The 144,179-nt window shown below is 40.3% G+C and overlaps 2 protein-coding genes across 3 annotated transcripts; both read left to right on the top strand.

The window, feature by feature from the left end:
* Window positions 1-4,912: 4,912 nt before the first annotated feature.
* Window positions 4,913-66,018, top strand: tbc1d2b (TBC1 domain family, member 2B). Its single transcript, XM_055156028.1, is given in 15 exon segments — window positions 4,913-5,337; window positions 16,745-16,895; window positions 19,565-19,733; window positions 26,578-26,726; window positions 29,609-29,832; window positions 34,013-34,450; window positions 37,989-38,099; window positions 42,727-42,917; window positions 47,138-47,346; window positions 51,179-51,411; window positions 51,414-51,466; window positions 51,867-51,984; window positions 55,856-56,041; window positions 58,481-58,602; window positions 60,054-66,018. Coding segments are annotated over 15 exon segments (2,907 nt in total). The 5' UTR covers window positions 4,913-4,980; the 3' UTR covers window positions 60,250-66,018.
* Window positions 66,019-68,456: 2,438 nt separating this feature from the next.
* On the top strand, window positions 68,457-138,301 carry dapk2b (death-associated protein kinase 2b). 2 transcript variants are annotated; one of them, XM_055156030.1, is made up of 12 exons: window positions 68,920-69,151; window positions 77,373-77,554; window positions 113,484-113,705; window positions 117,161-117,299; window positions 120,367-120,496; window positions 121,735-121,783; window positions 121,859-121,885; window positions 123,740-123,892; window positions 125,745-125,790; window positions 134,333-134,422; window positions 134,509-134,586; window positions 137,618-138,301. In XM_055156030.1, the coding sequence occupies exons 2-12, from the start codon at window positions 77,478-77,480 to the stop codon at window positions 137,702-137,704; spliced, it is 1,098 nt and encodes a 365-aa protein (XP_055012005.1). In that variant the 5' UTR covers window positions 68,920-69,151; window positions 77,373-77,477; the 3' UTR covers window positions 137,705-138,301. The 2 variants fall into 2 exon arrangements, with proteins under 2 accessions (XP_055012004.1, XP_055012005.1); XM_055156029.1 differs by lacking the exons at window positions 134,333-134,422; window positions 134,509-134,586; window positions 137,618-138,301 and adding an exon at window positions 131,332-132,388 and having other exon boundaries at window positions 68,457-69,151.
* The last annotated feature ends 5,878 nt before the right edge of the window (window positions 138,302-144,179 follow it).

Genomic DNA, 144,179 nt, shown 5'->3' on the forward strand with positions numbered 1-144,179 from the left:
TGAAAACCTGGAGTGTCCAGCAGCACAGTGTCCAGACTTAAACCTTTGGTCTGCAACTTGTAGCTCAGGAGCTCGAGTATCTCTCCACCTCCTTCCAAGCATCGCCAAAGGATTTCTGAATCATACATCATGTGCTGAATGACTCAAATCTGATGAACTATTATAATTGTATCATTCTGATGCCTCCTCCTTGAACCGTCACCTTATCGTGGTGGAGGGTTTGAGTGACCGAATGATCCCGGGAGCTCTGTTGTCGGGGGCTTCATGCCCCTGGTCGGGTCACCCAAGGCAAACAGGTCCTGGGGGACGGGTCAGACGAAGAACGGTTCAGACGCCCCACATGATGAGTGACATACGGAGGCCAGTTATGTCACCTGGATTGGCGTCACCGGGGCCCCACCCTGGAGCCAGGCCTGGGGTGAGTGGTCGACGGTGAGCGCCTGGTGGCCGGGCCTTCCCCCACGGGACCCGGTCGGGCTCAGCCCGAACAAAGGATGTGGGGCTGTCCTCATGTGGGCCCACCACCCGCGGGAGGAGCCATATGGGGCCGGTGCAGAGAGATCTGGGCGGCAGTCGACGGCGGGGGCCTCGACGACCAGATCTCCGGACATGGAGACTGGCTCTGGGGACATGGAATGTCACCTCGCTGGGGGGGAAGGAGCCTGAGCTTGTGCGGGAGGTTGAGCGTTACCGACTAGATATAGTCGGCCTCACCTCCACGCACAGTTTGGGCTCTGGAACCCAACTCCTTGAGAGGGGCTGGACTCTCCATTTCTCTGGCGTTGGCCGCGGGGAGCGGCGGCGGGCTGGTGTGGGGGGGGGAGCGGCGGCGGGCTGGTGTGGGCTCATTGCCCCACAGCTCAGTCGCTGTGTGTTGGAGTTCACCCCGGTGAACGAGAGGGTCGCGTCCCTGCACCTTCGGGTCGGGGACAGGTCTCTCACTGTGGTGTCGGCCTACGGGCCGAACAGCAGTGCTGAGTACTCGAGTACCCGGCCTTCTTGGAGTCCTTGGGAGGGGTACTAGACAGTGCACCGACCGGGGACTCCGTTGTTCTCCTGGGGGACTTCAACGCCCACGTGGGCAACGACAGTGACACTTGGAGAGGGGTGATTGGGAGGAACGGCCTCCCTCCCCGAGTGGTGTTTTGTTATTGGACTTCTGTGCTAGTCACGGTTTGTCCATAACGAACACCATGTTCGAGCACAAGGGTGTCCATAAGTGCACGTGGCACCAGGACACCCTAGGCCGGAGGTCGATGATCAACTTTGTCGTCGTGTCATCTGATCTCCGGCCGCGTGTCTTGGACACTCGGGTGAAGAGAGGGGCTGAGCTGTCAACTGATCACCACCTGGTCGTGAGTTGGGTTCGCTGGCGGAGGAGGAAGCCGGAAAGACCTGGCAGGCCCAAGCGTGTAGTGAGGGTCTGTTGGGAACGTCTGGCGGAGCCTCTGTCAGAGGGACCTTCAACTCGCACCTCCGGGAGGACTTCTCCCGGATTCCGGGGGAGGCTGGAGATATGGAGTCCGAGTGGGCTTCATTCTCGGCCTCTATTGTCAATGCAGCTGCTCGGAGCTGTGGGCGTAAGGTCTGTGGTGCCTGTCGCGGCGGCAACCCCCGAACCCGGTGGTGGACACCGGAAGTAAGGGATGCTGTCAAGCTGAAGAAGGAGTCCTATCGGGCCTTGCTGGCTCGGGGGACTCCTGAGGCAGCTGACAGGTACCGGCGGGCCAAGCGTGCTGCAGCCCGTGCGGTTGCGGAGGCAAAATCTCGGAGCTGGGAGGAGTTCGGGGAGGCCATGGAGAAGGACTATTGGACGGCGTCAGAGAGATTCTGGCAAACCGTCCAGCGCCTCAGGAGGGGGAAGCAGTTCTTCACCAACACTGTTTACAGTGCGGGGGGAGAGCTGCTGACCTCGACTGGGGACGTTGTCCGGCGGTGGAAGGAAAACTTTGAGGATCTCCCCAGTTGTTTTTTTCCTCTCTGTGTTAACATTGCACAATAGGCTCCTGAAATGTAAGACCTTTGTGAAAAAATAAGACTTGGACAACATAATTTAATGGACTTAATTTAGGAACATGAAATTTAAGAACGTTTTTAAGACTTTTAAGACCCCGCAGTTGCCCTGATAACTTTGTGCACTAAGAAAGTAATTTGTTTTATCGACATTGAACTGTTCCCCATCTAAGGTTTTCTTACACTCAATTTCTTGTGACAGTTAAAAGTAGCAGCTCTTTGGCATTTTCTTTTTGTAAATGTGGTTCACTAGAATAAAAAGGTTAGAGATCACTGCTTTAAATAAACAGTACTGGCATTTTCATGTTCTGTTCCAGAGAATTAAACAGGAAACTGTATTTACCTCATGTGTTTCAGTATAAAATCTACTTTATTATTTTGATTTTGCTTCAAAACTTGGGTGTAATTATGACTTTTAATACATTTTAGCCAAATCACTGTGTTGGTGAAATACAGCTCCATTCTTCTTGGCTTGTTGCAAATGAAGCAAAAGAGTAAAACACTGTGACCTGCTCTTAGAGACCAGCTGATCTGCCCCGAGGAGAGTCTATAAATGTCTTCATACAGACGGTGAGTGACTCTGCGACATTTTTCCTCCAATGAGCACAAAACAAAAAAGCCTGAGAGCTTCTCAGTTTAGTGTTTGCAGAAATTGAACAGGCTTTAGTTTGTATAAGATCCATGTCAAGACTTAGATGGGAAACATTTAGATGCTTTCAAAACAGAAAATCATTATACATTTTTTGGTGAATAATAAAATAGTAATAACAACGTAATAACATTTTAGCAGCAAACTTCCTCCAGCTCAACCAGGGCAAAACTGAGGTTTTAATTATTGGTCCTGAAGCTCAGAGAGAGACTCAAACTCTGAGCTCCAAACCTCCTCACTGAACCCTGTGAGAGGGTAAAAGGTTTAGGAGTTATTCTTGATAGTGAGTTTAGCTTTGAGCCACACATCAGGTCCATCACTAAATCTGTTTTTTATCATCTAAAAAATATTGCCAGAGTCAAACCATTTCTCTCTCAAACCAGTGCAGAGACTTTAATACATGCTTTTATTACAAACTGTGTTGATTACTGTAATGTTCTCCTTTCTGGTTTTCCAAAGAAAACTACAGCTCCACTACAGCTCCTCCAAAACTCTGCAGCACGACTGATGACGAGGACCAGGAAGCGAGAGCACATCACCCCAGTACTGAAGTCTCTGCACTGGCTCCTGTGAGCTTCAGGGGAGATTTTAAAGTTCTTTTTATTGGTTTATAAAGCTTTTAATGGTCTTAGTCTTATTTATTTATCTGATCTGCTTTTATCATATGAGCCTCTCGGACTCTCAGGTCCTCGGGGTCTCGTCTTTTAACTGTCCCAAGAGTCCAGACTAAAACTCACGCTGAGGCGTCATTCAGCTTTTACGGCCCCCGTTTGTGGAACAGTCGACCTGAGGATCTGACGTCCGCTGCGAGTGTTCAGATTTTTAAAAGTAAACTCAAAACGTATCTTTTTAATTTAGCTTTTAATTGAAACTTTTACTTGTTTTATTATTATTATTATTATTATTATTATTATTATTATTATTTGCTTTTAATTAAATTACAATTAATATTTTATTTAGTCTCCATCTGTTTTTAGCTCTCCATTTATATATTTACTATAACCTTTAGGAGCTTTATGTTTATGTTTTTATTGTTTTTATTGTTGTATATATGCATGAAATAATGGGGTGGGGGGGTTGCTGTTATTTTTAATATTGTAATTTTTTCTGTTGCATGTGAAGCACTTTGTGCTACATTTCAAATGTATGAAAAGTGCTAAACAAATAAAGTTTGATTGATTGATATTTATATAGAACTTTTCTAAACACTCAAAAACGCTGCATAAATAAAACAGTTAAAAACAGGAGGCTGCACTGTGCACAAAGTTAGACATCAGAATTAAACATTTACAGTGGTAACAGACATTTAATTATGCAAATTTTTGTTATTCAGCACAATACTTATGGCCCAATCCACGAGCTCCTGCAGCCCCAGAGCCACCGTGACCAGATTTTCAAAATAAAAAACTGGGACATCCCTGGTTTGGATGGATGGTAATAATATAATTGTGAAACAAGCGCATAATTAACCTTCTAGGACCCGAACTCTTGTGTCTTTATTGATTTCTCTTTGTTATTTGGGCTGATTGGACCTGATGAAGCAAAAACAAAGAATTATATTTTTACATGATGTAGTTTCTGAGAAAAATGACGTCCACATATGATTTATAAAACATTCATTTTATGTTTTAATCATTTTGATGGAACACAATAAAATCTCAATTGAATAATGATTTGCAAAAACTATTTTTATTAAGTGCCTGAACAACCCAACATGTGTTGGACATGTATGTCCACTCTGTGGACACCAGGTCCTAGGAGGCTACGGGAAACTGTTCTGGACTCAGCCTGTTCATAACGAACATGAGTCAGTATAGTCATATTTTCTTTGTGTTTTGGCCGTTTTTAAGAAGGTTTTCTGGATTTTACCAAAACAAATGTCAATTTATGTCTCTTTACTGTTGGCAGAGATCAGATTGTTTAAAACAATAGGGACACCTGGAACTTTTCTGGTTTAAAACTGGGGCAGATATGTGCACATACATGACCAACACATATTAGGTTTTAAACACAGTAATATTGTAATGTAACGAATTACTTTGAAAAGACAGAAACAAGTCATAAATAAATAAAACATTACAGTTTTAAAGTCACTTGCCCAACAGTGGTGAGAACTGAACTGTGTCACGCGTCACTTCCGCCCCCTAGCGGCCCGCGCACCTAAAACACTGTACACGTCGCCTTTACGCGCGGTGCCTACATTTCCCACAATCCCCCGCGCTCAGATCTAGCAGTCATGCGGATGGAAACAGGCGTGGACATCCGCTGGTGCACACATCCATGCACCGCCGCTCCGCAACAACTCACCCGGAGCAAAGATGCGCGAAGAGGAGGACGGCGGCGGCGGTGGCGAGGGTGAGGCGAGCCCGGGCACCTGTCCGCGCATGGTCCCCTCCAAGTCCCTGGACGTGCCCGAGGCGGAGGGCGCGGGGCAGCAGGCCTCCAAACTCTGCGGGTACCTCACCAAACAGTCCGGGAAAGGGCCTCTGAGGGGGTACAAGCCGCGCTGGTTCGTCTACGACCCCAGAAAGTGTTATCTGTACTACTTCAAGACTCCCCAGGACGCGCTGCCCCTCGGACACATCGACATCAGCGACGCCTGCTTCAGCTACGACCTGGAGGGAGAGGAGGGCCAGTTCGAGATAAGGACCGCGGGGAAGGAGTTTCTGCTCAAGGTAAACTTTTCAAGAGTTGAGTTTTTGCCCCCAGTTTTGAGCCCTGTGTCCCCTGCGCCAGCGGATTTATCCAAAAAACACAGATTTGGCACAGATTTATCCAAAGAAACGTCCCATGTGTCCATATTTTTTGACCAATTTGATCCCTTCCAACTGTAAACAGAGGCAAACATTGTCAAATTTTTAGTTAAAATACAGAAAAGCTGCGTAAACATGACCAAAACACCAAAGAAAATGTGATTATACTGAACAATTACGCACGTTTTCGCTTCATTACGCACTCGATTCACGCTTCTATCATGAACAACCACGACAAACCCAGTTAATTTCTGAGTTTTACTGATATTTTATTTTGAAAATCTAGTCTCTCTCAATCCGAGGAGCTGCTCTTATAGTCGTTGGACTCTGACTCACTCCACAGCGTGACAAAAACAGACCGAGAAAAGCTGACAGACTTCAGACTTCCGCTGGAAACTGTTGATTTAAAGGTCCGATATTACAAAAAAATGAGCTTTAAGTCGAGTTATAATGTTGTTACCGCGTCAAAAACAGACCTGGAGTTATGTTTTGTTTCATTCACGCGTGTATAATCAACATAAGCTCAAAATGCTCAGTACCACCTTGTGATGTCATGTAGGGGGGAGTTTTCAAGGCATTTTACCTTTAGTTCAGCAGAAACTGACAGTTTGAGAGTTGGTTTAGTCCTGGTTTTAGAGCTGGTTTAGACCTGATTAAATTGTGTTTTAGTCTGGGTTTAGTCCTGGTTTAGACCTGATTTATACCTTAGATTAGTCCTGTTTTAGACCTGTTTAGACCTGGTTTTAGTCCTTGGGTTTAGTCCTTGGTTTAGTCCTGGTTTAGTCCTTGGTTTAGTCCTGGTTTAGACCTGGTTTAGACCTGTTTAGACCTGGTTTAGACCTGGTTTTAGTTCTTGGATTTAGTCCTTGGATTTAGTCCTTGGATTTAGTCCTTGGGTTTAATCCTTGGATTTAGTCCTTGGTTTTAGTTTGGATTTAGTCCTTGGTTTTAGTCCTGGTTTAGACCTGATTTAGTCCTGATTTAGACCTGGTTTAGATCTGGTTTTAGTCCTTGGATTTAGTCCTTGGGTTTAGTCCTTGGGTTTAGTCCTTGGATTTAGTCCTGGTTTTAGTCCTGGTTTTAGTCCTGGTTTAGTCCTGATTTAGTCCTGGTTTAGTCCTGGTTTTAGTCCTGGTTTAGACCTGGTTTTAGTCCTGGTTTGAGATCAGGTTTAGACCTGATTTTAGACCTGGTTTAGACCTAGTTTAGTCTTGGTTTATTCCTGGTTTTAGTCCTGGTTTAGTCCTGGTTTAGTCCTGGTTTAGTCCTGGTTTAGTCCTGATTTAGACCTGGTTTAAACCTGGTTTTAGTCCTGGTTTGAGATCAGGTTTAGACCTGATTTTAGACCTGGTTTAGACCTAGTTTAGTCTTGGTTTATTCCTGGTTTTAGACCTGGTTTAGTCTTGGTTTAGTCCTGGTTTTAGTCCTGGGTTTGGATCTGGTTATAATGTTTTTATCTGGAGTTGTGTTTTGTTTCATTCACGCGTGTTTTACTCCGTCTACATAAACTCAAAACACTCTGTTCCACCTTGTGATGTCATGTAGAGGTGTTTTTCAAGTTGACGGCTCCTTTTACCTCCTTTTTGTTCAGCAGAAATTGTCAGTTCGGTGAGTTTAAAAACCTGTATTACGACATGACGTCATCGGATGGAACTCAGTGTTTTCAGATTTTAGAGAAGAACTCGGCCTAAATCTGCAGGTTTGTGTGTTAAATGTGTGAATGAAACAAAACTCAACTCCAGGTCTGTTTGTGATGAGGAAACGACATTAAAAAAGATCAGAAAATTGCCTAATATGAGCTCTTTAAAAAGTCGTGACTCAAACAGGTGTAAGATTCAGGTTCATAGTTTACACCAGTGGACCTCAAACGTTTTAGCTCCACGGGCCGATTTTATGTCCGACAATATTTCGATGGCATGATTTAGTCCTGGTTTTAGTGCTGGTTTAGACCTGGTTTAGACCTGGTTTAGTCCTGGTGTAATCCTAGTTTAGTCCTGGTTAAATCCTGTTTTAGTTCTGGTTTAATCCTGGTTTATTGGTTAGTGGTTTAGTCCTGGTTTAGTCCTGGTTTAGACTGGTTTAGACCTGGTTTAATCCTTTTCTAGTCCTGGTTTAATCCTGTTTTAGTCCTGGTTTAATCCTAGTGTAGTCCTGGTTTAGACCTGGTTTAGACCTGGTTTAATCCTTTTTTAGTCCTGGTTTAATCCTGGTTTAGTCCTGGTTTAATCCTGGTTTAGTCCTGGTTTAATCCTAGTTTAGTCCTGGATTAAATCCTGTTTTAGTTCTGGTTTAATCCTGGTTTATTGGTTAGTGGTTTAGTCCTAGTGTAGTCCTGGTTTAGTCCTGGGTTAGACTTGGTTTAGACCTGGTTTAATCCTTTTCTTGTCCTGGTTTAATCCTGTTTTAGTCCTGGTTTAATCCTAGTGTAATCCTGGTTTAGTCCTGGTTTAATCCTTTTTTAGTCCTGGTTTAGACCTGGTTTAATCCTTTTTTAGTCCTGGTTTAATCCTGGTTTAGTCCTGGTTTAATCCTGGTTTAGTCCTGGTTTAGTCCTGGTTTAGTCCTGGTTTATTCCTAGTTTAGAGATCTGTATGGGAGGGGGGTTTTTTTACTTTTTTTGCCCGGTACCAAACGACCCGTGGCCCGGTACTGGTCCACGGGCCGGGACTTGAGGACTCCTGGTTTTCTACGTCTGTGTTCTGCTCCTTGGTCTTTTCTCTCTCCTGTGGATCGAGTGTTTGTGCTGCAGGTCGTTCATCTGTTTTGTTGTAAAGATTCATGGGGAAAATCCAGATGTGAACTCACCTCATCATTTGCCTATTGACAAAACATTTCTGTAAACACACACACACACACACACACACACACCCACACACACACACGCAGGATAACACACCCACCTCATCGTGCATCTTATTAATTAACTAATTATAACTAGACTCTGTAACCTGCGACTGTGTTCATGTGTTTGAACTTCCTCCTCTTGTCGTTTTCGTTGTTGTTGTGATATTTTCAACACTAGAATCCACCTGTGTGAAGTCGACCCTCATCAAACGCAAACCACCAAAAAAACTAAACTATGTCCCTCGTTTATGCTGCAGGAAGTTTTTTTTTTTTCTGTTTTAGTTTTGGAGATATTAATGATTCTTTTATAGGTCAAATTAGGTTCAGCAGCTCAAGGAAGATTCAAAATGCTCTAAAACGACACAAAATTAAGTCAATCTTTTGTGTTTCGTTTGTGCTGCAAAATATCTTAGGATATTAAAAGTTTTATTTTTGGCTGATGACGTCATAAAGCCCTTCAAAATTACATAAATAACCTGAAAACAGCAGAAAATTATACGACACGTTTGTATTTCATTTGTGCGGTTTTGTTTTTTACTGTGACAGTTTTCATTTGTGCGAGAATATTTCTAAAATGATTCATCATTTTATTCCTTATTTTTGAGGAAATTATATGACATAATTTCCGCAATTTTCTAGAAACCATTCAAACACTATAATATTCTGTTAAATTGTCAGTTGCTATGACAGCAGCCCTGATTTTGTTTTATTCTGAAACCAATGGATATATTTCAATTTTCAATTCAATTTCAGTTTTATTTTCCCCACAATTTTAAATTATAATCCCACAATAGGCACACACTTAAACTTAAATATGTTCAGGTCAGGGATTTGGCAGATATTATGTATTATGTTTGCCAATATGTGGAAACTGTGGAAAAAAAAAACAAAAAAAAAAAACATGGACACCCAAAGAAGATGGACAAGCTTGTATAATATGGGTCTATTATAAACCTCTAGATCAGACCTGGGCATTGTTCAGTTCCAGGGTCACATACGGCCCTTTGTTTGACTCTGACCGGCTCATTTAAGCTCATTTAGAATTCCAAAATAAACACATTTTATAGTTTTGCCTCATGCATGGACTGAATCTGCATTGCTTTAATTTCAGAGGTGTTTTTTAATGACATTTTTTGTTCAGCAGCCTCGCTTTTTCATTTACTGCTTTTTATGTAAAGAAATACAATTAATATGATTCAGAATTGAGTTAAACATGTTGGCCTCTACAGTATTTTCTATTTCTTATGTGGAGCCACGGGGAAAAAAAACAAACTGTCCACCCTCGCTATAGAGTGTTGTGATATTGTCTAAAACCATCTGAAACTTTGCAGTGACGTCGCTCTGGGCCTAAAGTCAAACTTGAGTAACATCTTCAGACAGAGCAGTGCTTTCAGTTAGCATCGCACCCCCAGAGAATGTGGTTGACGTCAGCTGCAAAGGATCAATACACGGGTTAATTCTTTGTAATAACGTGCTACTTATACGGTTTACTTGACTAGTTCCATGCCACTGACGTGTACGGAAGCCGAGAGGGTCACAACAAACGCAAACGCCGCAACAAATACAAATGCCACAACACGACAAAAAGCCACAACACACCAAAAAAAGCCACAACGGAAATGACCGGGACTCTATTTTAATGCAAACGCCAACAAATACAAACGCCACAACACATCAAAAAGCCACAACACATCAAAAAAAAGCCACAACGGAAGTGACCGCGGGACTCTATTTTCCGATGGACCGATCAAGCGGCAAGTGAAGAAGAAGAATAATGATAAAACAATAAATTACTTTTACTTACGTTTCCAACTTCTCCTGTTCCTTTACTTTTCATGTTGTAGTTCTTCTTCTTCACTTGCTGCTCGATCGGTCCGTTGGAAAATAGAGTCCCGTGGTCACTTCCGTTGTGGCTTTTTGCTGTGTTGCGGCTTTTTGATGTGTTGCGGCTTTTTGATGTGTTGAGCTTTTTGATGTTGCGGCTTTTTGACGTGTTGCGGCTTTTTGACGTGTTGCGCTTTTTAATGTGTTGTGGCTTTTTGATGTGTTGTGGCTTTTTTGTTTGCTTTTTGTGTTGCGGCTTTTTTATATGTTGCGGCTTTTTGACGTGTTGCGGCTTTTTGTTGTGTTGCGGCTTTTTGATGTGTTGCGGCTTTTTAATGTGTTGCGGCTTTTTGACGTGTTGCGGCTTTTTGAGGTGTTGCGGCTTTTTGACGTGTTGCGTCTTTTTAATGTGTTGTGGCTTTTTGATGTGTTGTGGCTTTTTGATGTGTTGTGGCTTTTTGATGCGGCTTTTTGTTGTGTTGTGGCTTTTTGTTTTGTTGCAGCTTTTTGATGTGTTGCAGATTTTTTATATGTTGCGGCTTTTTGACGTGTTGTGGCTTTTTGACGTGTTGCGGCTTTTTGACGTGTTGTGGCTTTTTGACGTGTTGCGGCTTTTTGTTGTGTTGCGGCTTTTTGATGTGTTGCGGCTTTTTGACGTGTTGCGGCTTTTTGATGTGTTGCGGCTTTTTGACGTGTTGCGGCTTTTTTGTGTTGCGGCTTTTTGACGTGTTGCGGCTTTTTAATGTGTTGCGGCTTTTTAATGTGTTGTGGCTTTTTAATGTGTTGTGGCTTTTTGATGTGTTGTGGCTTTTTGATGCGGCTTTTTGTTGTGTTGTGGCTTTTTAATGTGTTGCGGCATTTGCGTTTGTGTCGTGGCGTTTGTATTTGTTGCGGCTTTTGCATTAAAATAGAGTCCCGCGGTCATTTCCGTTGTGGCTTTTTTTTGGTGTGTTGTGGCTTTTTGTTGTGTTGTCGCATTTGTATTTGTTGCGGTGTTTGCATTTGTTGTGACCCCTCTCGGCTTCCGTAGGACATACACAGACACAGCTCCAGTCAAATGAAGCTCATCGAGGTCGGTGTTACAGAGCCGAATTTGGAGCCAAGTTCCATGTTTGTTAATTATGACCACGAGTATCATGGCAACCGAAGAACCAATCAAACCTGTTTTTAACGCTAGCGGGAACGACCTGGGGATTGAAGGCACCCAATTTGTCTGTTACTATTGTTCACATCTTGATTTACGGACAAAATAGCGAAATAAAAAACACCAGGATCATGTAGAGTGGGTTTATATGAACATATTAAGACAAAATCGATGAGTTATGAAGCCAGAGTCATGCTCATGCTCACTTCCTGTTTAGAGTGCGGCGTCTCTCAGGTTCACTATGTCCATATACAGTCTGTGGGTTTTATGCAGATCAAGAGTTTTCAGTGTTGAGTCAGTTTTAGTAACAGAACTAAAAACGTGTTTCCTCACACTCAGCAGACGGACCAGAGAAAGACACTGTTTACATCTGAGGCTTAATTTAACTCTGATTAAAACGCTTTCAGTTCAGACTTTCTCTTGACGCGCTCACACTTCACTCTGTGTCTGCGAACACGTGATCGTCTCAAGTCCGTCTCAAGATCATCACGTGACCATCTCAAAACTGTCACGTGACCATCTCAGGACGTCACACGACAATCCATGAACGTCACATGACCGTCTCAAGAACATGACTGTCACATGACGTTCACATGACCACCTCAAGACTGTCTCAAGACCACCTCAAGACCGTCAAGACGTCAAGACCATCTCAAGACCGCCTCAAGACCGCCTCAAGACCATCTCAAGACCGCCTCAAGACCGTCAAGACCATCTCAAGACCGTCACGTAACCATTCCAAGACCGTCTCGAGACCGTTTAAAGACCGTCTCAAGACCGTCTCAAGACCGTCACGTCACCATCTCAAGACCATCTCAAGACGTCACGTAACCATCTCAAGACCATCTCAAGACCGTCACGTAACCATCTCAAGACCGTCACGTAACCATCTCAAGACCGTCACGTAACCATCTCAAGACCGTCACGTAACCATCTCAAGACCATCTCAAGACGTCACGTAACCATCTCAAGACCATCTCAAGACCGTCACGTAACCATCTCAAGACCCGTCACGTAACCATCTCAAGACCGTCACGTAACCATCTCAAGACCGTCACGTAACCATCTCAAGACCATCTCAAGACCGTCACGTGACCATCTCAAGACCATGACCGTCTCAGGACCGTCACGTGACCCTCACATGGTCATTCCGAATCCCGAATTCAGCACTAAATATCCCGAAAAATGACACGAGTCACCTGCACGCAGTCCTGACCGCTGCTGATCGGCCGCTCCGTCTGTTTTTGTTTTTATTTTTTGACGTTCTACAATTAGGTTCGAATTTGCACTGACGATAAACTCATTTTCATTCATTCCAGGGAAAAATATAAAATGAAATACTTGATCTTTGATTAAAAAAAAATTTATGTGACAGGTTTGAAAATTCATCTTTTATTATTGTCTATGTAACAAAGACAATAAAAAAAAAAAACACCGTCCCGAATTTCAGCCAATCTCTTTTGGTCACCCTACAGTTATGTCACCAATCACATGACCGCGGGCACAGACAGCAGGTGCAGTTTTCTCTTATCTGCCATGTGGGCTCCAGATGGACTCAAGTTTGTACGTGTAAGACTGAAACTGAAAACGGGTCAAATTCCAAATAGCTGTTGAGACGTTAACCTGAACGAGTACGAGCGAAGAGAGAAAAGGCTGAAAGAGAAACTGTTACAGAAGAAAACTAGAACAACAACTACAATTTAATAAGCAGCAATAACGTGTCCTACCACAGTTATGCAGACGACACTCAGATCTACGTCTCTCTGGCAGCAGGAGACTATGGACCAGTGGAGTCACTTGGTCACTGCGTCCAACAGATCAGTGTGTGGAGGCAAAACAACTTTCTCCAGCTAAACTCTGACAAGACTGAAGTCATAGTGTTTGGTCCACAGAAACAAAGGGACAGTGTCAGCATCACCTCCAGTCTCTCTCTCTAAAACCTTCAAATCAGGCAAGAAATCTCAGGGTAATAATGGACTCAGACTTGAACTTTAACAGCCACATAAAATCAATAACATCTGCAGCCTTTTACCATCTAAAAAACAGAGCAAAAATCAAAGGTTTACTGTCTAAATCAGACTTGGAGAAACTTATCCATGTGTTTGTCTCCAGTAGGTTAGATACTGTAATGTTCTGCTCACTGGTCTCTCCAAACGAGCTGTGAGACGCTGCAGAACATCCAGAACATCCAGAACATCCAGAACATCCAGAACATCCAGAACGCTGCAGCTCGGGTCCTGACTCGAACTAGGAAGTACGAGCACATAAGTCCTGGTCTCAGGTCTCTGCTCTGGCTCCTGTGGCTCAGAGACTTTAAAGCAGCTCTGCTTGTACAAGTGTCTCCATGGCCGAGCACCAAAGTCCATCTGTGACATGTTAGTGTCATATGAACATCTCACACTCTGAGGAGCTCAGGGACCAACTCCTGCTGGTGCCCAGAGTCACGACTAAACAAGGGGAGTCAGAGTTTCAGGTTCATGCAGCTAAAACCTGGAACAGTCTGAACATGTGAGACAGACTCTTCTGTGACGCTGTTTAAATCCAGACTCTAAACATTTCTGTTTAACTGTGCAAATAACTGAAAGGTTTTCATTCCGCACTCTTCTCTCCAATTTATGTCTCTCTTTTTTCATTTTAATCTTCATGATTATTTATGTTTTGATTTGTTTTTATTATGATTTTAATGTATTTCTTATTCTGTAAAGCACTTTGAATGACTTTGTGTACAAATTGTGCTCTACAAATAAACTTGCCTTTGCCTTACAAGATCTGGTACAATGAGGCACAGGACGATACTGAAATTTAGTGTCAGGATTATCAGGGCCAAAATAATTACACGTACGTACGATTATATCAGGATAATTATTCCGGTAGCTGCCAGTTAAAAATGTTGTTATTAATAATTATAATAATGTTGTTATGAATAAGTTCCATGTTTAAACACCTTTTATTGCACTCTTTATGGTTTAGTCGGCTGGACATTCGCAGAAAACAACATTGGTTAATATTTCTTAGTAATTATTTCTTAGTAATCTCCTTAATATGAGCTCAGGTAGTTCCCAGTTTTGCACCTCACAGTTCCTTTTCACTGTCCCTCGGTGCTTCTCTGAGCTGGAAAAAAAGGACTTTTTCTACAGCGCCACGGTCTTGGAATCATTTACGGAAAGATCTTGAAATGGAATCTCTGGTGTCACTTGATAAATTCTAGAAAATTGGAAAAAATGCGAGTTTAGTGACCTGGACGTGTGTGTGTGTGTTTATTTTTTCTTGAGATGCAAATGGTTTTATATTGTGAAACTTTGTGATTTGACCTTGTTCCTTGACCAGATCTCTCTTAAAAAAGAAATTCTAAATCTCAGTGGGACCTCCTGGTTAAATAAAGGTAAAATAAAATAAATAAATATAATTATACTTTGTTATAAGCGAAAACAACGGTGATCTAGAAGAGACCATCGTGGATAAGGAGCATTTTTCTACACATTCTGGTGATAAAATTGAGATTATCTTTGTTGGTGATGATCACAATTATATAAAATGTCCCACAAATGATTATTGTTTAACCTTTTATTATGATAAATGTTATTATTGTGTATTGTCCCATCCCTAATTTTGGTAACACATGTTAAATTATGGAAATATAGGTAATAAATGATCATATTCAGTGACACGATGAACCTAAAACTGGATTTCACTCAAAAAAAAACTGCTCTACTGCCAAAATATTCATCAGTTTCCATGGTGACACGATGCACAAATCAGCAAAGAGCCCAAAAAAGTTTTAAGATTGTCTGAAAAAAACGTTCATGGTCCAGTTTAGGAGTTTGATTTTCAGCAAAAAGTTGAGAGTGACTAACTGAAAAAAACGTTTAATAATCCTCGCTGGCGTGTGACTGTAATTTCATGCATGAGTCACTTGTTTCACAGAACAAAAACATCTCAACTGTTGTAGTTCAGACCGACTCAGCTCTTTATGGTGACACTGTGTTAAAATGAAGTTAAACTCGAGTAACAGAAATTCTAACAGTTTCTCATTTAGCTTCACTTCCCCAGAGAAAAGTGTCTGTATCGTTAATGAAACAAACAACAACAAGCAAGACATACAAGTTTAATGCCCTACTGTGGAACATTCCTGGTAAAGATAACATTTACTTTGAGACAGATAAGTGAGGTAAGATCAGAAAATGGTGTAATAAGGCCGGGGCCTTTAACAAAATAACGTTCTAGTTGCCGTATTTCAAAAACACGGTTCCCATGGTCCATCAATCCTGCCCATCACCTTCACCTTTCACTATTTTTCAATTCCGTTGGGAAGAGAAACAGTTTGAACAGAGGTTTGAGTCACACACATCTGATTCACTTTTGCATTTATGGAGTTCGCAAACAAATTTCTCGAGTCGTTTTTCGCTGTTAGGATCCAACAACCACACAATTACGATGTCCGAATCCCAAAACTAAAATATGACAATATCAGAACCAGAAACAAAAGTGATATGGTTCAAAAGACTTGAAAAGATCGACTTTGACAATAGACACATCCCACTGGGAAAACAAACATGGAGGTTTGATGCTCACTTTTTTGGAGAATCCTTCCCAGTCTGCATGACCGGAAGTCCGACATTCTTGATGCGTGTTTTTATCGGTGCACCAAATTAGGCATCAAAATGATACATTTACAATGGTAATTCATCAAATTTGACTTATTATGCACAATACATATACTTCAAAAATCCCATGGCGAGCTACTTGGGAGGGGATGAGAGCTACGGGTTGGAGACCTCTGCTTTAAGCACAGGCATTTTTGTCACAAAGACGCTTTACAGAGCATTATTCATTCGCTCTATACCTGGTGATGGTAAACTACTGTTGTAGCCACAGCTGCCCTGGGACAGACTGATGGAAGTGAGGCTGCCAATCTGCGCCATCAACCCCTCCAACCACCACCATCACTCACACACCACTTTCATACTAGACATGTGGGTGAAGTGTCTTGCCTAAGGACACAATGATTGAATTGATTGTATTTAACTGACCTTGACTATCAACTGTTCTTGGACCTGGAGCATGTTTTGGGTTGATGGAGGAAACTCATCCAGACACAGGGAGAAACATGCAAACTCCACACAGGGGAACGAACCCAGAACCTTCTTGCTGTGAGGCATGAGTGCTAGCCACTCAGCCACCGTGCCGCTTTAAGTACATGCACAGTTGAACCCCCCCCTCCCCTCCATGCACGCAGATTTCCTCCTGAAAACTCTCGTCTAAATGCGGGATAAAAAGTGAAGATGCGACACCACTTCTGTTCAGATCGTCATCATATAAACGTAGCCTAAGCCTCAGTGAATCATTCAACTCTAAAAAGTCAGCAGAATTATGTTTTGGACAAAGAACGAATAGAAACAATAGATAAAAATAATAAATCAATATATAAAAGCAGTACTAAAAGGAATTAAATAGATAAAAGAATAAATGACTCCGTGTTTGTATCTTGTGTCACAGTGGGTCTTGGTCTCTCCTCAGGCTCCCAGCAGACAGGTGATGCACTTCTGGCTCCAGCAGCTGCAGCAGAAGCGTTGGGAGTACAGCAACACCCGAGGGTCCGGACAGAGAGACAGCTGGAGCTCCCCCATCACCGCCGACCCCCCCACCGGCCTCGTCCACAACGACAACGGTAAATACTCCTCCTGCACATCTGCACAACGTAAAAGATCAGCTCCAGATGTTTGTTTAGGGACTACAGCTGCACAGTGACATGTTGTTTATTCCAGTACTTGTCTTGTTAAGATTTTGTGACCTTAATTTTAATAACAGTTGTGTCTTTAAAGGTCCAGTATTGCACAAAATGGACTCTTGTGAGGTTTTAGTCATATTATAATGTTATTTACTCCTCAGAAACAGACCTGTAGGTGTGTTTTGTTTGAGTAACTCTTTATTATTAATCTGTCTACATCCCCAAAGCTCAAAATGTTCTGTTCCTCCTTACGGTGTCATGAAGTGGTGGTTTTAAAGGTAACGGCTATTTTTTTATCCTCCTTAATCCGTGTGTCATTCGTTCATTCGTTTTTCAAAATAAAACCAAAAATAAGAAAAAGAAAAAACAACTGTTTTCTTCATTTGTCTCCAAAACCAAAATGAAAAAACAGATAATGATTTGTTTTTTCAGTTTTCAGTTTTGTGTTTAAATGAAAATGGAATAAACGGATAATGGCCGTTTCCTGTTTATGTGACTCCCGTGACTGCGATGCCGGATTTTGCATCACGTACGGACTGAACCAGGACTGATCCAGGTTCCGGGACCAGACGGGGACCAGAGCGGGACCAGGGTGGACTCCAAGCTTTGACTCTGAGCCTCTGCAGGGTCCGAGCCTCAGCTTCAAGCTCAGGCCCTGCCGTGGGCTCTGAGCCTCCGGTCTGGTCCTGGTCTGGTCCTGGCCTGGTTTCGCTCTCAGTCCCAGTCTCAGTCTCGGTCTGGTCCTGACCTGGTCCCGGCCTGGTCTCAGTCTCAGTCCTGCTCTGATCCTGGCCTGGTCCCAGCCTGGTCCCGGACCTGGATCAGTCCTGGTTCAGTCCGTACGTGATGCAAAATCCGGCATCGCAGTCACAGGAAGTCACATAAACAGGAAACGGCCCATTATCCGTTTTTTCCGTTTTTCATTTTAACACAAAATCGAAAACTGAAAAAACGAATCATTATTTGTTTTTTCATTTTGGTTTTGGAGACAAATAATGAAGAAAACTGTTTTTTTTTTTTTTTCATTTTCTTATTTTTGGTTTTATATTGAAAATTAATGAACGAATGAAACACAGGTTCTCCTTTGTTATACTTTACAATACTGTAGAATAACGAAAACATTTTTTCATTTACACTTTTATTCTGTTGAGATGGTCACAGAAGGTCCACAGTGTCGTCCGATGAGGCTAAAACAGCTGTAACTTCAAACGACTGACAATTCCTGAGCTGAAATCATCCAAATTAATCTAGTGACAGTGTGTGGAGTTTAAAAACACAATGGAGCACTTCCTGTATTCCCACTTCATGACATCACAAGGTGAAACACGGTGTTTTCAGTTTAAGAGAAGAACTCAGCCTCAATTCCAGGTCTGTTTGTGATGAAGAAACATTATGACACAGATCAGAAAATAGTTGGACTGAACGATCTGCGTTTTGGACCGAAAATCGCGATCTCAGAAAACACGATTTTGGGAGCATGAAAGCCGTGTTTTTTTACAGTGCTCCTAAAGCCCAATTTAAGGGTGAAGTTTTGTTCTGCCTCGACTCGGCGCTCACTGTCGCTGTCGTTTTTGATTTATGGATTTGCGTCGAAGTTTATGCGCCGTGAAGGACTTTACCACCTCAACGTGACGAGGCGACGATTTAAACCTGGTGTTTGTGTGAAGTTTAACATGAACCATCTCAAACGTGACAGAAACACAGAACAGACTCACCATCAGCAGAACACCCCTCTGTCACAGAAACAACACTCATATTCCACTGAGTCGTGTCGTCTAGACAAGAAGCTGAACCGCATCAGCGCACAAGGAAAGAGCTGTTAGTTTATTAGTTTTTTTTATAGTTTATTCAAATAAGTCATGTGGTTTTAAGTTTTGTTTCTGTAAAATATAAACAAATGTGTCAAAGCTGCATTAAACACATTATTACGTTAAAAGAAAGGAAAGTGGAGGACAGGAAATGTGTTTAGAGTCCACAGTCAGACTCTGGAACGATGTAAGTTTCTGTGACGTTTGCAAATGTTCATGTGCAGTGATACTTGATTTGAAAAAAAAAAACATGGATGTAATCGAAATTGCGATATCTGCCAGAAAAATCACAATTCAATTTTTTCTTAAACTTGTTCAGCCCGAGACAATAGTGTAATATTTTAACCTTTAACCATGTTTTTATGCTGCAGGACTCCCTTGTTTTTGTATACGATCTTATTGGCCTCCAATAATCTGCTGGGATTAAAAATGAAATTTCATTGTGCTGGTGTTACCGTTCCTGCTCTTGTCTATTCTGCAGCTACGCTCTAAGGCCTCTGCATTGCTGCTTGCATCTATATTTACCTGTTTAAAATTAGAATTAGACAACAGTATAAATGTTCTTAACCCTCAGTTTTACCTGACCATAACTGTTCTGCTTTTTAGTCCAGATAAGAATAATTACTTTAAAGAACCAAGTCATGTGTTAGTTATGATCTACTTGTGTTTGCCGACCAGTACGATGTGCATGTGCCTCGACTAAAGGAAAGAGAAAAGGAAAGTGTTGTTACCTTCAGTGCACCGCCTCTTTGTCTTTATGTGTGTGTTCATGTCACGTCATTGTGTTGTTCTCGTTTCCAGACGGCGTGGTGTTTGAGAAGTTCAATGACAGTATGGAGAAGGTGCGCAGTGACTTCGCCCTGGAGGCCGAGGTGGACAGCGCCGTGGGGGACAGTCCCTCGTCCAGGGGTCCCACCGGGGCCCCCGCCAACCCGCTCAACACGCTGCGGAACATCGGCACTGAGCTCAGGTACGGACACCGCAGCATTTAAATATTCAGTTTGTTTGTTTTCTTTAGTGTTCGTGTTGTTTATACAGATGGACAGACATTTTATGCTATTTTCTGCTCTGTTCTAATGTCGTTTCCTCATCACAAACAGACCTGCAGTTGCGTTTTGTGTCATTCACACATGTTTAACACTCAAACCTTGCAGATTTAGGCTGAGTTCTTCTCTCATGGTTTTACAGGAAGTGCGTCGTTGTATTTTTAAACTCCATACACCTTCATTAGAATCATTTAAAGAGCACCTATTATGCAAAATCAACTTTTCAAAGATTTTAATCAGGGTTCCTGCGGCATTTTAAAAAGTCTTAAAAACACTGAAGTATGAATTTGGAAATAATACCATAAAAAGACTTGGAAAAAGTTTAGAATTTTTATATGTGGGTCTTAAAATTTGTGCAGTATGTAACTTCTTTGTGTCGCATTTCCACTCAAAATTATTCATTATTTGGTTAAATAACGTCACTTGAAGAGCGGCGGAACCAATAATTGAGAACCCAACTCAGCCCCGGGTCAAAATCCTCCTTATACAAGAATAATCAAGAGTGAGACAGTGTGCGGGAGTTTTTCTTCAAAAACAGCTAAGGCTACGTTCAGACTAGAGCCCGACCGATATGGACATTGTTGTGGCCAATATGAAACCGATATAATGGGAGTTGGAGCTGCCGATAGCCGATATAATCGCCGATATATTTAGTGATGTAAAAATTAACTGTAAATCTTGACTTATTAAAAAAAACTTAGGCTTGGCTCTAGTGGATTTTAAACTGGGTTTATTTAGGCAACATTTATTGTTATTCTGCCTCTTTACATGATATGTCATAGGACTAAAGCAGGTCTAAGGCAGGACTAAACCAGAACTGAACCAGGACTGAAAAAGGACTAAACCAGGACTAAAACAGATCTAAACCATGTGCAAAACAGTACTAATCCAGAACTGAACCAGGACTGAGTGTCGGGACTTGGTCTCTATCTCTCTCTGTCTCTCGAGCCCAAGATTAGTCCTGGTTTATTTATTTTATGCTGAATATATATTTATGCACGTTTTTGTTTTATCCTATGCACACGCAGATTTTTGAAAGTTTCGTTTTGAGCCGCTGCCGCTGTCAAACTCCCACGAGTCTGCACGCGGCGTGAAGACAAAAAAAAGTGAGAGAAAGAGAAAACACGGCTCCCTTCGTTCGCTTCAAAGAGCCGGATCTAAGCCGCTTCGTTTGCGACCGACCCATAACTACAAGCTAATAAACAATCGCTATTAGCCTTTAGCTGTAAATGCTGCGTGCCGCAGTAATTAATTATACGCATAAATGTGGATCATTCACACGTCTATTCACAGCTCATTTACATATCAGTGCAGGTCCAGTAACAAATATATGGCCAATATAGTCACTTTACAATAGACCAAGAAAACAGAAAACAAATAGAAAACAGCCTGTTTATGTGCGAGAGCTACAGCAGCTAATCGCTAACTTATCAGAACGAACCAAAACTAGCTTCAAAGTCGACATATTTCCAACACTCACCGCTCACACAGGCTCCTCCCACATCACAAGTCTGAACTAATAAAAGTCCTTTTAATTAGAGCCCGACCGATATATCGGTTGGCCGATATTATCGGCTGATATGGGCACCTCGAGGCATATCGGCTATCGGCCGATATGCTTGCTGATAGGGGCCGATATTTCACGTGGGCATGTTATACCTCGTTATAAAGCTTAGACTCTCTACATTCTGTTCATTCAATCCAATTTACAGACAGATAAATGTCCTAATATGTGGCTCCACATCAGTATTTATCTACGGAGTCATTTGTCTGTGTCCGTACTGTCCCTGAACACACCACAGAGTCGCGTCACTCACGTGTGTTTGTTTACACCTGCAGACACAGATCCAAACACTGAGATTATTTTCTTTTTACGGACAATCGGTTTGAGTCTGAATTAAAAGGACATTTATTAGTGCAGATTTGTGATGTGAGGAGGAGCCTGTATGAGCGGTGAGTGTTGGAAATATGTCGACTCTGAAGCTAGTTTTTGTCATTTGTTATGGGTTAGCTGCTGTAGCTCCCGCACATAAACAGACTGTTTTCTATTGGTCTATTGTAAAGTGACTATATTGGCCGTATATTTGTTACTGGACCTGCACTGATATGTAAATGAGCTGTGAACAGACGTGTGAATTATGACATTTGCGCATATAATTAATTACCGCGGCGCGCAGCATTTACGGCTAAAGTCTAATAGCAGTAGTTTATTTACTAGTTATGGGTCGGTCGCGAACGAAATGACTCTTAGAACCGGCTCTTTGAAGGGAACAACGGGAGCCTGATCCTTATTGGGAGCCGTGTTTTCTCTTTCTCTCACTTTTTTTCTCTTCACGCCGCGTGCAGACTCGTGGTTTGACAGCGGCAACGGCTGAAAACGAAACTTTGAGAAATTTGCGTGTACATAGGATAAAAAAAAACAAAAAACGAGCATATTTGACTGTAGTTTAGCATAAAATAAATAAGTCCTGGTTTAGTCCTTTTTCAGTCCTGGTTTAGACCTGGTTCAGTTCTGATTCAGTCCTGCTTTAGACGTGGTTTAGTCCTGCTTGCAACAAAACAATCTGAAGAGCCACTTGGGAGCCAAAAGAACCAGCAGCTTTTAGTGAGCCGAGCCAAAAGAGCCGGTTCTCTAAAAAGAACTGGAATACCCATCACTAGTGTCTAGAATGTGATGCAAAAATGCCATTAAGTCAACCTACTGTCTGTAAATATGATGTAAAGAGGCAGAATAACAATAAATGTTGCCTAAATAAACCCAATTTAAAATCCATCAGAGCCAAACCTAAGTTTTTTAAACAATTCAACATTTACAGTGAATTTTTACATCACTAAATATATCGGCGATTATATCGGCAGCTCCAACTCCCATTATATCGGTTTCATATCGGCCACAGCAAAATCCATATCGGTCGGGCTCTAGTTTTAATCCAGACTCAAACTGATTGTCCGTAAAAAGAAAATAATCTCAGTGTTGCACATGGATCTGTGTCTGCGAGTGTAAACGAACACACGTGACTCTGTGGTGTGTTCAGGGACAGTACGGACACACACAGAGACAAATGACTCTGCAGATAAATACTGATGCATATTAGGACATTTATCTGTCTGTAAATTGGATTAAATGAACATAATGTAGAGAGTCTAAACTTTATAACGAGGTACAACATGCCCACGTGAAAATGTCAATATTATCGTTTATCGCAATAAATTCTCGGTCAATTAATCGTCCAGCAAAATCTGTTATCGTTACAGGCCTAATAATAACAACATAATGATCCACAAGTGTTGAACAGTTGAACTATATCGCAGAATTTCCGATCAAACTTGTGTGAACGAAACAAAACAAAACACAAGTCCAGGTTTGTTTTTGAGGAGGGAACAACAGTTTAAAGTTTGTAGGTTAAAAGTTCTCAGGAGTCCGTTGGTTTCGGTGACATTTGACGTGTTTATTGACAGAATGTGTGAACCGCATTTTGGTCGCTCAAGCCACACGGTGTTTTTTTTAATATTTTGGTGGTGTGTGAAATAAATATCACACGATCCTTTTATGGGAAGGCACCGACACGAGCTGTGACAGATTTACTTTGTGGTTTCATCTTTTACAAGCAAGTGTTTGTTTAGAATCTTTGCTGACACGACCTCCTTCATCAGCGGATCCTCCATCACACAGAACTCACAATTTCTCACAAAGACTGAAGAAAGAAGTGGACTAAAGGGAGGGAGCTCCAGTCAAATGCAGCTCAGCGAGAGTGGCAGTTATCGAATTTGGAATAGGAATTGATTTACGGACAAAATATCAAAATAAAAATACCAGGATCATGTAGAATGGGTTAATCCAGGGCGACTAGTTGACCCTACTTATCCGGGACAGTCCCAGTTTTGAGTCCTGTGTCCCGTGTCCCAGCAGATTTATACAAAACCAGTGATTTGATTTCAGTTTTATACAAGAAATGTCCCAAGTGTCTCTATTTTTGACCATTTTGATCTCTGCCAACAGTAAAGAGAGACATAAACTCTCATTTGTTTCAGTAAAAAACAGAAAAGCTGCTTAAAAACAACCAAAACGCAAAGAAAATGTGACTATACTGACTCAGAATGCCTAACAATTTTCCTTGTGTACTGTATTTTTCAGACTATAAGTTGCACCAGCCAAAACATGTGCAATGAAGAAGAAAAAAACATATATAATTCGCACTTTTTGGGGAAGTGTATTTTATAAAATCAGAGTCCAGGAACTGACATTTCATCTTGAAAGGCAAGTTATAGTAACAGAATAGAGAACAAGAGACTGAACAGGCGTTAATATGTCAACGTCACATATGAACAGTTCTTCAGATAATTATAGCATAAACAACAGAACAAGTTTAACCAAACTCTCCATCTCACTCCAAATCACTAAATCCATTCAATTCTTCATCCTCGGTGTCACGTCTGAGCAACCTCTGGAGATAAACCATAGATGCATGAGGTAAACGGAGTGCTGCTTCCTTTTCTGGACATCCAATTAACGATGTCCGAATCCCAAAACTAAAACATGACAATATCAGAACCAGAAACAAAAGTGATATGGTTCAAAAGACTTGAAAAGATCGACTTTGACAATAGACACATCCCACTGGGAAAACAAACATGGAGGTTTGATGATCACTTTTTCGGAAAATCCTTCGCAGTATGAATTGTGTGATGAGCGAAGTCCAAAATTCCTGATGCATGTATAAGCTCTATTCACGGTTACGTCACAAACCAGGAAGATGTTTGGAAACATGCGATGAAACTTGGTGTAGTTCCCGACACTGGGCTCACCGACTATACTAAATGTAATCAGCGGTAAAATGAAGACTGTAGATGTATGTACTGTTTGGAATCGTCTGGAATTTGGCGCCTCGTCTCTTCTAATCGCATGTACCCAGTGCACTCAGAGTTGTGCGTCAGTGCGGAAATGATGGAAAAAAAAAAGACGTCTGATTGTAATTGTTGATTTGTCGAACATAACGGAACGCTACAATGACATGGAGATGAAGAAAACTGGGACAATTTCTAATTTTACCTCGATTTTGTCAGACATACGACTGCGAACAGAAGCCAAAGGAAGTTGTAATCGCGTCTTGCTCACTTCCTGTTTGGAACGCGGTTTAACTATGACCATTCTGCTTCAAATTCGCTCCTGTAACCGACAGCTTCGATGAGCTTCATTTGACTGGAGCCGAACACTGTGGGCGATGTCACGCTCCCTCAGTTCACTTCTTGATTCAGTTTGTGGTGGAGGTCTGCAGCCACTTCCCTCTCTCCTTCATTACTATTCTTTTTTCTTTTTACTTTTTTGTCATTTTTTTTTCAAACCAGACCAAACAGAGAAGTTACAGGTCAGATCTGTGGAGAGACGATCCCGCTCACAGCCAGAATGTTTGTTTTTCTAGGTTTTTTTGAGCTGTAAAACCACCTGTAATTGAATAAATGTCAAGTCGAGCTGTTTAATGTCACACTGTGGAACATTCCAAGCAGAGCAAAGACATGTCCGTAGGAACAAGAAGGTGACAAACGCCAACGAAAAAGTTACAGAGTGCAGCTTTATCAGTTGCACTTTAGACTTCCCACATGTGACCTTGCTCTTTCAGATTTGTACAGTGCGTCCTGCTTCAGAAGTACAAATTTGTTACTTAAATAAAAGTACAGATACTGGAGAATAAAAGTAAAACTATCACATGAAAAAACTGACTAATAATCTGCATCTGACTCTAGGGGTGTGCAAAAATATTGGAATATCGATATATCGTATCGTTTAATGTGATGATACAGTATCGATATCGTGGGCTATTGTATCGATATATCACCAAGAGTATTTTTACGTGTGTTTTACTAAATTATTTTGTTACAGAGCTACAGTTTTGTGGCTTGTGGAGTGAAAGGAAACTCATTTATGCAACACATTTTACATTTTCACTGTTTTGATGATTAAAATATTTGTGTTTCATATGAACTTTGCACAAGAAGAAGTGGTTTAACAAAGACTTTTAGTATCACAGCCATGATTTAGACTTTATTTTTTATTGAACCGTATCGAATCGATTTGAAATATATCATATCAAATCGAAAGTGCAGTGTATCGAGATACGTATCGTATCGTGGCCTGTGTATCGAGGTATGTATCGTATCGGCAACTTTGACTCATTGGCGCTGTTAGTCCAACCCGAAAACTCAAATGTCTTACATGATACAGACACGACTTTGACGCAAAAGTCACATTTTTAACAAATCTGCACGAAAATGCGAAAAAAATAAGTCCAGGGATAGAGACACACTGCTGTTTTAGACTCATTTACGCAGAGAATCAGGAGAAAAAAATTTATTTTAAGTAAAAATACTAATACCAGAGTAAAAGAAAACTCAAGTAAAAAGATATCACATGAAAAAATTTACTTAAGTATTAAAATATCCATTTAAAAATTTGCATAAAGAGTAAGAAGTATTTTGCACAGATTCTTGAGGCTTTGAATGGAAAGTGTTTTTTTATTTGTTTGTTTTTTTTTGCTCACATTAGGAGCCCCTCAGTCTTTTCTGCAGGTCTCAAACTATCATGAAAAATACTTTTACTTTTCAGTCCTGTTCAAAAATGTAGTGGAGTAGAAAGTCCAGACACCTGCTCTTAAATGTAGTGAAGTGAAAGTAAAAAGTATCCACCCTCAAAATCTACTTATCATGAGTGAAGTACAGATACGTAAAATAATACTTAAAAGTTCACTGTGTAACTTTTGTCTGCTCTTTCAGAAACTCCATGTCGTCTCTGCGGTCGGGGCGGGACAGCAGGAGGAGTGTGTTCTACACGGCCAACAGCAGCACCGTGGACGAGTGGGAGCTGCTGGACGCTCCTCCCAAAGACGTGACCACCGAAGGAAAACACAACGAGGCCCACAGACGTACGAGACTCAAACACTCACACACATTTCACTCTGCGCTCGCTCTATATGCTGTCGTTTCACTCTCTGTGGGTCTGAAACAGTATAAGTTGCACTTTTTGGGGACCACGGAGCCGACATTTCCTGTGTAAAGTCAAGTTCTAGTACTGTATTTTCTGCTCTATTAGTCGCTCTGGATTATAAGACGCACTGTCATTAAATGGTCTATTTTCAAACTTTTTTCACAAATAAACCGCGCGGGACTTTAAAGGAAACACAACAGTGTGATGGGTGAGTGGTTTTGTTTGTTTGTTCGTTCACGGTGACTCTGGGCTTTGTTCAGTTGTGGCGTGTAGGGAGGGTGTGTCTGGGACCAACGGATTAGAGCTGGGCGATATGGATCAAAAAATATATCTCGATATATTTTGCTATATCTCGATATACGATATATATCTCGATATATGTTCAAGAAAAAATAACCCCCTAAAACTGAAAACTGCAAAAACAAATCTGCCAAATTCCACAAGGTCCTTTTTTTTTAAATTGAAGTGTAAGAGGTCGGCAGTTCATATAGGAACATTTAAGATTATAAAAAATCCTAATTACATAAATAATATTTAACTGTAAAATATAAGAAATAAAACATATTTCCTTCTTTTCATTCATAAATAAAACAACTCAAGACAAGCTCATCTTTGCATTAACTCTGTTATCCAGACCAGAACCAGAACCATGAGCTCATTTAACAGAAGAAGCTCAGGATGTTCCTTATTTTAACAGATCCATGTTCCAGCAGTGAGGAGCTCTGAGGTTTAATCCCACAATCCACTGCAGATCAAACCCAACGTTTCCAAACACTTTTGTACAAGTGACACTGCAGCAGATTATTAATTAAAATCTTCTGCATAAATAAACTTTACATTACTAAACTTTACAATATATAAAACATAACGACTCTAGAGCCACATCAGCCCGTTTGAGATAATAATGTGTTTAATGCAGTTTTGCGCACGTGTGTTTACATTTTACAGAAACGAAACTTAAGCTCATGACTCATTTGCATAAACAGCACTTCTCATGCAGCTCAGCTCGTTCAGCTTCTTTCGGGCTAAAGGACGAGACTCGGTGGAATATGAGGATGTGCTGCTGATGTTCTTGTCTGTAAATGGTGGAAAAGGTTCATGGTGCTTGAAGCTTTTCACTGGCTCCAACTTTCGGCTTTCACGGTGGTAGTGACGAGTGAAGGAGACACGAGCAACAAAATCAGTGAGGCGGAGGCGACCAGAGAGAAGGTAAACAAGCAAAGCGGCGAAATCAAAATTGAATATAAGCATTATATCGATATATACGATATGTCAGTTTTTAAACTTGATATGAATTCTATCTCGATATATTTAAAATATGGAGATATCACCCACCCCTACGCTGGATTGTCGGCATGTTCACAGTGACTCAGTTGTTCAGTCGTGTCTAGAAGTGGCACATTGGGCTCGCTTTTTTCGGTTCGTTCCTCTGTTCCGTTCCTCGTCGGCGTGGAGTGATGAGTGTGTCTGTGGGTGTGTTTCTCTGTGCGGTCGCTGTCTGCTCCGTGTGTGTTTGTGTGTTCTGCGGGTGGTGCGGCTTTGTAGTTTACTGAAGTCGTACTGGGACACCTGAGTGGATTCGTGTATGGGGCGCTCTGGATTGTGGGGCATGCGGTCATTTTCTGATGCAATTGGAGGCTTAAGAGCGCGACTAATAGCCCGGAAAATATGGTAATAACAGTAGAAGAGAGAACAACAGACTGTTAACGTCACATATGAACAGTTCTTCAGATAAACTATAACATAAACAACAGAACAGAACAAGTTTAACAAACTCTCCATCTCACTCCAAATCACTAAATCCATTCAATTCTTCATCCTCTGTGTCACTTCTGAACAACTCGACCTCGACCTCCGGAGGTAAACAGAGTCAGACTCAGCATCAGTTCCAGTTAGAATTATTCGGGATGGTTTCGGTGTCACTGAAGTCCAGGCTTTGTCCATCCATCCAGTGACTTCAGGAAAGTTTCATGTTTCATCCTCCTGGTGTCACAAGTTTCTCTCTCACTCCAAACTTTATTTCTGCTGCTCGATTTCTGTTTTCATCTGCAGATTTCACATATTATATTTGAAATATTTATACAAGTCGCTCCGGAGTATAAGTCGCAGGAAACACCCAAACCATGAAAAAAAGTGCGACTTATTGTCCGAAAAATACTGTATATCGACTTATCGTTTAACATATGAAAGCTGGAACAATATTTACTGTGTGTACTTTTTCTTTGCACTACTGGGAACTTTTTTGGTTATTTTTTGGCTCTAGGCAAAGAGTCGAGCCATTTTTTTCTGCTGCTCGATTACCGTTTTCAGCTGCAGATTTCACGACCGTATTTTCCACACTATAGGGCGCACTTAAAAGCCTTTAATTTCATCCAAAAAAGAGTGTGCGCCTTATAATCCAGAGTGCCCTACAGTGGGCAAAATACGGTAATCTGCAAAATCTGATTTTGTTTTTGGGGGCATTTGTGTTCAGTCTTCTCAGTCTTTGTCTTTATAAGTTTGTTTAAACGTTAAATTGTTCAGTGGTGCAGAAGTAATGGTGCGATCGACTGACATGATACAGACAGGACAGAGGCTCTTTCTGCAGGAGACATGCGCAGTAGAGTGAAGGGACAGTGGTAAAGGAGGAACAGGAGCAGCAGATACTCACACACAAGACTAGAACCTCTCCACACTTCACGAAAAACATTTTAATATAGAAGTCGCACCAGAAACACCCAAACCATGAAAAAAAGTGCCCCTTATAGTCCAAAAAATACAGTATATCTTTATTTTTACTTTTTCTGGATATTTCTGGACATATTTCTGGTTGTGTTGTAGATTCCTTCGGCTCGACGTTCCCCTTTGACTTCGGGCGTAACTCCAGTCGGAATAAGCGTCCGCTGCTGCCGGGGCGACCGGGGCGGGGCAGTGCGGACATGTCTGTGGAGTGTAACGGCAGCCGACCCGTGGACCTGCAGCAGCGCCTCCAGAACCAGCAGGAGGAGCTGTGCCGACTGCAGCAGGAGCAGACGCAGCTCAGAGAGGAGCTGCTCACACACAAGGTCCAGACCCGAGTTTGGTCATGTTCTAATGTTGTTCCCTCGTCAAAAACAGACCTGGAGTTGTGTTTTGTTTCATTCACACATGTTTGAGTCACTCTTTATTATTAGACTTTGACCTTGACAAACATTATTGATCCACAAGGGAAATTATTGGGACACGAGAGCTCATCACACATCACAATATAACATAATAATAAAGAGTAAAAATATAAATGGTTAGGGTTGAGGTGAGAAAACTTTTTGACTCATGGGACACAAAGGGTTCTAAGATGTGACGGAAGGACTGGACCAGGAGCAAATTCATGGAGGTTTTCTGGTAAACCACCTCATAAGAGAAAAACATAACATGGGATATGTTATTAGGTTCTTTTTTTCAGACCCAGAGTGTTATTTCATACCGGACAGTTTCGACTGCTCACTAGCGTCTTCCTCAGAGTCACGTGATGTTGCTGTGACGTGTCTGGTCAGATGATTTAAACAGGTTTTGGCGCTGTCTTCCTACCGGTGGAGGCAGGACGACAGCGCCACCTGCAGTCCCACTTCCTCAGGACAGCATCCCAGGTGTGTGAGAGTAAAAAAGCCCCTCGTCCCGGTTTACAGGACGAGATGGACCAAAGACCAAATGAATCTCATTGGACTATAACATGGGATATGTAGAAAACATATTCCATGTTGTTAAAATATCCCGTAATTGAAAATTATTAAAAAACATAACACAAAATATGTGTCTTTCGAGTCCCACGGTATTTACTATTTACTGAAATGACTTTTAAAACACAGAATTATTATTATTATTATCATTATTTTTATTATTAAAGTTCGGCGTGTCGCGTATGGTCCCCGGGCCGTAGTTTGCCCACCCCTGGGTTAGGGTGACCAGACGTTCCTGTTTACCCAGGACAGTCCCAGTTTTGAGTCCAGTGTCCCCTGTCCCAGCAGATTTATTCAAAACTAGTGATTTGTCCAAGTTTTACACGAGAAATGTCCCACGTGTCCAAATTTTGACACCAATTTGATCTAAACCAGGACTAAACTAAGACTAAACCAGGACTACATCAGGTCTAAACTGGGACTAAAACAGGACTATCACAATTTTTGACGAATCTGATCCTGACAACTGTAAAGAGGAGCATAAATTGTCATTTGTTTTGCCAAAATACAGAAATCCATGTGTTTGTGAATGACAATAAAGCAAAAACATCCAGCAACAGAAGCTCCTCAGGAATCCACAATATTTCACGCTCTTTTCACTATTTTCACCATCCCAACCCTGGTGTGTCCCAGTTTAGAATTTAGAAAATCTTGTCACTCTATAAATGGTAATAATAAATTCTAACTAAGTAGTAAAAAAAGACAGAAAGTGTCAAATAAGGCGTAATTGTATGATACCTGCTGTCTTTTTTGCTACTTATTTAATCCAATCCAACTTTATTTGTATAGCACATTTTATAAACAAGACAGTTTCTTTAGTTAGTTTAAAAACTATCAGCACAATTATGTTTCAACCATGAGGAAACCAATAGAATCAATAAATAAAATAATAATAATAATAATAAAATCAATGAACAAAAATAATAAAATCAGTACATGAAAGCAATGCTAAAAAATAAAATAGATAAAAAACTATAAATAAATGAAAAATAAATAAATAAATATAAAATAAAATAAAAAATAAATATAAAATAAATAAATATAAATAAATATAATATAAATAATACATATAAATAAAATAAATACATAAAAAATAAAATAAAATTACACAGAGGAGCACACAACTCACACAGTGTTAAAAGCCACAGAATAAAAGTGGGTCTTTAAATGAGATTAAAACCCTCCACTGTGGGGCTGTTTGGACGTTGAGGGGCAGAACGTTCCAGTTTAGAAGATAAAGTTTATTTTAAAGTCTGATCGTCTGTCTACATCTCCAAAGCTCAAAATGCTCTGTTCCACCTTGTGATGTCATGAAGCGGTAGTTTTCAAGTTAACACCTCCTTTTTACCTTTAGTTCAGTTGAGATCGGCAAATCCACGGCTGAAATGATCCTAGTGAAGGTGTGTGGAGTTTAAAAACACGGTGGAGATCTTCCTGTATCACCACATGATGACATCACAAGGTGGAACAGCGTGTTTTCCATTTGAGTGAAGAACTCAGCCTAAATGTTCAGGGTTTGTGTGTTAAACATGTGAATGAAACAAAAAAAAAAAAACACAACTCCAGGTCTGTTTGTGATGAGGAAACAACATAATAACCCAGATCAGAAAACGGTGTCATGTGGGATCTTAAATCACATTTTTGCGAACACAAATATGTATCTGGAAGTTGAAAGTTGTATTTCTTGAGTAGTACAACAAACCACTAAAAGGGAAGGAAGCCAGTTTCATAAAAATTTCCCATGAACCAATAATGCTGTGAGCAATATGAAGGATTATGAAATAAGTGAAGAAACAAAACACGGCAAACTCACACGAGACATTTTTATGATTTTGTTGTAAACTCTGAGATAGATTTTGTATCAAAGCTCCCATATTACACAAAAGTGACTCTTGTGAGCTTTAAATCATGTTCTAATGTTGTTGTCTCATCAAAAACAGACCTGGAGTTGTGTTTTATTATATAGTATTTTTTTACTTTTAATCTGTCTATGTTTCCAAAACAGTACAAATCTGTTCCACCTCGTGATGTCATGAGTCAGCTCCTTTTACTTTCACTTCAGTAGAGTTTGATAGTTCCAGGGCTGAAATCATCCAGATGATTCTAGTAAATGGAGTTTAAACACACAGTGGAGCACTTTCTGTTTTACAGAGAACTCTGCTTAATACTGCAAGATTTGTGTGTCATGGAGCTTTCACCTCGATAGTTTGATTATTTGGGCCACACCAGGCAATAAAATAGTTCTTATGTAGCATCTAGACTCCAGTTTGGTTTCACACCGGATAACCAACTAAAATTGGTCCGAGTGACATTTATTCCAAGGCTCGTGAACACAGCGGGTTCGACTGCACGTGGCTCAGGGAGGCTGAGGTTCTCCCGCACACCAGACCCCTCAGAAGTGAAGCCGAGATGCACCGTCTCCCCACAGAGTCGACCTCTGCCTCCCGGGGCCAGAGGAACCTGTGCATCATTCGTTCATTTGTTTTTCAATATAAAACCAAAAATAAGAAAATGATAAAAACAACTGTTTTCTTCATTATTTGTGTCCAAAACCAAAAAAAACCAAAAAAAAAACAGATAATGATTTGTTTTTTTCAGTTTTCAATTTTGTGTTTAAGTGAAAAATGGAAAAAATGTTTCCTGTTTATGTGACTTTAACTGCGATGCCGGACTGAACCAGGACTAAACCAGGACTGAACCAGGACTAAACCAGGACTGAACCAGGACTGAACCAGGACTGAACCAGGACTGAACCAGGACAGAGACCAGGACAGGACCGGGACAGAGACCGGGACAGAGACCGGGACAGAGACCGGGACAGAGACGGGACAGGAGACCGGGACAGAGACCGGGACAGAGACCCGGGAGCAGGCCGAGGCCGGGACCGAGACTGGGACCAGACCAGGATTGAAAACAGTTTAGTCCTGATTTTGTCCTGTTTTAGTCCTGGTTCTGTCCGGCATCACAGTTTAAGTCACGTAAAGGGAAAACCGACCATTATCTGTTTTTTCCATTTTTCATTTAAACACAAAAACTGAAAACTGTAAAAACAAATCGTTATGTTTTTTTCATTTTGGTTTTGGATACAAATAATGAAGAAAACAGTTGTTATTTCATTTTCTTATTTTTGTTTTTTTTATATTGAAAAACGAAATGAACGACTGACACACGGATTGATTGGACCTACAGAGTTTTGTATTTGTTGCGATGTCAAGCAGACCGAGATCACCTATTTTTTTTTGAGGTCTCAGTCCCTTGATTTAGTGCAGATCCGAGTGTGACTGAAGCTTTTACACCAACGAAAACAAACCCAACTAAGAGCTTCTGGTTTGGTTGGAACGTTTGGTGCAACAACTGATGTCGGTGTGAAAGAACCCAAAAACATGAGAATGAAGCAAAACAAAACTCCAGATCTTTTAGTGACGAGGAAACGACATTAGAACAGAGATCAGAGAATAGTTTAACACTTATATATGCTCTTTAAGTGATTGTTCTTTCCTTTATAATTCTTGTTGTTGTAAACGTTTAGGAGCTGGTGAGGCTTCTGCAGCAGACCCTCCGGACCTCTCAGTGTGACTGGCAGGCTTTACGACGAGGACCTCAGACCTCCGCTCCGTCGGACCCGAACTCGCCCGCCCCCGAGCACCCGGAGCCCCCCCCCGCCGTCGCTCCGGAGGCCCCGTCCCAGCTGGAGCGCCTCCTGCAGGACAGAGACGCGCAGATCCAGTCTCTGTGTGGACACATGGAGCGTCTGGCTCTGGAGAAGGACAGTCTGCAGAAGGAGCTGAAGGGGCTGAAGCTCAAAGTCGGGGAGATGAACGAGCAGCTGGGGATGCTCATGGAGACCATCCAGGCCAAGGACGAGGTCATCATGAAACTGTCCCAGGAACAGAGCTCGGAGGGCGGGCACAGCGAACCCGGGTCCCCCCCCTTCACCAGGGACCAGAACGAAGTGGACATCCTCAAGGTGCTCCGCTCTGTTTGGATTTTACACACAATGTTATTCTCACACGGTTGATTAAATATTTAGAAAAACAAATACATAAAGTAACTGGGTTCGGTCAAGTGGTAACGGAGGGAAACGGGGGCAGATTTTTGACATTCAAATGTCTCTTATTCAGAAACTAGAGGAACTTTTGAAATAAGTAAAGTATCAGAATGTAGGAAAGAGTTACACTCCAACAGGGTCAAGTTAAACCTGTGAGATTCTTTCAAGTTGTTGACAAAAAAATAAAAAAACTCATGTCGGTAACGGAGGGAATGAAATATGCAGCACTTTTTGGTCAATAAATCCAAACAGTGATAACTCTTGGTTCTCACTTACATATCCTTAACAAACTGGTTTGAATATTTGCTTCATATAGTTTTCTACCATATGGTACAAGATTAGGTTGAAAAACCTCTTACTTTTTGACTAATGAGATTTTTTATTAAGAAAGGTCATGGTAACGGAGGGAAAAGTAACGGAGGGAAAATTGTGCAAACAAGTAGAAGGTGCAGGATTTTAAAATAATTTGTCAGTTTTTTTCTTCTGAATACTTTAATATTACTTCAAAATGAAAAGAAACTATTTCTATAAGATATGTCAGTCCTTCCAAGCAAATTTTTATCATTTTAAATAAATTTTTATTTTTTTTAAAAATCATGTTCCTTCATCAACAGTTCAAAGATGGAATAACACAAGATATGATGAAATACATCCATTTATTTACATGATTTGCAGGTGAAATTTGGGAAATAATTTTTGTTCCATGTTTCATACATGGTCTGTTTAAAACATATGGAACTTTAGAACCAAAAATGGTACAGAAAAAAGGTCAACAGTTTCATAAACTAGAGTACATATGTATCTGTTCAATACATTTTTATATCAGATGAATTAACTTGAAGTTTTGGCCTTGTTGTTTACTTCTGCTTGATCAGGAACAACAGTAATTCTAAACCTGTTAAATGTTTTAATAAGTCAAAATATTGGTTTAAATGTGTTTAAAATGAAGCTCAACAGTGATGATTTCTTATTCATTTTTCCCGCAGACTTAATATTTACTGTAAAATATTTGACAGCTTTGAAAAATCTATGAAACAAATTAATAGCAAATTAACTTTCTGAACTGTTGCAGACGTTTCAGTTTAAATCCTTGTTTGACAAATTACAGTAAAAGTTCGCTCTTGGTTTTTATTTAACTCTTTTTTTTTGCTGGATTATGAGACATTTTTATTATAAACAACATATATTCACATTTTTCAAACCCTTCATTGTTTTGAAGGTTTGAAAAATGTGAATATATGTTTACATTATAGATGATAATTACAAGGTACAATAGAACTTTTTCACAGCAACCGGAAGTGCCACGATGTAGGTAAACATCACTGAGGTTAATGGTTTTCTGTGGTTAAATGTGTGTGTAAATGTGTGGTTGAATGTGTGTATAAATGTGTGTGTAAATGTGTGTGTGTGTGTAAATGTGTGTCGTTTTCTCCAGCAGCTTCATAAATCTGCCACATCACCAAATCTTCAACCAACAAACTCCACAAAGGAGAAACATTCTAACATGAACAATTTATCCACAAATATCAAGAGAAGAAAGACCAAAACCTGAAGAAAACAACAACGATGATGCATTAGTGACAAACTGAACAAAACTAATGTTACGGTCATGAATAAAACAGAAGGAACTTGTTCACTCAGACTAGATTCTACAATTAAAATTAAAAATCAATGTCATGACCTAAACCAGAGGTGTCAAACTCAAATTCACAGAGGCCAAAAATAAAAACTGGGACTAAGTCATGGGCCAAACTAAATATTTATTTCAACACCATCTGCATGTTTTCTCTTCTTTCGAGATGTGTAATGTTAAACCTTTTCTTATTAAAAATAAATGTTTAATAATAGTTTTGTTTAAACACTGAATCCAGAACAAGCAGAATATAAAATAATAACAACATTTTAAATAAATAAATGTCTCTATAGTCGATCTGTGTGCGGTGTGCAGCTCTAATACAGATTTGACATGATCTCACGGGCCAAATATAATTATATCACGAGCCAAATTTGGTCCCTGGGCCTGAGTTTGACATGTGTGATGGTGCAGTTTAAATGCTACAGATGTTCACAGATCACTGCACAAATCTCTGTCTGTGCTAATATCGGCATCACACATGTCAAACTCAGGCCCAGGGACCAAATTTGGCTCGCAGTATAATTATATTTGGCCCATGAGATCATGTCAAATGTGTATTAGAGCTGCCCGCTGGTGACGGATAGACTATAGGCGAGTTTCAGCTGACGTCATTGTTATTAAAAGCCCGCGTTGCTGCTGGGAAATATTTTGGTCGGAGGCAAGAAACACGGTAGCGTCAAACACAGTGCGTAACCTCGTGTATTTATCCTCGATAATGGTAAATTCCTGCTGCATTATCGGATGCACAAATAGAAACACGGAAGAAGGAAAATGTCTTTTTCGTATTCTGAGTGAAAAGAACCACTAACGGTGAATTAAACGACTTTCAAACATCCGCAGAGCAAACGTAGAAGATCCTAACAAACCGTGGACTCCAACAAGTTCAACAACACATCGAGACTCTTGGAGGTTTTCATCTTTTCTGCTGTGAATGGCCCAGGAGTTTCCACCAAGTCATTGTGGATGTCGCCCAAGTGAATATTTGTCCAGGTAGTTGGCGATTCTGACCAGAAATTTGGTTTGTCCACCTTTTGTCGGGGTTGAAAAGGGTGATTTGTCGTCCGTCGATGCTTATGACCAATTTCTGGTCAAATGGTCTTGGGTCCTCTGCCGTTAGAGTGGATAAATAACCGGGATCAATACCCTTTACGTGCTTTCTCGCTCCGTCCGTCATGTTGAATTAGTGTTTCTTGCCGCCGACCAAAATAATTCCCAGCATGCAACGCGCACTTTTGTCAACAATGAAACTCGCCTATAGAGACATTATTTATTTAAAATGTTGTTATTATTTTATATTCTGCTTGTTCTGGATTCAATGTTTAAGCAAAACTATTATTAAACATTTATTTTAATATGTAATGTTAAACCTTTTCTTATCTCGAAAAAAGAGAAAACATGCAGATGTTGTTGGAATTTTTCAATAAATATTTAGTTGTGGATAAATTGTTCATGTTAGAATGTTTATCCTTTGTGGAGTTTGTTGGTTGAAGATTTGGTGATGGGGCAGATTTATGAAGCTGCTGGAGAAAACGACACATTTACACACACATTTACACACACATTTTGACACAGAAAACCATTAACGCAAGTGACGTTTACCTACATCACTGCACTTCCTGTCATTGTGAAAAAGGTCTGTGATGCTCCGTGTTTGTGCAGCACGGTGAAAAGAGTCATTTTGTCTGAATAAAAAAACAGATATTATTTATAAGAAATTTAGATCTCAGTTAAACCAGTGCAGGTGTTTCTGATACTCTGTCATTTCTGCTCTCAGTCTCTTTGGTTTTTGACTTAAACCGTTTTATTTTCTGTGTATTTCAGGACAGTCTTCAGGGCTACAAAACGCAAAACAAGTTTCTGAACAAAGAGATTCTGGAGCTGACGGTTTTACGCCGGAACTCGGAGAGCAGAGAGAGAGCCCTGGAAGCAAAGGTAACGCTTCTGAAAGAGGAAGTGTGACTGAAGTGTGACTGCAGACGCTCTCCACTCTCCACTCTGACATTTGTGTTCATATTTGTATGTTTGAATGTGTGTTTTTGTCAGAGTCATTTGAGTTTGAGTATCTGCCGATCAGTGTTGGGAAGGTGACTTTTAAAATGTAATCCCCTACAGATTACAGATTACATACACCAAAATGTAGTTTGTAACAGAATCCATTAAATTACTTCAAGTGAGTAATGTAATCTGATTACTTTGGATTACTTGATTTGCTGTAGAGAAACAAAGACGAGGAAATCTTCACATAAGAAGTTTTGTCTGATAAAAGAAAATATAAAGCCCAGACTTTCCTTAATCGTATTAGAAATATTATTGATAGAAGAAGAGGAGGAGACACGGTCCACGGGGCAGAGTTTAGACCTGTTAAATCCTGGCGTATACCTGGTTTAGACCTGGTTTAGACCTGGTTTAGACCTGGTTTAGACCTGGTTTAGACCTGGTTTAGACCTGGTTTAGACCTGGTTTTAAGACCTGGTTTTAGACCTGTTTTAGACCTGGTTTAGACCTGGTTTTAGACCTTTTAGACCTGGTTTTAGACCTGGTTTAGACCTGGTTTTAGACCTGGTTTAGACCTGGTTTAGACCTAGTTTAGACCTAGTTTAGACCTAGTTTAGACCTGCTTTTTTAGACCTGGTTTAGACCTGATTTAGACCTAGTTTAGACCTGGGTTTAGACCTGGGTTTAGACTTGGTTTTAGACTTGGTTTTAGACCTAGTTTAGACCTGGTTTAGACCTGGATTTAGACCTGGGTTTAGACCTGGTTTAGACCTGGTTTAGACCTGGGTTTAGACCTGGGTTTAGACCTGGTTTAGACTTGGTTTTAGACCTGGTTTAGTGTCCGGCAATGAGTGGAATTACGAAAAAAAAAAAAAAAAAAAAAAAAAAAAGGGGGGGGATACAGCCCAAAATGTAAAATCAGGAAACTACTGCAGTGTAATCTATTTATTTCAACAAAGTAACTGTAATCCAATTACCACTCACTGAAACAGTAACTGTAACTGAATACAGTTACTCATAATTTGTACTCTGATTACATAAGTCCAGTACATGTAATCTGTTACTCCCCAACGCTGCTGCCGATACCGAGTCCTGATCCAATTCTTCTATAAAACATGGCAAAGAATCAGATCCAGGACGTGGAGGATCAGATTGTGTTGATTTCATTTGTTGTATTTGGGCTGAACTTGTGAAAAATCAAATGTCTGAATCTTGACCTTTCACAGTCTGGTCTTGGAATGTGTAACTTAGTAAACTTGATGAACTGGACAAAACAGGAACCAGACCAGAACCAGATCAGACCTGAAACTCGACTCTGCACAATCTACACTTTGTATATTTGATATTATATGTTTACACGTGCGTTATATTTGAAACATTTAGGCTCGTCTACGAAATCCAAATAAAACAAAATCTTACCAAATAAAAACGAGTTGACAGAAGCCCCACAGCCTCTCTCCCCTCCCCTGCACCGCAACATCGGTCCCACCTCTCAATAAACACTGCACGTCTCTGTTCCCACGCTCTCCGCCAAAAACTCCGCTACGCAACGTACAAACAAACAGCGCCGTGCGACGTCCCAGAGCGAGTGCGTCTCTAGTACAGCAGGCGCAAATCCTACGCCGCAGTTAAAAGAAAAAAAAAACAAAAGTGTCGTGTCCTGTGTGTTATATACGAACCAATAGAGGCTTTGCACCGTCACGTGACCCTATAGCAACGGTAACTACGCCGCCATGACACCGGACACGATATGTCATTGACTTCAGCAGCATCGGAGAAACATGGGCAGGTTTTGTTGTGTATTTGGTTGTTCTAGACGCTCTGAAAGGGACATAACGAATTGTTTCTTCACTGTTCCTCTGGAAATGACTCATCAGGATCAAACAATCGAATTATCGAAAAAAGACGCGGATTATGTCTAGAGAACATAAACCACGAAGAGATTTCCAATGTTACCATCAAGACACACGAAGTTTCATCAAGGTATTTGCTATTTAAATTGTTTCATAGTTTATTTAATGAGAGAAGCACATTTACTGAACTAAAATGTCATAAATTTATCCAGGAAAACCTGCACTAGTTTATGATTCAACGAACCCACACTGGGCTCCTGTGATCAACATGACGCACGAGTCGAAGAGTCTGTGAGTCGAACCTCGAAGGAATCGGCCATGAAAAGATCCTCGCCAACGTTAGAAAGATCCACTCACAAAAAGCGATTAATTCTAGAAGACACAGTTGTGGATAAACAAGACAATAAAGAAAACATGGTCCTACGACGAGTGACATGTTTATATGTGCTGGAACATACAGTTTCTACTGCCGCTCACACTGCAAATGTTTTCTTTTTACATTTTAGTTCAGTAAATGTGCTTCTCTCATTAAATAAACTATGAAACAATTTAAATAGTAAACACCTTGATGAAAGTGACGTGAGTCTGTCTTGATGGTAACCATTGGAAATCTCTTCACGGTNGTTATATTTGAAACATTTAGGCTCGTCTACGAAATCCAAATAAAACAAAATCTTACCAAATAAAAACGAGTTGACAGAAGCCCCCACAGCCTCTCTCCCCTCCCCCCCTGCACCGCAACATCGGTCCCACTCTCAATAAACACTGCACGTCTCTGTTCCCACGCTCTCCGCCAAAAACTCCGCTACGCAACGTACAAACAAACAGCGCCGTGCGACGTCCCAGAGCGAGTGCGTCTCTAGTACAGCAGGCGCAAATCCTACGCCGCAGTTAAAAGAAAAAAAAAACAAAAGTGTCGTGTCCTGTGTGTTATATACGAACCAATAGAGGCTTTGCACCGTCACGTGACCCCTATAGCAACGGTAACTACGCCGCCATGACACCGGACACGATATGTCATTGACTTCAGCAGCATCGGAGAAACATGGGCAGGTTTTGTTGTGTATTTGGTTGTTCTAGACGCTCTGAAAGGGACATAACGAAATTCGTTTCTTCACTGTTCCTCTGGAAAATGACTCATCAGGATCAAACAATCGAATTATCGAAAAAAGACGCGGATTATGTCTAGAGAACATAAACCACGAAGAGATTTCCAATGTTACCATCAAGACACATGAAGTTTCATCAAGGTATTTGCTATTTAAATTGTTTCATAGTTTATTTAATGAGAGAAGCACATTTACTGAAACTAAAATGTCATTAATTTATCCAGGAAAACCTGCACTAGTTTATGATTCAACGAACCCACACTGGGCTCCTGTGATCAACATGACGCACGAGTCGAAGAATCTGTGAGTCGAACCTCGAAGGAATCGACCATGAAAAGATCCTCGCCAACGTTAAAAAGATCCACTCACAAAAAGCGATTAATTCTAGAAGACACAGTTGTGGATAAACAAGACAATAAAGAAAACATGGTCCTACGACGAGTGACATGTTTATATGTGCTGGAACATACAGTTTCTACTGCCACTCACACTGCAAATGTTTTCTTTTTACATTTTAGTTCAGTAAATGTGCTTCTCTCATTAAATAAACTATGAAACAATTTAAATAGTAAACACCTTGATGAAAGTGACGTGAGTGTGTCTTGATGGTAACATTGGAAATCTCTTCACGGTTTATGTTCTCTAGACATAATTCCCGTTTTTTTCTGATAATTCCCTTGTTTGATCCTGATGAGTCATTTCCAGAGGAACAGTGAAGAAACGATTCATTTTATCCCGTTCAGAGCGTCTAGACCACAGGTGTCAAACATACGGCCCGGGGGCCAGATCCGGCCCTCCAAGACCTTTAATCTGGCCCTCGGCTGATTTTCTACTAAAATATTTTAATTATATTTTCTATTAAAATCTTGTTAATTTTCTGTGGTGTTTATCACAGCAGCGTCTCCAGCGTCTCTGTACGTGGCCCCTCCCACCAGAGCAGCACAAATGAAGACTTGTCTCTTTCCAAACGCTCTTAAAGGACGATCGTTTTGACTGTTGACCGTGACACCCTCATCAGAAAAATGTCCAACATGAGAAAAGTGGAGCCGAGTGCAGGATTTTACAACAAAAATTGACTTATTCCTGTTTACAGACAAGTTCATGTTAAAACTTTGTGTTGAAATTGTATTTTTCTTAAAGTTTCAGGTTGTTCATAATATTATAATATTTTGTAAAACAAAGAGTTCATCAATTAAAAAAGATTTCTGTAATAGATTTGTGTTTCCCTGCACAAATATTTAAACTTATTGTTATTTTTAAGGTTTATATGACATGAGTTTTCTGATCCGGCCCCTTTAGGATCAAAGTCGGTTGGATACGACCCCCAGACCAAAATGAGTTTGACACTCCTGGTCTAGAACAACTAAATACACAACAAAACCTTCCCATGTTTCTCCAATGCTGCTGAAGTCAATGACATATCGTTCCCGGTGTCATGGCGGCGTAGGTACTGTTGCTATAGGGTCACGTGATGGTGCAAAGCCTCTATACCTGATCGGCACATAATGTCAGAGTCCGCAGTCCGTGATCGGATCAGGACGACCCTAGTGTGTGTGTGTGTTTGTGTTGATGTAGTTGTGTGTGTTGTGTGTGTTTCTGCAGTGCACGGCTCTGGAGGCGAAGCTGTGTCAGGTGGAGAGTAAATACCTGGTGCTGCTGCAGGAGGTGAAGACTCCGGTGTGCGGCTCCGAGCAGAGTCCAGCTCGAGAGGTGATCTCCAGACTGTTGGAGGACGCGCTGCAGGGAGAAGGACCCGAGCACGACCAGCTCCTGCTCAAACCCAACACTGTCAGGTGTGTGAGACTACACAACGACACACAACGACACACAACTACACACAACGACACACAACTACACACAACACACAACACACACAACTACACACAACTACACACACACAACTACACACAACTACACACAACTACACACAACTACACACAACTACACACAACTACACACAACTACACACAACAACACACAACTAACACACAACTACACACACAACTACACACAACTACACACAACTACACACAACTACACACAACGACACACAACTACACACAACTACACACAACTACACTACACACAACAACTACACACAACTACACACAACTACACACAACGACACACAACTACACACAACTACACACAACTACACACAACTACACACAACTACACACAACTACACACAACTACGACAACACAACGACACACAACGACACACAACGACACACACAACGACACACAACGACACACAACTACACACACAACTACACACAACTACACACAACTACACACAACTACACACAACTACACACAACTACACACAACTACACACAACTACACACAACTACACACAACTACACACAACTACTGCTCAAACCCAACACTGTCAGGTGTGTGTGAGACTACACAACGACACACACACAACTACACACAACTACACACAACTACACACAACTACACACAACTACACACAACTACACACAACTACACACAGCTCCTGCTCAAACCCAACACTGTCAGGTGTGTGTGACTACACAACGACACACAACTACACACAACTACACACAACGACACACAACTACACACACACACAACTACACAACAACTACACAACTACACACAACGACACACAACTACACACAACTACACTCAAACACACAACACTGTCAACTACTACAACAACTACACACAACTACACACAACTACACACAACTACACACAACTACACACAACGACTACAACACCTACACAACTACACACAACTACACACAACTACTGCTCAAACCCAACACTGTCAGGTGTGTGTGAGACTACACAACTACACACAACTACACACAACTACACACAACTACACACAACTACACACAACTACACACAACTACACACAACTACTGCTCAAACCCAACACTGTCAGGTGTGTGTGACACACAACGTACACACAACTACACAACTACACACAACTACACACAACTACACACAACTACACACAACTACACACAACTACACACAACTACACACAACTACACACAACTACACACAACAACTACACACAACTATACACACAACTACACACAACTACACACAACTACACACAACTACACACAACTACACACAACACACAACTACACACAACACACAACTACACAACTACACACAACTACACACAACTACACACAACTACACACAACTACACACAACGACACACAACGACACAACACACACAACTACACACAACTACACACAACGACACACAACGACACACAACGACACACAACTACACACAACTACACACAACTACACACAACTACACACAACTACACACAACTACACACAACTACACACAACTACTGCTCAAACCCAACACTGTCAGGTGTGTGTGAGACTACACAACTACACACAACTACACACAACTACACACAACTACACACACAACTGACACACAACTACACACAACTACACTACACACAACTACACACAACTACACACAACTACACACAACTACACACAACTACACACAAACACACAACTACACACAACTACACACAACTACACACAACTACACACAACTACACACAACTACACACAACACACACACAACTACACACAACTACACACAACACACAACTACACACAACTACACACAACTACACACACAAACACACACACAACTACAACACACACACAACACACAACACACAACTACACAACTACACACGACACACAACGACACACACACAACTACACACAACTACACACAACTACACACAACGACACACAACGACACACAACGACACACAACTACACAACTACACACACACACAACACACACACACACACAACTACACACAACTACACACAACTACACACAACGACACACACAACTACACACAACTAACACACAACTACACACAACTACACACAACTACACACAACTACACACAACTACACACAACTACTACACACAACTACACACAACTACACACAACTACACACAACTACACACAACTACACACAACTACACACAACTACTGCTGAAACCCAACACAGTCAGGTCTGTGTGCGTCTACACAACTCTATACAACTACACAACAGTATACAGCTCTGTACAAACCCAACACTGTCAGGTTTATGTGCAACTATACAACTTCACAACTGTACACAACTGTACACAGTTGTACACAACTTAATCCAACTGAATACAACTGTGTATGTGACTAGATTAGAATGGTACACAACTGTATACAACAATATAGAGCTGAACACAACAGTATACAGCTCTGTACAAACCCAACACTGTCAGGTCTGTGTGCGACTATACAACTCTGCACAACTGTACACAACTGTACACAACTCTACACAACTACACAACTACACACAACTACACAACTCCACAGCTGTACTCATACGTGTGCAGTATGTGTGAAAACAGTTTCTCACTCGTCTGTTCTTTTTCCTCTTTCTTCGTGTTTGTTGTTTCACTCTGAGTTCTATAAAAACACTGAGTCTCGAGCTTCCAGTTTTAAAAGCAGAACTTTCAGATCAATAATTCTAAATAAAAGTGTCTGTGGTTGTGCAGCTGTTTGTCACCGAGACTTTGGTCCCTGTCACCAGATCTGAAGTCTGCACCTGCCACTCTCTGTTTACACGAGCACAGACGAGTTTAAGGCCCACAGAGATATTCTAACCTTCATCTACACACAGATCCATCGTTTTACTTATTATTAATGTTCCATAATTGTTCCACTTTAAAATTTCCTCACAACAACACTGAGATACTCTGTTTGCATTTACTGAGTCCATGTTCTATTTTCTGATCTGTTATAATGTCGTTTCCTCGTCACAAACAGACCTGGAGTTGTGTTTTGTTTCTTTCACACGTTTAACACACAAACCTGCAGATTTAGACTCGAGACTCAAACATGTGAGTGAAAAAAAACACAACTCCAGGTCTGTTTTTGAGGAGGGAACGACTTTATAACACGACTTAAAAATCCGTGTATCGTTTGTTCATTTGGTTTTCAAAATAAAACCAAAACTAAAATGAAAAAACAACAATTTTCTTCTTTATTTGTCTCCAAAACCAAAATGAAAAAAAAACTGATAATGATTTGTTTTTTCAGTTTTCGATTTTGTGTTTAAATGAAAAATGTAAAAAACGGATAACGACTGTTTCCCGTTTATGTGACTGAAACTGAGATGCCGGACTGAACCGGGACTGAGACCGGGACTCAGACCGGGACTGAGACCAGGACCAGACCGGGACCAGACCGGGACCAGACCGGGACCAGACCAGGACCAGAAATGAGACTGCGACTGAAACTGGAACCAAAACCACATAAATGGGAAACGGTCGTTTACATGACTTAACTTGAGATGCCGGACTGAACCAGGACTGAGACTGGGACCGGGACTGAGACCGGGACCGGGAATGGGACCGAGACCGGGAATGGGACCGGGAATGGGACCGAGACCGGAAACGGGAATGGGACCGAGACCGGGAACGGGAACGAGACCAGGAACGAGACCGGGAACGAGACCGGGAACGGGAACGAGACCAGGAACGAGACCAGGACTGAAACCGGAACCAAAACCAGGACTGAGACCAGTTCAGTCCTGGTTCAGTCCTGGTTCAGTCCTGGTTCAGTCCTGGTTCAGTCCTGGTTCAGTCCTGGTTCAGTCCTGGTTCAGTCCTGCATCTCAGTTTAAGTCACATAAACAGGAAACGGTTGTTATTTGTTTTTTTACATTTTTCATTTAAACACAAAATTGAAAACTGAAAAAACAAATCATTATCAGTTTTTTCATTTTGGTTTTTGGAGACAAATAATGGAGAAAATAGTTGTTCTTTCGTTTTCTTATTTTTAGTTTTATATTGAAAAATGAATGATTGAACGATACACGGATTCTTAAACCTCACAAGAATCAGTTTTGCGTAAGATCAAATCTTTTAAATCACTTGATAAAATGTGATCTGTACCATTTCTCCCGTTTTCTTTTTTTTCTTCAGTGAATACGACGTGTTCGGGTTCAAGACGGTGCCGGAGGAGGAGGAAGAGGAGGAGAGGCTGGTGGCGAAGGTGCGCGCGCTGGAGCTGAAGACTTTGGCGATGACGGACCAGGAGGTGTCTGTGGGCGTGAAGTGGGAGAACTACCTGACGGGAACCATGAACCGAAACCTGACCCGCTCCCCCGAACTGAAGAGTCTGGTGCGCTGCGGTGAGTCTGGACGAGCAACGGTTCTGAAAAAATATGTCTGTATTAGGGTTGGGCAGTGTGGGTTTTTTCGGAAGGTTCAATGCGTGTCCTAAAAAGAAGCACAGGAGATGGAGAATCCGAGAGAACAGGCCACTTTATTACAGCATTTTCCATTGAGAGAGATTCAAGTTGATTACCAAGTACAACTGTCACCCCGGAACGACGCCTCTGACCAACTCAAAATCAGGGGTAGCTTTATACTACATCTTGACAAAACATTAACTTGTTGATTTAGCATAACAGCAAGAAAATGAACAATACTGCTGACCCAGTGCACCTTATCATGGGTGGGAACATGCCACGGGGTCCACATATGTCAGTTTTTCTGCTTCGTGGCATCTCAAAGTCCAGAAAAACATGTTCTTTATGGCACTCAAAGTACAGAAAAACATGTTCTTTATGGCACTCAAAGTACAGAAAAACATGTTATATAGACCTATAGATAGTCATACGTGTTTTCCACCCTGTTGTCATTCCAAAGTCCATAATATTGGGTGAATTAGCATGACCAACACATAATATTTCCCACAGCAGTATCCAAATTTTGATACCGTTAAACCTTCTCAGGATTTTATCGGGGTATATATAGTGTTACCGTATTACCAAAATGTTTTAGTACGACTTTGGTAAACTACGAAGCCGCATCACTGTACGATCTGTGTGTACGACCTGCAGACTTATAATCTCTGAAAAGTTTCACATGAACCATCTCCAACACGATACACACACAGAACAGACTCACCATCAGCAGAACACCCCTCTGTCACAGAAAGAACACTCATATCCCACTGAGTCGTGTCCTTTTTAAGTCCGACAGAAGCTGAACCACATCAGCGGACAAAGAAAGAGCTGTTTTTGTCAGTGCTTTATAATTGATGCAAATGAGTCATGTGGTTTTAAGTTTCGTTTCTGTAAAATGTAAACAAATGTGTGACTGAAGCCAAAATGGTGCAAATTGCAGAAGTATTAGTATTTTTCATTTTTATTTTTTTGGCCTAACTCGCTTGCGGTTTGTCTTGTCTTGTCTTGGTCTCTTCTTCTGAACACGTGACAACGGAACGAAACAAATCGAACGTAAGAAACAGAAACACTTTTAGTTTTAAATCGTGATAACATTAAACTGAAAATACAAACACACATTCATTTGTGCTGAGCAAACTAATTTAGGTATCAATAAATTATAATATTATATTAGGTCCTTATGTGCCGCAGATTTTTTTAATAACGGTAATTACTTTTCTATTATTATTCTATGATTGTTGTATGATAATTACTATTTCATTATTATTATTTTTATTATTATTACACTTAGTGCTGTCATGCGATTAAAAAAATTTTAGAGATTAATTAATTATGATCTGTAATTAATTAATCTAATTAATCTCATTTTAATCTCACCTAAAAATTGCTGAGTAAAGCTTCAATTTGAGGTATTTTCATTTAAATTCATTATTACATTATTGTGGCAGATCAAAAGACTGATATAGAACAAAAAAAGTGACTTTATAAAGTCATTTATTGTTTAACAAATCTCTCCAAATTGGTTGTTGAGCCCAAGTCTCCATGAATAAGAAACTGTTTGCTGTAAAGTAGTAAAGACGAGGAAATCTGAACATAATAACTTTTGTCTACTTAAAGACAATAAAAAGTCCAGTTTAACCTTAACCTTAACCATATTAAAAATATTATTGATAGAGAAATGCTTTATACATGAGATCACTGCTTTTAGTCCTTGTTTTAGTCCTGGTTTAGACCTGCTTTAGTCCTACTTTAGTCCTAGTTTAGTCCTGGAATGGATTAATTAAAGTTTTAGTCCTGGTGTTAGTTCTGGTTTAGTTCTGGTTTAGTCCTGGTTTAGTCCTGGTTTAGTCCTGGTTTAGTCCTGGTGTTAGTTCTGGTTTAGTCCTGGTTTTAGTTCTGGTTTTAGTTCTGGTGTTAGTTCTGGTTTAGTCCTGGTTTAGTCCTGGTTTTAGTTCTGGTTTTAGTTCTGGTTTTAGTTCTGGTTTTAGTTCTGGTTTTAGTTCTGGTTTTAGTTCTGGTTTTAGTTCTGGTTTAGTCCTGGTTTAGACCTGGTTTTCGCAATTAACGCGATAATTTGACACCCCTAATTACACTATATGATTGTCTTTGTTTTTTGAATTATGGGGTTTTGCCTGCACTGTTCCTTTATTATTTAAGACGGCCACCTGAGCTCTCATTCTGTTTGCCTGACGAAGGCCTAGTGCCGAAACGTTACACGGTTTGTCCTAATAAATTTCACTATTTGCAAGTAAGACGGTGTGCGGGATTTTTCTCCATGTTCTTGTGCTGCTCCGTCTCCTCCAACGCACCGTCTCTAGTAACTGATTATTCATTCTTTTTAATGATGGTAATGAAAGTAATACTGTCGCTACTGCCAATCTGAAAATAAGAATACAGAATACCGTAACACTGTATTACTGCCCAACCCTAGTTTGAAATGTTTTTATTCTGAATTTCAGTCACTGAATTTTTATATTGAATGTGTTTACATGTGCGTGAGTGTCCTGGTTATGAGTCTTGTATCTCGGTTATGACTCTTATCCTAGTTCTGTATGTGGTGTTTACCTGCGCTCAGAGAAACCAGGACACTCATGTCTCTGTGCACATGAGGAATCCGAGTATCCTGGATGTTTAGACTGGTTTCTAACAACAAAAAAGAAGACAAACATTCAAGTAAGAACATGAGACTGTGGAGCTTTGTCACAGCTTCAGTTAAAGTCGTTTTTAACAGTTGACAGTGTCACAGAGTGAGTTTAGTCCTAGAGCAGCACAAACCACCACAGAGTTGAGTCTGGTGTTCAAATGTGGCTCTATTAAAGGTAATTTAATCTTTCTGCAGGTGGAAAAGTACCTAAACTCCTCCAGAAATTACCTATGAGAGCTCATTTTCCAAAATTCCATTTGAAATGAAGGAAGTTAATAGTAGATGTTTTTATTACTTTAAACTAATCAGAATATGTCAAAGTTTCTCTGGTAAAAAAAATTAACTATCTAACTGTGCCCACATGGGGAACAGAGGCTCCAAAGAAGGGGCCAAAAAGATCAACATTTGGTCTGTGACCATATTTGAGGCTCTACACCGTCCACATGAAAGCTCCGAAAAGAGTGAGATTGTGTCAGAAATGTTCATTCTCTCAAATATTCAGGTTCAACTGTGAGTTTGTAAATATCTGCTTGAAGTAAAATTTGAAAGCAAAATTGAGCAGCAACCAAATGTGAGATTTTGGGGGCCCACAGTGCCCCCCTTAATAAAGATACTCAATATTTTGGAATCTATGACCCAAAATCTACATTAATACAAATTTTCAGCTCTGTAGCTCTGTTTTTTTATGGTCTCTCAAAAATGCTTCTAAATTAAGGCTTCCGAAAAAATGAGCATGGCCCAAAAATTTCAACAGGCCATAACTCAGGAACGACTGAAGGGATTGAGCTAAAATTTTAGATTCTTTCATTTGATCATTTTAGAAATTTTTTAGAAATTTTTTCAGTCAAATCTGAGATGGCTCATAGGGAAGAGTGACTTTATTGCTTTATTTTGTTTCTAAGTATAAATTATGATTACTTAAAAAGTCCTGGTAGGAGTTTGAGTCGTTTTGCGTCCACGATCTTGTGGGAATTTTGTCTTGCGAGATCTTGTGGCACGAGATCATGTCCCACCTCTTCTCATTTTCGATCGATTGCTTAGGTCTTTGTTGTTGGCTGTTGATTTTGAGGCCTTGAAAATATTTGTGCTGAATGTTTAAAAGTTGATTGAACAGATTCTCTCCCGCAGGTGTGCCTCACGAACACCGCTCCAAACTGTGGCGGTGGGCGGTCTCCTTCCACGTCAAGAAGCTCCGCGAGCACCTCGCCCCAGATTATTACGAGACTTTACTGAACGTGGCCAAAGAGAAACCGAACCCGGCCTCCAAACAGATCGAGCTGGACCTGCTCAGAACTTTACCCAACAACAAGCACTACTCGTCCCCCAGTGCCGCCGGGATCCAGAAACTCCGCAACGTCCTCACACGGCGTTCTCCTGGAGGAACCCTGACATCGGATACTGCCAGGGACTCAACCGGTAAACAAATACATAAGTGTAGAATAGAAAAAAGGATGGCAGAGGCACTCTAATTTGCAGTGAATTTATTAATGGCCACGTCAACGAGTTTCAACTACTTGGTCTTTATCAGGGCTGATTGAGTGAGCAGCAGGTGTGACCATTTATAGGGTTAAAAAACACAAAATTTCCCGAAACATTTGCATGTTCAATCCAAGTGTATTGACAACAAACTATTCACAACACAACAGATAAATAACACTGTTCTGTATAAGTAAGTCCTTTAAAAATTTCTGTCTTTACCATTTTATAATTCTGTCTTTTCAAACTGCGATTTCTCTCTGACGGTGATTCGTCTTGTTCTTATTGTTCTGGTGTTATTTTAATACATCTCTAGTTAAAAAACAGTTGTTATTTTCAGACTGGCAGCCATCGCTTTGCTGTACCTGGACCAAGAGGACGCCTTCTGGACGCTCATCGCCATCGTAGAAGTTTTCATGCCGAGGGATTATTACACCAAAACTCTGCTCGGCTCACAGGTAAAAGGCTCCGCAGGCTCACGTTTATTTAATTACAAAACACATACTTTATATTTCGGACGATAATCACACTTTTTTTCATGGTTTGGGTGCTTCCTCCGACTTATACATTAACATTTACAGACTGACAGCCCCGAGAGGCTCTAGTCTTGTGTGTCAGTGTCTAGTACGACTGTTCCTCCTGTACCACTGTCACTTCACGCTCTACTGCGCATGTCTCCTCTAGAAATAGCCGCTGTCTCGCTGCAAATAGTGAAATCTGCAGCCGAAAACTGTAATAAAGCAGCAGAAAGAAAGTTTGGAGTGAGAGAGAAACTTGTGATTGTCTGGCGGAAAGCGGGGATGGAGAACACAGCTTCACGGTAACCGGGAGGGTTCGCAGTGAAACTTTCCTGAAGTCACTGGACGGATGGACAAAGCCTGAACTTCAGTGACACCGAAACCATCCTGTCGGGATTCAGAAAGACCCGAATAATTCTAACTGGAACTGACGCTGAGTCTGACGACAGCGACACAGAAGAGGAAGCAGCTCAATGTTTACATCATGAATCTTTGGTTTATCTCCGGAGGTCGTGGAGTTGTTCAGAAGTGACACCGAGGATGAAGAATTGAATGGATTTAGTGATTTGGAGTGAGATGGAGAGTTTGGTAAACTTGTTCTGTTCTGTTGTTTATGTTATAGTTTATCTGAGGAACTGTGAAATATGTGACATTAACAGTCTGTTGTTCTCTCTTCTGTTGTTATGACTAGAACTTGACTTTATACAGGAAATGTCAGTTCCTGGTCTCTGATTTTGCAAAATAAATTTCCCCGAAAAAGTAGCACTTATGTTTTTTCTTCTTCATTAAGCATTTTTGGCTGGTGCGACTTATACTCCGGAGCGATTTATACTCTGGAAAGTACAGTACATGAATAAATCGTTAGAATATTTAATCATATCTAAGGTTTAGGTCAATTTGCTTGTTATATCATGTATTCTGTACGTATTTTGTTTTATTAAAAAATTCAGTAGGATTCAGCGTGATGAAAATTTTCGACCGTTGTCATAGCGATTAACAATTTAAAACTATATACTGTATTATTTTTTGAATCGGCCTAAAAATGTTGCATAGAACAGGAAACGGAAACAAATGAAAGGAATTAGGCCTGTCACAATAATCACTACTGTATTTTTTGGACTATAAATGGCTCCGGAGTATAAGTCCCACAAGCTAAAAAATGCATAATGAAGAAGAAAAAAACATATATATAAGTCACGCTTTTTGGAGGAAATATAAAATCAGAGACCAGGAACCGACATTTCCTGTTGAAAGTCAAGTTGTAGTAAAAACAACAGAAGAGAGAACAACAGACTGTTAACGTCACATATTTCAGTTCTTCAGATAAACTATAACATAAACAACAGAACAAGTTTAACCAAACTCTCCATCTCACTCCAAATCACTAAATCCATTCAATTCTTCATCCTCGGTGTCACTTCTGAACAACTCCGACCTCGACCTCCGGAGGTAAACGGAGTCAGAATCAGCATCAGTTCCAGTTAGAATTATTCCGGCCTTTCTGAATCCCGACAGGATGTAACGAGATCCAAATCTCACGGTACGATATTTATTACAATATTTTGAAGAGGCTGATATAACTGTAGATAGGACACTTTTTTTTCTTATGATGCCTTGACAAGATTTTGGTGTGAATTATTTCTGTCATAATCTTGAGAATTCAAGTAAAAACATATTTCTTCATGTTGTCTGCGGTGAAATGAATCATGGGATTTGTAGTTCCTGATGTTTATAAGCTGCTGCTACTATAAAACAATGCACGATATTATTGTGAGACTTTTGACGATACGATATCACGGTATTTCGGTTGTTGTTACGTCCCTAGAATCCCGACAGGATGGTTTCGGTGTCACTGAAGTCCAGGCTTTGTCCATCCATCCAGTGACTTCAGGAAAGTTTCATGTTTCATCCTCCCGGTGTCACAAGTTTCTCTCTCACTCCAAACTTTCTTTCTGCTGCTCGATTTCCATTTTCAGCTGCAGATTTCATGTATAATATATGCGAAATATTTTAAATCCGGAGTATAAGTCGCTGAACCACCCAAACCGTGAAAAAAAGTGTGATTTATTGTCCGAAAAATACAGTTTTATTGTTTGATGTATGAAAACTGGGACAATATTTATGGTCTGTACTTTTTCTTTGCACTACTGGGAAATTTTGGGGTGTTTTTTTGGCTCTAGGCAAAGATTTGAGCCATAAAAGGTTGAATTAATAACTTGTATGACTTGGTATAGATGCAAACTAAGAACTAAAGTGTTTCATTCTGCTGTTATTTATAGCAGCTCATGTTTTGTTTTTTGTTTTTTGTGGTTTAAAATCTGCTATGGGGTTTTTGTGTCAGTACTGGGCTCGGTCAAGCAGAAGTAAACATCAAGGCCAAAAATTCAAGTTAATGCATCTGATATAAAAATGTATTGAACAGATACATATGTACTCTAGTTTATGAAACTGTTGACCTTTTTTCTGCACCATTTTTGGTTCTAAAGTTTCATATGTTTTAAACAGACCATGTATGAAACATGGAACAAAAATTATTTCCCAAATTTCAAAGACCTGAAAATCATGTAAATAAATGGATGTATTTCATCATATCTTGTGTTATTCCATCTTTGAACTGTTGATGAAGATACATGATTTAAAAAAAAAAAAAAAAAAAGTATTTAAAATGATAAAAATTTGCTTGGAAGGACTGACATATTTTATAGAAAGTTTCCTTTCATTTTGAAGTAATATTAAAATATTCAGAAGAAAAAAGCGACAAATGATGTAAAATCATGCACCTTCTACTAGGGCTGGTATCATTAAGAAGTTGCCGATACGATACATACCTCGATACACAGGCCACGATACGATACATATCTTGATACACTGCATTTTCGATTCAATATGATATATTTCAAATCGATTCGATACGGTTCAATAAAAAATAAAGTCTAAATCGTGGCTGTGATACTAAAGTCTTTGTTAAACCACTTCTTCTTGTGCAACATTCATATGAAACACAAATATTTTAATCATCAAAACAGAGAAAATGTCAAATGTGTCGCATAAATGAGTTTCCTTTCACTCCACAAGCAACAAAACTGTAGCTCTGTAACAAAATAATTTAGTAAAACACATGTAAAAATACTCTTGCTGATATATCGATACAGTAGCCCACGATATCGATACTGTATCATCACATTAAACGATACGATATATCGATATTCCGATATTTTTGCACACCCCTACCTTCTACTTGTTTGCACAATTTTCCCTCCGTTACTTTTCCCTCCGTTACCATGACCTTTCTTAATAAAAAATCTCATGACTCAAAAAGTAAGAGGTTTTTCAACCTAATCTTGTACCATATGGTAGAAAACTATATGAAGCAAATATTCAAACCAGTTTGTTAAGGATATGTAAGTGAGAACCAAGAGTTATCACTGTTTGGATTTATTGCCCAAAAAGTGCTGCATATTTCATTCCCTCCGTTACCGACATGAGTTTTTAAATTTTTTGTCAACAACTTGAAAGAATATCACAGGTTTAACTTGACCCTGTTGGAGTGTAACTCTTTCCTACATTCTGATACTTTACTTATTTCAATAGTTCCTCTAGTTTCTGAATAAGAGACATTTGAATGTACAAAATCTGCCCCTGTTTCCCTCCGTTACCACTTGACCGGACCCATATTAACACATGTTAACACTACTATAAATGAGTTTCCTTTATCGTATTTATTTATACAGTATCACACTTCAGATTGTGTTAACATGTCACGCCTAAATGGAAATAAACTTGTTTGGACAAATATATTTTCTGTATCCAGGTGGACCAGCGCGTGTTCAAGGACCTGATGAGCGAGAAACTGCCCAGACTCCACGCCCACTTCGAGCAGCACAAAGTGGACTTCTCCCTCATCACGTTCAACTGGTTCCTGGTGGTTTTCGTGGACAGTGTGGTGAGCGACATCCTCTTCAAGATCTGGGACGCCTTCCTGTACGAGGGGCCCAAGGTACGCAGCCCCAGAGACCCAAAGCTCCTCCTGCACTCCTCCTCCTCTGAGCTGAATAAGTGACACTTTAATCCTCACTTTAGGGCATTTCCTCCTCCTCCTCCTCTTCCTCCTCTTCCTCCTCAACTCTGAATCTGTCACACTTGAACCTGCTGTACACATGAGACAAACAGATCCAGACATGTTCAGTGTTTGAGAGGCGTCTGTCTGCACTCGCTCAGGCGCTTACACTAATTTCCGGACTATAAGCCTCTACTTTTTTCATACACTTTGAACTCTGCAGGTTAAACGACGATGCGGCAGATTATTTGTTTATGAACACAGCGGATACACGCGCAGCCTGAGCCTAAAATAAGTTCTGATGCCAAATGTAGATTAGTGAGTGGGTTGTAAAATCCCTCAGTCGTCCAGGTAAAATCCACGGCAAAAGGAGAAATTCAATTTGTCGAATGTTTCGCAGTTCATCCAAGATGCTTCTTCAGTTCTGGTCAGATGCAGATGGACACTTCCTTATATTTACTTAACAGGAGGAGCTAACTACACTGAAACTACTCTGGAACTAACACACCTACCGTATTTTCCGCACTATAGTTCGCGCTCTTAAGCCTCCAACCCCATCAAAAAACGACTGTGCGCCATAATCCAGAGCACCCCATACACGAATCCACTCGGGTGTCCCAACACGACTTCAGTAAACTACAAAGCCGCAAACACACACGGAGCAGACAGCGACCGCACAGCGAAACACACCCGCAGACACACTCATCACTCCAAAAGCGAGCGCAATGTGCCGCTTCTAGACACGACTGAACAACTGAGTCACTGCGAACACGCCGACAATCCGTTGGTCCCAGACAGCACCCTCCCTACACGCCACAACTGAACAAAGCCCAGAGTCACCGTGAACGAACAAACAAACAAAACCACTCACCATCACACTGTTGTGTTTCCTTTAAAGTCCCACGCGGTTTATTTGTGAAAAAAGTTCGAACATAGACCATTTAATGAAATCTATGTGTCATTCGTTCATTCGTTTTTCAATATAAAACCAAAAATAAGAAAATGAAAAAACAACAGTTTTCTTCACTATTTGTCTCCAAAACCAAAATGAAAAAACAGATAAACAATTTGTTTTTTCAATTTTCGATTTTGTGTTTAAATGAAAAATGGAAAAAAACAGATAACGTCCGTTTCCCGTTTACGTGACTTCCCGTGACTGCGATGCCGAACTTTTGCACCGCGTACGGACTGAACCAGGACTGATCCAGGTCCGGGACCAGACCGGGACCAGAGACCGGGACCAGACCGGGACCAGGGACCGGGACCAGGGCGGGACCAGGGCGGACTCCGAGCTTTGACTCCGAGCCTCAGCTTCGAGCTCCGGTCCTGCCGTGGGCTCTGAGCCTCTGGTCTGGTCCCGGTCTGGTCCTGGTCTTGTCTCGGTCTCAGGCCCACTCTGGTCCCGCTCTGTCCCAGTCTCAGTAGCGCTCTGGTCTCGGTCTGGTCCCAGTCTGGTCCCGGACCTGGTCCATTTGAACCAAAAGCTCTTATTTCGGTTTGTTTTCGTTGGTGTGAAAGCGTCAGTCGGAGGCTTTGCACCACCTCGGAACCAGCCGTGGTTCTTGAGTGTGGAGGACTGGAGCACCCGTCCGGACCTGTAGTCCACAGAACATTCTCACTTTCCCCGCACAGAACCAGCGCGCAGACGATGACACGGAACCACTCGGACCACTGGTCTCGGTCTCAGTTCCGCTGTGGTCCCGGTCTCAGTCCCGGTCAGTCCCGCTCTGGTCCCACTCTGGTCCTGGTCTGGTCCCGTCTGGTCTCGGACCTGGATCAATCCTGGTTCAGTCCGTACGCGGTGCAAAAGTCCGGCATCGCTGGAAACGTCCGTTATCTGTTTTTTCCATTTTTCATTTAAACACAAAATCGAAAAATGAAAAAACGAATCGTTATCCGTTTTTTCAATTTGGTTTTGAAGACAAATAACGAAAAAAACTGTTGTTCTTTCGTTTTCTTATTTTTGGTTTTACATTGAAAAACAAATGAATCATTGATACACAAATTTATTGACAGTGCGTCTTTAATCCAGAGCGTCTTATAGCCCGTAAAATACGATACATAATTCATTCACTTTAAACTTGTTGGATGTATGTTATGATTGTAGCCACAGCTGCCCTGGGGCACACTGACACTGACGAAGCAAATATGTGCCATCGACCCGTCCGACACACACACACACACACACACACACACACACACACACACACACACACACACACACGACATTCACACTAAAACAATTATCAAGGCTCAAAACATGTCGTGAATCGGAGTCATTTGAGCCACAACACTGAGTTCTTTCATTCATCTGAACTCACATAAACTCATCTGTTCAGTAAAACTCATGACGATGTTTTAAATGTTTCTTTTCCTCAGATCATTTTCCGCTTCGCCCTCGCTCTGTTTAAGTACAAAGAAGAAGAGTTTCTGAAGCTGCAGGATTCCACGGCCATTTTCAAATATCTCCGGTATTTCACCCGCACCATCCTCGACTCCAGGTGAGAGGCTTTTTCTCTGTAATTCTAACGTAAACATAAATATAAGTGTTTTATTTTTGCCTTTAAAGGAGACATATTACACAAAATCAACTTCTAATCTTAGCAAAGGAGAAATTTACTTCTGTTAACTGGATAAAAGTTGTTTTGTTTTTGTTTTTTGTTTTGTTTTTTTTGTGTCCCCTCATCGTTACTCAGTTGTATTTTTATTGGTTCATTTGTGTTTGAGTAAAATTGCAGTTTTCACCTCCCCCCTGTCCCCGCCCTTAAATATGATTATCCAAAACCTTCTGACTCTGAGTGATTCATGCAGGTTCTGAAAAGACACAGACAAAGACAAAGATAAAAACACTTGAATGAAAATCTGCTGGTCCTGTTTTTGTCCTGGTTTAGTCCTGGTTTAGTCCTGGTTTAGTCCTGGTTCAGTCCTGGTTTAGTTCTGGTTCAGTCCTGGTTTAGTCCTGGTTTAGTCCTGGTTTAGTCCTGGTTTAGTCCTGGTTTAGTCCTGGTTTAGACCTGGTTTAGACCTGCTTCAGTCCTGCTTCAGTCCTGGTTTAGTCCTGGTTTAGTTCTGGTTCAGTCCTAGTTTAGTCCTGCTTCAGTCCTGCTTCAGTCCTGCTTCAGTCCTGGTTTAGTCCTGGTTTAGTCCTGGTTTAGTCCTGCTTCAGTCCTGGTTTAGTCCAGGTTTAGTCCTGGTTTAGTCCGGTTTAGTCCTGGTTTAGTCCTGGTTTAGTCCTGGTTAGTCCTGGTTTAGTCCCTGGTTTTAGTCCTGGTTTAGTCCTGGTTTAGTCCTGGTTTAGACCTGGTTTTAGTCCTGTTCAGTCCTAGTTTCAGTCCTGGTTTAGTCCTGGTTTAGTCCTGGTTTAGACCTGGTTTAGTCCAGTTTAGTCCTGGTTTAGTCCTTTTAGTCCTGGTTTAGTCCTGGTTTAGTCCTGGTTTAGACCTGGTTCAGTCCTGGTTTAGTCCTGGTTTAGTCCTTTAGTCCTGGTTAAGTTTACCTGGTTTAGACCTGGTTTAGACCTGGTTTTTAGTCCTGGTTTAGTCCTGTTTAGTCCTGGTTTAGTCCTGGTTTAGTCCTGGTTTAGTCCTGTTTAGTCCTGGTTTAGACCTGGTTTAGTCCTGGTTTAGTCCCGGTTTAGTCCTGGTTTAGTCCTGGTTCAGTCCTGGTTTTGTCCAGTTTTCATTTAAACAGAAAATCGAAAACTGAAAAAAACAAATTGTTATCCATTTTTTCATTTTGGTTTTGGAGACAAATAATGAAGAAAATAGTTGTTTTTTTGTTTTCTTATTTTTGGTTTTACTTTGAAAAACAAATGAACGAATGATGTTTTTGACGAGTTAACCGCGTTATAACATGATTTAAACCTCACAAGAGTCCGTTTTGTGTAATATCGGACCTTTTACTTTTTGAGGCGTTCGCTGTTGAACTCTGACTCTCTTCTTCTCGTCTGCAGGAAGCTGATGTCCATGGCGTTCGTGGACATGAACCCGTTCCCCATGAGGCAGATCCAGAGCCGCCGCGCGTTCCACCTGGAGAAGGTTCGTCTGGAGCTGAACGAGCTGGAGGCCATCAGGCAGACCTTCCTCCGAGAGCGCGAGAGCAGCCAGGACGGCCGCAGCTTCGTCAGCGATGACGACGAGGACAACTAAACACACCTCAAAACCACCACAGACTTTTACCCCGACCCCGACCCTCACTATCAGTATTCCGGCCATTTACTTAATTAGTGTTAGTACTTTTTGTCAGTATATATCGCGTTCCACTCTGCGTCCGTCGCCTGACCAGCCAGATTTTACTTCCTTCTGTTTAAATCCTGAAGAGTTTGGGTCCAGACCACAGAACGGGACCGGAGACTCGCCCTCTGTCCGCCACGTTGCAGAGAGGCGAGTTTCATTGTTGACAAAAGCGCGCGTTTCATGCTGGGAATTATTTTGGTCGGCGGCAAGAAACACTAATTCAACATGACGGACGGAGCGAGAAAGCACGTAAAGGGTATTGATCCCGGTTATTTATCCACTCTAACGGCAGAGGACCCAAGACCATTTGACCAGAAATTGGTCATAAGCATCGACGGACGACAAATCACCCTTTTCAACCCCGACAAAAGGTGGAACAAACCAAATTTCTGGTCAGAATCGCCAACTACCTGGACAAATATTCACTTGGGCGACATCCACAATGACTTGGTGGAAACTCCTGGGCCATTCACAGCAGAAAAGATGAAAACCTCCAAGAGTCTCGATGTGTTGTTGAACTTGTTGGAGTCCACGGTTTGTTAGGATCTTCTACGTTTGCTCTGCGGATGTTTGAAAGTCGTTTAATTCACCGTTAGTGGTTCTTTTCACTCAGAATACGAAAAAGACATTTTCCTTCTTCCGTGCTTCTATTTGTGCGTCCGATAATGCAGCAGGAATTTACCATTATCGGGGATAAATACACGAGGTTACGCACTGTGTTTGACGCTACCGTGTTTCTTGCCTCCGACCAAAATATTTCCCAGCAGCAACGCGGGCTTTTAATAACAATGACGTCAGCTGAAACTCGCCTATAGGAAGCGCAAAATCCAGTCCAATCCACTTTACTTTATTTCTGTAGCACAACAAACTATTTCCAAAATGCAGCACAAATACATAATAAATAATAAAATAATAAAAATAAAAATATTATATAAAAATAATAATAAATAATAAATATAATGATAAATAAATACAATAAATAATATAAATTTAAATATAATATAATACATAATAAAATGATAAAATCAACACTCAGATTTAATCATACTCGTCTTAAAACAATAAATCCAGTAAAATAAAAGGGGAGCAAAAACCATAGAATAACAATAAATAAATAAATAAATAAATAAAAGACACAACTCATGCAGTGTTAAAAACCAGAGAGTAAAAGTGGGTTTTAAGAGACTAAAACGAGACTAAAACAGGACGAAAACAGGACAATACTGTTTTCAATCCTGGTCTGGTCCCAGTCCTAGTCCTGGTCTCAGTCCCGTTCTGGTTTCTGTCTGGTCCCGGACCTTGATTAGTCCTGTTTTAGTCCTGGTTCAGGCCGTCATCGACCATCTGACCAGAACGGAAGAAACATCTGGGACGAGCTGTGAAACGTCTAAAACATCTAAAACTTTTGTCCAGTTTCAGATTTTCATTTTTCCTTTTTTTGCTCTGGCTCAGACCTGGTACGACCGAGGGACTACGCAAACATCTCTCTGATTGGTTAATCCACCTGTCAATCACTCCCAAACGAAATCAGGCACAGGTTAAGGCTCTAAACTCGTACTCGCTCTCATCTTTTTAAAGTTTTGTCTCGTTTCTGGCTGGTCAGGCGACTCTGTGCAGTGTGGAAGCTCACGTTCTTCAATCGGTTTTTGCACATGTGGCTGTTTTTTTACACGAGCGGCCATTTTATCTGTTGAAGGAGTTTTTTATCACCTTGTATAATCTTTGTAGGTAATTCTTCATTTTACCTGTTGTTTACCTTGTTTACGACCTGGTTTATCTTTCTGTTGCTGTTCTTTTCGTCGCACTTTCTTCCCGTTGCTGAATCGTTCCGCGTTGCTGAGAGTCTTAAAAAAAAAAAAAACGGTGAACAGGTCACATACGACTCAAGTGTGCGACGTTTCTCGGCTGTCACCGTCGCGCTCGCTTCGTTACGCTGTCGTTCACAAATACAGAAGGTGTAATTACATGAGTTTACCACGAGGGGGCGGTAGAGCTGCGTCTGTTTGCTGAGAAATCCCAGCGTTCATGGATGTATTCAAAGAGTTTACTAAAAAAGGGTACCACAAAACACACTGCAGAAAGGAATCTAAAGGTTCAAATGACTTAAATTAGTTTTTTTGTTTGTTTATCAGGAACAATGCATCAAAAAAAACACTTATCTACACAAAAATGTCATGTTTTTGTGCCAGTGTTACAATAAAACACCAAATTTTTTGTTTAGTCTCGAATTTTCTACAAGTTTAGTTTGTCAGATTTACTCTATCATATTTTTCGGATTATAAGGAGCAATATCAATAATGTTGAATTCTCTCGTCTATTTTCATAAGACGAATTAAGCGAAACAAACGGACGACACTTTAGCCCAGGAGAGTCAAACTCATTTTGGTCCGGGGGTCGTATCCAACCGACTTTGATCCCAAAGTGTCCGGATCAGAAAACTCATGTCATATAAACCCCAAAAATAACAATAAGTTCAAATATTTGTGCAGAGAAACACAAATTTATTACAGAAATCTTTTTTAATTGATGAACTCTTTCTTTTACAAAATATTATATTATGAACAACCTGAAACTTTAAGATTTAACATGAACTTGTGTGTAAATAGGAATAAGTCCATTTTTGTTGTAAAATCCTGCACTCGGCTCCACTTTTCTCATGTTGGACATTTTTCTGATGAGGGTGTCACGGTCAACAGTCAAAACGATCGTCCTTTAAGAGCGTTTGGAAAGAGACAAGTCTTCATTTGTGCTGCTCTGGTGGGAGGGGCCACGTACAGAGACGCTGGAGACGCTGCTGTGATAAACACCACAGAAAATTAACAAGATTTTAATAGAAAATATAATTACAATATTTGAGTAGAAAATCAGCCGAGGGCCAGATTAAAGGTCTTGGAGGGCCGGACCTGGCCCCCGGGCCGTATGTTTGACACCCTTGATTTAGACTGAGTCCTGAGTCCTTAGTCCAGGCGTCCACGATCCATCGGCAGATCGTGGTGTAATTCGCCGGCGTTTCCTCTCTGTCTTGGTGAATGTTTTTTATGAATGTGAATGTGGGTGGATCATTTAAGTTTGTTTTTTTATTTCCTATGAGGACGACTCAAATATACACTGACTACCGTATTTTTCAGACTATAAGCCGCCGTATAAGTCACACCAGCCCAAAAAATGCGTAATAAAGAAGAAAAAACATATAAGTCACACTTTTTGGAGGAAATTCCAGGAGCCGACATTTCCTGTGTAAAGTCAAGTTGTAGTAAAAACAAAAGAAGAGAACAACAGACTGTTAACGTCACATATGAACAGTTCTTCAGATAAACTACAACATAAACAACAGAACAGAACAAGTTTAACAAACTCTCCATCTCACTCCAAATCACTAAATCCATTCAATTCTTCATCCTCGGTGTCACTTCTGAACAACTCGGCCTCGACCTCCGGAGGTAAACAGAGCGACGCAAACTCTTCTGTGTCGCTGTCGTCAGACTCAGCATCAGTTCCAGTTAGAATTATTCGGGTCTTTCTGAATCCCGACAGGATGGTTTCGGTGTCACTGAAGTCCAGGCTTTGTCCATCCATCCAGTGACTTCAGGAGAGTTTCATGGTTCATCCTCCCGGTTCCCGTGAAGTTGTGTTCTCCATCCTCGCTTTCTGCCAGTCCCTCACAAGTTTCTCTCTCACTCCAAACTTTATTTCTGCTGCTTGTTTACTGTTTTTGGCTGAATATTTCGCGACTTGCAGCAGGACAGAGGCTCTTTCTGCAGGAGACATGCGCAGTAGAGCCAAGTGACAGTGGTACAGGAGGAACAGGAGCAGCAGAAACTGACACACAAGACTAGAACCTCTCCACACTTCACTGTGAACATTTTAATATAGAAGTCACATCGGAAACACCCAAACCATGAAAAAAAGTGCCCCTTATAGTCCGAAAAATACAGTAATAATGTGTTTAATGCAGCCTTTTCACATTTGTTTACATTTTACAGAAACAAAACTTAAACCCACATGGCTCATTTTCATTTATTTTTTAATATATATATATAAAAAATCTCTACATAGGCCATGGTACGATACATATCTCATATACAGTGCACTTTCGATTCGATACGGTTTTAAAAAAGTCTTTGTTAAACCACTTCTTGTGCAACACAAACATTTTAATCATCAAAACTGTGAAAATGTCAAATGCGTTGCTTAGACAAGTTTTTTTTCCACTAAACAAACCACAAAACTGTAGCTGTAACAAAATAATTTAGTAAAATATACCAAAAAAAGTACTCTTGGTGATATATCGATACAGTATCATCACATTAAACGATACGATATATTGATATTTTCATATTTTTGCACACGCCTACCGGTGACCAGACTCACATCTTCACATTTTTATACAGAATTGAAGAAGTGTGTTTACTCTTGATCCTAAAAAATATGAATTCAAGTCATTTAAACGTTGCCAGGTTGGACTTTCTGCAGTGTGATTCTGTATTTGAGCCGAGTACTGTTTCACATTCACGTGTTTTTCCAAATATTTACCCAGGGCGAAAACCGTACGATGCTGAAAAGTGTTTTTGATTGTATTTTCTTAAATCTTTTTTATACACACTCGCTCTGTGCCTCTGTGCCTTGTTCAGACTTTGCCCAGCTGTATTTCGCTCTTGTGAAACGTTTGAGCGGAGAGTAGAAGTAGAAGGCGGTGGGAGCAGGTCTCTCGCTCTCGTACGTTTTAGTTTGAGTTTGGGTTTTCACAAGTTCGTTCATGATTCGTATTTCACAGCGGATAAGCTACGACTCTTTTACCTGTGGAAGTTTATTTGTTTCGTCAGATTTTGAATGAATTTTTAAACGGCGTCGAATTTCTCTCTTTGGATTTTTTAACTCTGTTTGAATTATTTTTATTCTGAATCTTTAGTCGCTGAAATTTTCCGTGTACTTTTTCAATAAACAACAAAAATGTCACCTTTTTAAATATTCAGCACAAATATTTTCAAGCCGTCAAATTCCACTGTCAAAATTCAGAGCGTGAAATTCGTGGTGAAAAAAAATTTGCAAGAAAAATCATGGACTGTATTTTATTTGCTGAAATTTTAAGAGTACGTTTATCATTATCATAGTGTTTAAAAATCTGAATAAAAAAAAAAAATTCTATCTTCAAGCCCTCAAATTCTAAAGTCAAAAGATCCAAAATGCAAAGGCAAAAGCAATCGAACCAAAATAATACAATCTAATTTAGTAACGAGCAGGAAATGGTGCAGTGAATCGATCTGATTGGTCAGAATTATTCTCATCAAAACCTCATTTATTTTCTTTCTTTTTTTTTTTTTTCTTATTTTATTTCGGGTTCTGTCGTCTTCGCTCACACAGGACCGATTGATCGATTGCTTCTGCCTTGGCATATTGGAACTTTGAATTTTTTCACTGCGAATTTTACACTCGACAAGTAAAATTCAGAATAAAAATAATCCAAACATCTTTTTTACAAGTTAAAAAAAACCAAAGTGAGAAATTCAGCGGGATTTTAAAATTCCAAATCTGATGAAAAATGATCTTCCACACGTCTCTGCTTTCTTATCACACAGAGTATTACGCACTTTGTCTTTTGTATCGATCACTTTGAGAATCAGTATCTTTTCTGTTACAAAATCGTATTTGTCAATCAATAAACATCAGCTGACTGAAAGTGTTGGTTCGTCTCAGATTCTGTGTCGTAATTCTTAAAGATGCACTGTGGAACTTCTGAGGTGGACGGTCCGCTGCTCGTCTCCATGGAGATGTTATTTCTGCCCATATCTGCCTGTCAAAGTCTACGTTCAGACTGCAGGGTTTAACGCTCAATTCAGATTTTTTTGTGAAATCCGATGTTTTTGCGAGGTCGTTCACATTTCCAATTAAATGTGACTTGTATGTGTCTCCAGTGTGAACATTAAACGTCCTAAAAGTGTCCCACATGTGACACTGGAGACACGACGACGTCAACCGCAGCGAGCGTCTCTGTGTTTACAGAAGTTGTCCAAACATGGACGCAGCATCGAGCACCTGGAGATTTTAAAGTTCCTCTCGTACCGGAGCCACAACATGAACAACTTACTTGTTTTAAGGAGGAGATTGAGAAGGAGAAGGACGAGGTTTTTGGTCGTGGTGTTTTGTGGTTCAGTCCGTTGAAAGGAACGTGTGGATGTGGAGACGGAGCCAAGAGTGGTGAGTGGTGATGTGCTTCACTTCAGTGACACAGAGTTCATTAACAATTTTCATCTACTTCAGTGCAGAATAGTGACGTTTGTGTCTTGTTGATAACGTGTAGGTGGATGAATGCACTTTGACCGTTCAGACTGAAGTCACATGTCAAAAGATCAGATATGTATCAGTTTCAGGAGCACATATCCATTTGTGTCACTTCAGGCTGCAGACTGAACGCAGCCAATGTCTGAACCTGTCAGATCTCAGAAGCTCCGAGGACTAGTTTCATTTGGTATAATCCAGTTTTAGAAACGCATTTGGTATAATCCACACTTCAAGAATCACAATCAGTAAAATTCACAGTTTGAGAGTCGCATTCAATATAATCCACAGTTCAAGAATCACATTTGTAAACAATTCAAAAATTGCTTTTATTATAGTTTTAGAATCACATTTGGTGATTCTTAAAGATGCACTGTGTAACTTATAAGGTGGAGGGTGTGCTGCTCGTCTCCATGGCGATGTTATTTCTGCCCATATTGTTTTGTCAAAGTCTGATCCTGTCAGATCTCAGAAGCTCCAGAGTCCTGGTCTGGAGCCACAAGGGGGCGCCAGATACAAAAAAAACATTACTGTGTCCATAGAAAAGACACTTCACCCACATTACCCAGTATGAATGTGGTGTGTGTGTGGGTGACTGATGGTGCAGATTGACAGCCTCACTTCTGTCAGTCTGACCCAGGGCAGCTGTGGCTACAGTAGTTTACACCACTGAGTGTTGAGTGAATGAATAATAAACTGTAAAGTGCTTTGAGTGTCTTGAGAGGCGCTGTATAAATGCAGTGATTAATTAATTGATTTGCCTGGAATGTTCGACAGTAGGACATGTTAAATTACAGGAGTTTAGATCAAAAATAAATTTAAAAACATGAATTTGTACCATGTCCAGCCTCGCTTCTCCATAGATCTGACCATGAACCTGTCTCCACTGTGAATATCAAGTTTATTTTCATTCTGTGGAACAATTAAATCAAAACTGTCGAACATCTACATGGAGACAAGCAGGTGTCTCACCCTCCACCAGAAAAGTTACACAGTGCACCTTTATACGGAGCAGGAGCCTATAAATAATATTATATAGTGTTGATACTTTGCAGCTGATGTGATCATCTTTCTCTGGGGGTTTTGTGCTAACTGAAAGCACTGCTCTGTCTGAAGCTCTGATACTCAAATCCACAGTTCAAGAATCACATTTGGTATAATCCAGTTTTAGAATCACAATCAGTAAAATCCACAATTTTAGAATCTCAGTCTGTATAATCCACAATTTGAGAATCATATTTAGTATAATTCACAGTTTTAGAGTCACATTCAACTCCACAGTTCAGGAGCTGCAATCAGCATAATCCACAGGTTTAGAATCGCAATTGATATAATCTACAGTTTTGAGTATAATCCACAATTCAAGAATCTGAATCGGTATAATCCACAGTTCGAGAATTGCAATTGGTAAAATCCACAATTCCGGAATCGCATTTGGTATAATCCACAGTTCAAAATCACATTTCGGTTTAATCCACATTTGGAGAGTCGTAATCAGCATAATCCACAGTTTGAGAATCTAAATCTGTATAATCCATAGTTTTAGAATCACATTTGGTTTAATCCACAGTTCAAAAATCGGATTTCAGTATAATCCACAGTTTTAGAATCACATTCATTATAATCCACAATACGAAAATTGTATTTCGATATAATCCACAATTCGAGAGTATTCATTATCTGTAAGCAACGGTCATAAAAATTCCAGAAATTAACAGTTCATGAATCACAATTGGTATAATCCACAGTTCTTGAGTTTTGATTATCTTTAAACCACAGTCATAAAAATTCAAGAAATTAACTCTTGAAATATTAAACTCTATGTGTGATGATTCTGAATAATATAATATCAGTTTGACTTTCTGAAATGACCAACAAAATACAGTATATAGAACTTTTTCATGATATTCTAATTATTTGTGATGGACGAGTAGTTTCTAAACTTGTCCAACTTTTAGATTTAACGAAAACAAGGGGAAAAAAAGTAAAAAAAACACCTGACATCACCACCAAAAAAGGTCATTTAAAGGTCTCGTATTACGCAAAAGTGACTCTTGTTCGAGCTTTGAGTCGTGTTCTCATGCTGTTCCCTCCTCAGAAACAGACCTGGAGTTGTGTTTGGTTTCATTCACACATGTTTGAGTCATCCTTTATTGTTCGCTTGTCTTATTAGTCTAATCTCCAAAGCTCAGAATAGAAAACAGAATAATATAGGGCCTGTCCGTGTCCTTCTGTCGACCTGTAGAAACTGCCGCTACCTGAATCCCCGCGTTCGTCTTTACACAGCCGGACCTGAAATGATGAAGTTGCTCTTGTCACTTCCTGAAAAAAGAAACGTTCAGAGTTGCCGGTCAGTGTGTGTGTGTTTTGTGACAGACGCAGTGACATAACAGGACCAGGAGGGGGCGGGACCTCAGACACAAAACAGAGACACACACAACCAGAAGCTCTCAGGAGTCGGCTGCAGTCATGAAGAGAGGACCTGACTCGTGAAGAGAGGACCTGACTCGTGAGGACCGGAGCACAACACGGAGTAAAGGTAAGATTTAAACTCCTACTTCACACAAAACTGACTCTTGTGAGCTTTGAGACGTGTTAGAATGTTGTTTCCTCCTCAAAAACAGAGCTGGAGTTGTGCTTTGTTTCACTCACAAGTTTGAGCAACTCTTTTATTTTTATTAGTCTGTCTACATTTCTCCATCTCCAAAGCTCAAAACGCTCAGTTCCACCTTGTGATGTCATGAAGAGGTAGTTTTCAAGTGAACATCAACATTTTGATTCTAGATATTAGTTAGTTAGTGAGCTTTGTGTTGCTGTTTTGTATGAAAAGAGTTCTGTAAATAAAGTTTGATTTGATTTAGTTTTAGTTTTTTTTGTTTTTTTGTTTTTCTTCGGTCAGTTAACATAATCATACATCATATTACAATGATTTAACACAAAACATTCTGCATTTTATTGTATATATATTTTTATTTTATGTATTTTGTATGTATATATTTTTATTTATTATATTATTATTATTATATTTTTTTATTTATTTATTTATTTATTTATTGTGTATGGACTTTAAAAACACAGTGAAGCACTTCCTGTCTGCCTACATTTCTACATCTCCAAAGCTCTAAATGCTCTGTTCCACATTGTGATGTCATGAAGTGGTAGTTTTCAAGTGAACAGCTCCTTTTACCTTTAGTTCAGTATTCATAGTTTTTTATTTCATTATTTTAGTTTTAGTTAGTGAGCTTTGTGTTGCATTTTTGTATGAAAATTGCTCTATAAATAAAGTTTGATTTGATTTAGTTTTTTTTCTTTTTAGTATATATATATTTTTTTATTATTTTTTATATTTTATTTTTGTTTTGAATTAATTTTATTATTTTTATATTTTTAATTGTTTTTATTTTTATTATTATTTAATTTATTAATTAATTTTTTTATTTCGTTTCATTATTACTCATATTTTCATGTTTCCTCGTCACAAACAGACCTGGAGTTGTGTTTTGTTTCATTCACACAAGTTTAACGCACAAACCCTGCAGATTTAGGCTGAGTTCCAACTTGTGATGTCATGTGGTGTTACAGGAAATGCTCCACTGTGTTTTTAAACTCCACGCACTTTCACTAGAATCATTTGGATCATTTCAGCAACGCAATTTCCAATCTGTAATGAACTAAACCTAAAAAAAACCATCAAACAACAACAAACTCAAACATGTCAATGAAACAAAACACAACTCCCGGTTTGTTTTTGAGAAGTGAACAACATCAGAACATGACTTAAAGCTAAAGTGATCACATTTTCTCAATTCTAAACTGGGACACACCCGGGTTGGGATGTTTGGTATGAATAAAATTGTGAAAAGAAGGCGGAACATTTGACATTTTCGTATCAGTCATGATCTGAGGGGCTTCTGACGCTGCATTTTTTTGGTTTATGCTCATTTGCAAACACAGTTTTCTGTATTTTGGCGAAACAAATGACAATTTATGCTCCTCAGATTAGTCAAAAAGTGTGATAGTTCTGGTTTAGACCTGATGTAGTCCTGGTTTAGTCTTAGTTTAGTTGGTTTAGATCAAATTACCGTACTTTCCGCACTATTAGTCGCTCTGGATTATAAGGCGCACTGTCATTAAATGGTCTATTTTCGAACTTTTTTCACAAATAAACCGCACTGGACTTTAAAGGAAACCCAACAGTGTGATGGGTGAGTGGTTTTGTTTGGTTGTTCGTTCACAGTGACTCTGGGCTTTGTTCAGTTGTGGCGTGTAGGGAGGGCGTGGTCATTTTTTGATGGGTTGGATACTTTTGAGTGCGCCCTATGGTGCAGACAATACGGTAGTCCAAAATAGTGACACCTGGGATATTTCTTGTATAAAACTGGAACAAATCACTGGTTTTGTGTAAATCTGCTGGGACTGGGGACACAGGACCAAAACCAGACTATCACAATTTTTGACTACTGTATTTTCCGGGTTATTAGTCGCGCTCTTAAGCCTCTAACCTCATCAAAAAACGACCGCGCGCCACAATCCAGAGCGCCCCATACACGAATCCACTCGGGTGTCCCGGTACGACTTCAGTAAACTACAAAACCACAAACACACACGGAGCAGACAGCGACCGCACAGAGAAACACACCCACAGACACACTCATCACTCCACGCCGACGAGGAACGGAACGGAGGAACAAACCGAAAAAGCGAGTGCAATGTGCCACTTCTAGACACGACTGAACAACTGAGTCACTGCGAACACGCCGACAATCCGTTGGTCCCAGACACACCCTCCCTACACGCCACAACTGAACAAAGCCCAGAGTCACCGTGAACGAACAAACAAACAAAACCACTCACCCATCACACTGTTGGGTTTCCTTTAAAGTCCAGTGCGGTTTATTTGTGAAAAAAGTTCGAAAATAGACCATTTAATGACAGTGCGTCTTATAATCCAGAGCGACTAATAGTGCGGAAAATACGGTAATCTGATCCTCGCCAACAGGAAGGTTGAGCATAAATTATCATTTGTTTCACCAAAATACAGAAAACCGTGACTGTGAATGACTGTAACGCAAAAATAAAATGCACTTAATGGATTTTTCTGCATATTTAAAGCTCACAAGAGTCAGTTTTGTGTAAAATTCGACCTTTAACTTGGACACTCGTGTTTTTCCTGTTTGTAAAGTCAAGGTCCTTTTGCAGATAGTTTCACACAGGTTCAGTCTTTGTTTCACTGTGGTTGTATCTCGTCCTGGTGATAAACTACTCAAAAAGTTCTTATTTGGAGTAAAATGTGAAAAAGCAAAAACAAACACCGGCAACATTTCCTGGGCGTGTGATGCTAACTGAACGCACTGATCCGTCTGAAGCTCTGTTACTCAAATTAGGCTAGATTTCAGTTTTATTTTAACACAATCTGACCAGAAACTGAAGCTGATTTGTTTGATTTGGTTCATTCATGACGAACGTGAGTCAGTACAGTCACATTTTCTTTGTGTTTTCAGCTTTTGTAAGCAGCTTTTCGCCATTTTACCTAAAGAAATGACAATTTATGTCTCTCTTTACTGTTGGCAGGGATCAGACTGATCAAAAATATCAACATTTTGTGCATAAAACTGAGACAGGTCACTGGTTTTGTTTAAATCTGCTGGGGCAGGGGACACAAACTCAAAACTGGGACTGTCCCTGGGAAACAGGGTCACCCTAAACTAAGACTAAACCAGGACTAAAACAGGACTATCACAATTTTTGACTAAACTAACCCTGCCAACAGTAAAGAGGAGCATAAATTGTCTTTAGCTTCGACTAAAATACAGAAAACTGTTTGCAAATGACCCTAAAGCAAAAAAAATACCTCTTTTTATTATATTATGACTGACACAAGAAAGCACAATGTTCACGCTCTTTTCACAATTTTATTTACACCAAACATCCCAACTCGGGTCTGTCCCACTTTAGACTTTTAACAATATGGTCTCTTTATTTCTCTCCTGAAAATGTGCTCCATTCTGTGTTTTTCCTTGAGTTTCTAGACTAGGGTGACCAGATTTTAAAAATCTACCGGGACATTCTCAGGTTGTTTTGGTTGGTGATAATAAAATTGTGAATCGACATTCGTTCTGCACTCGGCCCATTCATGATGAACATGAATCAGTATAGTCACATTTTCTTTGTGTTTTGGTCGTTTTTAAGAAGATTTTCTGTATTTTACCTAAAAGAACTCACAATTTATGCCTCTCTACTGTTGAAAGTGATTAGATTGGTCAAAAATAGGGACATTTCTTGTATAAAACTGAGACAAATCAGTGGTTTTGTTTAAATCTGCTGGGACAGGGGACACAGGCTCAAAACTGAGACTGTCCCTGGTAAACAGAGACGCCTGGACGCACTAAACTGACACTAAACCAGGACTACATCAGGTCTAAACCAGGACTATCACAATTTTTGACTAATCTGATCCTGCCAACAGTAAAGTGGAGCATAAATTGTCATAAAAACTCCTAAACAGGACCATGAACACTCAAACTGACCAAAAACTTGCTCTTTAAATCCAATTTTGTAATTTTTTCTTGAGTTTTGAGACTAGGGTGACCAGATTTTTTAAATAAAAAACTGGGACACTCTCGATTTGTGGTGGTTGGTGATAATAAAATTGTGAATCGAGTGAGTAATTAAGGAAAACTATTCTGCACTCGGTCCATTCATGATGCACATGAGTCAGTATAGTCACATTTTCTTTGTGTTTTGGTCGTTTTTAAACAACTTTTGTGTATTTTACCTAAAGAACTCAAAATGTATGTCTCTCTTTACAGTTGGCAGGGATCAGATTGGTCAAAAATAGGGACATTTCTTGTATAAAACTGGGACAAATCTGTGGTTTTGTATAAATCTGTTGGGACAGGGGACACAGGCTGAAAACTGAGACTGTTCACCCTAAACTAAAACTAAACCAGGACTACATCAGGTCTAAACTAAGGACTAAACCACAATTTGTCACAATTTTTGACTAATCTGATCCTCGCCGAACAGTCAAGAGGAGCATAAATTATCATTTGTTTTGCCAAAATACAGAAAACCGTGTTTGCGGATGATCATAAAGCAAAAAAAAAGCGGCGTCAGAAGCCCCTCAGACACGAGTTACACATCCCAACCCCAGTGTGTCCCAGTTTAGAACTTTGACAACCTGGTCACCCTGTTTTTGTTGAAAATCAGACTCAAAGGGGATTGGAAATGTTAAATCTTTGCTTCATCCATCCCCTTTTCAAACCTGCATGTTTATATCTGCATTTGTATTGTTATGTCGTGAAATGTATGTGCAGGTTTGAAATAAAATAACTAAACAGGACCGTGAAAGCTCGGACTGACCACAAACTCCTGAAACTCTGCTCTTTAAATACATTTTGTGTTTTTTCTTGAGTTTCCAGATATAGAGTGACCAGATTTTCAAAATAAAAAACCTGGACACTCTCAGTTTCTGGTGGTTGGTGATAATAAAATTGTGAATCGAGTGCATAATTAAGGAAAATTGGTCCATTCATGACGAACATGAGTCAGAATAATCACATTTTCTTTGGGTTTGGGTCGTTTTTAAGCAGCTTTTCTGTATTTTACCTAAAGAATTGTCAATTTATGTCTCTCTTTACAGTTGGCAGGGATCAAATTGGTCAAAAATAGGCACATTTATGCATAAAATTGGGACAAATCAGTGGTTTTGTATAAATCTGTTAGGACAGGGGACACAGGCTCAAAACTGGCTCCTGAAAATGTGCTGTTTGAAACCATTTTTTGTTTTTTAAGTTTCCAGATTTTCAAAATCAAAAACTGGGACATTCTCAGTTTGTTTTGGTTAGTAATAATAAAATTGTGAATTGAGTGCGAAATTAAGGAAAATTGTTCCGTACTCGGCACTAACGTGAGTCAGTATAGTCACATTTTCTTTGTGTTTTGGTCGTTTATGAGCAGCTTTTCTGTATTTTACCTAAACAAAAGACAGTTTATGTCTCTCTTTACAGTTGGCAGGGATCAGATTGTTCAAAAATAAGGACACCTGGGACATTTCTTGTAAAAAAAACAAAACAAAACTGGGACATATCATTGGTTTTGTATAAATCTGCTGGGACAGAGGACACAGGCTCAAAACTGGGACAGGGTCACCCTAAACTAAAACTAAACCAGGACTAAAACAGGACTCATCACAGTTTTTGACTAAACTGATCCTGCCAACAGTAAAGAGGAGCATAAAGTGTCATTTGTTTTTCCAAAATACAGAAAATCGTGTTTGTAAATTAACATAAAGCAAAAAAAATTGTCCCTCAGATTATAACTGACACGAGAAAGCACAATGTTCCACCTTCTTTTCACAACTTTATTTACACCAAACATCCCAACTCGGGTCTGTCCCAGTTTAGACTTTTGACAATATGGTCCCTTTATTTCTCTCCTGAAAATGTGCTTTTTAAATCCATTTTGTCATTTTTTCCTTGAGTTTCTAGACTAGGGTGACCAGATTTTCAAAATCAACTGGGACATTCTCAGGTTGTTTTGGTTGGTGATAATAAAATTGTGAATCGAGTGAGTAATTAAGGAAATTTGTTCTGCACTCTGTCCATTCAGGACTAACATGAGTCACTATAGTCACATTTTCTTTGTGTTTTGGTCATTTTTAAACAACTTTTTGTGTATTTTACCTAAAGAACTCAAAATGTATGTCTTTCTTTACTGTCGGCAGGGATCAAATTGGTCAAAAATAGTGACACCTGGGACATTTCTTGTATAAAACTGGGACAAATCAGTGGTTTTGTATAATTCTGCTGGGACAGGGGACACAGGCTCAAAACTGAGACTGTCCCTGGTAAACAGAGACTAAACCAGGACTACATCAGGACTAAACCAGGACTATCACAATTTTTGATTAATCTGATCTTTACCAACAGTAAAGAGGAGCATAAATTGTCATAAAAACTCCTAAACAGGACCATGAATGCTCAGACTGATCACAGGCTCCTGAAAATGTGCTCTTTAAATCCATTTTGTGTTTTTTTCCAGACTAGAGAGACCAGATTTTCAAAATCAAAACTGGGACCCTCCTGGTTTGTGGTGGTTGGTGATAATAAAATTGTGAATCGAATGAGTAATTAAGGAAAATTGTTCTGCACTTAGCTCACACATGACTCAGTATAGTCATATTTTATTTGTGTTTTGGTCGTTTTTATGCAGCTTTTTGACATTTTACCAAAAGAACTCACAATTTATGTCTCACTTTACAGTTGGCAGGGATCAGACTGGTCAAAAATAGACACATTTATGCATAAAACTGGGACAAATCAGTGGTTTTGTTTAAATCTGCTGGGACAGGGGACACAGACTCAAAACTGGGACTGTCCCGGGTCAACAGGGACGTCTGGTCCCCCTAAACTAAGACTAAACCAGGACTAAAACAGGACTATCACAATTTTTTACTAAACTGATCCTACCAACAGTAAAGAGGAGCATAAATTATCATTTGTTTTGCCAAAATACAGAAAACCATGTTTGTGAATGACAATGCATTTTGTATTTTTCCTTGAGTTTCTAGACTAGGGTGACCAGATTTTCAAAATCAACTGGGACATTCTCAGGTTGTTTTGGTTGGTGATAATAAAATTGAGAATCAAGTGAGTAATTAAGGAAATTTGCTCTTCACTCGATCAATTCATGATGAACATGAGTCAGTACAGTCACATTTTCTTTGTGTTTTGGTCGTTGTTTAAGCAGATTTTCTGTATTTTACCGAAACAAATGACAATTTATGTCTCACTTTACTGTTGGCAGGGATCAGATTGGTCAAAAAGATAGAGACATTTCTTGTATAAAACTGGGTCAAATCACTGATTTTGTCTAAATCTGCTGGGACAGAGGACACAAGCTTAGAACTGGGACTGTCCCGGGTAAACAGGGACGTCTGGACACACTAAACTAAGACTAAACCAGGACTACATCAGGTCTGAACCAGGACTAAAACAGGACAATCACATTTTTTGACTAAAGAGGAGCATAAATGATCATTTGTTTCACCAAAATACAGAAAATCATGTTTGTGAATGACCATAAAGCAAAAAAATGCAGCGACAGGATCAACTCAGGTCATGACTGACACAAAAATGCACCATGTCCCACACTCTTTTCACAATTTTATTTACACCAAACATCCCAACCCGGGCGTGTCGCAGTTTGGAATTCAGAAAATCTCATCACTCTTTTTATTTTGTTGAAAATCAAACTCTTAAACCTCCAGAAAGTGTATATTTATTCTCGCGTTTCCAAACAATCTTAAAAACCGTTTATGTGTGCATCGCGTCGCCACGGCAACCAACGCGCATGCCACCGTAGACGCGCACGCAGAACACCTCCAGCTTAATTTCACAGCGCTTACTCACTGAACCGCTCGTTTATTTTTTCACTTCGGACAGTTTCACAATCAGAGTAAACTGTTCTGACCCAGTTACCCAAAACAGCCTCGTAGTTCTAATCTTTCGGGAGCTAAAGTACAACACAAACACAAACGCAAACGCACAACACAACAGGGCCCGTCTGTGGCGCTTGTTTTTGTGAGGGATTTCACTTTTACCGCTCCTTGTAACCTGCCGTGAGTTCCAGTTTTCCAAAGAGGTGAAAGTCTGCTCCGTCTGCTCGCTGCTGGAATGCCTCCTGCCTGTTCAAACTTGTAAAAAAAACTTTTGTGTCTCTGGGCGTCAAAATCTACAAGTGTATTTCTGTTTTTCAAGGAAACAGAAGCGACAGAAGAGAGAGAAGAGAGAGAAGAGAGAGAAGAGCGACAGGAGAGCGACAGGAGAGCGACAGAAGAGGTTGTCGGGAGGAAAACCACATCCATGAGGACATCGGGCATGGCTGTTTTTAAACAACAGAATGTGGAGGATTTCTATGAGCTGGGAGAGGCCCTCGGGAGGTACGACTGAAACTACATGAACACTAACACCAGCTGGAGTACTGTAGTAGTACTGGTAGTAGAAGTGGCAAAGGTAGCAGTACAAGTTTAGTAGTAGTAGCAGTTGTAGTAATAGTGGTATTGGCAGTAGTAGTAGTAGTACCTCTAGTATTGGTAGGTAGTAGGAGGTGGAGGAAAAGGAGTAATAGTAGTAGAAGTAGAAGTAGTGGTAGTAGTGGTAGTAGTAGTACTGGTAATAGTAGTAGGAGGAGGAGGAGGTGGAGAAGTAGGAGTAGTAGTAATGGTTATAGTAGCAGTTGTAGTTTTAGCAGTAGTAGTAGTAGTAGTAGTACTTGTAGTAGTATTAGCAGTATTATTAACATTATTATTATTATTAATATTAGTAGTAGTAGTAGTAGTAGTAGCAGCAGTATTGGTAATAGTAGTAGTAGTAGTAGTATAGGTAAGTAGTAGTAGTAGTAGTAGTAGTAGTAGTAGTAGTACTTGTAGTAGCAGCATTAGTAATAGTAGTGGTAGTAGTAGTATTGGTAGTAGTACTGGTAGTAGTAGTAGTACCAGTATTATTATTATTATTATTATTATTATTAGTAGTAGTAGTAGTAATAGTAGTAGTAGTAATTGTAATAGTAGCAGTAGTAGTAATGGTAGTGGCAGTAGAAGTATTGGCAGCAGTAGTACTACTATTGGTAGTAGTGCTGGTAGTAGCAGTTGTAGTAGTGGTAATGGTAGTAGTAGTAGTAGTTGTAGTAGTAGTATTGGCAGCAGTAGTATTATTGGTCACAGTAGTAGTACTATTGGTACTAGTATGGGTAGTAATGTAGTAATAGTAGTAGTAGTAGTAATAGTAGTAGTAGTAGTCGTAGTGTTTTTTTTGCTAAATATTGTCAATATTTCTGTGTGAGTATCTTTGATCACTTTAAAGCCACAGTGTGTCACTTTTTAGCCATAAAACTGATGAAAACACAAACAGATTTAAAAATATATATTATATTTTGGTTTGTTCATTGCTCTGAAAATGTTGTTCCTTTGCTTCTATATTCTACAGTAGAACATAAAACACATCTGTCTCTGTGGAGAATGTTCCGCAGTGTGGTTTTAACTCTCTGTTTCCATGGAGACATACAGTTAGTGAACCTTTAAATGTGTTAATTGAGATTTAAAGTTAATATAAAACACAAAATTGACTCTTGTGAGCTTTAAGTCGTGTTAAAAACAAACCTGGAGCTGTTTTTTGTTCAGTTTGTTTACATTTTCAAAACTCAAAATGTTCGATATGATTCAGATTTCAATACAGTGAGATTTCGATTTGATTCGATATCTTCCAAATCGATTTAATAGGTTCGGTAAAAGATAAAATATCGAGTCTGAATCATGACTGTGATATTAAAAGTCTTTGTTAAACTATGTCTTGTGCAAAGTTCATTTGAAACACGCCCAGTTTACTCATCAAAACAGTGAAAATGTCAAATGTGTTGCATAAAAAAGTTTCCTTCCTCTGAACAAACAACAAAACTGAAGCTCTGAAACAAAATAAATTTAGTAAAAATAAACCAAAAAATACTCAAGCAGCCGACGATATCGATACATTTCCATCACATTAAACGATATAAATCTGTGTGTCAATCGTTCATTTGTTTTTCAAAATAAAATAAAAAATAACAAAATGAAAAAACAACTATTTTCTTCATTATTTGTCTCGAAAACCAAAATGAAAAAACAGATAACGGCCGTTTCCCGTTTACGTGACTTAAACTGAGATGCCGGACTGAACCAGGTCTAAACCAGTTTCTGGTCCCAATCTGAATCCCGGTCTCAATCATGGTCTGGTCCTGGTCTCAATCCTGGTTTGGTCCTGGTCTCGGTCCCAGTCTCAGTCCTGGTCTCAGTCCTGGTCCTGGTCTGGTTCCGGTCTGAATCATGGTCTGGTCCTGGTCTGGTCCCAGCCCTGGTCTCAGTCTTGGTCTGGTCCCAGTCTCAGTCCTGGTCTCAGTCTTGGTCTCAGTCTTGGTCTGGTCCCAGGCTCAGTCCTGGTCTGGTCCTAGGCTCAGTCCTGGTCTGGTCCTGGTCTGAGTTCCGGTCTCAATCATGGTCTGGGCCTGGTCTGGTCCCGGCCTCAGTCCCGGTCTGGTCCCAGTCTGGTCCCGGTCTGGTCCCAACCTCAGTCTTGGTCTCAGTCCCAATCTCAGTCCCGATCCCAGTCCCAGTTCCAGTCTCAGTCCTGGTCTCAGTCCCTGTCTGGTTCCGGTCTGGTCCCGGACCTGTTGTAGTTCTGTTTTAGTCCTGATTCAGTCCTGGTTCAGTCCGGGATCACAGTTTATCACGTAAACGGGGACCAGACCGGGACTGAGACCGGGACGAGACCGGGACTGAAAACGGTTTAGTCCTGGTTTAGTCCTGCTTCAGTTCTCGTTCAGTCCGGCATCGTTTAAGTCACGGAAACAGGCCGTTATCCGTTTTTTGTTTTTTTTTTTTTTTCCATTTTTCATTTAAACCCAAAATCAAAAACTGAGAAAACGAATCATTGTCGTGAAAGTGTATGGAGTTTAAAAACACAGTGGAGCTCTACCTGTATGTTCCTCCTCTGAGTTCTGAAAAAAAACATCTTGAATAACTCGCTCATCCTCCAGAGAAAAGTTCACAGTCTCCAAATATAAAACCAAACTCTCCAGATCTTTTTTTCCTCTGTCGCTGTGAGTCACTGGAGTTTTCTGCCAACAGAGACTCGACCTGCTCAGGGTTTTTAAAAGTGTGACAAAGAAGCGACGAATCTCTGAACAAGTTTGTGCACATGAGGGATGAGTGTGACGTGAACGATCAGTAAAATGTTAAACGTGTAAAAGTTTGGCTTCGGTTCAGCGAGGAAGACGAGCGTGTGGTTGCATGTTTGGTGTATGTTGTTTTTAGAATCGTTTCAGCGCTTTGACAAGTGTCGGGAAAGTTCAATTTCTATGTCAACGAGTTCAAAGTTCAGTTCACGAATGTCAAAATGAACTACACGACCCGTCAGAAGTTCTAGAACAGCCAAATTTTTCCAGTTGTTTATTGAAAATCAAGTTGTGAAAGTCCAACGAAGAGCCTGAAATGGTACAAATGGGTCTGGTCAAGTGGTAACGGAGGGAAACAGGGGTCAGATTTTTGACATTCAAATGTCTCTTATTCAGAAACTAGAGGAACTATTGAAATAAGTAAAGTATCAGAATGTAGGAAAGAGTTACACTCCAACAGGGTCAAGTTAAACCTGTGATATTCTTTCAAGTTGTTGACATAAAATAAAAAAACTCATGTCGGTAACGGAGGGAATGAAATATGCAGCACTTTTTGGTCAATAAATCCAAACAGTGATAACTCTTGGTTCTCACTTACATATCCTTAACAAACTGGTTTGAATATTTGCTTCATATAGTTTTCTACCATATGGTACAAGATTAGGTTGAAAAACCTCTTACTTTTTGACTCATGAGATTTTTTATTAAGAAAGTTCATGGTAACGGAGGGAAAAGTAACGGAGGGAAAATTGTGCAAACAAGTAGAAGGTGCAGGATTTTACATCATTTGTCACTTTTTTCTTCTGAATACTTTAATATTACTTCAAAATGAAAGGAAACTATTTTTATAAAATATGTCAGTCCTTCCAAGCAAATTTTTATCATTTTAAATACATTTCTTTATGAAAAATCCTTGTACCTTCATCAACAGTTCAAAGATGGAATAACACAAGATATGATGAAATACATCCATTTATTTACATGATTTGCAGGTCTTTGAAATTTGGGAAATAATTTTTGTTCCATGTTTCATACATGGTCTGTTTAAAACGGATGGAACTTTAGAACCAAAAATGGTACAGAAAAAAGGTCAACAGTTTCATAAACTAGAGTACATATGTATCTGTTCAATACATTTTTATATCAGATGAATTAACTTGAATTTTTGGCCTTGTTGTTTACTTCTGCTTGACCAGACCCAAAGGTAAATACTAGGGATGTAACAACAACCAAAATATCGTCAAAGTTCTCACAATAATATCGTGGACCATCACAATATATCGAATCACAAGTGTCTTTGCTTAAATGAAGAGTTATGGTGCAGCAACAGCTTAAAAAAGACAGAGGGAACTACATAGACCATGATCCTTTGCTCCATTTCAGTGCAGACGACAAGAAGAAATAACAGTTCTAACACTTTTGAGTCTTAGTTCTTTGGGAAAAAGGAGGAAAATGTCGCATATTAACAGTTTTGTCTTCAAAATATCGCAATAAATATCGTACCATGAAGGTATCGTATCGTGAGACATAGATCAATTAAAAGAACTTCAATTTATAATGTTGTTTATCTCGTCAAAAACAGACCTGGAGTTGTGTTTTGTTTCATTCACACGTTTGAGTAACTTTTAATTTTTAGTCCGTCTACATCTCCAAAGCTCAAAACGCTCTGTTTCACCTTGTGATGTCATGTTGTTTGTGGTTGTTTTCAAGTGAACAGCTCCTTTTACTAGGGATGTAACAATAAACGAAATACTGTGATATCGTATCGTCAAAGTTCTCACAATAATATCGTGGACCATCACAATATATCGAATTACAAGTGTCTTTGTTTAAATGAAGAGTTATGGTGCTGAAAAAAGACAGGGAACTACATAGACCATGATCCTTTGCTCCATTTCAGTGCAGACGACATGAAGAAATAACAGTTCTAACACTTTTAAGTCTTAGTTCTTTGGATTAAGTCTTATCGAAGCATTTTAAGAGGAAAAAGTAGAATATTAACAAAATATCGGAATAAATATCGTACCGTGAGGTTCATACTGTGACGATATCGTATCGTGAGTCGTGCACTGGGCAAATAGTTGCTGAAACAGGCGAGTTTTAACTTTCTGGAATATTGCAGGTGGGTTGTGATTACACATGGTTGTACAGTTGTAGGGAGTATTATATCTGTCACCTAACAATGAGTTGTTGTGCAGTTGTAGGGAGTATTATCTGAGTTGTTGTACAGTTGTAGGGAGTATTATCTGAGTTGTTGTACAGTTGTAGGGAGTATTATCTGAGTTGTTGTACAGTTGTAGGGAGTATTATCTGAGTTGTTGTACAGTTGTAGGGAGTATTATTTGAGTTGTTGTACAGTTGTAGGGAGTATTATCTGAGTTTTGTACAGTTTGTAGGGAGTATTATCTGTCACATAAGGCTGAGTTGTTGTACAGTTGTAGGGAGTATTATCTGTAACATAAGTGTGAGTTGTGCAGTTGTAGGGAGTATTATCTTTACATAATGGTGAGTTGTTGTACAGTTGTAGGGAGTATTATGTGTAACATAAGGCTGAGTTGTTGTATAGTTGTAGGGAGTATTATCTGAGTTGTTGTACAGTTGTAGGGAGTATTATCTGTTACTTAAGGCTGAGTTGTTGTATAGTTTAGGGAGTATTATCTGAGTTGTACAGTTGTAGGGAGTATTATCTGAGTTGTACAGTTGTAGGGAGTATTATCTGTGACATAAGGCTGAGTTGTTGTAACTTTTGAATGAAACAAAACACTTTTTATTTGCTCTTTTTACAGTTTTAGACCAAATAATGAACATTTTTGGCACATTTTTAAAACAACATTCACATTTTTCAGAGTTATTGATCGTGTCTCTCTCAGACAGAGTTCAGATCTGTACTTTTGTCTCTCTCTCCGTCGCCCGTCTGCGTCCTCTGCGACCGCGTGCCCAGCTGGCGCGCCGACAAAAACCCCGAACGCCATCGACATTCGCGCCTGAACGTGAATGTTCTTGTCTCCGCGATGTCCCGACGAGGAAACGGCGCCTCTCGTTTCTCTCTCGTCGGGAGGAAAGCGTTAGTCGGGCCTCTCTCTCTCTCGAGCTGTTCTCTCGTCGCCCGCGGAGGTGTGATGTGACGACGGCGCGACGGGAACGGCTCAGGACGGATTCATTTTCCCGGAGACCGGAGAGGACACGCCCGGAACGCCGCGATGAAAAGAAAAGAGCAGCAGCTGTTCTCTCTGCTCTCGTGAGGAGGAGGAGGAGGAGAGACTCTGCTCCACTTAGACGAGGGATTAAAGGGGATTGTGCGGAGGCCTTTTCAACCCGAAGACTTCAGGTCATTTAATACTCCCCAGAATAAAAAAACAAACAAACAAAGAATTAAAAAGTATAAAAAGTGTTTGGGAGTCAGTGTGCAGGATTTGTCGCGCTTTCTGTCTTCAAATGTAAAAGTACAAGTCAAAATAAAACTGCTGTCTCTCTCTTTTTCTCTGCGTCTCTTGGTCTTTCTCTCTCTCTGTCTCTCTCTCTGTTTCTCTCTCTCTCTGTTTCTTTCTCTCTCTGTGTCTCTCTCTCTCTCTGTGTCTCTCTTGTGTCTCTCTCTGTGTTTCTCTCTCTTTGTCTCTCTCTCTCTGTGTCTCTCTCTCTCTCTGTTTCTCTCTGTGTCTCTCTCTTTGTGTGTCTCTCTCTCTGTGTCTCTCTCTCTCTGTGTCTCTCTCTTTGTGTCTCTCTCTGTGTTTCTCTCTCTCTCTGTTTCTCTCTGTGTTTCTCTCTCTTTGTGTGTCTCTCTCTGTGTGTCTCTCTCTGTGTGTCTCTCTGTGTTTCTCTCTTTGTCTCTTCTCTCTCTGTGTTCTCTGTTCTCTCTTGTGTCTCTCTCTCTCTCTGTGTCTCTCTCTCTGTGTTTCTCTCTCTGTCTCCTTCTTCACTGTGGAACATTCCAAGTTAGTATCTCCATAGAAACAGGTGTCAGACATCCAGTATTTTCCCTGTGTAGAAATTTTCTTCTATCTCTGTTCTATTTTTTTCTTCTAAACCACGAAATTTAAATCTGGAAAAAGACAGTTTGATCTGTGGTGCATTTAAAAACACCTGTCCCAGAGCAGAGGAGTCGACGTGAAGACTTATGATGTTGATCTGAAGAAGGACGTCTCTCTCTCTCTGTCTTTCTTTTTTTCTTTCTCTCTCTGTCTCTCTCTTTCTGTGTCTCTCTCTCTCTGAGAGACTCTGAGAGAGGGAGAGGGGTAAAAGGGGTCCATTCACACTGGTAAACAAAACAAAATTGGTGTGACTGTCGTATATCCAAGGCTCCTGCGCACAGCGGGTTCGACTGCACATGACTCGGGGACACTGAGGTTCTCCCGCACACTGACCTCTCGCCCTGTGCTCTTCCCCCGGAGCCCCTCCGCGGGGTACGGACAGTGTGGGCTGGTCTCCATCTCCTTGAGAAGAGGCCGACCTGTGGACCTCCAGCCGCTGGGCATCTGGACCGAACCCCGTCACACCTGCGGTTGAGACACGCTCAGTTCAGGACGGTGGAAGTTGAGGATCGAGGGGGGGTTGGCGCGTTCAGTTCGGGAGTCCGAGCCTGCCCTCCCATGATGCATTTGGAGTAGTTGGTTTGGACCTACTGACTGTGGTTTGTACCCAAGTTCACGTTCACAACAAAGAGACCGCACCAGAGTTTGGCATTTGTTGCGGAGTCAAGTGGAACAAGACCACCTCTTTTTTAAGGTCTCGGTCGCTTGATTTAGTGCAGATCTGAGAACAACTGAAACTTTCACACCAACGAAAACAAACCCCACTAAGAGCTTCTGGTTCAAACGGAACGTTTGGTGCAACAACTGATGTTGATGTGAAAGAACCCACAGACCAGAGGAGTCAAACTCAACTTCACAGAGGCCAAAAATAAAAACTGGGACAAAGACTACGTTCAGACTGCAGGGCTTAACGCTCAATTTGGATTTTTTTGTGAAATCCGATGTTTTTGCGAGGTTGTTCACATTTCCAATTAAATGTGACTTGTATGTGACAAAAGTGTGAACATTAAACAGCCCAAAAGTGTCCCGCATGTGACACTGGAGACACAACGACGTCAACCACAGCAAGTGTGCTCTGTGTTTACGGAAGTACGGAACTTACTTGTTTTAAGGAGGAGATTGAGAAGGAGAAGGACGAGGTTTTTGGTCGTGGTGTTTTGTGGTTCAGTCCGTTGAAAGGAACGTGTGGATGTGGAGACGGAGCCAAGAGTGGTGAGTGGAGATGTGCTTCACTTCAGTCACACGGAGTTCATTAACAATTTTCGCCTACTTCAGCGCAGAATAGTGACGTTTGTGTCTTGTTGATAACGTGTAGGTGGATGAATGCACTTTGGCCGTTCAGACTGAAAGCATGTTCAAAAGATCAGATATGTATCAGTTTTCAGGAGCACATATCCAAGTGTCCTGGGTCACATTTGAAAAAAAATCTGATCTGTGTGGTTCAGACTGTCATTAAAAGATCAGATACAGGAACATAGGGGCCAAAAAAATCGGACTTGGGTCACTTCAGGTGCAGTGTGAACGCAGCCTGAGTCATCGGTCAAACTAAAAATGTATTGAAAAATTTCAACAGCATCTGCATGTTTTCTCTTCTTTCAAGATTTGTAATGTTATACCTTTTCTTATTAAAATAAATGTTTAATAATAGTTTTACTTAAACACTGAATCCAGAACAAGCAGAATATAAAATAATAACAACATTTTAAATAAATAAATAAAGTCTCTATAGTGGATCTGTGTGCAGCTCTAATACATGTTTGATATGATCTCACGGGCCAAATATAACTGTATCGTGGGCCAAATTTGAGTTTGACATGTCTGCACTAGACTTTAATCCGTAGACTTTGTAAAGCGGCAGACTGAGGGAGTGAGACGCCGCCCACAGTGTTCGGCCGCAGTCAAATGAAGCTCATCGAGGCCTGCAGTTATCAGGTGAATTAGTAATAGGAATCGATTTATGGAGAAAATAGTGAAATAAAAACACCAGGATCATGTAGAGCAGATATTACAAACATTTTCATCTCTCTCCCTCTCTCTGTGTTCTCTCTGTGTCTCTCTGTTTCTCTGTGTCTCTCTGTGTCTCTCTCTGTGTCTCTCTGTTTCTCTGTGTCTCTCTGTTCTCTCTGTGTCTCTCTCTCTGTGTCTCTCTGTTTCTCTCTGTTTCTCTGTGTCTCTCTCTGTCTCTCTCTGTTCTCTCTGTTTCTCTCTGTGTCTCTCTGTTTCTCTGTGTCTCTCTGTGTCTCTCTCTCTCTGTGTCTCTCTGTTTCTCTCTGTCTCTCTTGTTTCTCTCTCTCTGTTTCTCTCTGTGTCTCTCTGTGTCTCTCTGTTTCTCTGTGTCTCTCTGTTCTCTCTGTGTCTCTCTGTTGTTTCTCTCTCTGTCTCTCTGTTTCTCTGTGTCTCTCTGTTTCTCTCTCTGTTTCTCTGTGTCTCTCTGTTCTCTCTGTGTCTCTCTGTTTCTCTGTCTCTGTTTCTCTGTGTCTCTCTGTTTCTCTGTCTGTTTCTCTGTGTCTCTCTGTGTCTCTCTGTGTCTCTCTGTGTCTCTCTGTCTCTCTGTTTCTCTGTGTCTCTCTCTGTGTCTCTCTCTCTGTGTCTCTGTCTGTCTCTCTGTTTCTCTCTGTTTCTCTGTGTCTCTCTGTTCTCTCTCTCTGTGTTTCTCTGTGTCTCTCTGTTCTCTCTCTGTTTCTCTGTGTCTCTCTGTTTCTCTCTGTGTCTCTCTGTTTCTCTCTGTTTCTCTATGTCTCTCTGTTTCTCTGTGTCTCTCTGTTTCTCTGTGTCTCTCTGTTTCTCTCTGTCTCTGTGTCTCTCTGTGTCTCTCTGTTTCTCTGTGTCTCTCTGTTTCTCTCTCTGTGTCTCTCTGCTTGTTCTCTCTCTGTGTCTCTCTCTGTTCTCTCTGTTCTCTCTGTGTCTCTCTGTTCTCTCTGTGTCTCTCTGTGTCTCTCTGTTTCTCTGTGTCTCTCTGTTTCTCTCTGTCTCTCTCTCTGTTTCTCTGTGTCTCTCTGTCTCTCTCTCTGTGTCTCTTCTCTCTGTGTCTCTCTCTCTGTTCTCTCTGTGTCTCTGTGTCTCTCTGTTTCTCTGTGTCTCTCTGTTTCTCTCTGTTTCTCTCTGTTTCTCTGTGTCTCTCTGTTTCTCTGTGTCTCTCTCTCTCTGTTTCTCTCTGTGTCTCTCTGTCTCTCTCTCTGTGTCTCTCTGTTTCTCTGTGTCTCTCTGTTTCTCTCTGTTTCTCTCTGTTCTCTCTCTCTGTGTCTCTCTGTTTCTCTCTGTCTCTCTGTTCTCTCTCTGTTCTCTCTGTTTCTCTGTGTTCTCTCTCTCTCTCTGTTTCTCTCTGTGTCTCTCTCTGTGTCTCTCTGTTTCTCTGTGTCTCTCTCTGTTTCTCTCTGTGTCTCTCTGTTTCTCTGTTTCTCTGTGTCTCTCTCTGTCTTCTCTCTGTGTCTCTCTGTTTTCTCTCTGTCTCTCTGTTCTCTCTGTCTCTCTCTGTCTTCTCTCTGTGTCTCTCTCTCTGTTCTCTCTCTGTCTCTCTCTCTGTGTTTCTCTCTGTGTCTCTCTGTTTCTCTGTGTCTCTCTGTTTCTCTCTGTGTCTCTCTGTTTCTCTGTGTCTCTCTGTTTCTCTCTGTGTCTCTCTGTTTCTCTCTGTGTCTCTTTGTTTCTCTCTGTTTCTCTCTGCTCTTGTCGTCTGTGTAAATGTCAGACTCTCATACGTTTCTTTTCTCGTACGTTTCTTTTTTCTCTCTCACGTCTCTGACCACAGCGGCTCGAGGTTTGACGAAAAACTCTGAGAACAGGAAACATGTCACAACCCAACACACACACACACACACCACAACACAACACCACACACACACACACACACACAGACACACACACACACACACACACACACACACACACACACACACACACACACACACACACAGACACACACACACACCACAATGTATATAACACATTCTCTATAATTATGCAGAACAGTCAGAGACAAAAACAAAACAAAACAAAGTGTGATGTTACAGAACTGCGGATAATTGTCGTAGAATTATTTACGGTGTTTTTAATCGTCCCACATGACGCAAAACTCCTGCGAGCTTCAGGTCGTGTTCTAATGTTCTTATCTCCTCGAAAGACCTGAAGCAAAACACGACTTCAGGTCAGGTCCAGGTCTGTTTGTGACCAGGACTCGACTCTTACACTTAAACTTAAACTTTATTGATCCACGAGTGAAATGATTTGGACACAAAAGCCCAAATGTCACAAAATAAAAGTATAATAAAGACAAAAAATTTAAATGGTTAAAAAAAAAAGAGCAAGAGACAGGAGTTAAATAAGACAGAATTATAGAAATGTAAACGTACAAGTCCAAATAAAACAGCTGTCACTCTCTTTCTCTCTGCATCTCTCTCTCTCTCTTTCTGTGTGTGTCTCTCTCTCTGTCTTTCTCTCTCTCTCTCTCTCTCTGTCTCTGTGTCTCTCGGTCTTTCTCTCTGTGTCTCTTGGTCTCTCTCTTTCTCTGTCTCTCTTTCTCTGTGTGTCTTGGTCTTTCTCTCTCTCTTTCTCTCTCTCTCTTTCTCTCTCTCTCTCTGTGTTTCTCTCGCTCTCTTGGTGTGTGTCTCTCTCTGTCTTTTCTCTCTCTGTGTCTCTCTCTCTCTCTCTCTCTCTCTGTCTCTCTTTCTCTCTGTGTCTCTCTCTGTCTCTCTTCTCTCTCTGTCAGTCTCTGTCACTGTGTCTCTTGGTCTCTCTCTTTCTCTGTCTTTCTCTCTCTGTGTCTCTCTTTTTCTCTGTGTTTCTCTTTCCGTCGGCCTCTCTGTGTCTCTTGGTCTCTCTCTTTCTCTCTGTCTCTCTTTCTCTCTCTGTCTCTCTCTCGCTGTGTGTCTCTCTCTGTCTGTCAGTCTCTGTCTCTTGTCTTTCTCTCTGTCTCTTGGACTCTCTCTTTCTCTGTCTCGCTTTCTCTCTCTGTGTGTGTTTCTCTCGCTCTCTTGCTGTGTGTCTCTCTCTGTCTTTCTCTCTCTGTGTGTCTTGGTCTTTCTCTCTCTCTTTCTCTCTCTCTCTCTGTGTGTCTCTCTCTGTCTTTCTCTTGCTGTGTGTCTCTCTCTGTGTCTCTCTGTCTTTCTCTCTCTGTCAGTCTCTGTCACTGTGTCTCTCTCTTTCTCTCTCTGTGTTTCTCTTTCTGTCGGTCTCTCTGTGTCTCTTGGTCTCTCTCTCTGTCTATGTCTCTCTCTTTCTCTGTCTGTACCTCTTTCTCTCTCTGTGTTTCTCTCTGTGTCTGTCTCTCTTTGTCTTCAGTCTGTGTCTCTCTTTCTCTATGTCTCTTCTCTGTCCCTGATATTAGAACACAGATTTTCAGTTGCAGTAAGTCGTCCAAAAGTATTAAATATACGTTTTTGTGAGTACTTCAGCAGGTTTTTTGTGTACTTCAGTAAGTTTTTGTGTACTTCGGTATGTTTTTGTGTACTTTAGTAGTTTTTGTGTACTTCATTCTGCCCTGGCGTAAAAACCTGAGTGTGTTTTGAGCAGAACTCTGTGAGTCGAGCCGCAGGAGGAACAGGAAGTGTCATTGTCCGCACGCATGCCTGAACAAAAATAAAAGCGCGTCTAAATTTGACTCCATCGTTGTTTCTTCTCCCCCAAATGAGCACTTCTCTTTTCTCTTTTGTGTGGGTAACTGCTGATGAGACGGATGTCAATAAACGCTCCAGCCATGACGTAATAACCCGTGGGAATGTGAAAGTCAATATTCACTTCAACTTTATTCCCAACTCATTCCCGTTTTATCCACTATTTTCCGATCTTTATTGTAACATAATGCAGTTTCCTCATAAAGTTTTGTTTCATTCACACATTTAACACACAAACACCGCAGATTTAAAAGAATAAATTGACAATTCTGTATCAATACTTTGCAACTGATCATCAAAATTCCCTGGAGTGTGATGCTGACTAAATGCACTGCTCTGTCTGAAGCTCTGTTCTTCAAGTTCGATTTTTCCGAGTCCTCAGTCCTGTGCCCTCAGAGAGACCTCTGTGCCCCATGGAGAGCATTTTGTGCCCTTGAAGAGCCCTGTGTGCCCTCGAAGAGCCCTGTGTGCCCCCGGGAGAGACCTGTGTGCCCCGGGAGAGCCCTGTGTGCCCCTGTGTGGGGAGACCTGTGTGCCCTCGGAGAGCCCTGTGTGCCCCGGGAGAGCCCTGTGTGCCCCCGGGGAGACCTGTGTGCCCTTGGAGAGACCTGTGTGCCCCGGGAGAGCCCTGTGTGCCCTTGGACAGCATTTTGTGCCCTCGAAGAGCCCTGTGTGCCCCGGGAGAGCCCTGTGTGCCCCCGGGGAGACCTGTGTGCCCTCGAAGAGCCCTGTGTGCCCCGTAGAGCCCTGTGTGCCCTCGGAGAGCCTTTTGTGCCCTAGGAGAGACCTGTGTGCCCTCAGAGAGACCTTTGCACCCACGGAGACCCCTGTGTGACCCTCTCTGACAGTCCCCTCTGTGGACTTGTGTGCCCTGGGAATGCCCTTACGTGCTCTGGGAGAGCCCTGTGTGATCTGGCAGTGCCCTCTGTGCCCCGGGAAAGCCCTCTGTGCCCTGACAGTCCCCTTTGTGCCCTGGCAGTGCTCTGTATGGTGGTCCTGGTGAACTGTGTCGGTCCTGGTGGCCTGGTGGGTGTTCCTCGTGTTCTGTGTGGTGGTCCTGGTGGGTGTTCCTCGTGTTCTGTGTGGTGGTCCTGGTGGGTGTTCCTCGTGTTCTGTGTGGTGGTCCTGGTGGCCTGTGGGTGTTCCTCGTGTTCTGTGTGGTGGTCCTCGTGGCCTGGTGGGTGTTCCTCGTGTTCTGTGTGGTGGTCCTGGTGGCCTGGTGGGTGTTCCTTCGTGTTCTGTGTGGTGGTCCTCGTGGCCTGGTGGGTGTTCCTCGTGTTCTGTGTGGTGGTCCTGGTGGCCTGGTGGGTGTTCCTCGTGTTCTGTGTGGTGGTCCTGGTGGCCTGGTGGGTGTTCCTCGTGTTCTGTGTGGTGGTCCTCGTGGCCTGGTGGGTGTTCCTCGTGTTCTGTGTGGTGGTCTTCGTGGCCTGGTTGGGGGTTAGACTCTGGCTCCATGTGTCTGAGTCTAATGACGTTCAGCTGTTGGACGAGGACAGAGTGAAGAGAGACGGAGCCCCCAGTCCAACCAAACAGGACACACCCTCATCCTCTCCTCCTCCACCTCCACCTCCTCCTCCTCTCTTCCTTCCCTCCTTACTGCCCCCTCAGACCCTGGGCACTTTGTCGTCTGTCATGTCCAGGATAACACTGGAATGCTGTTTGGGAGTTTGACAAATTATATTAAATCATTTATGGTCGACCGTCATCACCGTCGGAAGAGAAGCTCGAGCGTTTGTGAAAACCTCTTAGTCTGTTAGAAGAATAAGTTTGGAAACCCAGATCCTTTAGTCCTGCAGAAACAGAATTCCTCTTTACATTTTTGGTACCAAGTCCAAATTTGTTTGTGAAGTTTTTCCAAATGTTGCTCTGAAGCTGCTCAGTCTCGGGGGAGTGTGAGCAGCAGATTCCAAAACACAAAATGATTTCTCTTTGGGAGTGAACGGCTCAACCTGAAAACAGAACAAAAATAAAACATTAAGTATAAAATTTGTATCTGTTTCTGCACTTTCTGTGAAAATTTAAGGTTATTTCAACAAGAATTGTCAAAATTATTGGCCTGCGAAATTATGTCGAATTTTTTGGGACACCGTTTTTTTGTTTTTTTTAAATATATAGAATTAGGTTTTCGTGTACTTCAGTAGTTTTTTGTGTACTTCAGTAGTTTTTTGTGTACTTCAGTAGTTTTTGTGTACTTCAGTAGTTTTCGTGTACCTTAAGTACGTTTTTGTGTACTTCAGTAAGTTTTTGTGTACTTTAGTAGTTTTTTGTGTATTTTAGTAGTTTTTGTGTACTTTAGTAGTTTTTTGTGGACTTCAGTAGTTTTTTTGTGTACTTCAGTAGTTTTTTGTGTACTTCAGTAGTTTTTGTGTACTTCAGTAGGTTTTGTGTGTACTTCAGTAGTTTTTGTGTACTTCAGTAGGTTTTTGTGTACTTCAGTAGTTTTTGTGTGTACTTCAGTAGGTTTTTCTGTGTTCTTCAGTAGTTTTTTGTGTATTTCAGTAGTTTTTGTGTACTTCAGTAGTTTTTGTGTACTTCAGTAGGTTTTGTGTACTTCAGTAGTTTTTTGTGTGTACTTCAGTAGGTTTTGTGTGTACTTCAGTAGTTTTATGTGTACTTCAGTAGTTTTTGTGTATTTCAGTAGTTTTTGTGTATTTCAGTAGTTTTTGTGTACTTCAGTAGTTTTTGTGTACTTCAGTAGGTTTTGTGTACTTCAGTAGTTTTTGTGTGTACTTCAGTAGGTTTTTGTGTGTTCTTCAGTAGTTTTATGTGTACTTCATTAGTTTTTGTGTACTTCAGTAGTTTTGTGTACTTCATTAGTTTTAGTTTTTTGTGTACTTCAGTAGTTTTTGTGTGTACTTTAGTAGTTTTTGTGTGTACTTCAGTAGGTTTTTGTGTGTACTTTAGTAGGTTTTTGTGTGTACTTTAGTAGTTTTTGTGTACTTCAGTAGTTTTTTGTGTACTTCAGTAGGTTTTTGTGTACTTCAGTAGTTTTTGTGTACTTCAGTAGGTTTTTGTATGTACTTTAGTAGCTTTTTTTTTTCATTTTAAGACCAAAATGTTGAGGCTCACAGCAGCAGCTACAGACACAGGAGCCACATTATTCCAATATAAATCAATGGGAGCCGGAGTCAGAAAAAGAAAGAATAGAACTTCCTGTTTAGAACTCGGCGGAGAGCGAGTTAACCACGTCCATTTCTATAAACGCCCCCTCCTCTCCTCCCCTCATCTCTCTTCCTCTCTCCCTCCTCTGGCCTGGAGCTGGATGTTTTGTTGTGATGAAGACACTCAGCTCCTCTTCACTTCACACATTATGACCCACAGAAGCTTTTTCACGTTTGTCCTCGAGCTGAAGATTATTTCACATCTTCATTTCTCAAAAGTCACTGCGAGGTCGAGGATCGTGACAAACGCACAAGAGAAAAGTCTCACATTTAAGCAAAACCAGAACAGAACATCTCTTTACTAATTTATCGATAAAAGACGACATTTTAAAAAGAGCCTGATGTCGTTTCCTCGTCACAAACCGACCTGGAGTTTCGTGACGAGACTTAAAGTTCACAGGAGTCGGTTTTGTGTGAACAGCAGGTCAGTGGTTTCGTTTTAGACGTCGCAGAAACTTCCTCCTGTCTGTCTGCTCTTTGTTCATGCGTCTCTTCTCTTTCTCTCCTTCTTTCAGTGTCTGTCTTTCTCTCTCTCTCTCACTCTTTCTCCCTCTCTCTCTCTGTCTTTCTTTCTCTCTCTTTCTCCTCTTCCTTCCTCTCTCTATCTCGCTTCCTCTCTCCTCCCTCTTCTCTCTTTATGGTCTCTTTCTCTCTCTCTCCCACTTCCTCCATCACCCCCTCCCTCTCTCCTTTTCTCTCTTCCTCCCTTCCCCTCTCTCCCTCTCTCGCTGTCTGTGTTTCTCTCTGTCTTTCTCTCTCTGTCCCTCCCTTTCTCTCTCACTGTCTGTTTCTCTCTCTGTCTTTCTTTCTCCTCTTCCTTCCTCTCTTTCTCCTCTCTCCTTCCTCTCTCTATCTCGCTTCCTCTCTTTCTCTCTCTCTCCCACTTCCTCCATCACCCCCTCCCTCTCTCCTTTTCTCTCTTCCTCCCTTCCTCTCTCTCCCTCTCTTTTCTTATTTCTCCCTCTCTCTCTCTCTCTCTCTCTCGCTGTGTCTTTCTCTCCCTCACTCTATCATTCTCTCCCTCTCTCTCTCGGTCTTTCTGTTGCTCTCTCTTCTCTCCCTCCCCCTCTCTCTGTGTCTTTCTCTCTCCCTCTTTCTCTCTTCTCTCTCCCTCTCTGCATCTTTCTCTCCCCCTCTCTCTCTCTGTCTTTCTCTCTCCCTCTCCTCCCTACTCTCTCTCTCTTTGGTCCCTTTCTCTCCTTCTCTCTCTCCCCCACTTCCTCCCTCACCTCTTTCCTCTCTCCTTGCCTCCTTCGTTCTCTTCTCCTCCTCCCCCTCTCCTTTTCCCTCTCTCTTTTCTCTCCCTCCTTCATAAACATTGGGTCAGTTCTTTTTTCGTCCTGTTGCTGCAGATCGTCCGTCAGTCTGTTTTTATCTCTTCTTCTTCTTCACACAGCGTCTTTCTTTTCATTCAGAGCATAAATAAACTCTGTGAAACCCATTAGAACCACATTACCCATGATGCTTTGAGCCTCTCGATCACGCCAGCGCCGGGGGAGGAGGGAAGGAGGGAAGGAGGGATGACTCTCTCTCTCTGTTCACGCTCTGAACAGTTAGAAAAGCACAGAGACGTTTCACTCTTGTATTTGGTTCAATATTTGGGTCAAAATTTTATGCACATTAATAAATATTTAGATGTTTCTCAAGACGAGTCGTCAAACTAAGGTCCGCGGGCCGACTCTGGCCCTCCACGCCCCTGTTACCGGCCCCCAACACTTGAACTGGCCCCATGAGGCAATCCTCAAAAGTGTCATGGCCTATTTTTTAAACTACTTTTTGGCGTCTGCATCTTTTATTTTGTTGATTTTGTCAATTAAAAAAATATATTTATATGAAGTATTTATATTTAAATTATTTTATGACGTATTTACATTTGCCGTTATATTTGCCATAACATTTTCGTCACCTGACAAACTCGAGATCAAACAGTGACAGTCAAAGCACGAGTTCTGTCGTGAAGTTAAAGGGCCCATCTCATGCTAAATCAACTGTTCAGAGTTTTCTACCTTCTAAGAGTGACGTGTGGGCCTTGGATTTGTCGCCGAAGTGGTTTTTAGATTGATTCTGTGTTTTTTTAAAAACAAATTGCAGCATATTTCTGCCACCCTCCCACGTGACAACGAACTAAAACTGCGACAATGATGACACGGCAGATACATCTATGACGCGTTTGACGAAGCAGAAAACGCTTCCCACCTGCCCCCCTCCCCTGCTCCTCCGCCTCCACCCCGACTGCAGTGAACACGATATAATAAGTTTATCTACTAATGTTTATTAATACTTTACCAATCAGTAATGTTCAGCTGATGTGGACGCGGTGCTTGAGCTTCGTGCTCCTCAAAGTCCTCGTCCGATTCCGGGTCCAACACATGCGGCTGAACGCGCTGTATCTCCATGATGAATAAAAGTTTATTCCTGCCGCTATCAGGGTCACGTCTGTCTCCTCCTCCCTCCCTGAGATGGCGGAGGAAGGGCGGCTCACTCAGTCGCCTACGTCACGTTTGGAGGGCGGAGCCTGTGCTTTCTCAGGACGGGCGGGGGGAGGAGCAATAGTCAGACTTTCATAGTTCGTGGTCTGTGACTGTCTCCAAGAAATCAGTTTCAGAACTGTTGTGTAATGGATGTTCCAAAACCCAAATTGTGCTTGTTTATGTGCAGAAGATACAATGTGAAAATGTAATGTTATTTTGCATGAGATGGGCTCTTTAAGGACATAAAAATGGCTCGTGTTAAAGTATGAAAACTTGACAGAGAGTGACGATTTTTCAAAGACCAGTGGACAACCTGATTTAAAAAAAAAAAATTCATTATAAGGAGCGTGCAGTTTGTCTGATGTGTCATTAGACTGATAATGTGGCTGCCAGAGAAAACATTTTGGTGACCTCTCCTCAAGACACTTGAAAATGACCCTATAAACCTCTACTATAACACAGAACCAAATAAATAAGGCCTACTTGAATAATTTGTCATTTTATTCTGCAAATACACTGGAACTTCACAAGAAAAGAATTCCACAAAAGTTGCTTAGAAACGCAAATTTTGTCAATTTCCAGGAAACTTCATGCAGCTTGAGCAACATCTCCTAAATTTCTTCTCAAATCATCTTTTGGAGCTAAAACCTAAACTTTATTTTTGACCATAATTCGATGGACCAGCCTAGTGTCGACATCTCCAAAGCTCAAAACACTGTTCCAATTTGTGATGTCATGAAGCTCCTTTTTTACCTTTAGTTCAGTTGAGATTTGGCAATTCCAGAGCTGAAATGATCCAGATGATTCTAGTGAAGGTGTGTGGAGTTTAAAAACACAGTGGAGCATGTGTGAAGGAAACAGAAGTGTGATATTGACGCTTTTTAAATCCTGTTTTATTTGTGTTCCTCTTCAGCTGAACTCTCCCACGCTTTAGTTTGAATCATCAACATTATGTCACAGACTTTTACCAGCTTCACCAGTGGCACTTCTCTCATCAGACGAGTTCATTCACAGGCAAACCTAAACAGGAAGTGAGCATGGGCACTAGGGATGGGCATGATTAATCGATAATTGATCATTAAGAATTTCATCAATTACGTTAATTTTAATCGACAAACCGAATGTAGGTTGTTGTGTGTCGTGACCAAACAGGTGTGTACATGTGTCTCTGCATCAGAAGGAGCGAGACACAAACAGTGGGTCAGTCTGTAACGAACCGAAGCACAAATGTGGATTTAACGATGATTTGTACAAGAAATTTCACACTTTCCGTTGCGTTGGGACAAGTGTGAGTCCATGTGCACAGTGTATAAAGCAGCACATATGTTTCTGTGTCCAGTGGGAAAAAGTTTTACCAGGTGAGAGTCGCTCAATGTGGATGACGAGGCCCCGCCCCCCTCCCCCCGTACGCTGTCCTGGTTTTGACAAACGCAAATCTGGTCACACTGACCTGTATTCACCTGAGTCATGTCTTTTAATCCGACAGAAATTGAACCACATCAGCGACACAAGAGCTGGAGTTTTATCTTCACTTAGTTTATGCAAATTAGTGATGTGGTTTTAAGTTTCGTTTCTGTGAGATTTGAACAAAACTGAATTAAACACATTATAATGTCAAACAGCTGATGTGGCTCTAGAGTCGTTACGGTTTATATGTTGTAAAGTTGAATTTATTTATGCAGATTAGTGCAGATAGTAATAATAATGATGATAATTTTAATATAAAAACGTTAATGATTAATCGATAATCGATCGTTAATTCTTCCGACGATCAATTAAGAAAATTTCATCGAATGCCCGTCCCTAATGGGCACGCTTTGGGCTCCATCAGTTCTGGCTTCAGTTCACTTTGTATTGAAAAAACATCTACTTCTCTGTAGTCCAATGAGTTTCATTTGGTCTTCTGATATTTTATGTTGGGGTGGTCCGGGCTCTGGTTCTGGACAAGAGGGAGTTTGTCTGGGCTCTGGTTCTGGAGGAGCGGGGAGTGCTCCGGGCTGTGGTTCTGGTTCTGGAGGAGCGGGGAGTGCTCCGGACTGTGGTTTTGGTTCTGGAGGAGTGAGGGGTGGTCCGGGCTCTGGTTCTGGAGGAGTGAGGGGTGGTCCGGGCTCTGGTTCTGGAGGAGTGAGGGGTGGTCCGGGCTCTGGTTCTGGAGGAGTGAGGGGTGGTCCGGGCTCTGGTTCTGGAGGAGTGAGGGGTGGTCCGGGCTCTGGTTCTGGAGGAGTGAGGGGTGGTCCGGGCTCTGGTTCTGGAGGAGTGAGGGGTGGTCCGGGCTCTGGTTCTGGAGGAGTGAGGGGTGGTCTGTACACGAGACCAGAGTGATGAAAACCACACTGGACACCTCTGTTTGGACGCCTCAGAAGCGTCTGGAAGGAGGAGAAGACAAAGACCCGTGAACCGGAGCGCTCGACCCGGTCGGAGCCAGGAGCCCGTGGAAGCTCAGAGCCCAGGGCTGGTCCGGCCCGGCTGCGGAGCCGGAGCCCGTGCCCCCGGCCTCGGACACGTTGTCTCTCACGTGGTCTGAAAAAAGTGAAAAAAGTGTAAAGAAAAGATGTCAAACTTAAAGAAACGCTCGCTGTGGACTTTTCCAAAATAAAAGTCAGTGACCAACAGACGTTTACAATAAAAAAGTTAAAATAATTGTCGGCGATAATTGATTGATTATTTAACGCAAAATAAACACAAGTTTCTGAGCCCAGTGCGTCCTCAGAGCAGACGTGTAACAGCTTGAGCTCTTTTGAGGTTGGTCAAAGTCTTCATGGTGGAGTTTTCAGACACGTCCAGGCGCCGCATAAATGTGTAAATGAAATAGCCGTGCAGTTCCTCACACGTACAGGGCCAAGTGTAAATGACGATGTTATTAAAATGATGTCTGCCACAGGATTATGTAGGCCACAAACAAACCAACTAACAGCAGCAGAGAAAGTTTAACAGAATGCAGCGCTCAGGGTTTAGGATTTGTTAGTTATTGCTCAACACTTTCACTTCTCCAGTGTCTTGAAAAGTCAAACTTTATCTCCTTTATCTCATCTCAGTAGCTCATGTGTCATAAAAATGTTCCATTTTCCAGTGGAAATTACAAAGCGTGTGGGTGTTGATGTGCAGTTTTAATGTCAGGTTTTGGTAGTGTTCTACTGTATTTTCCGGGCTATTAGGCGTCATTAAGTGATCTATTTTCAAAAATAAACCGCGTGGGACTTTGAAGGAAACACAACAGTGTGATGGGTGAATGGTTTTGTTTGTTTGTGTCATTCACGGTGACTATTTTTTCATCTGCAACACAAAACTCATCATCCGCCCGCTGTCCATTTGCACCCAAGGTTTTGACCAATTTTCAAAACCGCACTCCATCCACCCACTGATTTTAGAACAATCATATAGCAAACAAATCAATCAATCAATCAACAACTTTATTAATCCCAAAGGGCAATTCAGTTCGCACATCTCTGGTCATGCACAATATATAAATATAAATAATAAAGAAAAGAAAGACAGACACTAGACATTCAAACCTCAGTGCATCAGGGACACAGTAACAAATTCACTTTCCATTTAAAATCCTTATGGCAGAGGGAATAAAAGATTTGGCGTAGCGGTTAGTCTTTTGCTGTGGGGTGACATAGCGCCTTACAGAGGGCATTTTCATGAACTGTGAGTGCAGAACATGATTAGTCTGGCTCAGTGTGGCCTTAGTTGTTTTGTGTAAAGTGCCAGTGGAAGTTCTCTTAAAGAAGGTTCTCAAACTGTGGGTGAGGGTCCAGAAAAAGGGCGCAGATTGTTTCAGTGCAGCATAGTTTGGCTTATTTTAGGCCTAAATGAACTTTAATCAGATCAAACGGAGATGGATTTGTAACGCGTAGTTGGCTAGGCGGTCTGACTGCAATATTAAGTTATTCAGAAGTAGATTCGCTGAAGAGCCATAGGGTAAGTGAATGAAACAGCGGACACACATTAAAGTTTATATGATAAATTGTATTATATTTTTTAAAGTTGGCAATAATAATGATATGAATATAATATAGACTTATTTATACTTTGGATATATGTATTATTAATAAGACAGATATGACATAATAACCAAAACAAAACAAAAACAACCAAACAAACAACTTCAGTTATTCTGAGAGTCCTGTGAGGTCGTATATTGTGCAGTGAGCGCAAGCGGCGCGCGGCCGCAGGGCCGTGGTCTCGGTCATGTCTCAGACTTGACCTTTAAAAGTCTCGGTCTTGTCTTGGTCTCGACCAGGGATGGGCATTCGATGAAATTTTCTTAATCGATCGATTATCGATTAATCATTAAAGTTTTTATATTAAAATGATCATCATTATTATTACTATCTGCATTAATCTGCATAAATAAATTCAACTTTACAACATATAAACCGTAACGACTCGAGATCCACATCAGCCCGTTTGACATTATAATGTGTTTAATTCAGTTTTGTTCAAATCTCACAGAAACAAAACTTAAAACCACATCACTAATTTGCATAAACTCAGCGAAGATAAAACTCCAGCTCTTGTGTTGCTGATGTGGTTCAATTTCTGTCGGATTAAAAGACATGACTCAGGTGAATACAGGTCAGTGTGACCAGATTTGTGTTTGTCAAAACCAGGACAGCGTACGGGGGGAGGGGGCGGGGCCTCGTCATCCACATTGAGCGACTCTCACCTGGTAAAACTTTTTCCCACTGGACACAGAAACATATGTGCTGCTTTATCCACTGTGCACATGGACTCACACTTGTCCCAACGCAACGGAAAGTGTGGAATTTCTTGTACAAAATCATCGTTAAATCCACATTTTTGTGCTTCGGTTCGTTACAGACTGACCCACTGTTTGTGTCTCGCTCCTTCTGATGCAGAGACACATGTACACACCTGTTTGGTTACGATACACAGCAACCTACATTCGGTTTGTCGATTAAAATTAACGTAATCAATGACATTCTTAATGATCAATTATTGATTAATCGATTAATCATGCCCATCCCTAGTCTCGACCTTTAAAAGTCTCGGTCTTGTCTCGGTCTTGACCTTTAAAAGTCTTGGTCTTGTCTCGGTCTCAGGACCCTGTGATCTTGGACTGGTCTTGGTCTAGAATAGTGCGCTCTTGACTACAACACTAGTTTTTGGTATTTGCGATCATTGCCGATGGACGTGAAGGCACCGATAGAACTCTGCCTCTATATGCTGGTCTCAGTGAGCTTTATTTGACTGTAGCCGGACGCCGTGGTGACGTCACACTCGCTCGGTCCTCTCTGTCTCTCTCCGTTGCTCAGTCTCTGCTCCACGCTCGCCGCGCGCTCGCTCTGGATTGTTCCGTGGTGATAATCTCCGGCTCCATTCCGCACATTGAGGCAGGCGTCTGTTTTAGAAATAGTTTTCACACGTGTGAGTCGCTCTGTCAGTGCGTCCATCAGGAGATAATGACTCTGCATCACCACATCAACCCCACACAGTGTCAGGAAGGCGACTTTTAAAATGTAATCCCCTACAGATTACAGATTACATACACCAAAATGTAGTTTGTAACAGAATCCATTAAATTACTTAAAGTGAGTAATGTAATCTGAATACTTTGGATTACTTGATTTGCTGTAGAGAAGCAAAGACGAGGAAATCGTAACATAAGATGTTTTGTTTACTAAAAGAAAATAAAAAAGCCCAAACTTTACTTGAATTTACTTAATGTATTAAAAATATTATTGATAGAAGAAGAGGAGGAGACACGGTCTGTGCGGCAGGGTTTAGTCCTGTTAAATCCTGGTTTTAGTCCTGGTTTAGACCTGGTTTAGTCCTGGTTTGGACCTGGGTTTAGACCTGGTTTTAGACCTGGTTTTAGTCCTAGTTTAGAACTGGTTTAGACCTGGTTTAGACCTGGTTTAGACCTAGTTTAGACCTGGTTTAGTCCTGGTTTAGACCTGGTTTAGTCCTGGTTTAGACCTGGTTTATTCCTGGTTTAGACCTGGTTTAGTCATGGTTTAGACCTAGTTTAGACCTGGTTTAGTCCTGTTTAGACCTGGTTTTAGACCTAGTTTAGTCCTGGTTTAGACCTGGTTTAGACCTGGTTTAGTCCTGGTTTAGACCTGGTTTAGACCTGGTTTAGACCTAGTTTAGTCCTGGTTTAGACCTCGTGTAGTCCTGGTTTTAGACCTGGTTTTACCTGGTTTAGACCTGGTTAGAACCTGGTTTAGACCTGGTTTAGACCTGGTTTATTCCTGTTTAGACCTGGTTTAGACCTAGTTTAGTCCTGGTTTAGACCTGGTTTAGACCTGGTTTAGACCTGGTTTAGACCTGGTTTAGACCTGGTTTAGACCTCGTGTAGTCCTGGTTTAGACCTGGTTTAGACCTGGTTTAGTCCTGGTTTAGACCTGGTTTAGACCTGGTTTATTCCTGGTTTAGACCTGGTTTAGACCTAGTTTATTCCTGGTTTAGACCTGGTTTAGACCTGGTTTAGACCTGTTTATTCCTGGTTTAGACCTGGTTTAGATCCTGGTTTAGACCTGGTTTATTCCTGGTTTAGACCTGGTTTAGACCTAGTTTAGTCCTGGTTTAGACCTGGTTTAGACCTGGTTTAGACCTGGTTTAGACCTGGTTTAGACCTAGTTTAGTCCTGGTTTATTCCTGGTTTAGACCTGGTTTAGACCTAGTTTAGTCCTGGTTTATTCCTGGTTTAGACCTAGTTTAGTCCTGGTTTAGACCTGGTTTAGACCTGGTTTAGTCCTGGTTTAGACCTGGTTTAGTCCTGGTTTAGACCTGGTTTAGACCTAGTTTAGTCCTGGTTTAGACCTGGTTTAGACCTGGTTTAGTGTCCGGCAAAGAGTGAAATTATCAAGAAAAAAAAGAAAAAAAAAAGGGAATAGCCCAAAATGCGAAAACAGGAAAATACCACAATGTAATCTATTTATTTCAACAAAGTAACTGTAATCCAATTACCACTCACTGAAACAGTAACTGTAACTGAATACTCTGTTTGTACTCTGATTACCTAACTCCAGTACATGTAATCTGTTACTCCCCAACACTGCCCCCACATCACAGTAACCGTCTGCTGCAGCGTCTCTGAGCTCGGAGCTGCTTTTAGACGACGTCCGCGGGCAGTGACATGATCCTTTGCGGTGACGTCACGCTGGGTGGGGGGGGTCGGTATGTTTGTCTGCGGTGGGAGCAGTTCAGCGGTTACCATGGTGACACAACGGACATATTAGCAAACACCAAAGATATGTTTTCGGAACTCAAGAAAAACTACAAAATAGATTTAAAGAGCTCGTTTTGTATCAATGCGTCAATAATATCATCATCCAAATTATTGTATTGATTGGCAGACGTCCCGCGTTTTAGGTTTGCGGAATTTCCTGTTTACGGTTTTCTGTGACAAAATGTGTGTGTAAAAGTGTGTGTAAATGTGTGTGTAAAAGTGTGTGTAAAAGTGTGTGTAAATGTGTGTGTAAAAGTGTGTGTAAAAGTGTGTGTAAATGTGTGTGTAAAAGTGTGTGTAAAAGTGTGTGTAAATGTGTGTGTAAAAGTGTGTGTAAAAGTGTGTGTAAATGTGTGTGTAAAAGTGTGTGTAAAAGTGTGTGTAAATGTGTGTGTAAACGTGTGTGTAAATGTGTGTGTAAAAGTGTGTGTAAAAGTGTGTGTAAAGTGTGTGTAAAAGTGTGTGTAAAAGTGTGTGTGTGTGTGTAAAAGTGTGTGTGTGTAAAGTGTGTGTAAAGCGTGTGTAAAAGTGTGTGTGTGTGTAAAGTGTGTGTGTGTGTGTAAATGTGTGTGTAAATGTGTGTGTAAAAAGTGTGTGTAAAAGTGTGTGTGTAAAGTGTGTGTGTGTGTGTAAATGTGTGTGTGTGTGTGTGTAAAAGTGTGTGTAAATGTGTGTGTAAATGTGTGTGTGTGTGTGTAAATGTGTGTGTAAATGTGTGTGTAAAAGTGTGTGTGTGTGTAAATGTGTGTGTAAATGTGTGTGTAAATGTGTGTGTAAAATGTGTGTGTGTGTGTGTAAATGTGTGTGTAAATGTGTGTGTTGTGTGTAAATGTGTGTGTAAATGTGTGTGTAAAATGTGTGTGTAAAATGTGTGTGTAAATGTGTGTGTAAATGTGTGTGTGTGTAAAAGTGTGTGTAAAAGTGTGTGTAAAGTGTGTGTAAATGTGTGTGTAAAAGTGTGTGTGTGTGTGTGTAAATGTGTGTGTAAAGTGTGTGTGTGTGTGTGTAAATGTGTGTGTAAATGTGTGTGTAAAGTGTGTGTAAAAGTGTGTGTAAAAGTGTGTGTAAATGTGTGTGAAAAATGTGTGTGTGTGTGTGTAAATGTGTGTGTAAAATGTGTGTGTGTGTGTGTAAATGTGTGTGTAAATGTGTGTGTAAATGTGTGTGTAAATGTGTGTGTAAATGTGTGTGTGTGTGTGTGTGTGTGTAAAATGTGTGTGTGTGTAAATGTGTGTGTAAAAGTGTGTGTAAAAGTGTGTGTAAATGTGTGTGTAAATGTGTGTGTAAAAGTGTGTGTAAAAGTGTGTGTAAATGTGTGTGTAAATGTGTGTGTAAAAAAGTGTGTGTGTGTGTAAATGTGTGTGTAAATGTGTGTGTAAAAGTGTGTGTAAATGTGTGTGTAAATGTGTGTGTAAAAGTGTGTGTAAAAGTGTGTGTAAATGTGTGTGTAAATGTGTGTGTAAAAGTGTGTGTGTGTGTGTAAATGTGTGTGTAAATGTGTGTGTAAAAGTGTGTGTGTAAATGTGTGTGTGTAAATGTGTGTGTAAAAGTGTGTGTGTAAATGTGTGTGTGTGTGTGTAAAATGTGTGTGTGTAAATGTGTGTGTGTGTGTGTGTAAATGTGTGTGTGTGTGTGTAAATGTGTGTGTGTGTGTAAATGTGTGTGTGTAAATGTGTGTGTAAATGTGTGTGTGTAAATGTGTGTGTAAATGTGTGTGTAAATGTGTGTGTAAATGTGTGTGTAAATGTGTGTGTAAGTTTCATAAATCTGCTCCATCACCAAATCTTCAACCAACAAACTCCACAAAGGATAAACATTCTAACATGAACAATTTATCCACAAATATCAAGAGAAGAAAGACAAAACTTAAAGGAAACAACGACGTGTCTCTGCACAAATCTCTTTATCTAAGCTGATATCGACATCATCAAATCGATTCTTAATTTTAATTGTCGAATCAGTCTGAGTGAACGAGTTACTTCTGCCATTAATGCGTCATCGTTGTTTCCTTTCAAGAGAAGAAAGATGAAAAGTTATAGTGGTGGATAAATTCTTCATGTTAGAATGTTTATCCTTTGTGGAGTTTGTTGGTTGAAGATTTGGTGATGGAGCAGATTTATGAAACTGCTGGAAAATACAAGACACATGTAAATCTGTGTGTCATTCGTTCATTCGTTTTTCAATATTAAACCAAAAATAAGAAAACGAAAAAACAACAGTTTTCTTCATTATTTGTCTCCAAAACCAAAATGAAAAAAACAGATAAAGATTCGTTTTTTCAGTTTCTGAATTTGTGTTTAAATGAAAAATGGAAAAAAGTGACTCTCATGACTGCGATGCCGAACTTTTGCGCTGCATACAGACTGAACCAGGACTGATCCAGGTCCGGGACCAGACCGAGACCAGAGCAGGACCAGACAAATTCAAAGAAAGAAAAGCAAGTTTGCGTTTACAATTTCATTTATGCCTTGCGACAATATATAAATTAAAACAAACCACATTTAATGCATTATTAATTCATTCCAGAGCTCTATATCTTTCAAAACATAAGGCTTTATACTCTTTTTGAAGGCTTCGACTTTTTAAAATCATCACTCAGATTGTTCCACACACTAAACCAGGAGTGTCAAACTCATTTTGGTCCGGGGGTCGTATCCAACCGACTTTGATCCCAAAGGGGCCGGATCAGAAAACTCATGTCATATAAACCCCAAAAATAACAATAAGTTCAAATATTTGTGCAGAGAAACACAAATCTATTACAGGAATCTTTTTTAATTGATGAACTCTTTCTTATTATAATATTATAATATTATGAACAACCTGAAACTTTAAGAAAAATTCAATTTCAACACAAAGTTTTAACATTAACTTGTCTGTAAACAGGAATAAGTCCATTTTTGTTGTAAAATCCTGCACTCGGCTCCACTTTTCTCATGTTGGACATTTTTCTGATGAGGGTGTCACGGTCAACAGTCAAAACGATCGTCCTTTAAGAGCGTTTGGAAAGAGACAAGTCTTCATTTGTGCTGCTCTGGTGGGAGGGGCCACGTACAGAGACGCTGGAGACGCTGCTGTGATAAACACCACAGAAAATTAACAAGATTTTTAATAGAAAATATAATTAAAATATTTTAGTAGAAAATCACCCGAGGGCCAGATTAAAGGTCTTGGAGGGCCGGATCTGGCCCCCGGGCCGTATGTTTGACACTAAATCCTTGAAGAGAAATACAAACACTTTTTTTCTTAGTTCTTGTCTTCATTTATTTAAAGATGTCTGACTCTTTCTTGCACAAAGAACAAGCGGGTGATTCTTGTCCTTGTGCATCACTACGGCTGAACTCAGGTCAACAAAATAAAAAAATTTAAGTACTTTCAGCTCAATAAAAAGAGGATTTGTTGGTGCAGAGTAATTCACGTGATTCATAGTCCTGATAACCTTCTTTTGGAGGTAGACAAATGTTATTAATATGTGATTTATAATGTCGTCATGTCGGTCTGTGCTTTGTGTCGCTCTCGTAAACCTGTTATCAGCACACGCCTCGTATCAGACCTGAGCCTTTACGAACCAAAAACAGGAAGTCTTCAGTGCTTCACTATTCACTGTGACACATCGCTTCCTTTTAAAAACGTCTTCCTTCAAAGTTATTTCCTGTTTTCGGCGCTAATAACGCTCAGCGAAAGAAATATTTTGTGTTTTTGACACCGGGTTGTTGCAAAGACGCTGCATTAGGCAACTGAAAGAGACAGAATTACACGATTTTCTGAGCTAAAAGACGTTTTTATGTAGTTTCCTCATCACAAACCGACCTGGAGTTGTGTTTTGTTTCATTCACACATGTTTAAAGCTGCATTATGTATCCAGTGTTGGGGAGTAACAGATTACATGTACCGGAGTAATCAGAGTACAAATGATGAGTAACTGTATTCAGTTACAGTTACTGTTTCAGTGAGTGGGAATTGGATTACAGTTACTTTGTTGAAATAAATGGATTAAACCAGGACTAAACCAGGACTAAAACTAGGACTAAACCAGGTCTAAACCAGGACTAAACCAGGACTAAACCAGGATTAAACCAGGTCTAAAACCAGGACTAAACCAGGACTAAAAACTAGGTATAAACCCGGTCTAAAACTAGGACTAAACCAGGACTAAACCAGGTCTAAACCAGGACTAAACCAGGTCTAAACCAGGACTAAACCAGGACTAAACCAGGTCTAAACCAGGTCTAAAACCAGGACTAAACCAGGTCTAAACTAGGACTAAAACTAGGACTAAACCAGGTCTAAACCAAGACTAAAACTAGGACTAAACCAGGACTAAAACCAGGACTAAACAGTATGACACTAACAGTAGGTGGAAATAATTTAAAGCAGCAGTGTCTCATATAAAAATTATTTCTCTATCAATAATATTTTTAATACGGTTAAGTAAAGTCTGAGCTTTTTATTTTCTTTAAGCAGAGAAAACATCTAATGTTCAGATTTACTCGTTTTTGCTTCTCTACAGTAACAGTTGCCTGTTTGTGGAGATTTGGGCTCAACAGACAATATGAAGAAAACCAACGAGAATTTTCAGGACGTGGTTGTTACATTCATGTAGTTTTAAAAAACATGACAATATCAAGTAATCCAAAGTATTCAGATTACATTACTCACTTCAAGTAATTTAATGGATTCTGTTACAAACTACATTTTGGGGTATGTAATCTGTAATCTGTAGGGGATTACATTTTAAAAGTCGCCTGGTTAGTCACAGTTCTGTCTTCATGGAGACCAAACCAGACCAAGTTAAAATTTTTTCTCTGTATTCCTGAGCTATAAAACCACCTGTAAGTGAGTTAATAAAAATATCTAATAGTTCAGTACGTCCCTCGGTTTTGTGGTCATGGTTCGATTCATTTTCAGTTCAGTTTGGGAACAAAATGCAAAACCGGTTGTGTTTTTATTAAACCAACAATTTGTTTTATCATCATAGGCGAGTTTCAGCTGACGTCATTGTTATTAAAAGCCCGCGTTGCTGCTGGGAAATATTTTGGTCGGAGGCAAGAAACACGGTAGCGTCAAACACAGTACGTAACCTCGCGTATTTATCCCCGATAATGGTAAATTCCTGCTGCATTATCGGATGCACAAATAGAAGCACGGAAGAAGGAAAATGTCTTTTTCGTATTCTGAGTGAAAAGAACCGCTAACGGTGAATTAAACGGCTTTCAAACATCCGCAGAGCAAACGTAGAAGATCCTAACAAACCGTGGACTCCAACAAGTTCAACAACACATCGAGACTCTTGGAGGTTTTCATCTTTTCTGCTGTGAATGGCCCAGGAGTTTCCACCAAGTCATTGTGGATGTCGCCCAAGTGAATATTTGTCCAGGTAGTTGGAGATTCTGACCAGAAATTTGGTTTGGTCCAACTTTTGTCGGGGTTGAAAAGGGTGATTTGTCGTCCGTCGATGTTTATGACCAATTTCTGGTCAAATGGTCTTGGGTCCGTCTGCCGTTAGAGTGGATAAATAACCGGGATCAATACCCTTTACGTGCTTTCTCGCTCCGTCCGTCATGTTGAATTAGTGTTTCTTGCCGCCGACCAAAATAATTCCCAGCATGAAACGCGCACTTTTGTCAACAATGAAACTCGCCTATACAAACAGGAAAATAAAATAAATGCAATGTGATGCTTGGTAAAACTAATAAGTTAATTAAATATTCTCAAATAAGCAGCAAATGTATGAAATATTATAAAAAATGTATTACTCGGATGAGGACCGCGGCACGACGACTGTAGTTTTGCGAAGATTCTCGTGGTTCAAGGCGAGGGGCAACTGTTGTCAAAACACAACCGCTTCAATCATGGACAAGTTCCTCGTGAATATTAAAGAGCTGAACTTTCTGTGTAGCTGCACATGTAGTGGGGGAATGTAAACACACACAAATTGCGCAAACTCACTCATGCGCAGCCCTGCACCGAACCGAACATCCTGTACTGAAACGGTTCAGCACAAATACATGAACCGTTACATCCGTACTAAAAGGTAAATTCACAAATGCAGACCTTGATCATTTCCAAGGTTCCAATCTGTATGTAAGATGAAAATGTTCAGATTTATAACATTTCAAACATTACGGGACTTTCTGAACAAACTACGACCAGGAAATAGTCTTATTACATCAATTAATTTGTCCAAACTGGATATTTATCAACTGAACTGATATTTGGAAGCTGAAAATGCAGAAAATCTCCAATATTTGCGAAAATGTTCAGTATTCTTCTTCTTTTTATTGACTTTTCATCTGCGTTCAACACAATCCAACCACATATTCTTTGTAAAAGGCTTTTAGAACATTTTAGTCTTGGTTTTAATACTGTGGGCTGGATTCTTGATTTTTTTTAACACAGAGAACACAAAGAGTAAGAGTGAATGTTGTACATTATGACCAGATGGTGTCATCAACCGGGTCACCGCAGGGATGTGTTCTCTCATCCCTGCTGTTCATACTGTTCACCAATAAGTGTCAGAGCAGTTATGAGAATAGAACAATAATAAAATATGTGGATGATTCTGTCATTGTGAGCTTGCTCCACAAAAATGAAAACCAACATGGGCCAATTGTTGAGGACTTTGTAAAATGGTGTGAAGAGTCAAATCTGCACCTAAATGTGTCCAAGACGAAGGATATGATTATTGACTTTTGAAAGCGAGCGCCTCCGTGTGACGTCACAGAGATAAAGGGGCAGACAGTCGAGTGTGGGACTCATATAAATATCTTGGAACACTCACTGATTCAAAATTGAGTTTTGATGATAATTGTTCTGGTGTGTGTAAAAGAGGCTCCAGCGCCTTCATTGTCTGAGAAAGTTTTCCTTTTACCGTGTAGAGCAGGGGTGTCATCAAGGGCCACATATCTAAACACAGAAGAAGCAGAGGGATGATCGAGGGCTGTAGACTGATGCTCAGTACAGTGAATAATTGAAATATGTGCAGGTTTATCACGTTAGAATGAGCCATCAGTCTTTATTCATGCTAAGATCCTTAAAACCACACACTAAATAAGAAACATGAGCTTTATCAAGGTAGATTTTCAAAAAACTTGCAGTAAAAAAATATTTTTTAAATGATGCAAAGTAATTTGGGCCAATTCACCTGGAAGCCTGAGGGCCAAGAAAAATTTGTCTGAGAGCCGCATTTGGCCCTCGGCCCATAGTTTGGACATCCCTGGTGTAGACAGAACCATGATGACACTGTTTTATAAAACATTTCTGGAATCAGTTTTAACGTTTTCATTGGTCTTGTGGTTTGGGAGCGTTTCTGCTAAAAACAAGAACTCCCTGGATCAGTTGGTTAAATGAACGTGTTTGGTGATTGTTCCTCAGAGCCTCTGGACTCTCTGGACTCGAGACACTTACAGACGACGTCCCAGAGGATTTTACAAGACGAGCAACATCCACTAAACTCAGAGTTTCAGCTGCTTCCCTCTGGTTCCTCTAGAACAAATTGTTTAAAAGGAGCTTCGTTCCGGCCGCTGTCGTACTTATGAATAAATTGTAATCTATTTATCTAAGATTGTGTGTTTTTAACATATTTAATATTTATTGTGATTTTAGCCAAGCGTGATGGATGAATTTAACTAATTGTTTATAGAACAAACCATTCTGCGCAGGAGCACTGTGACACTTTATTTTGTAATTGTGTTTTTATACGTGTTTTGTGGATGAATGAAATGTGAAATGTGGAACCTGATTCTCAAATCTGCAAAGCAAATTTACCTACGGGTACGAATAAAGCAAGCTAAGCAAAATTTTCAGTACTGACGCAAACATCTCTAATATTTGCATAAATACTGAAAATATTCAGCTTACAAATGTCAGTTCAGTTGATAAATATCCTGTTTGGACAAATGAATTGATGTAATGAGACTATTTCCTCGTCATAGTTTGTTGAGAAAGTCCCGTAATGTTTGAAGTGTTATCTACACAAAGTTGTTCTGTGGTTACTGAGATAAATAACAGTTACGTAACACATTTGGATCAGTTTTGTCTTATTTTGTTTAAAGGAAATAAATGATGAGATGTTATTGGAATCTGTGAAACATTCCGACGACATTAAACCTTTATCTACTTTATTAAAACCAAACACCAAATGACTTTTATGTGTAATTTTATAAAGTTCAACAAAACTTCTACTCGTTCCGTTTCACAGCAGACAGAGTGAAACTGTCACCTCCAGAGTCTGAGGGACAAACCGTCGACGAGAGCGAAGAGAATGTGAAAAACCACAAGTTCACAGCAACTCCACAAACACGTCCACGTTTCAAACTCACAGGAAAAGAGTTTAGACTAATAAACTGCTGATTTCAATTCTGCATTTACACAACAGAAACAGAACACTTTAAACACAAAACAGGAGCAGTTCCTTTAATATTCTCGTGTAGTTTTACTTTAGACCAAAACCATTCAAAACTATTCACGTTTACCTGTCTGCTCACACGAAGATTCATTTTACTGAAGTGAAAGCAGACAGACTCTCGCATGTGAACTGGTTCAGAGAGGTTATGATTAGGGACGGGAATTCGATAAAATTTTCTTAATCGATCGTTAATTCTCCTGACGATCGATTAAGAAAATTTTATCGAATAATCATTAACGTTTTTATATTAAAATTATCATCCTTATTATTACTGTCTGCACTACTAATCTGCATAAATAAATTCAACTTTACGACATATAAACCGTAACGACTCTAGAGCCACATCAGCCCGTTTGACATTATAATGTGTTTAATTCAGTTTTGCGCAAATCTCACAGAAATGAAACTTAAAATCGCATGGATCATTTGCATAAACTAAGCGAAGAAAAAAAAAACTGTTCTTGTGTTGCTGATGTGACATGACTCAGGTGAATACAGGTCAGTGTGACCAGATTTGTGTTTGTCAAAACCAGGACAGCGTACGGGGGGAGGGGGCGGGGCCTCGTCATCCACATTGAGCGACTCTCACCTGGGAAAAACTTTTTCCCCACTGGACACAGAAACATATGTGCTGCTTTATACACTGTGCACATGGACTCACACTTGTCCCGAACGCAACAGAAAGTGTGGAATTTCTTGTACAAATCCATGGTTAAATCCACATTTGTGCTTCGGTTCGTTACAGACTGACCCACTGTTTGTGTCTCGCTCCTTCTGATGCAGAGACACATGTGCAATCAAAACTGCACATAGGCTTAGGGAATGTGCAATAATTAATAGAACAGAAGAATGTAAAGGGTTTGCCTGTTAAGAATAGTTTAAAGGTCCTGTTGGTGCGTCACTCGTGGTCAGACTTGGTCTCATATTTACTTTGTTTTATGGTGTTTGTTTATGTGCTGCTTTGTGTTGTGTCGTCCTGTTTTTTGATAAAACATGTTACCCTCTGTCCCAAGACCAAATTTCTCCCATGGGAGACAATAAAGGATTATCTTATCTTATATCTGGACCCTCGTTTGATCACTCTATGCACAACAACCTACATTCGGTTTGTTGATTAAAATGAACGTAATCGATGAAATTCTTAATGATCAATTATCGATTAATCGACTAATCATGCCCATCCCTAGTTATGATGCATTTGGATCTAGAGAAAATTAGATACTCCCCAACACTGCCTGCAAAGAGTAACAGATTACATGTACCGGAGTTATGTAATCAGAGTACAAATTATGAGTAACTGTATTCAGTTACAGTTACTGTTTCAGTGAGTGGTAATTGGATTACAGTTACTTTGTTCAAATAAATGGATTACACGGCAGTATTTTCCGGTTTTCACATTTTGGGCTAAACCAGGACTAAAAGCAGGACTAAACCAGGACTAAACCAGGAATAAATCAGGAATAAACCAGGACTAAACACTAACAGTAGAGTGAACATAATTGAAGGCAGCAGTGATCTCATATAAAAATCATTTCTCTATCAATAATATTTTTTATATGCTTAAGTAAAGACTGGGTTTTGTATTTTCTTTTAGCAGACAATTATGTTATGATTTCCTGGTCTTTGCTTCTCTACAGTAAAACAGTTGCTTATTCATGGAGACTTGGGCTCAACAGACAATTTGAAGAGAACAAGAATTTTCAGGATGTGGTCGTTACATTCATGTAGTTTTAAAAAGCATAACAATATCAAGTAATCCAAAGTATTCAGATTACGTTACTCACCTTAAGTAATTTAATGGATTCTGCTACAAACTACATTTTGGGGTGTGTAATCTGTAATCTGTAGGGGAATACATTTTAAAAGTCACCTTCCCAACACTGTTTGCAGGATTAGGAAGATAAATGTATCTCTGCTCTCTGGGACGGCTGGATCGGTCGTGATGACTCAGTTGTTCAGTTGTGACTCAGATTGGCACATTGGATTAACTTTTTCGGTTCGTTCGTCCGTTCCGTTCCTCGTCGGCGTGGAGTGATGAGTGTGTCTGTGGGTGTGTTTCTCTGTGCGGTCGCTGTCTGCTCCGTGTGTGTTTGTCTGTTCTGTCAGTGGTGCGGCTTTGTAGTTTACTGAAGTCGTGCTCCGACACCCGAGTGGATTCGTGTATGGGGCGCTCTGGACTGTGGCGCGCGGTCGTTTTTTGGTTGGCGGTTAGAGGCTTAAGAGCGCGACTAATCGCCCGGGAAATACGGCAATAGTGTAAATTAACAGTGTATTCTTGTCTCTTTTGCAGTGGTCAGTTTGCCTTGGTGAAGCGCTGTCGGGAGAAGAGCACGGGGCTGGAGTTCGCCGCCAAAGTCATAAAGAAATGTCTGAGCCGAGTGAGCCGCAGAGGAGTGAAGAAGGAGGAGATCGAGAGAGAAGTGTCCATCCTCCAGGAGCTCCAGCATCCAAACATCATCTCCGTGCACGAGGTCTACGAGAGCCGGACCGAGGTCGTGCTCATACTCGAACTGTGAGCAACTGACTTTATAACATCAACAATTAACTTAAAAGGCTCATGCTTTAGACCAGGGGTGTCAAACTCATTTTGTTCCGGGGGCCGTATCCAACCGACTTTGATCCCAAAGGGGCTGGATCAGAAAACTCATGTCATATAAACCCCAAAAATAACAATAAGTTTAAATATTTGTGCAGAGAAACACAAATCTATTACAGGAATCTTTTGTAATTGATGAACTGTTTCTTTTACAAAATATTATAATATTATGAACAACCTGAAACTTCAAGAAACATGCAATTTCAACACAAAGTTTTAACATGAACTTGTCTGTAAACAGGAATAAGTCCATGTTTCTTGTAAAATCCTGCACTCGACTCCACTTTTCTCATGTTGGACATTTTTCTGATGAGGGTGTCACGGTCAACAGTCAAAACGATCGTCCTTTAAGAGCGTTTGGAAAGAGACAAGTCTTCATTTGTGCTGCTCTGGTGGGAGGGGCCACGTACAGAGACGCTGGAGACGCTGCTGTGATAAACACCACAGAAAATTAACAAGATTTTAATAGAAAATATAATTAAAATATTTTAGTAGAAAATCAGCTGAGGGCCAGATTAAAGGTCTTGGAGGGCTGGATCTGGCCCCCGGGCCGCATGTTTGACACCTGTGTTTTAGACTATTTTCTGCTCTCCTTTATGTTCATTTACTTACTCGTCACAAACAGACCTGGAGATGTGTTTTTTTGTTTCATTCACGCATTTTCAACACACAAACCCGCGTGTTTAGTTCTTATCACAAATAGAAAACACTGTTCCACTTTGTGATGTCATGTGGTGATACAGGAAGTGCTCCATTGTGTTTTTAAACTCCACACACCTTCACTAGAATCATCTAAATTGCCTGCACTGAAAAAAAACCAAAAAAAAAAAAAAACAGCTAAATTAAAATGACTTAAATTAAGAACATTTTACTTTATTTGAGTTGATTCAACTTGACGAGAAAATGATCTACCAATGGAATAAGTATTTTTTTTCTTAATTTAAGCAACATTCGATTTCTTTTCTTATTTTAAGTGCAAAAAGTTGTTGTTTTTCTGATTTTAAGTGCAGCCAGATGTATTTTCATATTTTAAGTACAAAAAGTCTTGTTCCACTGGCAGATCATTTTACTTCCATCCATCCATGTTCTTCTTCTTATCTGGGGTTGGGTCTTGGGGCATTAGTCAAAGCAGGGACTCCCAGACTTCCTTCACCCCAGACACTTCCTCCAGCTCCTCCAGGGGGACCCCGACACGTTCCCAGGCCAACCCAGAGACATAGTCCCTCCAGTGTGTCCTGGGTCTTCCCCGGGGCCTCCTCCTGGTGGGACATGAACACCTCCCCTCAACTGCTCCTCTCGACGTGGAGGAGCAGCGTCTCTACTCCGAGCTCCTCACCCTATCTCTAAGGGAGCACCCAGACACCCTGCGGAGGAAAGTCATTTATGCCACTTGTATCCGCGATCTCGTCCTTTCAGTCATTACCCAGAGCTCATGACCAGAGGTGAGGGGAGGAACGTAGACTGACGGTAAAACGAGAGTTTCGTCTTTGGGCTCAGCTCCTCTTCACCACAACGGACGCTGCACCGATCCACCTGTCAATCTCACGCTCCATCCTCCCTCCCCTCCCTCGAGAACAAGACCCCGAGAAACTTGAACTCCTCCACTTGAGCCAGAGACTCTCCACCCACCTGGAGAGATCACGATAAAACTGTCTTAATTCAAGTCGTCTTAACTGGGCTAGATTTTGTTTTTTGCAGTGTGAATTGCCAATATTTACTGAACGAAAGGTACATGTTGCTGTGAACTTGAAAACTACCACGTCATGACATCACAAAGTCGAACAGAGCGTTTTGAGCTTCGGAGATGTAGGCAGACTCATAATAAAGAGTTACTCAAACATGCCTGGATGAAACAAAACACAACTCTGGGTGTGTTTTTAAGGAGGTAACAGCATTAGAACATGACTAAAAGCTCACAAGAGTCAGATGTGTGTAATATTAAATATAATGGACTTCCTAAACTTCATCATTTTATGTGACCGTCCCTCCCAAACATAAACTTTAATCACATCGATGACATCAGCTGCAGACTATCACAGGCCTGGTTATGCAACATTTGGGGAACTTTCTCCAACTCAAAACAGATAATATTTTGTTCTGAATTGTTATGGAAACAACAGTATTCATTTGTTAATCCTTGGAGAGGTAACAGGGCTGGAGAAAACCCCTTCGAATTCTGAACTCTGGTCCAAAAAACACACTTTTACTGACAGAGAAGCAGCTGCAGATCCAGAGCTGATCTTTGATACTGGACGCTGTGACTCACTCAGACAATAACTGTTTTTATTGGAAAAAGGAAAAACAGGTTCCTAATATTTCATCATTTGAACTACTGAGGTAATTTAATATAGTTTCTCACTGTTATAACACAAATCTTGGACAGGTACAGACAGATACAGACGGGGAGGACGTTCATTCTTTGGGACAATGTGTCTGCGTATGGACGGTATCACATTGGGAACTCTAGTTTAGGGTGACCAAACATCCATTTTTTCCTGGACATGTCCTGTTTGCATCCTGTCCTTTCCTGTTTTTTTTTTTTTTTAAGTGAGGCAAATGTCCGGGTTTTCAGTACCGTTCATTGGGGGCATTAAACTGAGCGTCTCTCATAGCGTCTGTGACTCAGAAGAAGCAAGACACAAACGGTCGGTCAGTCTGCAACATGCCGAAACGCAAATGTGCATTTAACGATGACTTGGAACAAGAAATTCTCCGTGTTTTCCATCCCGGTCGGGACAAGTGTGAGTCCATGTGCACACGGTTTCGCAAACGTGACGAGTTCAGTGTCCCTCGTTTATCACGGGGTACTAGTGATTTTTTCATGTGCATTTTATGAAGAAAATGACCATTACGCTCTGGAACAACGTTAAATTTAAGACAATACAGCGGTTATCACAAATTTTAAACTATACATAATGGAGAAAATACTTACATTTGTGAACTTCTTGTATATCTTGCCGGTGATTCGCAAGAAATTCTCAGAAAAATCGTCATTTGGAGGGGTATATAGCGCTATCACTTTACCCCCTATCATGTGCATGTGGCATTGGTTGTTATGTGACTGGTGAGTGGCAAAGGAGCGCTGTTGGCTTGATTGACCTATATCTTTGACATTTTTAGTCCTCACAACATGAAATTTGGCAGTGCACACATCAGTACCTTTAGGAAGACTCCCTCCGAATTTGAGATCAGTCGGATGAATGATTCGAGAGTTATGCGTGGAAAAGGCAAACAAAGACGACAAGACACAGATGCCTTAATAGATAGAAGTCTCCAGGAAATTAATGTAAGTCAGTGTAATGTCCTGACAAAGCACGGTCAGCTAACGTGTGTTTTGTGTATGTTTGTTTGTGCGTTTGTATATTTCGTAGTGTTTCTGGGGGAGAGCTGTTTGACTTCTTGGCGCAGAAAGAGTCTCTGAGCGAAGAGGAGGCCACGCAGTTCATCAAACAGATCCTGGAGGGCGTCCGCTACCTGCACTCCAAGAACATCGCTCACTTCGACTTAAAGGTACGACTGCGAAATACGACACGTCCCAAAGCTTCTACGACAAAGACAGGGGTGGGCAAGTGTTTTTTCCATGGGGCCACATGAGAAACAGAAAATATTGTGGAGGCCAAAATGCTGAACTCAATTCTGCATAATTCTTACTGTATTTCTTTATAAAATGCAGTAAATATCATTGTTTTGAGGAGCTGCTCAGACTGGTGACAGTTTATGTTATGACTAAGCAATGAAAAAATGAGACTACCTTACAAAATATGTCATTTAAAAAAACCTCTCGAAAATAAAGGAACGCAGCTTTAGTCCAAGCATCAGGTACAATTATAAAATATATTTATTTTGTAATTCCAAATGAGCTTAAATGGGCGATAGAAGCACAGAACAGACTCACCATCAGCAGAACACCCCTCTGTCACAGAAAGAACACTCATATTCCACTGAGTCGTGTCCTTTAGTCTGATGGATGCTGAACCTCATCAGCGCACAAGGAGCGAGCTGTTTTTTTCAGCGCTTTTAGTTTACGCCAGTGAGCCATGTGGTTTTAAGTTTAATTTCTGTAAAATGTAAATAATTGTGCACAAAGCACAAAAAAAAAAACTTAAATGAACCAACCGCATTCATATTCATAATCCACATTCACCAAGACAGAGAGGCAACGCCGGGCGAATTACACCACGATTTGCCGATGGATCATGGACGACTGGACTAAGGATCAGTATCAAGTGTCGTCCGACTTTAGACTTATGACTAAGCAATGAAAAAATGAGACTACCTTACAAAATATGTCATTTAAAAAAACTTTTCTAAAATAAAGGAACGCAGCTTTAGTCCAAGCATCAGGTACAATTATAAAATATATTTATTTTGTGATTCCAAATGAGCTTAAATGGGCCCTCAGAGTCAACCAAAGGGCCGTACAATCGACTTTTTTCACAATGGTCGGTAGTGTCTCGCTGTAGTTTTGCGGATCTTCTGGTTAATGGTTTTCTGTGGCAAAATGTGTGTGTAAATGTCTGGCGTATTCTAAACCAGCTTCGTAAATCTGCCCCATCACCAAATCTTCAACCAACAAGGTCCAAAGCTTAAAGGAGAACAACGACGTCGCATTAGTGAACTTCTGAGCAAAACTAATATTATTGTGTCCTGGAGATGTCTCGCATTCCACCTGCATAAATCTATTTATGTTAATATCAACATCATGAAATCCATTCTTAATTTTAATTGTAGAATCAGTCTGAGTGAACAAGTTCCTTCTGTTTTATTCATGATCATAACACTAGTTTGTTCAGTAGTTCTCTAATACGTCGTCGTTATTCTCCTTTAAGCTTTTGTCTTTCTTACCTTGATATTTTGTGGTAATGTTTGATAATTATTCAACTGTGTGAGGTTTCATTGTATTTTAATCCATGTTTGAATCAAATGAATTTAATCTAAGGTGCATAAATGTTGTTGTTTTTTTTAGTAAAGCACAGCTATAATGTTCAATTTTAATGTTTTCATAAGGTGGAGGCTTTAATATAAGTCCTTTTGGGGGTTTTGCCTCTTCCGGCACCTGCTTTTTATTTTTACTTTTTTATGCATGATAAATGAATAAATAAACTGTTGGCTAATGTAGGATGACCAGGCGTCCCTGTTTACCCGGGACAGTCCCGGTTTTGAGCCTGTGTCCCCTGTCCCAGCAGATTTGTCCCAGATTTAGGCTACGTTTACATGATGACAGTCTGAACAGAAGACACAAAAGTGGCGTCGCGTCTTCACTTTTTATTCCGCGTTTAGACGAGCGTTTTCGGGAGGAAATCTGCGTGCATACAGTGACGCAAAAGTGTGAGGAATTGGATTGTGATTTTTAATCTGGCCCACTTGAATAAATTATAATAGTAAAAGTTGTAATGCTTTGAAATGATTTTCCATTGTAATTCAAGCACATGTTTTCTACATATCCCATGTTATTTTTTTCGCTTATGAGGTGGATTGCCAAAACACACTATCCATCTGCTCCTGGTCCGGCCCGTCCATCAAACTTTAGAGCCCTTTGTGGCCCACGAGTCAAAAAGTTTGCCCACCCCTGACGTACGACGTGAGCAGATCTGACCAGAGTTTTGCGTCTTGGGCAGTGTAGACGGAAACACTACGGTGGAGTGTATTCAACTTTTCCACTCTGGAGGGTGGTTTCAGATTTTGTGTTTTTAAGCAAAACGAAAGACACTTTTTTTTCAGATTTTGTCGTTTTTACCCGCGAGTGTTCTCATGTACGTTTATACAAGAAATGTCCCAGGTGTCTCTATTTTTGATCAATCTAATCCAACAGTAAAGAGAGACATAAACTGTCATTTGTTTTGATAAAATACAGAAAAGCTGCTTAAAATCGACCAAAACACAAAGAAAACGTGACTATACCGATGTTATTGCAGAACAGTTTTAGTTAATTACGCACTCGTTTCACAGCTTTATTATTACCAACCACCACAAACCAAGAGCGTCTCAGTTTTCTATTTTGAAAATCTGGTCACCCTAGACTTGTGAGTGTTATGTTATTTCAGGGACTCGTTTAGCAGCATAAATCAGATCACCTGCTGGACTTCGGCTAAGTCAGTTTTTTCCGCTCGATTAACATTAAATAAAGGTTAGATTAAAGTCTGACAGAGCCCCAGACAGAGCAGTGCCTACAGTTATGATCACAACCACAGGGAGTGTTGATGACTTCAGCTCTAAACTATTAACAGAGATAAAGTTAAAGCTGAACACTGCAGACTAATGAATGTGTAATGAATGAAATGAATGATAAGTTGTTATGGAACCAGTATTTTCAGAAAGCAATGCGCAAAAAATATGTTACGGTATGAAAATGCAATGAATCAAACTAAAATTATTTGTTTATTTCCTGGTAAATGATAAATAGTCACATTTTTATACAGCGCTTTTCCATCTTCAAGACTCAAAACACTTTAAAATAAGGAACAACACCAGGACACTCACTAATCACTGTACACACAATTCATTTCAGACAGTTCATTTAAAGTTAAAAATCAAAAGTTAAACCGTCGTCTCGTGTGTTTTCTGTTGTTCCCTTCAGCCTGAGAACATCATGCTGTTGGACCGGAACATTTCTCTACCTCGGATTAAAATCATCGACTTTGGTCTGGCGCACAGAATCACACCAGGGGCCGAGTTTAAAAACATCTTTGGGACACCGGAGTTTGTGGGTAAGAGAATTATCATTGTGGTTTAAAAATGTAGCCTTAAACTCTTTAAATAATGTTTTGTATTTATAACTTTTCTGGTGAAGATTCAGTCACCTGGCTGCCTCCATATTTTGCTTGGAATGTTCCACAATGTGGCGTTAAACTGCTAACATTCATTTAAAAGTGTTTTTTTCTGAAAACGATGGGAAAACACAGAGCGTCATGACGACTATTTAAATCTGACTGGACAAAGCGTCTCAACAGCAGAACAAGACCAAAAATCAAACTTGAATTAAATCCAGCTGAGAAAAGCTCAGACATCTCCCTGTCCTCAAATGCACAAAGATCTTTCCTCTACAGGTTTTTCACAAATGAAATAATCTGTAATGACGCTAAAATAGGCTGAAGAATGCGAACCTCAATGCTGCGACGTGATTGGTCCACAAACCAATCACTGCAATGATGGTGCGTTTGATTATCTGTCTGTCTCCCACTTTGATCTCGGATATGACATCATGTCCACACCAAGTGTTTTATTATGTTTCACGTGTCCGACTTGGAGAAAAACATGGACGCCAACAAGAAAGCTGTTGTTATTGTTGTTTATGTTCTGTTAGTGACGTTAAACTCTCAGGACGTTTAGCAACACCTGTTTAAAACAAGACTGTATTAAACACTGACCTCCACAACACCAACAACTGCAACACCGATCACTACAACACTGACCTAGGTAGTATTACAGATGCAGTAAAGTACTGCAGTAATACAGATGCAGTAAGGTATTGCAGTAATACGAATAACCACCAAAGCTCCAAACACAATGAAAACATTTCATACAAGTGACACTGCTGCCGTCTTGGATTCTATTTTGGAATCTTTGCTCAGTTTCCTGAGTTTTTCCGAGTTCTGCATTCCGTTGTCCGAGGAAAAGCAGCATGTCAGTGCGTGTTGCTAGGCAACGTCCTTAGACCTCCGAGTCGGGTGGATAATCGAAAGTACCTTTACCCTTACAGCAGGAGTCTTCAAGATGGATTCTCATGAGTTTGTGAACTCACAAATATCTTGAGAATCCATCTTGCTGTGGAAGGTTCTGGGGCTTATCTCCACAGACAAAGTTAAATGCCACATGGTGGAAAATGCAAAGTAATAACATCTCCATGGAGACAAGCAGGTGACTGACCCTCCACCAGAAAAGTTCCACAGTGCACCTTTAAGTAGAAACCTTCCTCACTGCTCCACCTCTGTGTTGTTGTGTGCAGCTCCAGAGATCGTGAACTACGAGCAGCTGGGCCTGGCAGCCGACATGTGGTGAGTCATGTGACCTGGGGCTGAGTCATGTGACCTGGGACATAACTCTGGATTAACTGGTGTTGTTTTTCACAGGAGCATCGGAGTCATCACATACATCCTGTGAGTGAAGCGACGCAAATGAGTCTAATGTAAAGGAATGTTGTTTTAAGTTTAAAGCCGCTGTCTCAGTATAATCACGATTTACTGCCTTAAAGGTCCAACATTTACACAAAACTGACATTTGTGAACTTTAAATCATGTTATAATGTTGTTACCGCCTCAAAAACAGACCTGGAGTTGTGTTTTGTTTGATTCACACGTTTGAGTAAATCTTTATTATTAGTTTGTTTACATCTCCAAAGCTCAAAACGCTCTGTTCCACCTTGTGATGTCATGAACCCACTATCATTTACCTTTAGTTCAGTAGAGATTAAAAATTCCAGAGCTGAAATGATCCAAATGACTCTAGTGAAGGTGTGTGGAGTTTAAATTAGTTATTTTTAAATTAATCATTGGATTTCTATAGGCGAGTTTCATTGTTGACAAAAGTGCGCGTTGCATGCTGGGAATTATTTTGGTCGGCGGCAAGAAACACTAATTCAACATGACGGACGGAGCGAGAAAGCACGTAAAGGGTATTGATCCCGGTTATTTATCCACTCTAACGGCAGAGGACCCAAGACCATGTGACCAGAAATTGGTCATAAACATCGACGGACGACAAATCACCCTTTTCAACCCCGACAAAAGGTGGAACAAACCAAATTTCTGGTCAGAATCTCCAACTACCTGGACAAATATTCACTTGGGCGACATCCACAATGACTTGGTGGAAACTCCTGGGCCATTCACAGCAGAAAAGATGAAAACCTCCAAGAGTCTCGATGTGTTGTTGAACTTGTTGGAGTCCATGGTTTGTTAGGATCTTCTACGTTTGCTCTGCGGATGTTTGAAAGTCGTTTAATTCACCGTTAGTGGTTCTTTTCACTCAGAATACGAAAAAGACATTTTCCTTCTTCTGTGCTTCTATTTGTGCATCCGATAATGCAGCAGGAATTTACCATTATCGGGGATAAATACGCGAGGTTACGCACTGTGTTTGACGCTACCGTGTTTCTTGCCTCTGACCAAAATATTTCCCAGCAGCAACGCGGGCTTTTAATAACAATGACGTCAGCTGAAACTCGCCTATAGTTCCTTTCAAATCAATTCATTCACTCAACACTCAGTGGTGTTAAGTTACTGCTAGAGCCACAGCTGCCCCGGGACACTCGCGCACACAACACTTTCATACTAAAAACACAGTGGAGTACTTCCGGTTTATGTTAAATATGTGTGAATGAAACAAAACACAACTCCAGGTCTGTTTGTGATGAGGAAACGACATTAGGACATTACGGAAGCCGAGAAGGGTCATAACACCGCAACAAATACAAATGCGACAACACAAACACAAATGCTGCAACACATGAAAAAGCCACAACACATCAAAAAGCCACAACGGAAGTGACACTGGGACTCTATTTTCCGATGGACCGATCAAGCGGCAAGTGAAGAAGAAGAACTACAACGTGAAACGAATAATGATAAAATAATAAATTACTTTTATTTACGTTTCCAGCTTGTCCGTTCCTTTACTTTTCACGTTGTAGTTCTTCTTCTTGGCTTTTTGATGTGTTGTGGCTTTTTAATGTGTTGTGGCTTTTTAATGTGTTGTGGCTTTTTAATGTGTTGCTGCATTTGCGTTTGTGTTGTGGCATTTGTATTTGTTGCGCCATTTGCATTAAACTAGAGTCCCGCGGTCATTTCCGTTGTGGCTTTTTTTGGTGTGTTGTGGCTTTTTGTTGTGTTGTCGCATTTGTATTTCTTGCGGCGTTGACATTTGTCGTGACCCCTCTCGGCTTCCGTAGGACATAGATCAGAAAACAGCATGTTTTCAGTAAATGTTGAATCTGATGGAGTGTGATGTTTCAGTTTGAGCGGAGCGTCGCCGTTTCTCGGGGAGAGCAAACAGGAAACACTGGGGAACATCTCAGCCGTTAATTATGACTTTGACGAAGAACTGTTCAGTAACACGAGCGAACTGGCCAAGAGCTTCATCCGCCAGCTGCTGGAGAAGGACCAGAGGTACGTCACCGACACACGACCAGAGACACAAACAAACAATCACTATAAATGAAGAAAGACTGTAAAGAATCAATGATAAAGAATGTGACGTATTTTTAAGCAGAACATTTTAGATTTAGCCTCTATTTACCAGAAGACATTTGGAAACATACAGATGACGACTTCCGGTGTAGTTCCCGACACTGGGCCTGTGATAAAACCGTGGATTCAGCAGCAGCGTCTTCACAACCTGCTAAAACTTTCCATGGGGAACAGGACTCTAATCGTGTTTTTGAAGTCACTCACAGGCAACTGGTTGGAACTGCTGATCTGCCGAACATAACGGAACACTACAACACTACAACTAGTGCTGTCAAGCGATTAAAATTTTTTAGAGATTAAGTCATTATGATCTGTAATGAATTAATCTAATGAATCTCTTTTTTTAATCTCACCTAAAAATTGCTGAGAAAAGCCTTCAACTTGAGGTATTTTTATTTAAATTCATTATTACATTATTTTCATACTATCATTAACGTTTTTATATAAGTATCATTATTATTAGGCAAGGCAAGGCAAGGCAAGTTTATTTGTACAGCACAATTCGTACACAAAGTAATTCAAAGTGCTTTACAGAATAAGAAATACATTAAAATCATAATAAAAACAAATCAAAACATAAATAATCATGAAGATTAAAATTTTAAAAAAGAGAGACATAAATTGGAGAGAAGAGTGCGGAATGAAAACCTTTCAGTTATTTGCACAGTTAAACAGAAATGTTTTGAGTCTGGATTTAAACAGCGTCACAGAAGAGTCTGTCTCACATGTTCAGACTGTTCCAGGTTTTAGCTGCATGAACCTGAAACGCTGACTCCCCTTATTACTATTACTAATCTGCATAGATAAACTTTACAACATATAAACCGTAACCACTCTAGAGCCACATCAGCCCGTTTGACATTATAATGTGTTTAATGCAACTTTGCGCAACTCTCACAGAAACTAAACTTAAAACCGTACGGCTAATTTGCATAAAAAGCAGAGAAAAGAAAAAAAAAACGCTCTTGTGCGCTGATGCGGTTCAGCTTCTACTAAAGGACACGACTCAGTGGAATATAGATGTTGATGGTGAAGGTGAGTCTGTTCTGTGTTTGTGTCGTGATGTTTTCAGAGATCAGACGTGTGCAGGTTTATCGCAGATGCGGCGAGAACGGGAATGAAAATCAGGCTACGGTTCTTTGCGGGAGCGAGCGGAGCAGGACTGCACAGTGCGGGACTGTGTCCTAACAACACATAAAAACAAATTTTATAATAAGGCAACTCACATACAGAAACAGTAAATTAGAGATTAAAAATAAGATTAACGCGATTAAAAAACATAACACGCTAAATATGACTGTAATTAATTAATCACAATTAACGCGATAATTTAACACTAACTACTAACAACATATATTTTAAATTATGTTAGACAAATTATAATATCAAAAGAAACAGAAAACGCACACCAAAATTCTTGTAGAGGTGAAAATGCAAGGAGCAGCCAGACAAAAGTGAAAAAAATAAAAATGCCGAGGGCCGATGTCCTAAAGCTTATTTATTTCCAAAATAAGGTTTCGGCCAAAAAGCCTTCATCAGATATTTTTTTCTAGTGGTGCTGTGGTTCAAAGCCCTGTGTCCTTTCTTTTTGGGTTCCCAGAAGGCGCAGTACCTGGAGCGGCCACTAGTCTGCACAGAGGGGGAGGGGCTTATCCAGTTTTTATTACAGGTCCAGGCTCCAGATCCACTCGTCTTTGTAAAGTTTTGTCGTAGCGTGTGGTTCTGGCTGGACGGTTAATCTTGAAATCATTTCTTTGTTTTTGTCTTTTAGAAAACGGATGACAATAGGAGAAACCCTGAACCACCCCTGGATAAAGGTAGGTCTGACCTGTTCACACAAAGCACGTTCTGTTGGCGTTTCACAACACTCTGCTCTGTGTTTGACAACGACATTAACAAATTCTACACAATTAGCAACTGTGGAAACTAAATTTGACAAAAAAACAAAAACAAAAAAACATCAAAATATTAAAGGGCCCATATTACGCTACTTTCTGATCATAAACAGACCTGGAGTTGTGTTTTGTTTCATTCGCACATTTTAAATTAACACACAAACCCTGCATTAAAAAACACTCTGCTCCACCTTGTGATGTCATGCAGTGATACAGCAAGTGCTCCACTGTGTTTTTTAACTCCACACGCCTCCACTAGAATCATTCAGATCATTTCAGCCACTGGAATTGCTGATCTCTACTGAGCTAAACGTAAAAGGAGCCACTAACTTGGAAACTGCCGCTTCATGACATCACAAGGTGGAACAGAGCGTTTTGAGCTTTGGAAATGTAGACAGACAAATAATAAAGTCTCGAACATGTGTGAATGAAACAAAACACAACTCCAAGTCTGTTTTTGAGGAGGAAACTACATTAGAACTTAGGCCCTGTCCACATTACGTCGTATTCGAGTTGTTTTCGTTGTGGACGCAGTGTTCGTTCACACTAATCCGATGGAAAATGGCTCCAGAGACGGAACGATCTGGTGCCTCCAACTCCCACGAATTCATGTTCGTACAGATCTGATCCGGCACCGTGTGGACGCCTGAAAACACTGATACTCTGATGTAGGTCTGTGCGCTGCCAAGTCATTCACCGACAAAACACTAAGAGGCTAAAATATCTGTCCATTCATATAAACATGTGTCTATGTATACTCACCATCAGCAGAACACCCCTCTGTCACAGAAAGAACACTCATATTCCACCGAGTCATGTCCTTTTTAAGTTCGACAGAACCTGATTGTTTATGACCTATAGGCACAAGGAGCGAGATGTTTTTTTTTAGTGTTTAGTTTATGCAAATGAGTCATGTGGTTTTAAGTTTCGTTTTTGTAAAATGTAAACAAATATGCGCAAAGCTGTGTGGATAGGGGAAGACTTTGATTGCAGACACAGAAACGACGTGTCTGGACGCAAATCGTTTTCCAATACTGTGATTTGTTTCAGTGTAAACGTAACCTTAAAGCTGCATTGTGTAAATTTTCTGGTAGAGGCTCCATCAAACGCTTTTTTTTCCTTGGAGATGTCCTTACTTGGTCTAGAATGTTTCACAGTATGGCATTAAACCTTTCTATCTTCATGGAGACCAAACCAGACCAAGTTACAGGTCAGATCTGCGGAGAGGCGACCCTGCTCACAGTCAGAATGTTGTTTTTCTAATTGTTTTTGAGCTTTAAAAATACCTGTAATTAAATAAAAGGGTTTGGTCAAGTGGTAACGGAGGGAAACAGGGTCAGATTTTTGACATTCAAATGTCTCTTATTCAGAAACTAGAGGAACTATTGAAATAAGTAAAGTATCAGAATGTAGGAAAGAGTTACACTCCAACAGGGTCAAGTTAAACCTGTGATATTCTTTCAAGTTGTTGACAAAAAATTTAAAAACTCATGTCGGTAACGGAGGGAATGAAATATGCAGCACTTTTTGGGCAATAAATCCAAACAGTGATAACTCTTGGTTCTCACTTACATATCCTTAACAAACTGGTTTGAATATTTGCTTCATATAGTTTTCTACCATATGGTACAAGATTAGGTTGAAAAACCTCTTACTTTTTGAGTCATGAGATTTTTTTATTAAGAAAGGTCATGGTAACGGAGGGAAAAGTAACGGAGGGAAAATTGTGCAAACAAGTAGAAGGTGCAGGATTTTACATCATTTGTCAGATTTTTTCTTCTGAATACTTTAATATTACTTCAAAATGAAAGGAAACTATTTCTATAAAATATGTCAGTCCTTCCAAGCAAATTTTTATCATTTTAAATACATTTTTTGGGAAAAATCATGTACCTTCATCAACAGTTCAAAGATGGAATAACACAAGATATGATGAAATACATCCATTTATTTACATGATTTTCAGGTCTTTGAAATTTGGAAAATAATTTTTGTTCCATGTTTCATACATGGTCTGTTTAAAACGTATGGAACTTTAGAACCAAAAATGGTACAGAAAAAAGGTCAACAGTTTCATAAACTAGAGTACATATGTAGTTCAATACATTTTTATATCAGATGAATTACTTGAATTTTTGGCCTTGTTGTTTATTTCTGCTTGACTGGACCCAGAGGCGAGTCACAGTCTGAATGTTTGTTTTACTAAGTATTTTTGAGCTCTTAAACCACCTGTAATTGAATAAATGTAAGATAGAGCTGATTAAAGTCACACTGTGGAACATTCCAGGCAGAGCAGTGACATCTCCATAGAAACAAGCAGCCAAAAAGTTACACAGTGCACCTTTAAAGCTCACAACAATCTATTTAGTGTCATATAGGACGTTACAAGCCCCCACGCAAACCTGTTATGTCTGTTAAATAAATAAATCTGTCAAACTGAAACCGTGACCTCGCCTCAAAGGAAATCATGATTACGATTTCGTCTCTCATCTCCCGCCCCTAATATCGGCCGAACACATGTCCTCGTGCGTGTAAAAATGTGCAATGCGTGTTCCCCGTGGAGCAGGGCGTGGTGTGGTGACAACAGCCAGACAAGCCAGAGCAAATATTCAGTTACAGGGCGTGAGTGAGTGAGAGCGGAGCCTGGTCAGACATGTACGCGAGCTTTGAGCAGATATAAAAAAAATAAAAAACGCTCCTTCACTTCGCTCCGTGGGGATTTATGCCGTTAAGACTCATATAACTTAGACAAACACGCACTTTTGTAGTCTGCGTTACAAACTAGACAATGCATCGCGTCATTGTTTAGATATTTAACTGAAATCCGGTCTTAAGTGGCTCTGCGTACGGTTTAGGATTTGGGGTTTTGTCTCGCTGAGCTCCGAAAAGAACACAGGTGTTATTTTAGTACAGTAGAATAAAAGGAAGTGAAGGATCAGCACAAAAGTGTAAAAAAAACAAACCAATATTTACGCCAAAAATGGATTCCAACAGACGTTTAAAGGTCCAATATTACACAAAATGGACTCTTGTGAGCTTTAAATCATGTTCTAATCAGTGTTGGGGAGTAACAGATTACATGTACCAGAGTTATGTAATCAGAGTACAAATGATGAGTAACTGTATTCAGTTACAGTTACTGTTTCAGTGAGTGGTAATTGGATTACAGTTACTTTGTTGAAATAAATGGATTACACGGCGGGATTTTACTGTTTTCACATTTTGGGCTAAATCCCTTTTTCTTTTCTTTTTTTTTTTCGGTAATTCCACTCATTGCCGGAAACTACACAAAGTCTAAACCAGGACTAAAACCAGGTCTAAACCTGTACTTAAACCAGGTACTACTAAACCAGGACTAAACCAGGTCTAAACCAGGTCTAAACCAGGACTAAAACCAGGTCTAAACCAGGTTTAAACTAGATCTAAACCAGGTCTAAACCAGGTCTAAACCAGGACTAAAACCAGGACTAAAACCAGGTCTAATCCAGGACTGAACCAGGTCCAAAACAGGTCTAAAACCAGGTCTAAACTAGGTCTAACCCAGGACTAAACCAGGACTAAAACAAGATTTAACAGGACTAAATTATGCTGTGTGGACGTGTCTCTTTTTTAATTTGGTTCAGTAAAGTCTGGACTTTTTTTTTCTTTTATCAGATAAAACTTCTTATGTTACAATTTCCTCGTCTTTGTTTCTCTACAGCAAATCAAGTAATTCAAAGTATTCAGATTACATTACTCACTTTAAGTAATTTAATGGATTCTGTTACAAACTACATTTTGGTGTATGTAATCTGTAATCTGTAGGGGATTACATTTTAAAAGTCACCTTCACAACACTGGTTATAATGTTGTTCATCAAAAACAGACCTGGAGTTGTGTTTTGTTTCATTCACACGTTTGAGTAACTTTTAATTTTTAGTCCGTCTACATCTCCAAAGCTCAAAACGCTCTGTTTCACCTTGTGATGTCATGTTGTTTGTGGTTGTTTTCAAGTGAACAGCTCCTTTTACTAGGGATGTAACAATAAATGAAATATCCTGATATCGTATCGTCAAAGTTCTCACAATAATATCGTGGATCATCACAATATATCGAATCACAAGTCTCTTTGCTTAAATGAAGAGTTAGAACTACATAGACCATGATCCTTTGCTCCATTTCAGTGCAGACGACAAGAAGAAATAACAGTTCTAACACTTTTAAGTCTTAGTTCTTTGGATTAAGTCTTATCGAAGCATTTTAAGAGGAAAAAGTCACATATTCACATTTTTTTAAGCCTCCACAAAATATCGGAATAAATATCATACCGTGAGATGTTTATCGTGAAAATATCATACCAAGAGATTTGGATATTGTTACATCTCTAATCGTGAGCCTCCCCTTTCCCACGATATCACAATAAATATCGTACCGTGAGATTCATACTGTGACGATATCGTATCGTGAGACTTGGATATCGTTACAGCCAAACCTTTTACCTTTAGTTCAGTAGAGATTGTTAATCTCCATTTGGTTTTGCAAAAGTTAAACATAAATTTTCGTTTTCAGCCGTACTATTGGGATGAGAATTATTAGGATAACGTCAAAATCTGGCAGTTTGTTTACCCGTATGTGTGTGTGTAATCTTTGTTACTAAGGTTATGTTTACACTGAAACGTATCACCGTATCGGAAACGATTTGCGTCCAGACACGTCGTTTCTGTGTCCGCAATCAAAGTCTTCCCTTTCCACACAGCTTTGAGCATATTTGTTTACGTTTTACAGAAATGAAACTTAAAACCACATGACTCATTTGCATAAACTATAATGCTCAAAAAAACAGCTGCTGATGCGGTTCAGTTTCTGTCGGACTAAAGGACACGACTCAGTGGAATATGAGTGTTGTTTCTGTGACAGAGGGGTGTTCTGCTGATGGTGAGTCTGTTCTGTGTTTCTGTCGTGTTGGAGATGGTTCATGTTAAACTTTTCAGAGATTAAACGTCTGCAGATCATACACATAGAACTATAGAACTGTACTTTGCCCTTTAACGCAAAACCGCCTGAAACTCTATTAAGTTATAGCAGCCGATTTTGAGCCGAGAAAGACGGCAAGCATAAAAACAGTCTTTTCGTGGACCGTGTACGAGCAAGTAGTTGTAGCTCCGCTGTTTCCCATTTGTCTCTGGTTTGTTTAAACAGTTTTCCACAATATCGTCACATGACCGATGTCACGAACCCAGTAAATCAGGAAGGCGCAAATCACAGTCACGTCAGAGTATCAGCGTTTTCAGGCGTCCACACGGTCCTCGATCAGATCCGTACTAAAATTTTGCTTTAAACTGAATGAAGACGTCACAAAATTGAAGCATGTTTGTGTCTGGAGTGGAGTTTTGTGTCTCACGATCTCGCACTAACCTGAAGGAGATGGACCACGTGTGTTTGAGAACCTCTTCTGATCAGTGTCCTTCAACCTTTTATCCGAAGTCCCACCCGGTCCACCGCCCCACGCCTGAGAAGATCAAGCTCGACCAACCCACGGAAGACCTCCAGCTCACCCACCCCATCCCTGACTCCGCCCCTGACTCCGCCCGTGACCGCACCGACGCTCCAGACCTGGCCCGATTCTCGCAGCTGGTGGAGGAGCTGAGCGCGATCGGGTCCGGGTTGGCGGAGGTCGAAGAGGTCCACGATGTTCTGCACAGAGACCTCCAGGCTCTGCTCCGCGCCTGCAGCGACGGAGAGCGGCGAGCGACCGGCGGGGGGCAGGTTTCGGAGGCGTGGTCTGTGTTTGCCGGGGTGGAGGAGAAACGGAGGAAGGTCCGGGAGCGTGTGAGAGACGTGGGTGTGGTTCTGGAGCAGATCGAGATGAGCTTCAAGCAGAGACAGAGGAGAATGGACACGCTGAGGTTGGACTCCAAGCTCCTCCTCTCCTCCCTGTTGGCTGGAGAAGATTACGAGATCACAAAAGCCAAAGAGGAATAAAACGGCATCTTAATGTTTTTAAATCAGACCTATTCTGCAAAAGTTTTTATAGTTGTTTCCTTCTCTCATTGGATGTTTTTTTAATTCTGAATTAATTGTTCTGAATTAAATACTTCAGAATCTAAATATTTATTCTGAAGATGCCGTTTAGCTGATCAACCCCCGTTTTCAGATCCACCGTTACACGTAAACTGTGACGACGTCCGCACTTCCTCGTCCAGTTTGATGTTCTTCATGGGTGATACTCGTAGGATTGGGCAGCGTTTTGTCGTTGGTTTGGTCCAAATGTAAAAAGAAAACAAAAAAAAAAAAACGCTCCGCTCTAGTGTGATGGGCAGCGATCCACAGGAGAGGCCCACATCCTGGTTTAGACCTGGTTTAGTCCTAATTTAGTCCTGGTTTGGTCCTGGTTTACTCCTGATTTAGTCCTGATTTAGTTCTGTCCATAGGAGGGACCCACATCGTGGTTTAGTCCTGGTTTAGTCCTGGTTTGGTCCTGGTTCAGTCCTGGTTTAGTGCTGCTTTAGTCCTGGTTTAGTCCTTTTTTAGTCCTGGTTTAGTTCTGGTTTAGTCTTGGTTCAGTCCTGGTTTCGTCCTTTTATAGTCCTGGCTCAGTCCTGGTTTCATCCCGGTTTAGTCCTGGTTTAGTCCTAGTTTAGTCCTGGTTTAGCCCTGGTTTGGTTCTAATCATAGGAGGAGCCTACAGCCTGGTTTAGTCCTGGTTTAATCCTGGTTTGGTTCTATCCATAGGAGGGACCCATATCGTGGTTATTCCTGGTTTAGTCCTGGTTCAGTCCTGGTTTAGTCCTGTTTTAGTCCTGGTTTAGTCCTGGTTCAGTCCTCGTTCAGCTCCATTGAACACTAAAGTTTTCTAACCCCAAAGTCAACGCACTTGTTTCTTTTATGACGCCGTTTTAGATGAATTTTGTGATTTAAAATGTCCAAATTACAACAGAAAAATCCACGGGCGTCAGATTTTATAACTACAGAAAACACAAAAGCACTTTAGGTCTGATTTAAACTTTCCTTCATCCAAAACTCCTACGTGAAAGACGACACACAGACACCGAGAGAAAAGCAGGAGAAGTGTCTTGCCAAAGGACACGACGTATAAACTGTTGTACTGGGGTCTTACCTTCTGCCTAAAAGTTTTATTTATTACTTTATTGATTTAAGTGTATGTTTTATTTTCTCTTTATTGTTTGTTTTTATCATTATTTGTACTTTTATGAAAACACAAAGTTTTCTGAACCTGATTTTGGACTTAGCCAAGTAAATTTAATTTATTAAATCATAATTACATGATAAAAAATAAACTTTAAAACACATTTATTTAATAGTGAACCACTGTAATAGTTTGACAGAAATGCAAATAACAACAATGTACATGTAATTTGAGATTATCTGCATGTATTAGTGTTTAAATGTCTTTAATTTCAAATAATTTCTTACATTTATTTATTTATTATTTATTTATTGTTGCACTTTTCTTAAAGCCACGACCACAGTGTGTTTCTGTTTCTGTGATTTACCTGAAAAACACTTGAAACTCGAGCACTTGAAACTTTGATTTATTTATTGATTTATTTATTTGAAAAGTGTCTTACCTCTTTTTTTTTTTTTTTTTTTCTGTGTTCAATGTCGTGCTTGACAAAAATAAACAAAAATGTGCACTAAATATGACGTGTCTGACTTTTTAAGAATTCCACTTTGGTTACTTTCTATGTTGGCGTGCGAGGGCTGTTCGATGCCGCTTGCGGTTTTAATCATTCATAAGAGGCTTAATTTTTCTTCATTCTATCTAGACCCATCGATAAAAGTTAAGTTCTAATAAAGTTAAATAAAAGTAAAACCATAAAATCACAAAAAAAATTAAGTAAATGTAAAAATGTAAAATTAAAACCGCAAGTGGCATTGAACGGCCCTCACATACCAACATATAAAGTAACTAAAGTGGAATTCTTAAAAAGTCAGACACTTCATGTTTAGTGCACATTTTTGTTTATTTTTGTGAAACTCGAGCACTTGAAACTTGCATTTGATTTATTTATTGATTTATTCATTTGAAAAGTGTCTTACCTCTTTTTTTTTCACTGTGTTCAATGTCGTGTTTCACAAAAATAAACAAAAATGTGCACTAAATATGACGTGTCTGACTTTTTAAGAATTCCACTTTGGTTACGTTCTATGTTGGTGTTGTATGAGGGCCGTTCGATGCCGCTTGCGGTTTTAATTTTACATTTTTACATTTACTTCATTTTTTTTGTGATTTTATGGTTTTACTTTTATTTAACTTTATTAGAACTTAACTTTTATCAATGGGTCTAGATAGAATGAAGAAAAATTAAGCCTCTTATGACGTGATTAACAATTTAAAACGAAATATTATTTGTTTTCAAGTCCTCAAAATGGGACTCATGACTATTTTTACGCTTTTATACCCCTTTATAAACTTGTATAAACCTGTTTTTGTTTCTAAATGTGCTCTAACTCTGCCCCACAGCCTCTGAACCCTCGACAGGCCATGGTCAAGAGACTCTCTGTGGTCAACCTGGAGAACTTTAAGAGACAGTACGCCCGCCGCAGATGGAAGGTAACACAAAATAATCTAAAATAAAACAGTTTTCAATATGTTTTAAAGTTTATCTAAATGTATTAATGGTGATTGTCTCCTTCCAGCTGTCGTTCAGAATCGTAGCTCTGTGTAATCATTTAACACGCATCATGAAGAAAGGACCGAAGCTGATCGAGGACGAGGTGAGAACTCAGACAGAGATTTATTAAAACTCAAAAATGTGTCACGTGGAAACAGAGGGAGGACCCAAAATGCAGGACTGTATTTAATGACAAAACCAAAAAAAAATCCAAAACTCAAGAGTAAATTGCCATGACAAGAGACGAGAACACAGGGTATAAATGCACACACATGAATGAGACACAGATGAGACACATTAGGGCGGAGCAAACAATCAACAACAGAAAACAATCAGGAAATAAAACTCAGAACTACAAGCAGACAAAACAAATTTCAAAATAAAACACAAACTACAACCACAACAAAACCTGAACCATGACAAAATCATTTCCAGTCATGTCCAATTAAAACAGGTTTGGGCAATTATTTTTTCCACGAGGCCACATAAGAAACAGAAAATATTGTGGCGTTCAAAATGCTTAACTCAATTCTGCTTAATATTAATTGTATTTCTTTATAAAAAGCAGGCATGTCATTATTTTGACAAGCTGCTCAGACTTTTGAGAGTTTGTTATGACTAAACAATGAAAAAATGAAATTGCCGTACAAAAAATGTCATTTAAAAAACACCTCTAAAATAAAAACGATGCAGCTTTAGTTCAGGCATGAGGTAAAATGAAAAAATATGTTTATTTTGTGATTCCAAATGAGTTTAAATGGACCAGTCTGAGCCGTATGTGGCCCTGGAGCTGCACAATGTCCAAGTCTTGTTTAAAACTTTACAACGTCAATGTATAATTTTGTCACAGGCTTGTACAGGTGTCACACATTAAACAGCAGCAGTGTCCAAACTATGGCCCGCGGGCCCAATACGGTCTTCTCTCAGGCTGAAATGCTGATCTAGCCCCAAAAAATAGGCAAGGCAAGTTTATTTGTAGAGCAGAATTCGTACACAAAGTAATTCAAAGTGCTTTACAGAATAAGAAATACATTAAAATCACAATAAAAACAAATCAAAACATAAATAATTATAAAATAAAATGGATTCTAATGTCAGTACTTGTGACACACAAACACACGCTCAAATCACAACAGAAAATATGATTCTGTCCTGGAAAACAGTTTTTATGAGCGAGTGACGTTCGGCTGAGATAAATGATTTGAAAACAATATTTGCACAAAATTATCAAACTGTAAAACACGTGCAGTTGGTTTTTCCACAGCAGCAGAGCTCAAGAACAACAGTATTGAGACGCTGGAGGTGTTCTACATGTATGTGTATGGTGGAATGTTAAGCAGTTTGCCATGGTGACACAAGACACACATGATCAAACACTGACAAAAAATTTTTTTGGATTGTCTAAAAGTTATAACATAAAATAAAATAAAAATAAAATAATACAATAAAATTAAAATAATAATAATAATAATAATAATTGAACAATAAATAAATAAAATAAAACAATAAATAAAATAAAATAAATACATATATAAAATAATAATATAATAATAATAATTTAAATAAATAAATACAAATAAAAATAGATAAATAAATAAACAAACACAATAAAAATAAATAAATAAATAAATAATAAATAAATGAAATGGAATGAAATGAAATGAAATGGAATGAAATAAACTATGGATTTAAACAGCATTTTTTCAGGAGCCTGTGATCAGTCTGAGATTCATGGTTCTGTTTAGGAGATTGATTTTATTCCAGAGGGATTTGTTTACCTCTCGTAATTCAGAGTAGTTCAGATTAAAGTCTAACCCGAGTACCAGAGCTTCAGACAGAGCAGTGCCTACAGTTAACGTCACACCCCCAGAGAATGTGGCTCAGTTAAAGGAGGGCACAGTGTTCTCATGACCTCCTGAGATTCATTCGTTTGTGTCTTTTGTGGAGGACACTCAGTGAACCCGTCGATCTTTTAAGTCAATAGTTTCACTCAAACTCAAATTCACAGAGGCCAAAATTAAAAACTGGGACTAAGTCGTGACCCAAACTAAATATTTAATACATATTTATTTCTAGATATGTAATGATAAACCTTTTCTTATTAAAATAAATGTTTAATAATATTTTTTCTTAAACATTGAATCCAGAACAAGCAGAATATAAAATAATAACAAAATTTTAAATAAATAATGTCTCTTTGTGGCTGCACTGTGATTAAAAGAGACTTCATTAGAGAGGACATGTTACAAAATTATAAAAAAAAATAAAAAACCTAAATGCTAAATCTAATGTTAATTTACAACCAAATAGAAAATCGCAAAAAATATATATATTGAAATACAGTTTTAAAATTTTCTTCGAATCCCAGGAGGTTAAAATTAGAAATGTGAAAATCATGTTTGATATTTGACACAACACTGCATTTTTATTTTTATTCTTATTCTTATTTTTATTCTTATTCTTTTTTTTTTATTCTTATTTATATTTTTTAATTTTTATACTTATTTTTATTCTTATTTTTATTCTTACTTTTTTTATTCTTATTTTTATTCTTACTTTTATTATTTTTTTATACTTATTTTTTATACTTATTTTTATTCTTATTTTTATTCTTATTTATTTTTTTTTATTTTTTAGACTTATTTTTTATTTTTATTCTTATTTTTTATTTTTATTCTTATTTTTATTTTTATACTTATTTTTATTCTTATTCTTATTTTTTGTCTTATTTTTATTTTTATTCCTACTTTTAATTTTAATTTTTTTTATCCTTATTTTTATTCTTATTCTTATTTTTATTCTTATCTTTATTTAATTTTTTTTATTTTATACTTATTTTTAATTTTTTATACTTATTTTTATTCTTACTTTTATTTTTAAATTTTTATACTTATTTTTATTCTTATTTAAATTTTTAATTTTTTATACTTATTTTTATTCTTATTCTTATTTTTATTCTTTTTTTTATTTTTATTCTTATTTATATTTTTTAATTTTTATACTTATTTTTATTCTTACTTTTATTTTTAAATTTTTATACTTATTTTTATTCTTATTTTAATTTTTAAATTTTTTTATACTTATTTTTATTCTTATTTTTATTTTTATTCTTATTTTTATTTTTGTATTTGTAGTGTGCGCAGAGAGACTGTGAAAGTGACCAGGAGGAGGAGAGTGTGAAGAGGAAACCCAGGACCCGAAAGAGGAGCAGCACCTCCTGAGACCCGGCTCGTACGCCCCCGTCGTCGTCGTCGTCCCCCCCGCGGTCGCCATGGAGACTACGCACTTTCGTTACTCACTGTCTGGAGCCGGTGATTCAGTGCAAACATCCGGAGGCTCCTTCTGTCCCGGGTCTTGTTTACTTCAGGTCTATGGGCTGTGTTCAGTGACATGACGGACCTGGAGTTTTGTTTTGTTTCATTCTCACATGTTTAACGCACAAACCCTGTAGATTTAGGCTGAGTTCTTTTCCCATTTGGATCATTTTAGTCCAGGAATTGATGATCTTTACTGAACAAAATGTAAAAGAAGCTGTTAACTTGAAAACGACTTCTTCATCTCAAAGAGGAACGGAGCATTTTGAGCTTCGGAGATGAAGACGGACAAATAATAAAGATTTACTCAAACATGTGAATGAAACTAGTGAGGAAACACGATTAGTGACGTCAACTGAACCAGGACTAAACCAGGACTAAACCAGGTCTAAACCAGGACTAAACCAGGACTAAACCAGGTCTAAACCAGGTCTAAACCAGGACTGAACCAGGACTGAATCAGGACTGAATCAGAACTGAATCAGGACTATACCAGCTCTAAACCAGGATTAAACCAGGTCTAAACCAGGTCTAAACCAGGACTATACCAGGCTCTAAACCAGGATTAAACCAGGTCTAAACCAGGACTAAACCAGGACTAAACCAGGACTGAACCAGGACTGAATCAGAACTGAATCAGGACTATACCAGGTCCAAACCAGGTCTAAACCAGGACTAAACCAGGTCTAAACCAGGACTAAACCAGGTCTAAACCAGGACTAAACCAGGACTAAACCAGGACTAAACCAGGTCTAAACCAGGACTAAACCAGGTCTAAACCAGGACTAAACCAGGACTAAACCAGCACTAAACCAGGACTGAATCAGGACTATACCAGGTCTAAACCAGGACTAAACCAGGACTAAACCAGGTCTAAACCAGGACTAAACCAGATCCAAACCAGGTCTAAACCAGGACTAAACCAGATCCAAACCAGGTCTAAACCAGGTCTGAAGCAGGTCTAAAGCAGGACTAAATTAGGTCTAAACCAGGACTAAACCAGGTCTAAACCAGGTCTAAACCAGGTCTAAACCAGGTCTAAACCAGGTCTAAAACAGGTCTAAAACAGGACTAAATTAGGTCTAAACCAGGACTAAACCAGGACTAAACCAGGACTAAACCAGGTCTAAACCAGGACTAAACCAGGACTAAACCAGGTCTAAACCAGGACTAAACCAGGACTAAACCAGGACTAAACCAGGACTAAACCAGGACTAAATCAGGACTAAACAGGTCCAAACCAGGTCTAAGCCAGGACTAGAGTCAAAACAGTCAAAATAAAAATTAAATAAAAATTAAAACACCAATAAAAACGAGCGAGATAATACGAACATTTTAAGACCAGAATGACGAGTCTGACAGCAGCAGGTACAGACGGTTTTTCAATACAAAGTGAAATGGAGCCAGAAACGATGGAACCGGAAGCACAGCCATGAATTCGTGTAACATTCGTTCTTTTGAATTTCAATAAAGAACAAAAACGAATAAAATGGGGAAAAGTTTGTTTTATAATTTTTGTTTTATTATTCCATTTTAGTGTCAAACAAAAAAACTGATTTCAACCTCTTTTTCCAGTATTTAATTTAAAGTTTATTTCAAGTCTTGGTGCCTATTTTAAATTTTTTTTTATTTTTATTCTCTCCGATTTATTTGCCCGAAGTTCTGCTCCAGTTTCATGGACAAAAATGTCGTCTTTTTTTATAGCGACACGTTTACTTTTGCGTCTTAGAAAGTAATTGCTGAGCTCCAGGACGAGAAACGGGAAGCAGCGATAAACTTAGAGTAAAATAAAATAAAATAATAACACCAATTTCATTTTTATTTATTATTATTTGGAATAAACTTTAAATTAAATATTTTAAATAGAGGTCGAACATTTTTTGTTGTTGTTGTTTGACACTAAAACGGAAAAGTGAAATAAACTGTTTTCAAATTTTATTGTTTGTCGTTCTTAATTGAAATTCAAAAGGACGAATGATACGTGGACCCATGGGCGTGGTTCTGGCTCCATCTTCTCTGGCTCCATTTCACTTTATATTGAAAAACCGTCATCCTTTCTCCATCACTGCAGCTGCCAAACTCCACATTTTGGTCTTAAAATGTTCGTTTTACATGATCCTAATGTTTTTATTTCGCTATTTTATTTTAATGGTATAATGAAATAACAAACTGTTTTCCCATTTTATTGTTTTTGTTTTTAAACGACTGGTACACGGACCCCCATCCTCATATGTCCGTATAAATTTCTAGAAATGTCCTGAACACAGCCTGTTCTAGTGCGTGGAGACGTTCAAACCTGTTTCCTTTTGTACTTTGACGTTTTTTTAGTTTTTATTTTACATTTTCTTCTGGTTGGAGAGCAGATAGTGAATGTGAATTTTCGTTTAGTTTGAAAAATGAATCGTAGACGTATGTGCCAAACTGCAGAGATCTCTCCGGACCGGGACCAGGACCAGGACCAGGACCAGGACCAGGACCAGGACTGACCCTCTGCCCTTTCGTTTTCTCGACAGTTTTATATTGTAAAGTAATTAACATTTTCGAAATCGCATGTTTGTGGAGCATAAAAAGGCCCTTTGTGGACGCGAACTGGGAAGTCAGTGTTTGCACATCCACACAGCTTCCTCTTCCAACGGCAGCCTGACCGCACGAGCTCCTGCTGCCTCCAACTGCACAACAACAACAACACAACACGGCGAATGTTAAAGCTGCACTGTGGAACTTCATGGTTATGGGTCTGTTTCTCTGGATATGTTCCACAGTGGGACATTAAACAGCTTTATCTTATATTTATTTAATTAAAAGTGGTTTTAAAGCTCAAAAATGCCAAAAAAAACCAACAACATTCTGACTGTGAGTGGGGTCGCCTCTCCACAGATCTGACCTGTAACTAGTGTCGTAGTACTGGAGGCCGGTCTTGGTACCACTTTTTTACGGTCTTGGTCTCGTCTCAGACTCTCGGGCTTGTCTCAGTTTCGATGGTGCTTGGACTTGGTCTTGTCTCAGTTTCGATGGCGCTTGGACTCGGTCTTGTCTCAGTTTCGATGGCACTTGGACTCGGTCTTGTCTCAGTTTCGATGGCACTTGGACTTGGTCTTGTCTCAGTTTCGATGGCACTTGGACTCGGTCTTGTCTCAGTTTCGATGGCGCTTGGACTCGTCTTGTCTCAGTTTCGATGGCGCTTGGACTTGGTCTTGTCTCAGTTTCGATGGTACTTGGACTTGGTCTTGTCTCAGTTTCGATGGTACTTGGACTTGGTCTTGTCTCAGTTTCGATGGCACTTGGACTCGGTCTTGTCTCGGTTTCGATGGTGCTTGGACTTGGTCTTGTCTCAGTTTCGATGGCACTTGGACTCAGTCTTGTCTCGGTTTCGATGGTACTTGGACTTGGTCTTGTCTCAGTTTCGATGACGTTTGGACTTGGTCTTGTCTCACTTTTGACTCAGCGCCTGGTCTTGGTCTTGTCTCGGTTTCGATGGCGCTTAGACTCGGTCTTGTCTCGGCCTTGAAGGCGTTTGGTCTTGGTCTTGTCTTGAACTCGATGGTGCTTGGACTCGGTCTTGTTTTAGACTTGATGGTGTTTGGTCTTGGTCTTGTCTTGGACTCGATGGTGCTTGGACTCGGTCTTGTTTTAGACTTGATGGTGTTTGGTCTTGGTCTTGTTTTAGACTTGATGGTGTTTGGTCTTGGTCTTGTTTTAGACTTGATGGTGTTTGGTCTTGGTCTTGTCTTGACTTGGACTCGATGGCGCTTGGTCTTGGTCTTGTCTTGGACTCGATGGTGCTTGGACTCGGTCTTGTCTCGGCCTTGAAGGCGTTTGGTCTTGGTCTTGTCTTGGACTCGATGGCGCTTGGTCTTGGTCTTGTCTTGGACTCGATGGTGCTTGGTCTTGGTCTTGTCTTGGACTCGATGGTGCGTGGTCTTGGTCTTGTCTTGGACTCGATGGTGCTTGGACTCGGTCTTGTTTTAGACTTGATGGTGCTTGGTCTTGGTCTTGTTTTAGACTTGATGGTGGTTTGGTCTTGGTCTTGTTTTAGACTTGATGGTGTTTGGTCTTGGTCTTGTCTTGGACTCGATGGCGCGTGGTCTTGGTCTTGTCTTGGACTCGATGGTGCTTGGACTCGGTCTTGTCTCGGCCTTGAAGGCGTTTGGTCTTGGTCTTGTCTTGGACTCGATGGCGCTTGGTCTTGGTCTTGTCTTGGACTCGATGGCGCTTGGTCTTGGTCTTGTCTTGGACTCGATGGTGCGTGGTCTTGGTCTTGTCTTGGACTCGATGGCGCTTGGTCTTGGTCTTGTCTTGGACTCGATGGCGCGTGGTCTTGGTCTTGTCTTGGACTCGATGGTGCTTGGACTCGGTCTTGTTTTAGACTTGAAGGCGTTTGGTCTTGGTCTTGTCTTGGACTCGATGGTGCTTGGTCTTGGTCTTGTCTTGGACTTGATGGGCCGTGGTCTTGGTCTTGTCTTGGACTCGATGGCGCTTGGTCTTGGTCTTGTCTTGGACTCGATGGTGCTTGGACTCGGTCTTGTTTTAGACTTGAAGGCGTTTGGTCTTGGTCTTGTCTTGGACTCGATGGTGCTTGGACTCGGTCTTGTTTTAGACTTGAAGGCGTTTGGTCTTGGTCTTGTTTTGGACTCGATGGTGCGTGGTCTTGGTCTTGTCTTGGACTCGATGGTGCTTGGTCTTGGTCTTGTCTTGGACTCGATGGTGCTTGGTCTTGGTCTTGTCTTGGTCTCGATGGGCCGTGGTCTTGGTCTTGTCTCGGTCTCAGGGGCCATGTGGTCTCGGACTGGTCTTGGTCTCGATTAGTGCGGTCTTGACTACAACACTACTTGTAACTGTAACTTGGTCTCCATGACGATAGAAAGGTTTAAAGCCGGACTGTGAAACATTCCAGACAAAGCAATAACATTAAACATAAACTTAAAAACATGAAAATGCATCTTGTTTCTCTAAAAGCTGCATTGTGTAACTTTTCTCCATGGAGATGTTACTGCTTTGTCTGGAATGTTCAATCTTCATGGAGACCGAACCAGACCAAGTTACGAGTCAGATCTGTGGAGAGGCGACGCCGCTCACAGTCAGAATGTTTGTTTTTCTTGGTGTTTTTGAGCTTTAAAACCACCTGTGATTGAATAAAAGTAAAGTAGAGCTGTTTAAAGTCACACTGTGGAACATTCCAGGCAGAACAATGACGTATCCATAGAAAAAAAGAAGGTGTCATAATATGGAGGAAATATTCTTGTGCAGGACAGAAATCTGTGCATATTTGTCTGTGGTTGAGCATAAAATAAATATTGGTAAATTCTGGAATGAGTCCAGTCGTACATAAAATGTGTTGGGTGTATTTGGTTCAGTCCTGGTTTAGTCCTGGTTTAGACCTATTGGTTCAGTCCTGGTTTAGTCCTGGTTTAGTCCTCTTGGTTCAGTCCTGGTTTAGTCCTGGTTTAGTCCTGTTGGTTCAGTCCTGGTTTAGTCCTGGTTTAGTCCTCTTGGTTCAGTCTAGTTGGTTTAGTCCTGGTTTAGTCCTCTTGGTTCAGTCCTGGTTTAGTCCTGGTTTAGTCCTCTTGGTTCAGTCCCGGTTCAGTCCTGGTTAGACCTGTTTTAGTCTTGGTTCAGTCCTAGTTTAGTCCTGGTTGAGTCCTGGTTGAGTCCTGGTTTAGTCTTGGTTCAGTCCTAGTTTAGTCCTGGTTGAGTCCTGGTTTAGTCCTGGTTCAGTCCCGGTTCAGTCCTGGTTTAGTCCTGGTTTAGACCTATTGGTTCAGTCCTAGTTTAGTCCTGGTTGAGTCCTGGTTTAGTCTTGGTTTAGTCCCGGTTTAGTCCTGGTTTAGTCCTGGTTAGTCCTGGTTTAGTCCTGGTTAGTCCCGGTTCAGTCCTGGTTTAGTCCTGGTTTAGTCCTCTTGGTTCAGTCCTGGTTCAGTCCTAGTTTAGTCCTGGTTTAGTCCTGGTTTAGTCCTGGTTTAGTCTTGGTTTAGTCCCGGTTCAGTCCTGGTTTAGTCCTGGTTTAGTCCTGGTTTAGTCCTGTGAAGTCATGATGTATTTTTGACAGTCGAGTCGCGTCTGAGAATTCGTTTTTATACTGAAGAAAGCGTAAATCGTAAATTTTCATTTGGTGATTGTAATTCTTGATGCCATAACTTTTCAGTTTATATTCTGATGGATAAAATAAACACAGTATTTACTACAAATATTTATTTTATGCTCAACTACAGACAAATATGCAGACTAATATTTCTGAAATCTTTCGTACTCCATAATAAACCCTGAACCGAGAAGTTACACAGTTTAAACTTAAATACATGTGACTTTTTCAGTTTTTCTCAGCCGTATGTTTACAGCGAGCACAAGTTTCATTACGTCTCCTCCTCCAGTGACGAGAGTCTGG

The sequence above is a fragment of the Boleophthalmus pectinirostris genome, unplaced genomic scaffold, assembly GCF_026225935.1.
Source record: "Boleophthalmus pectinirostris isolate CB_2022bp ecotype Guang Dong unplaced genomic scaffold, ASM2622593v1 HiC_scaffold_2, whole genome shotgun sequence".
NCBI classification, from domain to species: domain Eukaryota; kingdom Metazoa; phylum Chordata; class Actinopteri; order Gobiiformes; family Gobiidae; genus Boleophthalmus; species Boleophthalmus pectinirostris.

Coding starts and splice junctions, on each gene's coding strand:
- dapk2b (XM_055156029.1), top strand. CDS start 77,478: ATGAGGACATCGGGCATGGCTGTTTTTAAACAACAGAATGTGGAGGAT. Junction 117,300..120,366: donor TCGCTCACTTCGACTTAAAG/GTACGACTGCGA, acceptor TGTTCCCTTCAG/CCTGAGAACATCATGCTGTT. Junction 125,791..131,331: donor TGAACCACCCCTGGATAAAG/GTAGGTCTGACC, acceptor TTTTATCCGAAG/TCCCACCCGGTCCACCGCCC.